Here is a 144,179-nt window from a genome sequence, read left to right on the forward strand (position 1 = left end):
CAAGTGCTCGTATTGGGGTGAGCCCTTGTAAAACTGAATCCATCAGGCGTTGAAATATAGCTGGAGCAATATGAAGTCCAAACGGCATATGAAGATACTTGTATACTCCTGTTGCTGTTACAAATGAAGATTTTGCTTGATCATCTGGATGCACTGTTAACTGATGATAACCACTTGTTAAATCATATACTGAAAAAATTCGACATCTGCCCAAATAATCCAAGTTTTCCACTAAACTTGGTAAGGGGTAAATGTCGGGTGTGGTCACAGCATTCAAAGATTCGGTAATCAACACAAAAACGGAACTGTGGTTCTCCTGAAATTGATTTCTTCTTTACAATTACAACAGGCGAACACCACGGTGGGTCTGGAGGATAATTCCGGCTTGTAATTGTTCTTTAACCATGTCTTCTACCAACTCTGACTAAATGGTATTCGGTAAGGTTTCTGTGTAATTGGGGCTGCATTCCCTGTATGAATACGATGCTGAACTAAATGAGTGACAGGTAAATTTACACGTCCTCGGAATAAATCTGCATACTCCAACAAAACAGACGCTAAAATCTGTTCATCAGCTGTCAAATGTTCTATCTTCTTCCAAATCTTGCGCTTCAGTTCATTATTAACTTCGTCTCCTCTTTGCAATTTTGTGGTACTGTTACAAAAATCTGTGTTTATAACTGCAGCGTTTGTTACCTCATCTGGAATCTGTATTACGTCACTTTTACTTACGCTCGACACTTCAGCAACTTTCGTTCCTCGTGGCAAAACATATTCATTATTGTAACCTGGACTTTTGCGATATTCTGTCTCACCATTGTAGCGACACCTACACTTCTAGTAACATAACAATGCGTTGTATCCAATAATTCACTTTTCTCGCATCGCTCAATTAATAACAAAGTTCCCTCCTTGCATCAGGGTGATTTAACTTCAACGTAGATTGTCTTTTCTGCTCCCTTGGGAATTTGCTGAGGCTGATCAATTTGAACATCGACTCGGACGGTTTGAACTGATGCATCGTTTGGGCGGTCCATTCCCACGACATCAGTATTGCTGCTCCTTTGAGTACAATCTGAAAAACGATTTCCTAGGTTTTAGTTACTACGGCCTAGTCTGATCTTTCCTTCTGCGACAAATATCTCTGCCTCGTTATTGGACAAGAAATCAAATCCAAGTACACTGTCATAACGCGTTTCGTTATTTGAAACTACTTGCAATCTTGCTGTGTATTTATCTTTATTTTCACCTTCATCTTGGCCTTTGCCAAGAATTAATTCTACATCAACTTCTCCATAGTTACGTAGCTTTCCTCCTTTTAACCCTCGCACTTTTAATAGTGGCGGTTTCAATTTCACAATAATGAGGTCTGTGCTCCTTTGTCAATAAGTAGCTTGCTGTTTCTCCCACGATGAACAGCACCTATCACGAAGTAATTTTCGGTCTGATTTTCGCTGGAACTAACAGGAATCACTGTCTCTGGCAGGGGGCGGACGGAGTGGTGACCCGTACGTCCCCGTACTCGTTTAAAGATCTGGCAGATTGCCTGTTGTTCGCATTACCTTTCTTCTTGTTGCGACAATCTCTCGAAACATGACCCTGCATCCTGCAATGATAGCAGATTCGATTCTCTTTACAGTCCTTACGCTTGTGACCCAGCTTATTGCATCTGTAGCATTGTAATGTAGTGTTGAAAACTGCGTTCTTGTTTCTGCATCTCATTCGGTCGTCTTAGTGCTTCAACGAAACCAACAGCTGATTCTAGTGCCTCCTGAAACGTTTTACATCGCGCCAATCTAATAGCTTTGCTTAGTTTCTCTCCGTGCAACCCATGAATGAATGTGTCCAAGGCTCTCTAGTCGGCTTCGAACAACTGAATTCGATTTTCATCTTCTACTAGCTCGTACGTTTGAGCGATGATGTTTCGAATTCTGTCGGCAAACTGATCGATAGATTCGTCTCGTCGCATTCCCAAACTGTGAAGCTGCTCTTTGTAAAATCTGATCGCGTTTTTACATTTAAATCTCTGAACAACACTCGTTCTAAACTCATTGTAATCTTCTGTTTTCACGCAAATAGGCTCCGCGCTAACGAAATCTTGTGCTGGTCCCTGAATTCTTAATTTGGCGACCACTAGCTTATCGGAATCTGTCCATGATCATAAGAGGGCGGCATCTTCAAGTTTACGAAAAAACACTTTCACATCTTCTTCGGGTTTCCCGCTAAACACTGGTACTGATGGCAATAATCAAAAATTATTTATTGTAGTTGTACTGCATGAACTATCATTTGACAAGTCTCTCGGAATGCTACGCTCGCTTCTTTCTGCTTTTAACTGCCGAATCTCTTCTTGCAATTCATTAATAACAGTTTGTAGATGGACAACGTTACTCTGACTGGATTGCGACATTTCGTCTAATTTAACGCCAATGTGTCACTCAAATGTAAAATAAAAATCCATCACTGCCTTTCTTATTCTTGCCAAATTGGAGTAGACCAACCTGGATTCCGGCGTTGGATGTTCCCGCATAGTCGGAAGATTTTCACGCTGCTGCTGCTGCTCGAAGTTCACGTTGTACTGCGCCTCTTCAGGACTAGATTTTCCACAATTATCCCCATGCTGACACCACTTCTTGAAGGGGGTTAGTCTGTGTTGTTGCCCCGGGTGACGATTACACAAATATTCTGTCAGGATTTGTGAACGGTGGGTCCTTGAGGTACGGCAATACGCGAACACGAGAAGTAAGTTTAAACAGTTTTATTAACAAAGTCGGATTATAAAATACGCACGCTACGCGCACCCATCATCATTGTGTCTGACATCCTAACACTGGCTAATTACGGTCGTATCGAAAGGCTCCTTGGTGAGCTAAGAAAGAGAGACATACTCGCGCCCGAGGCCAGTCGCGTTTAACTCCCCGTCGCAGTGCGGCTGGACACGCGTCTACTGACCAAGTGAATCGTCAACATTCCAGACAGGTCGGCTGGCGAGCGCTTGTTAACGTACCGCACAGCTGCGTGCAACCCGTACACCCTTACAGTTGACTAATTTTTTGTCACATGTCGTTACATCCTGTTGTTGTTGTTGTGGTCTTCAGTCCTGAGACTGGTTTGATGCAGCTCTCCATGCTACTCTATCCTGCGCAAGCTTCTTCATCTCCCAGTACCTACCGCAACCTACATCCTTCTGAATCTGCTTAGTGTATTGATCTCTTGGTCTCCCTCTACGATTTTTACCCTCCACACTGCCCTCCAATGCTAAATTTGTGATCCCTTGATGCCTCAAAACATGTCCTATCAACCGATCCCTTCTTCTAGTCAAGTTGTGCCACAAACTTCTCTTCTCCCCAATCCTATTCAATACCTCCTCATTAGTTACGTGATCTACCCACCTTATCTTCTGCATTCTTCTGTAGCACCACATTTCGAAAGCTTCTATTCTCTTCTTGTCCAAACTGGTTATCGTCCATGTTTCACTTCCATACATGGCTACACTCCATACAAATACTTTCAGAAACGACTTCCTGACACTTAAATCTATACTCGATGTTAACAAATTTCTCTTCTTCAGAAACGATTTCCTTGCCATTGCCAGTCTACATTTTATATCCTCTCTACTTCGACCATCATCAGTTATTTTACTCCCTAAATAGCAAAACTCCTTTACTACTTTAAGTGTCTCATTTCCTAATCTAATCCCCTCAGCATCACCCGATTTAATTTGACTACATTCCATTATCCTCGTTTTGCTTTTGTTGATGTTCATCTTATATCCTCCTTTCAAGACACTGTCCATTCCGTTCAACTGCTCTTCCAAGTCATTTGCTGTCTCTGACAGAATTACAATGTCATCGGCGAACCTCAAAGTTTTTATTTCTTCTCCATGAATTTTAATACCTACTCCGAATTTTTCTTTTGTTTCCTTTACTGCTTGCTCAATATACAGATTGAATAACATCGGGGAGAGGCTACAACCCTGTCTCACTCCTTTCCCAACCACTGCTTCCCTTTCATGGCCCTCGACTCTTATAACTGCCATCTGGTTTCTGTACAAATTGTTAATAGCCTTTCGCTCCTTGTATTTTACCCCTGCCACCTTCAGAATTTGAAAGAGAGTATTCCAGTTAACGTTGTCAAAAGCTTTCTCTAAGTCTACAAATGCTAGAAACGTAGGTTTGCCTTTTCTTAATCTTTCTTCTAAGATAAGTCGTAAGGTTAGTATTGCCTCACGTGTTCCAACATTTCTACGGAATCCAAACTGATCTTCCCCGAGGTCCGCTTCTACCAGTTTTTCCATTCGCCTGTAAAGAATTCGCGTTAGTATTTTGCAGCTGTGACTTATTAAACTGATAATTCGGTAATTCCTATGCTCAACAATGTGACGATACTACCCAAATGTGCAATGTTAATATATAAGTAAACTAAAACCAATTGTTTTATGGTAATATATCATTGTGTACGTAAATTACAACTAATTTAGAATTGCGATTTAAGCGAAACCAATTCTAGTATAATTAAATGCTCTGTATTCTGGTATATCTTTATGGCATTATAGAAATTTTGTAACGTTTATTATTTACTATAATTTGTCAAAATCTGAATATTTATGGAACTATTCTTCCAAGAAGGGCATGAAAATGTGTGAAGATGTTTCTACATCTAACACTTAGTTTTAGCTCCAAAAAAGGTGACACAAACGCTGTCTTTAATCTTTGCGCCAGTGCAGTTGTAATGTTGCACTGAATTGTGAGGTGGAATGTTTACATCTGACATAAGAGTTGTAATACTGCTGTATGCTAACCACGCTGACCATGTAGCGCACTTATAAAGTGGCAGGCATTCGAGATTCACACTATCCAACTTCGTAGTCCTCGGTATAGTGACCAGAATTGGAGAAGATTGGGAATAACTCGAGAACCAGTAGAAGATGCTGACCGCCCAAGGGCATCACAGCAAGTCGCCTGAGAGAAAACAAATGAACAATAATAACGAGAGAATGACAAACAATAGAGACAGCACTGCAGAATAAAATGACCAGCAAGTAAACTGAGATCGAGACGTAGAGAATTCAGAACCAAGACAACAATGTGTAGAGAGATCAGTACAGTAGTGCAGAGAAATCGTGAATGAATGCAGATCTGCTGCACTGCTGGCTTTAAAGGGCAGCTGGAGGCATTGATAGGCAATCACATTGGGCATGTCTCCATAGTCAGCTCTGCAGTGGTGACAGCAGCACTCGCAGATTCAGCAGTGTCATCTAGTGGCCGTCATCAAGGTCCATAGCTTCCATCACGCTTTCAAACTTGCTGGTCTGGAATACCAGATCCCTTCACCACGAAATGGACCCATAGGGTCATCCGTGCCCAGAATGGTACTTGGGAAGGTGAATTGGTGGCACGGGAGGAAACCTGGCACTGAAGCCCACTGGCTGGAAGCGAAGAATCCTGGGTGTCTGCCAACACACTGGAGCATGACAGCAAAGGCAACAATGGCTACAGGGGAGGAGGTTGCAGTGAGAAGTCACTGATGATGTTCCTGTTGCCAAGTGCAGATGAAGTTGATTGTTAGAACGATAATCCAAGACCCTTGGAGTGTCAACCATCATAAGGTGTTGCCCATGGGTGGTAACCACTGTAACCAGCATCCATGATGGTTTTGCCCCATACAAGTGTGCTCATACAGCTGATTCTGACATGCAGCACCCAGCATGCTGGGTCTGGGCCTCCTTGAGCTATGGGGTCAGGAGATCGAGGAGAGTACACAGATGCTGCCATGGAGATCTCTGCAAGGCTACGGTCATTGACAGGGGTGGTTGAGTAGGTGCTCAGAAACATTGTGAGTGCAGCAGTGGTGGTGGTCATGCTCACTGCCTTTAGTATTTGTTCCTTAAACATTCACATGATATGCTCCACTTCATCATGGGATGACTGGTGAAATGACAGACTAAACGGGTACTTGATACCACTGATGGTGCAGAAGTGTTTGAAAGCCATCGCTATGGATTGGGGCCTATTGTCCAATATGATGATGTGGTGAAGCTCTTTGATGGATATAACTGGGAAAAGGGCATTGAGGGAGGCGTCGGTGGAAAATTAAATGACAGTCATATAGCAAATAGAAAATCAACAACTGAGTAGTTTGATCTGCCACTCATTGTAGACGGTCGGTCCATTTCTATTCCTGATGATGTGTTACCATTCTTCCTCAGTTATTGCTTGAATTGCTTCACTATTCTTTGACACATATTGCAACTGTGCATAGCATATACTTCCTAATAAAATGAAATATTCTCTGTAGTGGAATGTGAACTGAAATGAAATTAAACTTTCTGGAAGATTAAAACTGTGTGTCAGACCGAGACTTGAACTCGGCACCTTTGCCTATTGCAGGCAAGTGCTCTACCAAGTGAGCTACCCAAGAATGACTTACAACCTGTCCTCACAGCTTTACTTCGACAGTGCGCTATCTCCTACCTTCCAAACTTCACAGAATGTCTCCTGGGAAACTCGCAAGACTAGCACTCCTGAAAGAAAGGATACTGTGGAGACATGTCTTAGCCACAGCCTGAGGGATCTCTGCAGAACGAAATTTTTCCTCTGCATTGGAGTAAGTGCTGATATGAAACTTCCAGGCAGATTAAAGCTGTATACAGGCCTAAGACTCAGGCTCAGGACTTTTGCCTTTTGTGGGTGATTGCTCTACCGAGTGAGCTACCCAAGCATGATGCAGACCCTTCCTTGCAGCTTCACTTCTGTCAGTATCTTTTCTCCTACCTTACAAACTTCACAGCAACTCTCCTGTCAAACTTGCTTGAATGCTAGTCTTGCAAGTTTTGCAGGAGAGTTTCTGTGAAGTTTAGAAGGAAGGAGATGAAGTACTGGCAGAAGTAAAGATGTGAGGATGGGCCATGAGTTGTGTGCACGAAAGGCAAAGGTCCCAAGTTTGAGTCTCACTCTGGCACAAAGTTTTAACCTGCCAGGAAGTTTTACTTCCTAATATATTGGAAGCACACAGTTTTTCTTTCTGTACGTTGATTTAATGTGTTCTGAACATGGTGATCTTTGTTATATATTTTCACACAGCACTAACCAAATTTGAGGAAATTTGTGGTAAGGACTATGGGACCAAACTGCTGAGGTCATTGGTCCCTAGACTTACACACTACTTAACATAACTTACGCTAACTTACACGAAGAACGCACACATCCATGCCCGAGTGAGGACTCGAACCTCTGACTGGGAGGGAGCCACATGAACCATGATAAGGCACCTTAGACCATATGGCTATCCCACATGGTGTGTGTTTGAGGTGCTGGTGTGACATTATTAACAAAAATCAAATATTTGTCAATAATTTCGTGAGTGTTAAACCAAACATGTTTCACACTTTATAAACACTTTGAGGGTTCCCAACCCCAAAATCCATACATTAACATATGCTAGTGGAGTGCTAACTGATTAAATCTTATTGAGGGTAGAATTATTGATTACAAGCATTGCATCAGAAAGTCATGGAGGGAGGCCATGTGACATTATTGTTGAATAGGCACAATAAGCTTCACAGCCCTCCATTTTTGATATTTGAAAGTAACAAGTCATAAACTGACATCAAATTTCATACTCTCTCTTATTTTCTTTATATAACATACATAAGAGCATGGAAACTTAACTAAACTCTAAATACATTTCTATCATAAATAACAAAAGTGTAAAGCAAATGCAAACCATTTACCATGTCCTGGAATTGAAATCTAGGATTCCCAATGCTTCATGGCAAGTATTGGAAAGCTTAAGTGCTAATGACTTCACAGAAATACATAAATATTGAACTATTTGTGAAATATGGATGATTAAAAGTTCATATGGAAACTGGAACTAACATAGAATGGATGACTTGATTTCACAGAGGGAACCAGTTGATGTAAATTATATACTGAAAATTATTGGAAATGTTGGTGATGAAATGTTGATACAGTGAAAATGTTCAGAAATTAGTGTGTTTTTTATATGTTCTCATTCTCATTACTCTTTATCTTCTTTCCAATTTTCAGTTGTATGAGAAAAAAGGTTATGAGGAGTTTCTAAATTTGCCTTTCAAGTACTTAAGAGTATGAAATTCAAAATTCTAATGATTCATAAAGGTTATATACAAGAAAAAATTGTACTTTTATTTGGTCTACTTCTTCCAGATGCATAAAATTTACATATTCACAATCTAATCATCTATTCATTTATGCCAGCCATTGTCCCAAGCTTTAACTAGTTGCTAAACCTAAATGTAACAAAAATATTGAAATATTTTATTTTTGTGGAGTCTTATAAATACATGTAGCAGGTGGTTTATGTTTCGTTGACCTCCCTCCTCCCCCCCCCCCACCCTTAATTGTTCCAACACTATTGTAATAAATGTTATATTTATGTCTCATGTTGTCACTCACAACTGTGAATATTTTCTAGGTGTGTCATATTGTTGGAATTGTAAGTTAAACCATTTTTTCCACATATGCAAGTTTGAGTGGATCATCTAGAATAAGCTTATGCAGTGTATATGACAGCTTGCGAGTGGCTTACCCCAGTCTTCACTGTGGGACACGCTGGTTGTTCTGAAATGCGAAAGGGTAATGAAGCAGCCCTCCCTCAGGTAACTGTTGTTAAAAGTTCAAGAGCTTAGCATTGCACAGAGGACTCTAATAGAAATTAAATTGACAGAACCAACTGCTATTAAAACTGTCAAAGAACATAGGTTAAAATCCTTTGAATACAAAAAAATCTTTGTAATTCAGTTTGTAAATCAATTTAACTAATGAAATCAAGCAACATTTTGGCTGGCAGTGCTGTCATCATGATTTCAGTTTGTAAAATTATGTGAAGCATGGGGCTGTTTGTTCATTATCTTGTACCTTTCCGTAAAGTGAACATTTCCTTAGTGATGCCGCATCACTGTCTTTTCTAAAATTTATGTTTTGTGCTTTCAAATAAAAATTATGGCTTTAATATCCTGTTACTATGACATTCACTGATTGCTTTAAGCATAACATTTTATATTCCACTCCTGCCACTAATACGTTGTGTATGGATACTCAAAAATTAGGAAGAATTCTAAATACAATCATTATTGTATACAAAGTTGACTCATTCATTGGCCACAAATCTCTCTTGAACTATAAATTTTTAAATTTGTGTTGTAATCTAATAGGACAACTTATCATTAAATTTATGTTAATGACTATTTTGTTAAAAGGAAATAGCAGACATTTAATAACTTAATCATCTCTAAGAACACTGAGATACTTGTCTTGAATTTTAAGTTCTTGCCTACTGGTCACTATGATGTACTTGTACGAAAATCTGATGCCGGCTGAATACCTGTGTGTATTAGTCTGTTTAGCTCATCTTCCATAAAGAAGTCCATAAGATCTGAGGAGCATAACACAGAACTGTCATGTGAATGATTCACATGTTCTTGTACACAACTGGGAGGAGAACTGTAATCGTTTCATACTTCATACTTATATTATTTCACATTGTTCATTGCACAACACCATACACCAGAAGCATAATCCATACAGGAAAAAGGTCTTAATAATATTTGTTGAATGTATATGTTTAAAAACTCATTCTTCTTTTCTTTCTCATATCAGATCATTTTATCTTTTATCGTCATTTTCAGAGTATTTCTACCATTTAAAAAAAACTGTTAAGTTGTTCAGATAGCATGCATACATGCCAAAGCATTGTTCAGGCATTGGTGAGGCTCAGTTGCTCTTCTGAATCTTCGGGAGTAAGCTTATTGGTGTTCCTTCAGCAGGGGGGAAGTAGAAATGTCACTAGTAATAGGCACATTTGCACTGGTGGTAGAACCACCTCAAATGTGATTCAGACTTTGATGGAAATGCAGAAACTGACCCAAAATGAAAGGCCACAGCCCACAACTGAAGCAGTTAGTGCATGTGTCTTCATCATAATGGAGTGACTTTCCACAGTTGCTTAACAGTGTCTTCCGTTGTTTATTGTGCTTTAGTGTTCATTTGTTTCTTCAGCTGTTCCTGGAGCTTGTTTTGAAAGAAGAATGAACAGTGTTCAATACCTTTTAGAAGCAAATTTCTCAACTTTAAGCTCAGAAGAAAAGTGTGAAATAAAGTAGCTTGGTAAGCAAATACCTCAGTTTGTAAGTGATCTACAATAGAGGGGTAAGAAGCACAAAGAACCTACTGCACATGAGAATGCTCGTTTAGATTTATCTGTCCTTGGAGAAACAGAAATTAGGCAACAGCTTAAATCACCTTCCAGACAGAATATAGAAAGACACAATGACAATGTAAGAAAAGTTGGCTATATTCTTTGCAAAATAATTGACTTTATTAAGCTCTGCAGTGAGTTGGAACTTGGCTTACATGGACTTGATGAAACAGCAGAATCTAACAGTCCTGGAATATTCAGAGGGTTAATAAATTTCTCTCCAGCTTTAGATGCAGTTGTAGAAGAGCATGCAAGCAATGCTTAAGTCTTTAAGGGTACATTGAAGGACATAAGAAATGATTTACTTGAGTATGTTACCTATGTCTCATGAGGAAATTAATTCAGAAATAGCTAATGCAGATTTTATGTCCATGATAGCAGTTGAAACTTCTGATGTATCTCCTAAATTTCAGTTGGTTGTATCATTTCATTACCTATTATCTATTAGAGAGCCTGTTGAAATATTTTGGACATTTTTAAAGCCATCTGTTAGCAATGCATCCTCTTCAGGAGCATGCATTAAAAATGTCCTCACCAATGTCATCCAAGAACAGGAAGAAAAAATAGTGTCCCAAAGTTTTGATGATGCTTTTGTCATGTTCTGCCAAAATGCAGGGGTCCAAAAGCACCATTAACAACAGTCCACTCCCTGATGCATGCAAAGTTTCTGATCTTCACTGAATACACAGTCTGCCCCATCAGGTGAGTCATCAGCACTCCTGACTGTCATGCAGCTGGCCATTGTGTTGCCATCGTCACCATTTCATCATAATTGCCACACAAGCTGTCCTATGTGGTGTCAACTAGAGAGACTTTCAACTTGGCAGCTGAACTTCCCTAGGTGGGGACTCCTGGGCAGCTACACAACTGTTTTATTTCCTTCACTGAGTACACAACCACCTTCACATGTCCCCACAGATGGAACTCTAAAGAACTTTAATCTGCAGAAGGATGGGGGAATTATTGGTTGTGCCTTTTTTAAAATGACCCAGCCCTGAATTTGCCTTAAATGATTTATGGAAACCACAGAAAATCTAAATCGGCATAGCCAGAAAGAATTTAATTGCTGTTCACTTGAATCCATGTCTGATGTCTCGCCATGGCTCCACCTCATTCTGTGAAATACTCTGCAAGACAAAAGAACACACAATGAAAGAGTTATTTCAACGGGATGGAAATCAGTAGATGTGATGTGCATGTACAGACAAACAAATGATTACAATTTCAGAAAAACTAGATGATTTATTCAAGACAAAGAGTGTCACAAATTGAGCAAGTCAATAATCCAGTGGTCCATCTCTGGTCATTATTGAAGCAGTTATTTTGCTTGGTAATGATTGACAGAGTTGTTGGAAGTCCTACTGAAGGATATTGTGCCAAATTCTGTCCTGAGCTAGTTGGAGGGTGCTGCCCATAATGCTCCAAATGTTCTCAGCTGGGGAGAGATCCGGTGACCTTGCTGGCCCAGGTAGGCTTTAGCAACTATGAGGAGAAGTAGTAGAAACTTTTAATGTGTGTGGGCAGGCATTATGTTGCTGAAATCTAAGCCCAGGATGACTTGCTCTGAAGGATAATAAAATTGAGGATAGAATATTGTTGATGTATCACTGTACTGTGTGTAAGAACCAAAGGGATCCTGTTATAAAATAAATGGCACCCAGACCAGCACTTGTCAGGCCATATGGTGGGCAACAGTCAGGTTGGTATCCCACTGCTGTCTGAGGCATCTCCAGACACGTATTCATTCTGGAATCTAATTGACTACACTAGGATTATCTGCAGTGAGGAATCTTACTTTGAACTGAGCCCCAATAACCAATAAATACAAAGGCATACAGGTCTACAGTGATGCCATCTGTTGATATGAGTAGCAAGCAATGTCACACACACCTGTCCACAGCCACTAGCCTGGAAGTCACCTTTGTTCCACGTGACATGAATCAGCCAGTTCATCTGTATACATGGTTGAGAACAATAGTCACACTAACTGGTGCATTGTTTGTTGTTGTTATTCCAGCTACTAATGTGAAGATTATATAGTTGCAATTATATTGAAGGTAGGAATTTCTTAACTGCTAGCATAAGTAGTTATAGTACTTTCTTAATGATCAATGAGCATTTTCAGGGATTCCTCAGATTATGCTTCAAGGTTATGTCATAAGTTACTGAAATATATACAATACTTTTGTACATTTGTATATTTACATTCTAACAGCAACACTGACTGTCCTTTTCCAGATACTTAAAATTTAAGGTGCTGTAGTGTGGCTGAGTATGAAACTAATTACAAATCACAAAACAAAACAGTGAGCACATTTTCTTTACCCAACAACATAAAACTAAAGGAAAGTTGCTGATAAGAATTCCCAGTGGCTTCTCAAAATTAAAGAAGCCTTTAATATGTAAAAGCAGTTTCGTGAAGAGTGCATAGTAAAAACAGAACAGTTTGTAGTCGATGGAGAAGTAGAGACATTTTTAAGAAGCTATCCAAAGTTGAAACCAGATGCAGAGCTACTGATCTATCATAATTAGTGACTGTACCTGACAACAGCCAGTTTCTCATACTGAAGGTTTTGTGATGCAGAAACTGATCATTATGAAAAAACAGTCATATGAAACTAGGAAGGCTCTATCAAGAGATAGTATTAAATTCCCTACTATAAAGTGCCCAACAAATGTGTCAGTAAAATCCAAAGAATTTTGTTAGTGCGATTAGATATGTTGAGTCAACAGTGTCTTCTTCAGACACTTGAAACAAAAGTTTTGTGGATCAAAACATTGTGAATATGCTAAAGAAGGATTTTTCAGCAGACAGATGTTCATAGCTACACTTAATAGTTGGAAAATCCTGTTTCTTACTAAAAATTACAACACTCAGGTACATTAAATATTTGATTAAACCTCCCTCCCCCTTCTCTCTATCTCTCTTTTTCAATGACACACTTAAACACAGTAACATGTGCCAGTGACACACAGGACACTTAAAACACTAGACAGTCAGAAGTATTGTAACCTCCAGCAGAAACCACAAGAGTAATGAAGCTTAGAAGAAAGAAGTCTTCCACACTCTAGGAGAATTTTTTCTATCCTTCAGTACAGAGTAAGAGAGTGCATGAGAAGAAACAAGTCTAAATCTGTAACAATTTCCTTTGAGAATAACGAAATAGACCAGTTAGTAATGAATCTAAATGATACTGAATGTGAAAGGCAATCAGATATATTACTTTTCACACATCACTGTGACACTAGGGGGAACTCGTAGGTTGAGCACTGACAGATTCAGTTTAGAATCTCATTATTGTCGATCTACCATGGAGAAATGTGGAGTAGTATTTAGAGTGTTAGACAACAGCAGTTTTTGAACTGAGCAACCCTTTGAAGTGTGTAGCATAGAACTGACAGCAATTAGTACATCAATTGTCGTATTATCAATTTACAGGGCACCCGAAGGTATCTGGGAATCTTCTTCAAACAGAGTGAAGCAGTCTAGACAAAATTATTGAAAAACATTTCAGTCATGTTACTAGCTGACTTTACTGTAAATTTATCGGCTGACAGTGGTAACAGAGTAGAACTGGAGCTACTGCTGTGCTTTTACAATTTAGTGCAAGTATTAGAACTCCCAACTAGGATGACTGACCATTCTAATGCTTTAATTAGTAATATTTTTGTTTATAAGTCTAGGCACAGCAGCTCGATGGTCAGTCAAGTCTAAAATAGCAGACAATGATGCTGGAATTCTTACTAACCCTCTGTTCAATCTTAAGATAAAACCAAATTCTGCCTAGAAAATTGTGAGATTAATAAATAAAGAAACAATGGAAACAATCAGGCAGAAGCTACAGCTAATAGACTGGTATAAAGTGTATAAGACAACAGACATTTACTTAAAATTGAATGCATTTAATACTCAAGCTACAGGTCTTTTTGAGGAAGTGTTTCCAAAGGAAAGGGTCAGAGAAAACCAGTGTATCTAAATCAAATGTTAAAGCCCATGAAGGCCATACTACAATTGTCAACAAGTTAGTCTGTGAGAACAGAAATACTATGGCAGCATTATAGAAATATTACAGAAGTGCAACAGAGGATTTTTCTCAAATAGCTGTGGCCAGAAATCGAAAGCCTATTGTACGCATGACTGTAAATTGAACTCCACAAGATGAAGGTAATACACATTTACTTGGAAAATAGACTTTTCTGTACGTTTCAATTTGCTGTGGTGACTTTGTCTCATCACAGTTAAATGTCTGCGAACATTGGCCGTGAGACCTGCAGAAGTAACCAGTCATTCAGTACCACGACTCATCTCTGCGAAAATCCTACGTTCAACTTCGGCTGGTGCACCCTACTCAATCATCAGCACAAAGACAGAAGTCTCCATTTGAGAACCTGAACCCTGGAGTCCAAACTAAAAGAAGGGTATTGCTGAAGGCCTGAGAAAGAAGAGAACCCATAGATTCCTAGAAATGAAGTATCTGTTGACAGATCATTTTTAACAAGGAAAACTCATCTCTGTGTCTATTTGATATCACACAATTGTGATTGAAGGAGGGATGATTCTTGTGAATGCTGGACAATAAAGATCTGGTGTGTGATTTTGGGTGGAGAAATATAAATATTTGTGGGCGCTGACCAGTTAAATCTCCCTTACAAATATGTTTGCCTTGCCCACCCCACGATTTTCATATGAGCAAATGGCAGCTGGCCTAACAGTTTTTTGGAATGCTTGTTAACATGGCGCATTCTTGTTGCACGTTGGTGTCCCACAGTTTTCAAAGCGGTCAGAAAAATTTTCTCCTTACATCTACCTGAACTATTTTTTCTGAATTCTGCACTATTTTTTATACGGACTGACTTTCTGCAGAGGTCACGCAAAAGTGCTTTTCCCCTTTTATCTGGCGATCAATTAGAATATTTTACAATAGGCAAGATTTGTTAAAACTGGGGTCCCTCCTTTTGGCAGACACTCACCCTTTCCTCAATGGCGTGTGGTATTGTGTGAAGGCAGACACACGGTGCCAGCTACATCCAGAATTGCTTGACATATTAACAAAACATGGCCAGCACGGTTTACAATCCCCACAATATCCTGTTCTCTGCCTTGCTATAGGGCTGGAGAGGCCAACTCAGGATGTCTGTCATGTTTGTGGGTGGTGGAGGCCTTGCTACCTGGCACCTGCTCTGGCGACATGCATTCAATCTGCTTTTCAAGGGCTCTGCCATACTACCAGGCATCCAATTTGATAGACAGCTAGATTCTAAGCCATTATACATTGACAATCTCGTGTACTGATCCATACTGTCATTTACTTCAATATTTAATTTTATCAGATTTAGTTGCCATATCCTTTATTGCTAAAATTGCCACTAAAAACTATCAACCAGTTTTAAGACATTCAGTTTTTTCTAAGGTACTAGAGAAACTGATGCACAACAGAACAGTTAAGCATCTGAGTAAATACAACATCTGCAGCCACTTTGCCACTTTAGTTTTCAGAAAGGGCTATCAGCAGAAAATGCAATACTTGCATTTGTTGACAATGTTTGGAATCCATAAATGACAATACAATAACCGCTGGTATAATTTGTGACCTATCAAAAGCTTTTGACAGTACCAGCCACCATATTCTTCCAAATAAAGTCAAAACCCTAGGAATGAGTGGAATAGCAGACAACTGGCTTCAATCTTATCTGTGTGGTAGAAAGCAGAAAGTTATCACGAAAGGATTGCATGGCAGCCATGTATTTTCAGACTTGAGTCCCTCAAGGCTTAGAACTGTACCCACAGCTTTTTCTAATGTCTATTAACAATTTGACACTACATACAGAACATGAAAAGTCACAATTATTGCTGATGACACCACTACATCAGTTAATAATCCTCCAGGGACTATATTAAGTGAAGTGGTAAATAAGGAATTTGCAATGTAGTAAATTGGTTTCAAATTAACAGCTTTTCAATCAGTCTAAGAAAAGATAAATTATTTTCATTTCTCCTCTAATAATGTTACATATGAAATGAAGCTGAAAACTGGATGAGCATGAGATTTTGAAGGTTGAGTCGCCCTACATTTTTGGGTCTGCATATAGACAACAAACAAGTGGCACTGCCATATTCAAGACCTGTGCAAAAGATTAAGCACAGCAATGTTTGCCTTGAGAATTATATAAGACAGTAGGGAATGAGCACAATTAAAACAGCACACTTTGGCTATTTTCATACACTTGTTAACTATAGTATAATATTCTGGAGACTCAAACCACTAGCAAAGAAGTGTTCTATGCACAGAAGCAAGCTCTAAGAATTGAGAGTGGAGTCCATCCTAAGCACTCAGGCAGACATCTGTTTAGAGACCTTCAAAACTTTACAACTGCTGCTCAATATATTTTTCCCTAACATACTTTGTTACTGAAAGTAGCAATTTAGTCAAACTAAAATCACCCAAAGGAAATTTGATGAAAAAAGAAGAAGAATAAGTGTATAGTGCAAAAGGGGGTTCTATACAGTGGCACCAAGAATTTTAATACCCTTCCATCACAAATTAAACATCTGCCTGGAAACATACCCTAGTTTAATGAAAACCAAAGGCAGTTACAGATGGATTAGAAATTATTCTATGGAATAGGAGTTGTCAAGGAATAATTTTACAGTGTATTTTCAAGTTTAATTTTGCCATCTGTCTGATATTTTATATCATTAGGTAAGCAATCAAAAATTTAAGTGACAGTATTGTGCATCCCTTTTGTTGCTGAAGAAAATCTTAATGTGAAGTAATGAATGTTATTTTCTCTTCTCATTGTAATTATGTACATCATTGTTCATTCTGAACTGCAGTGGATTATTTTCAACATATTTCACAGGGGGATAAATAGACTGTAAAACACTAGTCAAAACTCTTAACTCATTAAACAGAAGTATACAAGATGATCACGAGAGAGCAGCACATTTTATTCTTACGACACATTTTTGAGTAATGTTGACTTTATTTTTTAACAAGTTGACAGCTCATGCTTAGTGATGGATGTTTCACTACCAGGTCACACCAGGCACACAGTGTTAAGGGGTGAGGCTATGCTGTGGTCGGCAGCCAGTGTCCTACGTGTCGTTCTGTTGAGACCACTGGCAGCTACACGACAGTCAATGTGTTAAACATGAGCTACCCCAGAACATGATTCCATATGACATTATCAAATGAAAATATACTAAATATATCAGCTTGCTTGCTTATATCCCCCCACCTCCCCCCAGATTTGGAATAATTCAAAATGAAAATGAGGCAAAACTAAGGTCTTTTAGAAGTTTCAAAATTTGTTTTTCCCAGTTTAAAATATCAATATGGACACCTAAAAATATTTAAGTTTCCACCTATTCAACACATATTACACTTATCACTGGTGTAGTACTGCTAGATGTGCAGAGTTGAATATGTTGTGTCTTCATGAAAAAAAGTGGCATTATTCACAAAATAGTAATAATAATAATAATAATAATAATTTATGAATATCAGAAGTTTTATTTTCTCTGTTTTTTGACATATCCTACATTGTTGTGAGATGATCCCTGGATGAATAAAAAAATTACTATCACAGTGTAAATCTGTTCGTAAAACCATACATCTACATCAATACTATGCAAGCCACCTGGTGGTGTGTAGCAGAGGGACATATGTACACACATACTACATAAATTAAACAACATGAGTATTCAATATCATTTTGTGGACACATTTTAAATTATTCTCTTTAGTACAATGCCTTTCATCTACGCCACTTTTGTGCTGTGTACCTGGCTTAAATCATTTTATTTATTTATTTTTGATCTGGCAACTGATGTCAATAAGCTGTTATGGAGTAGCATGTTGAACACACAGTCCGAGTTTATGGTTCTGTCGGTTTTCCTTTGCGTGTATCAAACAATTGAGAATAAAGAGGGACATAACTGTGGCTATTTTATTTTATTTTTTTTTAAACATTGTCTACAGTTTTGACTCTACAAATATATCCAATTACCTTTTTATAACAAAAGTGCATTAAATATGGCACGAGTGTAAACATCGTGCTATGTTACAGATCAATTTGTCACAACTCTTATTTCACCTCCACATCTGTTGCGTGTGTCAACTTGCTACCAAATTGTCACGTTTCAACCTAACTTTGACCTCAGGCAATGCTACTGATTGGTCTTATCAATCTTGTTGTGGTAGTGTTCACGTGTCCAGATAAGACAAGTGGCTTACAGAATCTGCAGATAAAGTAACTGGCTTACAGAATCTAAAAGTTTATTGGTTTTTGGAATGTGTGCAACAACAAATTTTGAAATGTAGTGTTACAGAGGAATAAGGTGGTACTCAATGAATTTGCAGGGTAAAGAAATTTATGGTGCAACTTGAGTGAAAGATGGGATTTATTGTTAAAGACACATCTTTAAGAATCAGGGAATGATGCAAAGGACTACAAGGACTACAATAAGCAGGTTCAAATGGCTTTACATTGTAGTTATGTAGAGATGATGAGGCTTGCACAGGATAGACTAGCATGGAGAGCTGCATCACACCAGTATTTAGACTGAAAGAGAAGACACTGACAGTAACATTTGAAAATTCTGAAGTCCACACATATTCCAATGCACTGACAATTCTTTTTCCTCTATATGAATTGCAAGTACTACTTTTAACCAATTATACATATTGTTTTATGAATGCCTATATGCAGTTTGACTCATTGACCTTAGCCTATTTAAATGCAAGCCATCCTTCTCACACTACCTCCCAAAATATTTGATGACCAAAGGATATTCCAGCCAAGTCTCTCACAATGAATGTAATGTTAAAGTTTATGTACCCGAGTGAGACAATTTGTTTGCATATATAGGTGTGTGTCATCCAGACATTGCATCTTTTTCATAACTGTGTGCATTATAATAAAATACATCAAGGTTTCTGATTAAATTACGTATAACTGCAACTATCGTGTGTAAGTGTGACACCCCTGTTGGTTTCTCTGTCAGTAAGTGTCAGAGTTGCTTTTCAAAGGAATCAGATTTATTTCTGGATCTTTATTGTATTCGAGTTATCTATTCTCAGTTGTAATATAGAAGGCTGAGAAAAATTGAGTCACAAAATTTTAACCCTGGATAGCTGATGGCAGTAGGAACCAAAATTACTATTGTTGTGAAGGTCGACAATGCACAGTTTTTAAACTACGGAAACTTGGCACCACGTGCTCGGATTGGTCGCAGGATTGGCCTGTTGGGGGATGATCTGGACAACACATGACCGCGAATGCTTTGTCTGCTGGAGATCGCGATGTATCGAAGTGGCGGGGCGAGGGTCGTTTGTATGTGTGAGCTGACAACCATAGCACTGCCCATCAACCAATGAACGGCAACAGGGCAATCCCACGGCCAATCGGAGTGCGTGGCACGAAGTTTCCATAGTTTAAAAATGGTGCGTTGTCAACCTACATAACATTAGTAATTATGTTTCCCACTAGCCTCAGCTATATAGGGTTAAAATTTTGTGACACAAATTTTCTCCACCCTGTGTATCATATACGGATATTTTACACAATTCTGGGTGCATGTACAGCCATTTATAACATGGTTCCAACCTGTTCAAGCTAATATTGGGATTCTGTGTTATAGTGAAAGGAGAGTAGGATGCACCTCATTTGTACTGCTTCATTTGTGTATTTGTGCATTCGTAGACTAAAAAAATAATTACAAAATAAATTGCAGCCATTCTGAGCTACTAATATTCCTTGCTACTAGTGGATTTTTAGGTCTGAAATATTGTTTATTACAAAATAACTGATTAAGGAAGCAAGGTGTACAGGACAACCCCTAACAACAAAATTAGCCTTCTTTGGCATTACTAGTCTGTCAGTGGTATTACAAATGCTTATACCTTGTAGTCAGCATCCTTACAAACCTAATTAAATCTGGAGAAACAGACAAGGAAAAGCTCATGGAATACTGTAATGTGTAACAATTCCAATTCAACATGTTGTTATTTTTTACTCATTGCATTTTTTCCCACACCTGAGTAATGAAAACTAAACTCTGCCCAAACAGGCCATGAAGTCCCAACGGTACCAACCGGCTGCCATATCATCCTCAGCCCATGAGCATCACTGGATGCGGATGTGGAGGGGCATGTGGTCAGCAAACCACTCTCCCGGCCGTATCTCAGTTTACGAGACCTGAGCAGGTACTTCTCAGTTTACCTCACAAGGGCTGAGTGCACCTCGCTTGCCAAAAGTGCAATGCAGACCGGATGGTCACCCATCCAAGTGCTAGCCCAGCATGACAGCACTTCACTGCTCTGATGGGAACTGGTGGTACCACTGCAGCAAAGCCGTTGGTGCAACTCGGTAATATATATGCAAAATGCCATTGTAAACAGTGCAGTAATGTGTAAGTCTACAGAAGGCAAACAATACCGTACTACAGTGTTTACACATTTGCTTTCACAGAGGAACTTAGTGGATACTGATACTTTAATTATGGAAAGTAGCAAAGCCATAAAAATTCACAAAATGCACATAATCCAGTTAATACTGAAATAATCAGCTGGATACTTCAGTTAAAATTTGTTAGCTTAATGTGCTAGGATAAAGGTATGAACAGAAACAAGATACACAAGTCGTTTGCTCTCTTTATTAATAACACGTAAACATCTGTATCACCATACAAACCTTAAGCATTACTCATTTTATATGGCAACTTTACCCAATTATTCTACAAAACCATGATGTGAGTCAACAGCAGATCATGTTAATTCTTACAGTATCTATGATCAGAGCCAATACACACAGTGAACACTTCATTGTCAGGTGCTGACTATTACCAATGACAAAATCCCTCACAGTATAGAGGTCCTGCCAAGTAATAAGGCAACTTCTTAGTATCGATGGAGTCTCTTGCATCATCCACAATTCTCAGTAAAGTTACATGTTCCACAATTTTACCTGTAATTTCATTAGTTAGCCAAACTACAAACATATCAATAAAATACTACTAACTGTGCATGACAATCTACATTTTATATCATTCTGCAGGGCGAATCCTGGGTGACAGCAAATGGACTGAAGTGAAGAGTTGTTGACACGATGCAGAATTGCTGCAAGGTATAAAACTTACTGCAGCTCACCAAGGACCACAAAGAAAGTCTAATTTTAATTTGTAATCTGTGAGAGGGATAGAGAGTAATGCACTTAATCTCCTAAATGGGAACACTATTTGGAGGAAAAGTATGACACCGGGTGAGGGCTACTACAGGATAACCAGAATAAAACAGTTCTGAGATAGGACTTTAGGGGTAACATTTTGACTACAATTAACATCAACAGTGGAAATTTTTGGAAGGTTTTCTTCATCAACTTCGTCACTTCACTTTGTTTCGGGCTCCACTATTTTGCAGTCCAGTTTGAGCATGTAACACATTATGTAATCAGCCAATCACATTTTCAATGCACAAACACACAAATGACGAAAAAATATTATGCATGAAACATGAATAAAATACATGTTCCACAGTAATGTACAAAAAGCACAGTAATAAGCAAACTGACGCTGCAATATACCTTTAGTGTTGAGGAAATTGAAGCTGCCAGTTTCCCCAAAAGGCTCAGAACTGTAGTCACTAGGATTACTTGCAGTATTCTTTGCTCGACATAGCGACATACTCAGCTAGGTAACCAGTGAACTGTTTTGTCTTTCTTCCACACCATGGGATGGCATCTCTAATGCCCTGGCACATTCTCTCCACATTCAATGTAAGGGATCTACAAAGTTCAGACTGGTTCACTCCAGGAAGCCCAAAACCTTCAGTATCTCTAGAGTGTTGTATGACTTGAAGTAGTCACTAACAATCATTGTCCCAGGGAGTCTATTCTTTGATTGTTCTTAACACTTTCTTCGTAAAGAATTCAACGGGCTCAACGAAGCATTTTGTCGACCCAGCAATCAGTTTCAACTGATTTTAGGCCTTTGTTGTGTTTCCTTTTCCCAAATTTCGTATTGTCTATTTCAACGGCAATTCCTGATCTCCGTAACTTGCAAAGTGTTGATGTCCACCCACTACACATTTCACATCAGTAGGAAGCCCAGTCAGTCACCATACGTGTATGAGAAATCTCACCATCTTTGGACAACATATCGAGACCCACATGCCGCACAAGTCAGAGATCTTACAGACCATCATTCACGAATCACTGAGCTGGGTATCATTCCGGCTACAGTGCTTCAATGTCCTTTGCACATTAGCCATGCGACTCCCCTTCCAACGGCATCAGCAACAGAAAGAATCCTCTTTCGGCAAGACATCGCAAGGCAACTAAGGCATTCCAATGATCGTGGTAGTACATTATAGTCCACCAACAATGACCATAACTCTGCTTTTGTTAGTCTATAAAATACTAGTTCATCCAGAAAGCACCCACAGCTCTCCACGTTAAGTCTGAACAAGGACCAGAAAGATGATAGTTACCTTTGAATGGATCCAAATTTTGTAATATGTCACAGTGTTCATTACGGTATTGATGCTGGTCAAATGATAACTTCACATCTGACTCGTCCAGAGCAACCAATATAGATGTGATGCGAAATAATCACAGTTTTTAATGATCTGTTCTCAGTTGAAAAATATATTATGCGCCTATCAGTGTCATTTGAATGTAAAAATTTTAAATCATGCTGAGTGAATATAATGCCATTTGTTACATAGGTTCAGCATGCTCAAGAAATTTAATTTTTATTGGTTCAGCCAAGGAAAACTACAGACAAACTCTTTCCCTGCCCAGTGGCCATGGCAGATGACTCTGCTGTGGTCTGCAGTCTACATCTAAAATAACTAGCAGCTGTCAGAATTATTATACTTTAACCTTATTGGGCAAAAGCATTTGTATTTTATTTGGTATTTCTTAACATTTCCAGCAGCTTTTCGTGTCTGCAGTATTTTCATTTCAATGTTTTATAAAATCACATATTAAAACTGGTTGTATAAAAACTTACATGATTGGAAATTGGTTGTCCATGAATTCACAGTTTTAATACATATTTCAATATAGAATACTTGATTATGAAAAGGATAATCCCTCAAACTGAAATTAGCATTTTGGCTTTATTTTTGATCCATAGTATCATAGCTGCACATACTTCATGATCAATTTCTCTGAGAGCCTGGTTAATCAAAGCAAATTAATACGAAGAAAGGAAGGAAGATAAGATGTCAGGGAACCCTGTAATCCAAACTAAAACTGAAACTCCAACTGATGAAACAATTTTCAGTTCTGTCCACCAACCAAATTTGGTTTTTTGGCTCAATTAATCCTTTGGCATAACTACTTACTAAACAGCATTCTGGAGGACATCAGTGAATACTTGTACTGTACCTGTGAAATGTAGCAAATTCATTAGAAACAACAATGCATGTAGTTCAATTAACGCTGAAATAATCAACTGGATATCTCACTTAAATTTTGTTAACTGTATGTAACAGGATAAAGGAATTGACAGAAACAGGCTCTCATTGAATTTAATATTCAGGGAATTTTTGCCAACAGTGGCTACATTAGGGAATTGAAATTAATCAATGATGAGTGTTGAAAATTGGTGCCAGAATGGGACTTGAACCCGGGTGGTCTGCTTCTCTAGAATGGTTGCCTTAACCGCCTTTTTAATTATTTCGTCATTAGAGGACACTATTCTTATTTTCGTTTTTTATTTTTTATTCTTATTTATTTAGTTTTCATTTTTTTATTTTTTAGTGATGTTTTATTTGCACATTAAGGGTGCCCAGAAAAGGAAAACAGAAAAGCTGGCCTAACCCTACAGGGAACCGTCACTTGTGACCCTACCAAACAAAAATGAATTGACCCCTCTTCAGACGTTGCCATCCTAACTACAACTAAATCTCCCTCTCCCCCCCCTCCCATCTAAGGAAACTAAGATAACTGAAAGGGACAATCATTCGACGCCAATCGTTTAGGGCGATTAGAATGAGGGACTGGAGATCCTAATAACCATGAAACTAGGAATTGTTTCATATTATATGCATTCAGAGGCCTATACATATTGGTGCACATTACTGCGAAAGGCGATCAGGGATGTGTCATAATATTAGCAGATTCGGCGCACACCAATTGTGAGGTGTCAAGAAAGACGCTGTGGAGATATCCTGTGAAGAACCTTCGGTAATGGGGCAAACAGGTGAGCGTACTACACACAATTGTGACCCAATTCCAGAAGCTGAGGATCGTATGTGGACCGCTGTGAAAAAGGTATCCTAAAGCCATTCCTCGAAACAAGATGAGTCCATAGGCTGCCACAGCACAGTATGCACAAAGAGCATGGTGGATCATGCTCACATAATGATGAGTCCCAGGCTGCTTTTGAGAGGGGGCAACATTAGCGTGTTGTAGCAGACCTTGAAAAAGGCACCATGCTGACACAAAATATCCAAAGGCTAACTGAAGTTGGCGACCAAGGATTAACTGCATCATGAGGATATGGGCAAAATGTATCAGTTTAGGGGCCACATACGTGTTGGCATAGGAGACACATTGTAGTTTGTTGAAGCTATGGTAGGCATCGCAGCAAACATGGTGCTGTGTAGTCTGGAAAAGCCGGCAATAAGCCAATGCTGCAGTCTGGTATGTGGAGCCCATAAAGTTGATCCATAAGCAACGAAGGGTGGTAATGATGGGGAGCAGATCCACACCTGATATGCATCATTATCGACTTGAGGATGTTAATGATGCTACACAAAATAAATTCATACTGCTAGTTACAGTGGATGGCATCACTGAGTTCTGATGTGGCATGGGCGATATGTAGGAGATCATTTGCATAGACACTGCCGTAATAGGTATGATCACACAATGTGAGAACCTGTAGGCGAGTTATAAGACAGGTGATGCGGGATCCAGTGCATTGGTATACAGTAGCTTGAACATGAGACATCCTTGACTTACAGAGCAGCACATAGGAATTGCTCCAACTAGTCTCCCTTTGACCTGGATTATGGAGACAGTGGGAAGCAGTCACCAGCAAATGGTGTCCACAGAGGGCAAATGTGATCAAAGGCAATTGTAAAATCAATGGAGCCCAGTGCTACGTGAAGCCGACGGACTGGCTATTGTGATGAGGTCACAGCATTCCCCCAAAACCATTTGAAGGGCAGCCCCACAACCACGTGCAGCCCTTTCCAGTGAAAGGACCATAGATAAGACTGTGCAAATGCACATTGCGCGTGTGCAGATTTTATAATCGGTGTTCATTAATACAAGTGGGGTTGTATGCAGAGACATTTGTCTCTAATGATAACTTCGGTGCTGTAGTGGCACCACAGTTTAAGATAGGGAAGTTAGATTTGGTGCAATGTTTCAGAACACACAAGTTACAGCCAGGTGTTGGCCGGATTGCAGTAAGATACGCTGAACATGGTTGCGAAGTGGAATGGAGGCCACAGGGTCGTCGAACCGCTGAAAAGCGTAAATGCAGCGGTTCGCATGGCGCAAGCTACAGGCAGAATGAGCCCTATGGCGCAACCAGGTTGTGGTGCGTACGCGACGTGAAGCGGCGAGTTAGCGAAACAGAGGCGCACAACCGAGTATAAATATGTGCCGTTTTCTAATGTGGTTCATTGAAGTGTGGCAGCTCTGCTGGACGACGGGGCGTGTCACACCACCGGACTACACGCAGCAACACATGGGGCGACAGCATCCAAGTCCATGGCGGGTCGTGGGTTCGACCCTCTGGGGCCGATGCAGGGTCTGCAGCCAGCCAGCAATGGGCTACTCTTGAGCTCGCTACCGGGGGCAGTCATCTTGGCTCCCGATACACAACGGAGACTTCCGAGGCGAGGGCCACAGATTCGGATACTGGATCATGGGTAGTCGTTGCCGCCGTGTTCTCAGCTATGCCAGATAGGAAGAAGCAGCAGTGGGGCCGGCGTATGGCTCCTGGTGGAGCAGCGCGGAAACAACGAGGATGGTGGCCACTGAGTTGGCTACTGGCGCAGCCATCCTGCCGTAATCGGAACTCTGCAGCTGGTGTACAAGGCCGGCTCGACACAGCGCGTTGCACTGGGTTGCTGGTGCGGTGGCCTCAGCAGTGAGGGACCCTGTGATGTGGACTGAGGGGAATGGGGCACTGTAGCTAAAAAACAATAAATCATTTGGAAAGTTCTCGCCAAGTTTTAATAAGGCAACTCCTGGCACCCACCCATTACATTTGTTGTCAGAATAGCGGACGTCGTCTGTGCAGTACGACGTTTGAGCCCACGACCTGCATTATGGTCCCAGGATGCGGTGATAGCTGACAAAATTGTTCTTTTGGAATGTTGGATGTTTTCTTTTTTCAGTTTTTTCGAGTATGGCTCCTGGCAAGCCACATTTTTAGATGTTTTGCTTGGGCACATTATTTTGTTGTCAGAGTAATTGTTAGTATGTTTAGGGAGTAGCATTGTTTTCGTGGCATTTAATTACTTTTGTATTGATTTGTATATGATATTACCGAGTATGATGATACTGAAGTGTAGGGAGTCAGGTTGTTCTTGTACTTAAATGTTTTGTTTTGGGACTCACTGGGAACAAAAGCAATACAATTGTAGAGTCAAACGCGCAAGGTGTGTCGGAACCAGAAGCGGTACGGATTTTGATGGAAAAGGTAGCACAATTGATACCAGACAGTACGCAGTTGAGCGGGAAACCGCATCTGATCAGTCGTTGTTGCCTAGGGTGCAGGAGATTGATCCAGCCGCCGTGAGTTTGATTATTCCGTTTTCTGGCAAGGCATCTGAGGATGTGCGTTCATTTGTGGAGGACTTGGAAATTTTAGCTGTGATGAATGGTTGGTCTGATGAGCAGTTGTTACATATAGCCAAGACTAGATTAAAAGGTGAAGTGAAAACATATGTAAGGTGTTCTGAGACCTTAAGGAAGGCAGGACAGTTTAAGCAATTAAAGGAAGGGCTTTTACAAAGGTAGAAGAAACAGAATAGCGCTTGATACTTTAGGGAGAGGTTAAGTACAATGACAAAGAGACAGGGGGAGACGATGGAGAAATTTGCGGGTGGGATAAGGGAAATTAATGAGTATACTTACGAGCTGGTTCAGAGCGATGAAGCGAATAGTGTTCTGTTGCAGGAGGCCGAGCAAAGGGCACTTGATGTATTTTTGAGAGGGTTACCGGCGTATATGTCACGGAAAGTGTGTGAAGGGACTCCGAAAGATTTGTGTGCCGCCATTCAGCTGGCAATTCAATGTGAGGAAATAGACATGGCAACAGGGGTACGCGAGAGGCAAACAGTGTTTACAGTGGGTATAAAATGTTATAAGTGTGATCGTACGGGACGTGTGCAGAGGCAATGCACCCAGTCACCGAGGAATAAAGAAAGGGGTGGAAATCAGCAGCGTGGAGGAAGGAGAAGTGGAGATAGTAGGGTGGACAAGCGTTAAACGACAGAGGGGGCCCAAGACCCACCTAAGGGAGCTCCCGTTTAATTTCAGTGCTACGAATACAGATGCAGAGGTGGAATGTTCAGTGGTAGGATCCATAGGAACTAAAAAGTTTAAGATTTTGTTGGACACAGGGGCGCAAGTTTCAGTGGCTACTAAGAATATAATGGGACGAAGGAATTTAGACCAACCACGTTATAGGTTGCGTGGAGTGGGGGATAAGGAGGTCACGCCTTTGGGGTCGGTGACAGTTGATTTTCGCATAGGGAAAGTCGGATTTAATGCATGCATGTAGATAGTACTATGGGTAAGCGAGGGCTATGACATGATCCTAGGAGTAGATTTCTTGCATCAACATCATGCCAAAATTGACCTTGGACAACGAACTGTGGAACTTGATGGAACGTTATTTCCGCTAGGGGAAACTGTTGTCAATACAGAGCTGTCGCAAGGGGCGTTCAACGTAATGAAAAAACCAAATGAACCGTCTACATTAGATTAAGGCTTAATTCGCATGAATGTGTGTCCAGTGGCACCGGGAAGTCGCTTTGGGTAAATGTGGAGTCGAATATACAGGTTCACTGGGCTGTTTTGTGAAACATAGTGTTGTGTGCGTACAGCAGGGGAACGACGGGCGAGTACTTCCCATGAACGTGGATAATTTTAGCGCTGTAGACGCGAATTTGAGGAAATGAGTTTTAGTAGCAAATTTGGATGTGCCAGTTGACTAAGACTGGTGTTCGAGAGGTAGAAGGCGAAGCAATCAACCACTAACTGCGGCAAAATTAAGCATCTGAAAGGAGGAGAAAGAGAGCATATGGAAGAATTATTGTGAGAATTTAAGGATTTTTTTTTTTCCACAAGGGCCGTTACCAGCAACTCCATTAGTTCAACATAGGATACCAACAGGAAATGAAGCATCTTTTCACCGTAAGCCATACAGAATACCGAGGTATTTGCAGCCATTTGTGGAGGACTTCATTGATCAGCAACTTGCAGAGGGTATTATAGAGCATAGTAATAGTTGGTGGGGAGTGGGCATTGTCGTCGTGCCTAAAAAATCTATGGATGGAACTAAGAAATACAGGTTCTGTTGAGACTACCGATACCTCAGTAATAAGAAAGTAACGGACGCATATCCCATTCCAAACATATCGGAGACTTTGGATCACTTAGGACAGTGCCAGTACTTTTCTGCTATGGATTTGACAAGTGCTTATCATCTGTTAGAGGTGGCTCTAGAGGATCGTCCAAAAACTGCTTTCTCTACACCTGGAGGCCATTAACAGTACATTAGAATGTCATTCGGTTTGAAAAACTCTCCGGCAACGTTTCAGAGGTTGCTAGACAGTGTCTTGAGCGGTTTGAAACCACGGCAGTGTCTTGTCTATTTGGATGACATTATAGTGTTTTCAGGTAGTGTGGAGCAACATAGACAGCGGTTAAGGGAAGTCTTTATGAGGTTAAGAGCAGCTCATTTGGCGTTGAGCCTGGAGAAGTGTCAGTTTGCATTAGAAGGAGTAAAATATTTGTGCCATATTATCAGTAAGGACGGAGTGCGAACAGATCCAAGGTTGGTACAGGTTGTAAGGGATTTTCGGGAACCGAAAACAGTTAAGGAAGTGCAGTCATTGATCGGAATTTGCAATTTCTATCGAAAGCTCGTGAAGGGTTTTGCAGATTTAGCACAGCCGTTGACGCGATTGTTACGGAAGGGTGTGAAATTTGAGTGGACAGAAGAATGTCAGAAAGCGTTTGACAAACTGAAAGAAGTGTTAACATCAAGTCCGGTTCTTCTGTTTCCAGATTTTGAAAAGGAGTTTATACTAGCATGCGATGCATCGAATCGAGCACTGGGGTGTATTCTTAGTCAGGAAATTGATGGGAAAGAAAAAAAATTGTTCAAATTACTCTAAGCACTATGGGACTTAACATCTGAGGTAATCAGACCCTTAGAATTAGAACTACTTAAACCTAACTAACCTAAGGACATCACAGACATCTATGCCCGAGGAAGGATTCGAACCTGCGACCGTAGCAATAGCGCGGTTCGGGACTGAAGCGCCTAGAACCGCTCGGCCACTGCGGCCGGCCTGGGAAAGAACATCCTGTAGCCTATGTGTCTAGGCAGTTGAATGCAGCAGAGAAGAATTACTCAACACCAAAGAGGGAGATGCTTAGCGTAATCTATGGAATCACACATTTCAAATGTTGTTTATATGGGAGAAGATTTCGGGTAGTGACAGATCATGCTGCATTGTAGTGGTTGTTGGGGTTGAAGGATCCGTCCACTAGACTCGCTCGATGGGCTGTGAGGCTTAGTGAATTCGACTACGAGGTGGTGCACAAGCCTGGGAAGAAGTACGGTAATGCGGATGCACTAAGTAGGAAGGTGGCAAAAGTAGAAGTCATGGGTTATGACCTAGCGGTATGGCAAGAATTACAGGACGCGGACAACGATTGTAAATTGTATTTGACACAGCCACAGTTTAATATGTACGACGGTCTTCTGTGCAGGGAAACGAAGTTGGGACCAAGGGTAGTAGTGCCAGCGAAGTTGAGGGATGAGGATTTAAAGGGAGCACATGATCACGTGTTATCTGGCCATGGAGGGTGTAGAGCGACAAATAGGAGGGTGGCGGAGAGGTATTGGTGGAGAGGTAGGAAAGTAGATGTGGATCAGTATGTCAAGAATTGTATACCATGGGCGCAGAGAGCAGATTTGAGTCGGAAACAGATACAGTTACAACGATTGCCAGAAGCGACATATCCATTTTCTTTGTAAGGGATTGATGTCTTAGGACCTTTTAGGCGAACGCCATCGGGGAACAGATTCGTTCTGACAATAATAGATCATTTTTCGAGGTACGTGGAGATGGTGGCTATGCCAAATCAACAGGCAGCAATGGTCGCGCAAGCGTTAGTAAACAACTGGATTTTGAAGTTTGGTGCACAGGAGACATTAATTACTGACCAAGGGACCAACTTCATGTCGGATTCAATGAAGGAACTCTGTAAATAGTTGAACATCAAGAAGTTGAGGACGAGCGCGTTGCATCCACAGGCCAACGGAAGGACAGAACGGGTACACAGAACGATCGGGAAGATGCTGAGTTTTTATGTGGATTTTCATCACCATCCGTTGGACGAGTGTTGAAGCATATTTTATGCGCGTACAATGCAAAAGTCCATACAAATACCGGTTTGTCTCCATATGAGGTAGTGCACAGGCGAGAAATGCCGTCACCGTTTGATTTAGTGAAGCTACAGAAAGGAAGGACCGGTGAATCGGTACGTCAGTTCGCGAGAACAATTTGGGATGTTTGGAAACGGGTACAAAAGGCGAATACGAAGTCTTTGGAAAGGCGGGAAGAAACAGTGAAGCGGAAAGGAAGTTTACCGCAGTATAGCGTGGGGCAGTGAGTAATGCTGTGCAGCCCCTATACGCAAAAAGGGAAAACGAAGAAGTTCCTCACGAGGTATCAAGGAACCATACCAAGTTGTTGAAACCACATACCCCGTTAATGTTAAGGTTCAGCTGCCAACTAGAACGACGATAGTACACGTTGGGCGGTTACGGCCGTTTAAGGATTGCCCTGATGTGAATCCAGGCGTGTCACAGGAAGGAAAGAGGAAGAATGAGAGAGTGAAGAGAGGTGCTAAGCACAGAGAAAACCATGGAGATAGAGTACAGCATGAAATACCGTATGCTTTGCGATCCAGAAAGTAGTAGAGTATTTGTAGTTTTTTTTTCTTGTCATGTATCATTGGGTTTGCATAGGTTAATTAGGCATTGTATTTTATATGTGTTTTCGAGTATTGTGAGCCTGCTAGGGGCAGCAGTCTTTTGAAGAGGGAGGAAGGGTGATGGTGATCTCTGTCCTCGGGTTACTGAAAAGGGGAGTGTAGCGTCTGACGTATGTGGAGTGTTGTTGGAGGAGAAATCAACCGCAGTTCTGGAGAAATAAATGCGTCGCAGAAAATTTTGCGGCAAATCCGTAATAAATATGTGTTGAAAGATGTCAGAGTCGTACGATCGCCTGTTTAAATTTTTAGTTATCGACAGTGTTGGTCAGGAATGTCATGTTTATTTTCATATAATGTAAATTTAAGGATGAAAGTAGTCACACAATCGGTGTTGAGTTTGGATCAAAAATACTGAATGTTGGTGGAAAATCTGTGAAGCTACAAACATGGGACACATGCACGGTTCAGTTATTTTTAGCCAGGGGGAAAGGAATAGACAGTCCAAGGGACATTGTGGAACCAAAACTGAGCTTGCAACGGGTCGGGATGCATTGGATCTTCTCCACCTACGAGAACTTGGTAGTAGTAGCAAGTTACTTTGAGCAAGGAGTGTTTACGGAAGCGAAACGTGTAGAGTTCGAAGGAAGCGGAATTTTAATCAATGGAACTAAGTGTAACATAATAGGACTAACTTCCCATCTGCCAGCGTCAAGTTCAGGAGTCACACAATTGAATGTTATGCAGCCACAGCTGTAGTGGCCAGAAGCCACTTCAGAGTTTTTGCTAAGACAGAATCTGACCTTGTTAAATTAAACTCTGGAGCCAGGTCTATTGAGATCCGTAAACCAGTTCGTTTTAGAGCTAGATGGGTGCATATCAGCCAAACAGTTGTTCAATACGTCGCGCAGTATAGGGAAAGGCAACGGCAAATAACAATCATTTTGAGCACCTCTGTGCCAAGTGTCATCACAGCCTTAACTTTTTTATGTGTTGTTTTCTTTCTGATCAGGCGGAGAGCTAATTCCAAGAGGGAACCAAGGGTAGTCCAAGTCCCAGTGGACTGGATACCGAGGGCGTGAGACGAGTAGGTAAGGGGTTGATCCAGCAGTGGTCGTTATAAACACAGATTTTTGTAACTCTTCGGCTCGCTACTGCAGGCAGTCGTCTCAGCTCTCAACACACGCTGGAGACTTCTGAGGCAAGGACCACAGATTCTGACGCTGGACTGTGGATGGTCGTTGCTGCCGCGTTCTCAGCTACCCCGGCGAGGAAGAAGCAGCAGTGGGGCCAGTCTATGGCTCCTGGCGGAGCAGTGTGGAAACATGGGTCATAACCAGGGACATCGCCGTGAATCTTCTCCCAAACGTCAACGAGATGAAAGTCTTCAACCAAGGTACACTGTGTCAGGTATGGCGAATAACCAGGTGTATGGTCCTTTGAGTGGAGAACACAGTTGAAATCACTGCCCACAATGAGGCGACCACAGAGTCCAGAAAACAGAGGGGCCACGTCATTTGTGAAGAACGTGTACCGCTGCCAACAATTTTTGGAGCCAGATGGGTCTTAGATATTGACAACGTGCATGACAGATATTTTTATAGCCATGCCCTTCCTGGGCAGAGGGAGTGTCACATCTGTAACTGGGATCCCTTCCCATATATAAAAGGCTACTCTGCTCTCTGAGCGATCACATACAGATGTGTATGAGTCATAGCCATAAACTGAATTGAAGATGTAAAGAATTTTCCTGAACCACAGAATTTGAAAGAACTACAATCATTCTTGCGATTGTCAAATTTCTACAGACGATTTATAGTCGGTTATGCGAATAAAGAACGTCCAATGACACAGCTACTGAAGAAAGGAGACACATTTAATTGGTCAACAGAATGCAAAAAGGCAATGGAAGAGCTTAAAACTGCTCTAACCACAGGCCCAGTGTTAGCCTATCTGGATTTCAGTAAACCTTTTATTCTTTCAGCCGATGCATCCAATTTTTCCATAGGTGCAATCTTGTCTCAAGAAGTTGATGGTCATGAACATCCAATCTCATTTGCTTCGAGACAATTAAACAAAGCAGAATGTAATTATACTACTACTGAGAAGGAGCTTTGTGCTTTGGTTTTTTGTATAACACATAACAGATGTTTCTCACCAGGAAGAGAATTTACAGTTATTACAGATCATGCCGCACTGAAATGGTTATTGACCTTAAAAGAATCCAAGTTCCAGATTAACAAGATGGGCATTAAGACTGAGTGATTACTAATTTAAGGTTATTCACCGACCTGGTAAACAACATGTGAATGCTGATGCAATGAGTCGAAAAGTCAATGTTTGTGTTACAATAAGTCGAGAGAAAGAGTTAAAGGCAGCTCAAGAGGAAGATGCACAATGCAAATTATGGAAAAACGATCAAAAGCAGCTTGTAGTCTCTCAGTATCCTGCTTCATGTTTTCACCAAAATTATTACATCATCAAGGTAAACAAGTGCTCGTATTGGGGTGAGACCTTGCAAAACTGAATCCATCAGGCGTTGAAATATAGCTGGAGCAATATGAAGTCCAAACGGCATATGAAGATACTTGTATACTCCTGTTGCTGTTACAAATGAAGATTTTGCTTGATCATCTGGATGCACTGTTAACTGATGATAACCACTTGTTAAATCATATACTGAAAAAATTCGACATCTGCCCAAATAATCCAAGTTTTCCACTAAACTTGGTAAGGGGTAAATGTCGGATGTGGTCACAGCATTCAAAGATTCGGTAATCAACACAAAAACGGAACTGTGGTTCTCCTGAAATTGATTTCTTCTTTACAATTACAACAGGCGAACACCACGGTGGGTCTGGAGGATAATTCCGGCTTGTAATTGTTCTTTAACCATGTCTTCTACCAACTCTGACTAAATGGTATTCGGTAAGGTTTCTGTGTAATTGGGGCTGCATTCCCTGTATGAATACGATGCTGAACTAAATGAGTGACAGGTAAATTTACACGTCCTCGGAATAAATCTGCATACTCCAACAAAACAGACGCTAAAATCTGTTCATCAGCTGTCAAATGTTCTATCTTCTTCCAAATCTTGCGCTTCAGTTCATTATTAACTTCGTCTCCTCTTTGCAATTTTGTGGTACTGTTACAAAACGTGTACCGCTGCCAACAATTTTTGGAGATAGATGGGTCTTAGATATTGACAACGTGCATGACAGATATTTTTATAGCCATGCCCTTCCTGATTAGAAGGCCTCAGCCGGTACAATGAAGGAGTCTAGCGGGTGTTGTGGAGAGGAACCCATATCTATGGTGTCCTTTGTGGGAGTCCAAGAGGCGACCGTGTCATTGGGTGGAGCGATTGTAACATTCGAAGGATGGTGGGATGGCGGAACGTGCAGATCAGAGAGACCATGTGACAGGCTGGGCGAAGCTGTAGGCGTGGCGAGGACCGTCCCATAAGTTACTGGTAGGGCAGACAGCGTGTGTGCCACAGATGCTTCTGACAACTGGAGCTGTGCAACACGTCGTTGGACGCACTCAGACGGCAAATGGCACTCCTTCCCTCAACCCGAGCCGGCTGGTTTGGCCGAGCGGTTCTAGGTGCTACAGTCTGGAACGGCGCGACCACTTCGGTAGCAGGTTCGAATCCTGCCCCAGGCATGGATGTGTGTGATGTCCTCAGGTTAGTTAGGTTTATGTAGTTCTAAGTTCTAGGGGACTGATGACCTTAGAAGTTAAGTCCCATAGTGCTCAGAGCCATTTGAACCATTTTTGAACTCTCAACCCGAACGGGTTTGGGGCTGACCGTCATACATTATGATGGCATGGCAGCCTCTGATACGAAAGTAGGAGAGCACGTGACTCTGCAGATCGATACGAACCCGCCCAACACCATTTGAGACGGGATAGATTCGGAATTGTATCCATTTTTCGGCGAAATGTTCCAGGGCGTTGCCGTAGGGTCAGAGTGCCGAAATGACGACTTTCGTGGGTAGTTCGAACGACAGTTCTAGCTTTGTCCTTGGACAAAGAAATGTATCCTTAGACTTGGGATCCCACTTAAAGAAACACCATGTTTGCGAACCTGCGGTAAAGAAACCCACTCGTGGCTGCTATTGCACAGCCATCTATTGGTTGGTTGGTTTGGTTGTTTGGGGAAGGAGACCAGAGAGCGTGGTCATCGGTCTCATTGGATTACGGAAGGATGGGGAAGGAAGTCAGCCGTGCCCTTTCAAAGGAACCATCCCGGCATTTGCCTGGAGTGATTTAGGGAAATCACGGAAAACCTAAATCAGGATGGCCAGACGCGGGATAGAACCGTCGCCCTCCCGGCTATCTATTGGACGCGGCCTGTATGGCGAAGGGGCCGATGGTTTTCTCACTTTAAAACAAACAAACAGTTGAGCTACCATGGACCATAGTAACACGTTTACACTATTTTTCATCAGGTCACATAAATCGAAAACTATGCGAGCACAAAACATGCCAGACTTTAAACTGGAATTAAACTATCATGCCAATAGCACTTCACAATTAAAAGATAAATTCAAAATTCTCTGTGACATGAATCCTTTTCAAAAAATGAAGGGCAGACTGATACGAACTTCCCAAAACTTACGCACTGTGACAATGGTGTACAATCTGAAGACAGTTTATATAACATCTTATAACATCTAACGTACCTTTACCTCTTCTACTGCTTGTTGTCGTTGGCGGAGACTTGCCACGAGAACGTACAAGTGATAATTTGCGCAACGGATATTTTAGCGCGACTGGAGTCGTCCTGACACTTATACCCAGTAGGAGTACATTATTCTCATTAGTTAAGTCAATTGTCGTGTGATAGCCTAACTGTTTCCTAATTATATCCTGTGGATGTCAGGATAAGGCGACAAAATCCAGTTCTCTTTTAATGAATAAGTTAAAACATGTATCAAATATACACTAGTGACAAGATTAATTAGCACAGGAAATTACTATCTACTAAAAGATAAATGCCGTGATTTTAACATATACACTACTGGCCATTAAAATTGCTACACCACGAAGGTGACGTGCTACAGACGCGAAATTTAACCGACAGGAAGAAGATGCTGTGACATGCAAATGATTAGCTTTTCAGAGCATTCACACAAGGTTGGCGCCGGTGGCGACACCTACAACGTGCTGACATGAGGAAAGTTTCCAATCGATTTCTCATACACAAGCAGCAGCTGACCGGCGTTGCCTGGTGAAACGTTGCTGTGATTCCTCGTGTAAGGAGGAGAAATACGTACCATCACGTTTCCGACTTTGATAAAGGTCGGATTGTAGCCTATCGCGATTGCGGTTTATCGTATCGCGACATTGCTGCTCGCGTTGGACGAGGTCCAATGACTGTTAGCAGAATATGGAATCGGTGGGTTCAGGAGGGTAATACGGAACGCCGTGCTGGATCCCAACGGCCTCGCATCACTAGCAGTCGAGATGACAGGCATCTTATCTGCATGGATGTAACGGATCGTGCAGCCACGTCTCGATCCCTGAGTCAACAGGTGGGGACGTTTGCAAGACAACAACCATCTGCCCGAACAGTTCGACGACGTTTGCAGCAGCATGGACTATCAGCTCGGAGACCACGGCTGCGGTTACCCTTGACGCTGCATCACAGATAGGAGCCCCTGCGATGGTGTACTCAACGACGAACCTGGGTGCACGAAGGCAAAACGTCATTTTTTCGGATGAATCCAGGTTCTGTTTACAGCATCATGATGGTCGCATCCGTGTTTGGCGACATCGCGGTTAACGCACATTGGAAACGTGTATTCGTCATCGCTATACTGGCCTATCACCCGGCGTGATGGTATGGGGTGCCGTTGGTTACACGTCTCGGTCACCTCTTGTTCGCAGTGACGGCACTTTGAACAGTGGACGTTACACTTCAGATGTGTTACGACCCGTGGCTCTACCCTTCATTCGATCCCTGCGAAACCCTACATTTCAGCAGGTTATGCACGACCGTATGTTGCAGGTCCTGTACGGGCCTTCCTGGATACAGAAAATGTTCGACTGCTGCCCTGGCCAGCACATTATCCAGATCTCTTACCAATTGAAAACGTCTGGTCAATGGTGGCCGAGCAACTGGTTCGTCACAATACGCCAGACACTACTCTTGATGAACTGTGGTATCGTGTTGAAGCTGCATGGGCAGCCGTACCTGTACACGCCATCCAAGCTCTGTTTGACTCAATGCCCAGGCGTATCAAGGCCGTTATTATGGCAAGAGGTGGTTGTTCTGGGTGCTGATTTCTCAGGATCTATGCACCCAAATTGCGTGAACATGTAATCACATGTCAGTTCCAGTATAATATATTTGTCCAATGAATACCCGTTTATCATCTGCATTTCTTCTTGGAGTAGCAATTTTAATGGCCAGTAGTGTATATTCATCATAAACACAATTCAAAGACACTAGAGAATAGTTACAACTGTCAGGTTCTCCCTGGATTAATATTGGCCCTTAATCTGTCTGGCTCTGCCCTATAACGCACTCTCGATCTGTGATTAGGCGCGGAGTAACTAACATCCCCCGTTGTACTAAATAGCAAGAAGGAACTACTATCTCAATGAGTAGTGTGAAACCTCAGAAGAAAACGGAGTCGAGCACGTGATTCAACAATGTAAATGTACTTTGCTACACGCCGGTGCATAAGTAAGATCACCGTAGTGATCAGACGCTATAGCCGCAGAACTACTCGCCTCAGCGGGATAATAGTAAAATTGTACTTTACCAAAATTACAGCCGAAGACGTCCGTCGACTGCTGTGGCCCCAAGACGACCGTCCTGCTCCAAGACCCGGCAACGACTCTCTGGCTCCACGTCCGAGGAACGACCTCCCAGCTCCAAGCCCCAGGAACGACAGACCTAACTTTCCTCCGCTTTTCCCCAGCTCAAAGTCTTTTCTCCCCCCCCCCCCCCCCTTAAATTTGGGGGGCGAATCATGTTTCCGGGAGGCCCTCGTTTCCGAACGCCGACCAATCTCAGTTTAGAATCCCGATCGAAGTTTCTGGAAGTTCTTTCTACGTCCATAGGAAAGTCCGCGAATATTTGCTTCCACGTCTTTTTGGCGGACTCTCTGCCTCTCACGCCTGCCCGACGGACACGTGTTACCATTTTGCAGGTGGTCCAGGTCCCGGGAATCTCGAGATTAGCACCGGAAGCGGCTGCGCCGTCCTATTATCCGAAGGAATGTGTGAGCTCCCTGTGTCCTTCCGTTCTACCACGAGTTTCACAGCTCTGCTCGTTCCCCAGTCACCAAATGCAGACATTCTACAATAAATAAAGTGTACTAGGCGAAGTCAGTCACATTCATGTTTTTACTGAACGATCACAAACCTGTTTTCTCTATCACTGGAGGGGCTTACTTGTCGTATTGAATGTAACACGGTTTGTAAAATGACGCTGCCTTACAAACATGTGTATCAGCTGTTATGCAACAGTTTTACTGTCATACTGTCTAGTGCCTTGGTAATGCACAGTTAAACTCTGATGTTTATAATCAGTTGATTCTATAGTTATCATAACAGAAAAATAGGCTGAAACATGTCATGATGAGTCTTGACAATAGACACCTCTTTATTTGAAGTCTTTTGAGTTGTTCTTTGTTACTTTCTAGTCATCATTATTTTCAATATTACAAACCAATTTTACGGTTTAAAAGAGTTTGCAGAAGACTTTTTTGTAAAAGTGGGCTAAAAATAGCGATTTTTACAAAAAATCGTCAACTTTACCCTCAGTTTGTAAACTGTTGTGAAGCAGTAGCAGAAAGAAGTATTACATTCTAAAACCTTGTTTTGGTTAAGTTATTACGGTCATGTCCGACAGAACAGATACCACATACATATATATGTAACATTTCTGTAGGCTTGATGGCCAAACGTTATTCCTGGACACCAGGTTTAGTTTCCTCTCCCTGGCACACTGGTCGTGCTGAGAGCTAGGCCTACATGGACGGGGATGTTGCATTGGCTTATGTCGAGTTAGGAATTTCGGGCGGCCGAGAAGCTTGTCTAGATGGCCGAGGCATTCTGCGGTCGGCAGGTCTCTTTTATGATCCTAAGCTTACGTTTCCTTCAAGCTACTTGAATTCTTTACAGGTTTCATTAATCTACTGTAGAATGGCATGAGGAAAACTGTACTGCTGGCCAGACGATGTCACTGATGGTGCTGGAATAACTGCAATAATGTGCTGTTGCGGAACCTGGGACTTGGCATCCCTTGAAGGCCAATAAAATGAATTGGCTGGGCCACGTTAGTGCATAAACCTTATTGAAGCAGCCTTCTATTCAGGGGAAGTCTCACAGATTTTTCCAGTCCACCACTCTTTTCCATAAATGCATGAAGGATATTGACCTGGGTGGTGCAGGCCATCCCTTCTGGATGTACAGTTTACCTTGAGCCACGCGATGTGTTATTTTCTCGTCAGTTCAAGGTGGTGGTGCGACAGATTCAGTATCACATTATTGCTAACGACTTCATACCACGTTTCTTAGCTGAATCACTTTCTAAATTCGACGATTTTGTTATGAACATACACCGTCGGCGACGTGTAACCGCACAATCTTTCTGTTAACACACACTCCAGCGATCACCGTCTATATTCAGTGTCGCAGGATTCGTGTGATTCAAAATGGTTCAAATGGCTCTGAGCACTATGGGACTTAACATCTTAGGTCATCAGTCCCCTAGAACTTAGAACTACTTAAACCTAACTAACCTAAGGACATCACACAACACCCAGCCATCACGAGGCAGAGAAAATCCCTGACCCCGCCGGGAATCGAACCCGGGAAACCTGGCGTGGGAAGCGAGAACGCTACCGCACGACCACGAGATGCGGGCGATTCGTGTGGGAAAACCACTTCATTCAGAGGTAATGCTATACCTTGATTTATAAGGCTTGTATAGTTTTTAACATGGATATCACTAGCGATATTTATGAGCACCTGTAGAACCAAGACTGCTTGTGATAGTAACATAGCCGTTGCGATCGTGTTTTTAACATCTGCCATACAAGGGCAGGTCCTTTTCTAGTTTTAGTGAAAGAGTACAGTGCTCCATTTTTTATGATCAGTGTATCTTGTGTTCAGTGTCCTTCAAATGTTTTATCAAGTGTTTTTAACTGTACTGTCTGTCCACTTATCATCACTGTTTTTAAGCAGTACATCAAGACAGCATTATTTTACCTACATTATCCTATTAACATCACCTCTGAAAATAATTTTAAATTCCTGGTACATATGCCTCCTGGTTTAAATTAGCAGGCTCTCGTCTGCTATGCGAATGTTGCATGGATCTCTGCTCCACCAAAGTTCTGTAAGTCCCTCCTAATCCTCGAACATCATGCTCTCCACGTTGCCTTCCGCATCTGTTTACCTACCCTACATGGATTCTCTACCATTTTACCAAATTCCCACCCCTCTTGACCCACATTGAACACCTTCGTATCTCCTATACCATCCACAAACTAAATTCCAATAACTCCCTTGTCTCACCTCTAATCACCATCCCTGGTATGCTGCCGTGCCTTCACAAACATATCCCTCAACTCCCATACATCTCTGCACACTCCATATCCTATCTCAACGCAGCTTCAACCAGCTCCGTCCCCCAGACAATGATATCTATCCTAATATTGATTCCTCCCACCAACTTTAACTCTTCCCATCCTGTCCCATTCCACATCAGGGGCCCTCTCGCATTTTCTCACTCCATCCATCCCTATCTCTTTACTCTTGCAACAACTACTCTCCCCACACACTGCACTACTTAATGAATGTGTGTGAAATCTTATGGGACTTAACTGCTAAGGTCATCAGTCCCTAAGCTTACACACTACTTAACCTAAATTATCCTAAGGACAAACACACACATCTATCGTCTCCATAGTTTCGCTACCTAAAAGCAACTACCTCTTCACCTACACCTCTCAACCCTATAGAATATATTCTATCCTCCAACAACACTTCTCCGTCAGTGCAGGTCCTTCAGTTTTTAAGTGAAAGTGCAGTGCTTCAGTGTTTTTTATCAGTCGAATTTCACCTTTCTTTTTAAAATTATATGTTTTCGTTTTTTGGCTGTCTGTCTTTAATTTTTAGCTTAAAGTGGAACAACAGCCACAAATTTTGTTTTCTCATTCTATATTTCTTCTTAATTCGCTTGGCTGAAGAGCGGCATACTCTACTGCTGACAGTCGCCGCGCGGAGTGGCTGCGCGGTTTGGGCGCCATGTCACGGATTGCGTGACCCCTCCCGGCTTTAGTTCTAGTCCTCCCTCGGGCATGGGTGTGTGTGTTGTTCTTAGCGTAAGTTAGTTTAAGTAGTGTGTAAGTCTGGGGACCGATGACCTCAGCAGCTAGGTCCCGTAGGAATTCACACACACACACACACACACACACACACACACACACACACACACACACACAACCTGACAGGCCCCCTCCCTCGCCCATATAGGCCGAGGGGGATGAAATAACAATAAAGGAAAAAACTAGCACCCTCTAGTGCTATAAACATTCACATGAAGATGGTTGAATGGCTGTCATCCGATATATCGTGCCAATAAATCGATGTCATCCAGCTGCAATCCCGAAACTCAATTTGTTTACCTTTATCCAACGATGCTCGTTCAAAAATACCTGAAACTAGATTTTCAGGACGGTTAGTTTTCAACATTCGTGGACTGTGATTTAGAACACCCATATTGATTTTCAAAAGCTGGCGCCGTTGCCCTGTATACAGACGGGTTCAGAAAAATGTAGGCACTCTTTGATAGTATTAATGGAACAATATGACATATCGTTACAATTCTAGCACGAGGGGTAGGCTATTTTATTTGTTCACAGTGACCCCATTAACATCCAAACAATGTCGATGCCGCTGACCTGTTGACCGAACTACGGATGTCAGTGCTGCCAGTTTGACAGCCGCTCAGGACGCCTCGATGGTTTCCCCTAGCCTGTTTAGTGTAGCTGGCTTCTGTTGATAAACTTCATTTTTCTACGGTCTGGAGACCTTGATGGGTACTCAACTACTCCTCTTCGACATATCCATCGTCGAGATAGACTTTCATCCAAGTAGGCTCTGACATCTCTGTGATAGTGAGGCGGAGCGCAATCTTATTGTAGGTAAGATCTTTAATTTCCAAACAAATCGATGTTTTCATCATCTGAAGATAAACCTTACCAGTTACGGTACCTTCAAAGAAGAATTGGTCAATCAAACCACTTGATGTTAGACCACACCACGCATTAACACCCAGTAGATTATCATATTTGTCCACGTGAACGAGAGGATTTTCAGTAGGATAACCATCCCTGCAAACTGTCTGGTCATTCTCGCGAAGCATGGTTTCTAACCACTCGCCGTACAACATCCCGCAATCAGTGTCGTCCTAGTTCATAGCGTGCAGCGACCTTGGAATGTACACTTCCGAAATTGCAGCCTTCAGAATTCGTCGTACGCTTGATCGGCTTACCCTGCTGTCATATGCACCCTAAAAAACTAAACTAAACCCCGCTCGAGCAGGCCATGAAGACCCAACGGTACCGACCGGCTGCCGTGTCATCCTCAGATCACATTCGTCACTGGATGCGGATACGGAGGGGCGTGTGGTATGTATTTCAGTTTACGAGACCAGAGCCGCTACTTCTCAATCAAGTAGCTCCTCAGTTTGCCTCACAAGGGTTCAGTGGATCCCGCGTGCCTACAGCGCTCGGCAGACCGGATGGTCACCCATCCTAGTGCTAGCCCAGCTCCACAGCGCTTAAATTCGGTGATCTGCTGGAAACAGGTGTTACCACTGCGAGAAGGTCGTTGTCATATGCACCTTTCTTCAGAGATTTTTGAGGTGACCTAGTAAAATGTTGCAACAAAGTAGCACTGGAGTTGTTGACGTTTTTGGTCGGCAAGACCTTTCCTTATGCACATCCTGAACAGTACCATCCGCTTCAAATGTATCCCCAATAAGATAAATTGTTGTACATGTTGGTGGCTGAGTTCCCTGCACATTACGCCATTGCCGTTGTACCTTGTAAAAGGACATCCTTCTCTAACATTGCTTTTCCTCAACAGCAGTAGTCGATACCAGAAATATTTATCGAATTTTGGACAGATCAATACCATCTCATCTGTTTTTGTGAAATATTTCATATAATTTTATACACAATATATTATATTTCAAACTAAAATTTATAAAAAGGAATTACTTTATTGTCGTTGTTACAATCGATATGTACTAGCTGTGAATGTATAGCTAAAAATATTTTTTTAGAAACATTTGAAAATTACGAATTATTTGGCACACTTAAAATTTCTATTATTAATTACGTACTCTAGTACTGTTTACGGTGTTTATTTCTGGATTAATTTATGAAATAATAATGTAACTAATATAAATTCATTAGTCAAGAAAAATTGTAGCTCCTTTTGAATTTTTTTATTCCCACAGAATGAAGTAGTAGTAAGCATGCCTCTGATGTGATCGGACACTTTTATTTTTATTTTGGATGAACAAAGTAATTTCGGGTTGTAATGTTGATGCATTAATTTGTTCTGAAAGCGGTGCTGATATTCAAGACAATAAAAGCGGGTTAAAAGCTGTGAGCTACCTGGGGAAGTTAACCTTGCATTACTGAGCAACTGTTTCACCAGATATCCAGTCTAGCTTACCAAATTCCCAACCAGACAACACTGCATTCATAAAATAACACACGAAGAACGTTGAAACATATGCAAGAGGAAATTAACCACAACCAACTGATTCAATTTTCACCCAAAGAAGCTACATTCGTCGGGCAATATTGTCCGTCATGAAATTACCACACACTGGTGTACTAATTTCATACTAACTCTCTGTGAAATCTTCCCATAAAGAATAGCTCAGGGCTACTTTGATGATTACACCACATGCTTCACGTGTCAACTTGTTTTACACAAAGAGTGTAACTCCACAATAATTTTGATAATTAAAATAAATTACATCGAAACGCAATTTACAAAAGAAAAACCTCGAACTGGTTAATATCGTCTTACTATTAACCTGATGGGTCAAACAATTGTATAAGCACGTGGTACTGGTCTCACAAAGTACACCCCACGTGGGTTGAACATAAAGAAAGGTTGCTATATTGAAAAATATTGTCAAGACGAGACGTTATAATCTCAAGCAAATTCGCATTTAAGATTGATGATCTTAGTTAGAGTTACGGATCCTCAACACGTGGTTCCACTGTACTCACAAAGCAGTGACAAAGCAACTACTGGAAGATATTCTGAACTTCACACTCGAATTACTCTGCGCTGCAATTTAAGATAACATTAGATATTTTAGGTCTAAACCTGAAATAAAGGTGATGAAATTTTCAGTTAGGCTGAACTTAAGAAATCCATTGTCCTACGGACTTAGCAGAGACGCGCTTAGCCGGAGATCTTACCACTTCAGACGCTTGTCGTGGACAGACTGTCCTGGGCCCCTACCGAGGGTGCTTCACAGATACAAACGGAAGTGACCAGAGAGGCAGCTTCCTATACCAACATGACAAGGGACGGACAGGACCATACCAAGAATAGAAATCTCTTTGCTTTTAGAAAGCGTAGCTACCTGTTCTGATGTTGGTCCTACTGTTCTCTAGCAGACAGGCTTGTCTGCTACCATCGAGCATGCAACTAGAAACACATTTGCTCATTCATCCTTTCACACAGAAGGGAAGGGGGATGACAGTATCTTATCATATACGGTATATAAAAGAAAGTGGATGTAGGTTCCATATGAGACTGTGTGACATGAATTACATATAAACTGTGTTTTAAAGTGTAGTAGTGCGACAGATCGTTCTTGTTTATGTGTAAAAGTAACATGTTCCACTGCTCAGTCTCCTCCCAGATAGAGTCAGAAACACCACAGTAAATTTAGAAGAGGAATTTATGCCGTAAATGACAACAGATTTAAGAAATTAACATGAAAGGAATCCAACAGAGACCTTTCATAACCCCAACGCTCTGGGAAAAGACTGTGCAGGGAATTTTCTGACCACGCTCGGACATTCCCAAGCAGGCTTCTCACATCCAACTTAAACCAAAAATGTAAAGAAAAGGCAAAAGGTCACCAGCTACTTACTAAAACACAATAATGTCAACACATCTTTAGAATCTACCAATTTCAAAGAGAAAAAAAACGATCTGTGACAGCTATTTAAAAGATGGTGTAGACCTAATTCGGTAAGCAAGTAAAAACAATGGTCCCTGAGTCATTAACATGAAAACAATTTCTGGTTGTTACCCTTATGGAATTCACCAGTATTTGCTCATTGCAAGAGCCAACTGATCACAGGAAAATTTATGACTGTTTATCAACAAGTAAAATTTATGAAAATAGCAAAGGTGCCACAGTAATTAAAAAAAACATGAAAATAACATCAGTATTATAAAGCAGAACATTACAATGCAAAATCTGCAAAAGCAAAAAAAAAAAAAAAAAAAAAAAAAAAAGATGATAAGAGAAGAAACATGTTTCACAAAGTGGTTATTACAAAAAAATTCTATATCTTATAAACTAATAATTTGTAGAATTAAAATAGTTTATGGCACTAATTTAATGTGTCTACTATATTCCAGTTAGTTAGCAAACAATGATCACTGTGTCGTTATACTGAAACTATAATCAATTACGTGATGTTACCCTTATGGGGATTCCTCACTATAAATATGCCCCATGCAAAGGTTAATCGATCACAGTCCAATGAGAATGAATAGCTATCTGACTGATAAACGAAGCAGTGCCACAGGAATTTATTTACGAAACAAAATATCACAAACCTAATACATCACACAAAAACAAACATTGAGAAATAAAATAGCTCTGAAAGTACAGTAGTCAACATCTAATAACAAAAGAAAAACACCAATAAACAAAACATCTGCAAAATACAGGAGTCATTGTCTAAAAAAAACAATAAATAGAACACCTGCAAAACACGCGAGTCAGTCTAATAAAAAAAACGCCAATAAATCGAACCCTGCAAAATACACGATCAAAGTTTCTCTGAAAGAACACACGTATATGCATTGGACTAAGAACTGTACAATCACTGTTCACTGGCACACTCAGTAGTTCCACTGTTCCGAGGCACAATATAAGAGGGGGAGGGGGGTGGGCTCGTCGCCGCTGCTGTCAGTAGGGATTTTTGTCCCTCTGTTGCGTGCAATCCCGCCGTCTCTGCCCTCTCATGAAGTTTCTCTTAGTGGCCGATATCACGTGCATCTTGATTTGGTTCCATGTTTGTGTTGTAAAATTCGTGCGGTATCCTCGTCTGACTCGCCAGGTTGATATTCCTGGGCAAGGAAGACACTTAATGGCTCTTCTTTGTGCCACCCTTAGCGACCAGAGAACATCGAACCATGATTTACTGTTGCTTGACAATTAGCTTCCGCCAAGAAATGTTGGTAGTCGTCGTTGACGTCTGCAAGTTTCTCTGGACAGTACCTGTCAAAATGCTCCATGCCCCTTTATCCCCTGTCTTCTGTCATTTCACCGCAGCCGTCTCGTCAAGGTCGTGCACGTGTGGTGCGTTGCCATCAGACGGATTTCCGCGTGGTGGACCCCTCGGCCATTTCAGGTCATCACCTCCACGAAGGGTCGCATTGGTGTGGCTGGCCATTAGCTCCAGGTGCAAGGGAAAGTGTTTGCCCCGCACCCATCTTTTGTTGTTGAGCGTGCTCCAGATGTGACCCGGCTGACAGTGTGTCCTGCTGGGAAACCCGCCTGTTTACAACTAGTCCTCCTTCTCGCTGCTCCACCTGTCTCATAAGAGTTTTGCCGGTTCGCTTTCACGTTCTCAACTGCATTCACAGAAATTGTTCATCATGGTTTTGTGATTACAAAATGTCATACATAATACTGTTTAGTATTGTCTTTCACAATTTTTAAGAACAAAAGTGAGAGTTAATTTTTTTAAATAAAAAAATTACATGAATTGACAATATAAAAATAAAAGTCAAATGACTTGACAATATAAAAAAATAAAGGTGAAATGACTGGACACTATAAAAATAAAAGTTAAATGAACAGACAGTATATTATCTAAATCCACATCACTAATGTGGTATGCTTTAAATTCTACATCTACATCTACAAGATTACTCTGCAATTAGTGCTTGGCAGTGGGTTCATCGAATAACACTCATACTATCTCTCTACCATTCCACTCCTGAACAGCATGCGGGAAAAATGAACACCTAAACCTTTCTGTTCGAGCTCTGATTTCTCTTATTATATTTTGATTATCATTCCTACCTATGTAGGTTGGGCTCAACAAAATATTTATGCATTCGGAAGAGAACGTTGGTGACTGAAATTTCGTAAATAGATCTCGCCGCGACGGAAAACGTCTTTGCTTTAATGACTTCCAACCCAACTCGCGTATCATATCTGCCACACTCTCTCCCCTATTACGTGATAATACAAAACGAGCTGCCCTTTTTTGCACCCTTTCGATGTCCTCTGTCAATCCCACCTGGTAAGGATCCCACACCGCGCAGCAATATTCTAACAGAGGATGAACGAGTGTAGTGTAAGCTGTCTCTTTAGTGGACTTGTTGCATCTTCTAAGTGTCCTGCTAATGAAACGCAACCTTTGGCTCGCCTTCCCCACAATATTATCTATGTTGTCTTTCCAACTGAAGTTGTTCGTAATTTTAACACCCAGGTTCTTAGTTGAATTGACAGCCTTGAGAATTGTACTATTTATCGAGTAATCGAATTCCAACGGATTTCTTTTGGAACTCATGTGGGTCAACTCACTCTTTTCGTTATTTAGCGTCAACTGCCACCTGCCACACCATACAGCAATCTTTTCTAAATCACTTTGCAACTGATACTGGTCTTCGGATGACGTTACTAGACGGCAAATAACTGCATCATCTGCGAACAACCTAAGAGAAGTGCTCAGATTGTCACCCAGGTCATTTATATAGATCAGGAAAAGCAGAGGTCCCAGGACGCTTCCCTGGGGAACACCTGATATCACTTCAGTTTTACTAGATGATTTGCCATCTATTACTACGAACTGCGACCTTCCTGACAGGAAATCACGAATCCAGTCGCACAACTGAGACGATACCCCATAGGCTCGCAGCTTGATTAGAAGTCGCTTGTGAGGAATGGTGTCCAAACCTTTCCGGAAATCTAGAAATACAGAATCAATTTGAGATCCCCTGTCGATAGCGGCCATTACTTCATGCGAATAAAGAGCTAGCTTCGTTGCACAAGAACGGTGTTTTCTAAAACCATGCTGATTACGTATCAATAGATCGTTCCTTTCGAGGTGATTCATAATGTTTGAATACAGTATATGCTCCAGAACTCTGCTGCAAACCGACGTCAATGATACAGGTCTGTAATTCGATGGATTACTCCTACTACCCTTCTTTAACACTGGTGCGACCTGCGCAATTTTCCAGTCTGTAGGTACAGATCAATCGGTGAGCGAGCGGTTGGATATGATTGCCAAGTAGGCAGCTATTATATTAGCGTAATCTGAAAGGAACCTAATCGGTATGCAATCTGGACCTGAAGACTTGCCCGTATCAAGCGATTTGAGTTGCTTCGCAACACCTAAGGTATCTACTTCTAAGAAACTCATGCTAGCAGCTTTTCGTGTTTCAAATTCTAGAATATTCCATTCGTCTTCCCTGGTGAAGGAATATCGGAAAACTGCGTTCAATAACTCCGCTTTAGCGGCACAGTCGTCGGCAACAGTACCATCGGCACTGCGCAGCGGAGGTGTTGACTGTGTCTTGCCGCTTGTGTACTTTATATACGACCAGAATTTCTTCGGATTTTCTACCAAATTTCGAGACAATGTTTCATTGTGGAACCTATTAAAGGCATCTCGCATTGAAGTCCGTGCCAAATTTCCCGCGTCTTTAAATTTTAGCCAATCTTCGGGATTTCGCGTTCTTCTGAACTTCGCATGCTTTTTCCGTTGCCTCTGCAACAGCGTTCGGACCTGTTTTGTGTACCATGGGGGATCAGTTCCATCTCTTACCAATTTATGAGGTATGAATCTCTCAATTGCTGTTGCTACTATATCTTTGAATTTGAGCCACATCTCGTCTACATTTGCATAGTCAGTTCGGAAGGAATGGAGATTGTCTCTTAGGAAGGCTTCTAGTGACACTTTATCCGCTTTTTTAAATAAAATTATTTTGCGTTTGTTTCTGGTGGATTTGGAAGAAACGGTATTGAGCCTAGCTACAACGACCTTGTGATCACTGATCCCTGTATCAGTCAAGATGCTCTCTATTAGCTCTGGATTGTTTGTGGCTAAGAGGTCAAGTGTTTTTTCGCAACCACTTACAATTCGCGTGGGTTCGTGGACTAACTGCTCGAAATAATTTTCGGCGAAAGCATTTAGGACAATCTCGGAAGATGTTTTCTTCCTACCACCGGTTTTCAACAGGTATTTTTGCCCACATATTGAGGGAAGGTTGAAGTCCCCACCAACTATAACCGTATGAGTGGGGTATTTATTTGTTACGAGACTCAAATCTTCTCTGAACTGTTCAGCAACTATATCATCGGAGTCTTGGGCTCGATAGAAGGTGCCAATTATTAACTTAGTTCGGCTGTTAAGTATAACCTCAACCCATACCAATTCGCATGGAGTATCTACTTCCACTTCACTACAAGATAAACTACTACTGACAGACACAAACACTCCACCACCAATTCTACGTAATATATCTTTCCTGAACACCGTCTGAGACTTCGTAAAAATTTCTGCAGAACTTATTTCAGGCTTTAGCCAGCTTTCTGTACCTATAAAGATTTCAGCTTCTGTGCTTTGTATTAGGGCTTGAAGCTGAGGGACTTTCCCAGCACAACTACAACAATTTACAACTACAATTCCGACTGTTCCTTGATCCAAGCACGTCCTGTATTTGCCATGCACTCTTTGAGATTGCAGCCCATCCCATACTTTCCTGAGGCCTCCTAACCTAAAAAACCACCCAGTCCACGCCACACAGCCTCCGCTACGCGTGTAGCCGCCAGCTGAGTGTAGTGAACTCCTCACATATTCAGTGGAACCCGAAACCCCACCACCCTATGGCGCAAGTCAAGGAATCTGCAGCCAACACGGTCGTAAAACTGTCTGAGCCTCTTATTCAGACCCTCCATGCGGCTCTGCACGAAAGGTCCGCAGTCGGTTCTGTCAATGATGCTGCAGATGGTGAGCTCTGCCTTCATCTCGTAAGCAAGACCGGCAGCCTTCACCAAATCAGATAGCCGCTAGAATCCAGAGAGAATTTCCTCAGATCCAAAGCGACACACGCCGTTAGTGCCGACATGTGCCACCACCTGCAGCTGGCTGCACCCTGTGCTCTTCATGGCATTTGGAAGGACCCTTTCCACATCAGGAATGACTCCACCCGGAATGCACAAGGAGTGCACACTGGATTTCTTCCCCTCCTTAGCCACCATATCCCTAAGGGGCCCCATTACGCGCCTACCATTGGAGCTTCCAACTACAAATAAGCCCACCCTCTACGACTGCCCGTACCTTGAAGGCTGAGAATCATCCTCTGAAACAGGGCAGGCAGCTGCATCTAGCTCAGCCAGAGACAGTACCTGAAACCTGTTTGTCAGACGCACCGGGGAGGCTTTCTGATCATCCACCAGGGATGTCTCTCGCTGCCTGCCACACCTTGGAATGACCTCCGAATCAACCACAGGCAAGGGCTCAGCCCCACTGCGGGCAGCAACCAGGGCAACCACAGCGACAGACTGATCTGGGGACAGATGGGACGAGATTGACATCCCCGTGATACCCAAGTCTGGTCCCCCACAGTGGTGCCCATTGGTAACAGCCTCAAGCTGCGCGACCGAAGTCAGCGCCGCCTGCAGCTGTGAGTGAAGGGATGCCAACTCAGCCCTCATCCGAACACAGTAATCACAGTCCCTGTCCATTCTAATCGATGTTGTACAACAGTTACCGAAACACGAGTCCATGCCTAGATAACGCAAGGGAAACATGCAAAGAATGTATGAACTAACCTGTACAAATGCCTAACGACTGCGCTACAATCTGCCTGAATTTACGATTACAGTAACTAAATTTCGAAATTACATCTCCTATACGAAACTCACACGCAATTTAAGTAAAAATCTACGAAGTAAACACAGAAAAGAAGCTATATACGTATCTTTCTGCGCTGTCGATGTGCACCGACTGGGAGCTCAGGCCACAATTAAACAATTCAACTTCGTTTTAATAAATCAAAAGCTACTTATTAATTCACTAAAATGAATAGGATTATGCCTTGTGAAAGTATGGGTGAGGACAGCATAGGGTTCACATGTTATTTACACACACACATGCACACCTGTTGTCTATGCTACAAACTAGCTACCCATAAACGTGTATTACTCAAAATTCTACTTTAATCCACTACTGGTTAATCCAACAAGCTACTTCAATGCTACTTCAACACAGTGTTTATACCACTACAACATTGTTCTAATTCGTCCTCTTCTTGACGCTCACGGCATATGTCTTGTCACATGATAAATATGGAGAAACTTTCCTTAAACATACATAGTAAAAAGAACAATGGTTATTTGCACGACAAAACGTTTATACCAGTTGACACAGCTGATAAGAGACTCGCAGTTACACATTAATCATACTCATATGTTTATACATAAAACAGTAAGACAATTTCATCTCAAATTACGTTATCACAAGAATTAATCACACAGATGACTCTGAGAAGGGTAAAAATATTTTCATCATACGGGTTATACTACATTTTCTTACCCATTTTGCTCCAATTTCGTTCCTTCTTTAAGTTACCTTTGGCTTCCAAAGCAGTTATTTCGCCTGTGGTGGTTATTCTGGATTCATTTCTCATGAATGTCAAAATTGCGGTCTCCTCTAGTCTGTAAAACAGTTTCATCTTAACATCCTATTGAACTTACAAGTGACACAAAAGATCCGAATCCTCCTGTAGTATAAATGACAAATGTTTTGCTTCATCCTTATTACATTAACCCAAGCTTCCGTTCGGTCCTATAATCATAATTATTTTATCTTTCTCTACCTTCAAGAGGGAATTTTTTTTTCATTTAAACGCTTATAGGCTGCAGTGCATCCAGCACCAGCGAAAACAGTAAGCTGTATTGCTCACAGCATCAGCAAAACACATAAACGTCACTTTTCTAGGACAAGTATTAACGCAGAATAATTTTTCAGGCTCTGGCTCAATATCAATCAAGACTACAAAAAGGATCTGTATTCCTGTTCCATTCTCCATTTGCTGGAAAACTGCTCGTCATTTGACTACCACAATAATATTTAGGGCCACGAAAATTACACAAACCACAATTCTTCTTTCACCTTGAAGGGAATCAATCTACTTACGAAATCCACAGACAGCACTATACGTACTCATCTATAAAGAACAAAAAAAGCCTATATCATCAATATTAACATATTATCGCATATTGAGAAGCCATTGCTGAAACAATCGTATTGTTGCATCCTGTTTTCAAGATTCTAAACTTACTCATTCCTTTCTCAGAGTTCTCCTATATTAACATATTCATACATGACGCATACTATAGTAAGAGATCCTCATTTATACTGACAGATATAGAATAGTAATAGATAGATAGTAGCTCTGAAAGCAGAAAATCGAAAACAAGGCTACTAACAGCTGGGGACCTGGGTTTGCCAGACCCATAATACCCACAGATCGGATATTCCCCTGAGTTTTGCATTGTTTCAACACAGATCTTGCTTCTCTCAGGAGCGACTCTTTCCAATTTACACAAGAAAACCAGAAACAGCATTTCACTCGTTCACAAAGAAACCTTTTATCTTCACATTTGAACCAACCTAAATCCTAATTGCACAAGGAAAGGAAAAAAACCACAAACATCACTTCAATCAAGCACATAGAAACATCTTTATCATTATTTTTACCAACATATTATTCAAAATGCATATGTCACAAATGTAAACTAATCAATTCTTTCTCTTCACCGTCCTCTCTACTCCTCACTGTCCTCTCTATATACCCTATGTACTCATTTGCCATGTCGCTCATTTGTTCCTATTGTGCGCCTTCTGCGCTGATCATTTTTCATTGCCGGTTTTGTTCATTTCCATTTGCTGGATTATGTCTACAGTTAGCCGGCCGAATTTCATCATCATTTGGTGCTCTGCCTACAATCCTATTCCCACCGTGTTCATCGTAGTATCGATTCTGGTTGCCGAACCTGTTGCGTTCTCGATCTTGTCCACGTCCTCCATCATTTCCGTTGTTCCACCTGTGTTCGCGACGGTTACCCTAGTTTCTATACAGCCGGTCCCGATTATTGTTCCATTCGCGTTGTGACGACCAGTCACGCCGTTGATTAGTAATACGGTCACGACTGCGGTCGCACTGCTGTGCCCCGTCATAACTTTGTGCTTGATTAGGCGGGCATTCTCCTGTATTATATTCCAACTCTTGGAGAAGTGTCTTAAACGTTTCCACGTCCTCTTTGCATCGTCCTGCAAGAATGACGTGGCGCAAGTGCATCGGCAATTTGGTGATGCATATCCTAATTAGTTCCGCAGGTCTGCATGGATCATATAAAAGTTGATTCGCCTGCAGCATGTGGTCGAATAGGCGTGCTGGGCTGCCGAAACCAGACTGGTTCAAATTTGGCAGCATAATTATGCCATGCTTGACCCTATCTTGTGCCGCTTCCGACCAATAGGCTGACAGAAAGGCTTGTCGAAACTCCCGAGAGGAATTGGAGTGTCGCGTTGCCGACCACAAGCGAATCGCCGGTTCGCCTTCCAAATAGTCACACATATATTCTATCTTATGTGAATTTGCCCAGTAGGGGGGGAAGACAGAATTCAAATTGCTCGAGCCATGCTCGTGGATGTATTCCTTTATGCGAATTTCGAAATATCTCAAACTTTCTCACCGTAAGGAAGTGTTTGAATTCAAATCCCCACATTTCCTCCAAGCGAGGCCCTTGAATGTTTCTATTTTTCTCATGTCTGCCCCTCAAAATACATTCTTCCCTATCGTCAAAATCTCCCTCGTGGCCGGAGTCCCTCTCTGCACTGTTCGTACAGCTCTTTTTAGTGCTATTGGCGAGTTCGGAATCACACCCGATGCGGCTTTCCAGATGTGCCACTCGTTCTTGTAATCGCCTGTTACAGTTTTGTGCCGCCTGTTCACTTCGAACTGTCCCTTCTGAAATCTACACTACCGGTATAGTATTGTTATCGCTCTCCATCACCTTCATCATGCCTACGATGTCCGCTAATGCCGCAATCTTATCATGTATTTGTCTGTTGTCCTCCGCCCCAGTCTGCTCCAATTGTTCTACTTGGTGTTCGAGTGCGTGAATCGCTTGACTGTTGTCCGCTACTGTGTTGCTAACGGACGCGAGACAATGCGTTTCCGTCTCCTGGACCCTGGAGGGTACATCTACATCTACATTTACATTTATACTCCGCAAGCCACCCAACGGTGTGTGGCGGAGGGCACTTAACGTGCCACTGTCATTACCTCCCTTTTCTGTTCCAGTCGCGTATGGTTTGAGGAAGAACGACTGCCAGAAAGCCTCCGTGCGCGCTCGAATCTCTCTAATTTTACGTTCGTGATCTCCTCGGGAGGTATAAGTAGGGGGAAGCAATATATTCTATACCTCATCCAGAAACGCACCCTCTCGAAACCTGGACAGCAAGCTACACCGCGATGCAGAGCGCCTCTCTTGCAGAGTCTGCCACTTGAGTTTGTTAAACATCTCCGTAACGCTATCACGGTTACTAAAAAACCCTGTCACGAAACGCGGAGCTCTTCTTTGGATCTTCTCTATCTCCTCTGTCAACCCGATCTGGTACGGATCCGACACTGATGAGCAATACTCAAGTATAGGTCGAACGAGTGTTTTGTAGGCCACCTCCTTTGATGATGGACTACATTTTCTAAGGACTCTCCCTACGAATCTCAACCTGGCACCCGCCCTACCAACAATTAATTTTATATGATCATTCCACTTCAAATCGTTCCGCACTCATACTCCCAGATATTTTACAGAAGTAACTGCTACCAATGTTTGTTCCGCTATCATATAATCATACAATAAGGGATCCTTCTTTCTACGTATTCGCAATACATTACATTTATCTATGTTAAGGGTCAGTTGCCACTCCCTGCACCAAGTGCCTATCCGCTGCAGATCTTCCTGCATTTCGCTACAATTTTCTAATGCTGCAACTTCTCTGTATACTACAGCATCATCCACAAAAAGTACCTGTTCGTGTTCCCTTCGGCACTCTTCTCTCAGTGCTTGGAAATTACTAAGTAGCTATTCCTCACTGTCTTTCGATTCCGCATCGCGACTCCGCTTGCACTGTTCTAAGGCTTGCAGACGATCATCGATTTGTTCAAATGTACGGCCTAATTCTTTCATAATATCACTTTTTATTTCACTTGCCAGATTGTTTATTCTTTGTGAGATATCATCGGACACTCTCTGCATCGACTTGTCGACTTTATTTGCTTGCTGGATTAGTATTTCGTCTATTTGTTCGCCTAGCTCGCGGATCGATTTTTCAGATTCCTGCGACATTTGTTCGCCTAGCTCTCGGATCGATTTTTTGGATGATTCTTTTTGTTGTTGGAACGATTTTTCTGATTTCTCTGCGTTTTCTTTATTTTGACGCAATAAGGCTTTTATGAGTTCTGCCAAATCAGTTTGGTTAGTTGGAGGCAAATTAATTTCTGGCTCTGCTGTTAGCCCGTTCGTCTTGTTTTGATATTTTCCTCTTAAGTATTCCCCATTGCATTTTCTGAACCGTTCGACGCGTTAATATTCGAAATCAAATTATCCCCTTGGTCCATGTTGCTTAAGTTGTCGGACCGCCGACTCTTAGTTTGGTTACGTGTCTGCATTAGTTCAATTTATATCCGGTACGCAACACACTAATCACAATAAATTTATCCCCCACACTAATCACAATAAATGTATCCCCCAAAAATTACGACAGTTACACGAAAGGTATCCAACCTAGTATGCACTTTTTCACACGCAAAACAAATTTATATCTTTGATACACGTCACTGCAATTTACAAGCGAGAAAAAACACACACATATTAAACACACAAATATAAAAAACAAAACAACAAGAGAAACAACACAACGCCGCTCAACAACACCGTGAATCTTTTGAAAGTCTGCTCAGAAACAATGCAGAAGTGTTTGAGTGCTGCAGGGAAAAAAAATTAAGATTATACAACGCTCGCAATCTAACTTTTCAGAGATTCCAGAGTCTAGCGGAATCGCAGAACAGGGTCGCCATGTGTAATGATGATGCATTAATTTGTTCTCAAAGCGGTGCTGATATTCAAGACAAGAAAAGCGGGTTAAAAGCTGTGAGCTACCTGGGGAAGTTAAAATTGCATTACTGAGCAACTGTTTCGTCAGGTATCCAGTCCAGCTTACCAAATTCCCAACCAGACTAACATTAATTATAATCTTTTAATAGTCATCTTATGACAACCGGTGATATATATATATATATATATATATATATATATATATATATATATATATATATATATAAAGAGAATTTACATAAAAAGAAATAAATCAGTTTATATTTGGACATTTATTTTAACATTAATCATTGTTCCGTTAAAATTTCAGCGTATTAAACTTGATTCATAACTAAACTGGTGCCTTATTTAGGATTGTGAAAATGTGAGTTTGGAATCTTACACAACACATCAAATATGGAGCCAAGATTGCGAGACTGCATACAACACTGCATTCATAAAATAACACACGAAGAACGTTGAAACATATTCAAGAGGAAATTAACCACAACCAACTGATTCAATTTTCACCCAAAGAAGCTACGTTCGTCGGGCAATACTGTCCGTCATGAAATTACCACACACTGGTGTACTAAATTCATAATAACTCTCTGTGAAATCTTCCCAAAAAGAATAGCTCAGGGCTACTTTGATGATTACACCACATGCTTCACGTGTCAACTTGTTTTACACAAAGAGTGTAACTCCACAATAATTTTGATAATTAAAATAAATTACATCGAAACGCAATTTACAAAAGAAAAACCTCGAACTGGTTAATATCATCATACTATTAACCTGATGGGTCAAACAATTGTATAAGCACGTGGTACTGGTCTCACAAAGTACACCCCACGTGGGTTGAACATAAAGAAAGGTTGCTACATTGAAAAATATTGTCAAGACGAGACGTTATAATCTCACGCAAATTCGCATTTAAGATTGATGATCTTAGTTAGAGTTACGGATCCTCAACACGTGGTTCCACTGTACTCACAAAGCAGTGACAAAGCAACTACTGGAAGATATTCTGAACTTCACACTCGAATTACTCTGCGCTGCAATTTAAGATAACATTAGATATTTTAGGTCTAAACATGAAATAAAGGTGATGAAATTTTCAGTTAGGCTGAACTTAAGAAATCCATTGTCCTACGGACTTAGCAGAGACGCGCTTAGCCGGAGATCTTACCACTTCAGACGCTTGTCGTGGACAGACTGTCCTGGGCCCCTACTGAGGGTGCTTCACAGATACAAACGGAAGTGACCAGAGAGGCAGCTTCCTATACCAACATGACAAGGGACGGACAGGACCATACCAAGAATAGAAATCTCTTTGCTTTTAGAAAGCGTAGCTACCTGTTCTGATGTTGGTCCTACTGTTCTCTAGCAGACAGGCTTGTCTGCTACCATCGAGCATGCAACTAGAAACACATTTGCTCATTCATCCTTTCACACAGAAGGGAAGGGGGATGACAGTATCTTATCATATACGGTATATAAAAGAAAGTGGATGTAGGTTCCATATGAGACTGTGTGACATGAATTACATATAAACTGTGTTTTAAAGTGTAGTAGTGCGACAGATCGTTCTTGTTTATGTGTAAAAGTAACATGTTCCACTGCTCAGTCTCCTCCCAGATAGAGACAGAAACACCGCAGTAAATTTAGAAGAGGAATTTATGCTGTAAATGACAACAGATTTAAGAAATAAACATGAAAGGAATCCAACAGAGACCTTTCAGGGTTTGTTAATGTGAAAGTTCAAAAGACAGTGTGATATAGTAAAATGTGAGAAAATAAATTATCGTAAAAACATAAATCCTGCAGTGACATTCTTCAAAATTATTTAGATCGATTGAACTATGAGAACCTAAAATGTGAGAATTTCAGCTTCAAGAATTAGACTCCTAGACATGAAGAAATGGAGCCAACTGTGCGAGAAAAGATAAGTAAAAAGTTTATTGAAAATCCCTCGAATCTTCTGAAAAGACTTTACCATAGTGGATAGCAGCAACAACAATGATGGGAGAAGTAGCTTACAACCTCCAGCATGTTTCGTACTTCCAGTACCATTTCAATACGGCACTGCGTTGCTCGAATGACAATGTTACTTCATTCACTGCTTCACTGTCACCTGCTGGACGCATGCCAGAATCTGTTGAGAAAACAATGAACTACACTACCGCGCAAAATTGCGAAGATACGTTATTTTCTTCCAAGCATATTAACTATCAAAGAGTGTCTATATTTTTTGAACCCCTCTGTATATGTAGGGTACCAGGGCAACATCGTAATACATACACTGCGAGAAGCAGCCAGCACTTTCAGTGATTTACAAGAATTTCGGTGCGAGCAACAGTCTTAATTGTACGAACGTGTTTGATCGTATATGTCCAACCTATTGGTCAGTCCTTGGATGTAATGCTACATAACGCATTGTAGGCGTTTTCACATTGCAGTTATGTCCCCGACGGAATTTGTGCCTAACTCGGCAGCGAGGTAATCTTTTTCTCACGATCTCTTTGTATTTTCATTGGGCCTGTGGACCATATCTTAGACCATACAGCCAAAGATAATCCTCTCACTGCAATAAAACTCTGATAGACCTGTCCAACCAACACTGACAAGTATCATTTCAAATTAGGCATGTGTAGTTCTTGAACGAAGCAGTTAAAATAAAATATGCTAAGAAGGCAACTGTTCAGAGCTGTCTTTCTTTTAGTGAATTGTCGTTCTTTTACTTTTCGCTTCCCCTCTCGAAACAGCTACCTCAAAAGACGTGGAAAGATAGAAAGAACGACTTTGCCCTTGTGTAATTCATACAGCTACATTTGGAATTCAACTTGCATACGCATGCCTTCCAAAAATTGTTGTTGGTTGTTGGCTTCATCAACCTTTTTAAATTAAGGGTGGAGCCTTTCCAGGCCTACTCCGACGTGGTGACCAACACAAAAGTTTTACTTTCACTTCCGTGTTGTTAGTTACAGTCAACGAGATCATGGGACGTGGGGCCCTGATGTTGTCCCTGTGCCTGGGTAAGATTACCCAGTAAAACGGGCCTGTCTAGGAGACACAAGTGGTCGAAAAGCAAACAAAGAATAGCAGGTTTAGGGCAGAGGGAAAAAAGTGCCAAGGCAAGCGCCATGGGAAAAAAAACCTCTGCAATAGTCTGGACAGATAGTAAGAGTAGTAGCTGTTTTCTTGCTATCTGCGACATATCATGCAAGGAAAAGGTTGTAGTTCGTTTTTTGGGTATCATGCAATGCTTAGGTCGTCATAAGAGAATCAGTCCAATCGAGGAGGGGTACTACTGACGCTGCCGGCCGGAGTGGCCGTGCGGTTCTAGGCGCTACAGTCTGGAGCCGAGCGACCGCTCCGGTCGCAGGTTCGAATCCTGCCTCGGTCGTGAATGTGTGTGATGTCCTGAGGATAGTTAGGTTCAATTAGTTCTAAGTTCTAGGCGACTGATGACCTCAGAAGTTAAGTCGCATAGTGCTCAGAGCCATTTGAACCATCTGAACTGCTGACGCTGGACACCTGTGAAGTCTGCTGGTATAGCTGTAGCGTATGTACCTGTAACATGACAAGGTAGTCAGATGAGTGGCAGATTGATCATAAATCCAACGCACATTGTGTGGGATATTGTTGGGTATATTTGCGTTTGGTTTGCAGCACAGCTTCACTGCGTTCCCGGGCAGTCGGCTGGGTACATTCAGCTGGCAATGTCAGTTAGTTTTGCTGTAATGCAGGGTTTCACCATTATTTACTTTGTTTGTGAGCTTGTGCTAGCCAGAGGCGTGCATAGCGCCACGTTTATCCGTCCGAGACCGCCTGTGGCCGACCGCTCCGTTCTGTCACCCGCACCACGGGTAGTCGAGCTCAGGTTAAAATGGTTCAAATGGCTCTGAGCACTATGGGACTTAACATCTGAGGTCATCAGTCCCCTAGACGTAGAACTACATAAACCTAACTAACCTAAGGACATCACACACATCCATGCCCATGGCAGGGTTCGAACCTGCCACCATAGCAGCAGCGCGGTTCCGAACTGAGGCGCCTAGAACCTCTCGGCCAGTCGAACTCAGCTCTACTGGAAATAGGGAGCGCTAGCCGCGATGTGATGTCGAGGCCAGCGGTTCGTTTGGGTACCTGGCCGAGCCCTTGAATCAACAAGGCTCGATGCAGCAGCGAAACACAGCGCTGTGAAGGTGGGGAATGACTGGCCACACGCGAGCGGATGTGCTTTCTGAATTGTCTGCATTCCTTTGACAATCATGAAAGTTTGATATGCTAGGAACAGGGCGTCCTTGACCCTTTGCAAATAATAATGAATATAGCACAGTAAAACGTAATACAGTAATAAACGTAGTACAAACCACTTTTTGTTGATTTATACAAATCATTCTTTCCTTTTTCCTCTTCTTTCTAAAGCCTCTACCTTTCTCAGCTCTTTTATGAAACTTGATCTCAAGTTTTGTAATTATGTTTTTATTACACTTTGTTGCACAGTTGGAATATCGTCTAGAGCAGGGGTCTCCAAACTTTTTAGTCCGCAGGCCACATTAAGTCCTCAACGAAGTCATAAGGGCTAAGACCTACCTAGTGGGGTAAAAGCACCCTAGCACTCTATGATCACCGTAATGTAAGGCTAAGGAAAAGATGAAATCGCAAAAACCTAAGGTTGTGGGAATAGCTAGCACTGAAACGAACTATGATTTTTATTTAATTACATAATTTTGATTGGTGGACGTACCTGACCGAAATTCTGGCGTATTTTGTTCTTGCGAATTTCACCGACAAAAAAGTATGTCACTGCACATTCTTCACGAAAGCGCCCTGCAAAGTTAACGAAATCTCAAAATCATTGTTAGCAACACTATTACTGCAATACGTAAAAGAGGTAGAGTATGTCAAAGCATTGTTATTTCAAGCGACGCAACAATAAGTTTAGTTGTGTAGTCTTGTAGCGAGTAGCAGAGCCAATGTCGCGGTGTATTGGTCGCGATAGGCCTCGAAACTCAATTGTTGGCAGTATAGGTACCACCTCAAATATATGACGGGCCGGATACCGGGGATGTCCGGCCAGCTAACGCGGGCCGGTTTGCCGGCCCTCCTGGGCCGGTTTCGGCCCGCGGGCTGTAGTTTGGAGACCCCTTGTCTAGAGATGTTTCACAACCTTTTAGTACACGCTGCTTTTTATATTCTTCTTCGTGTAATGTTCTTGGATCATTTTCCACAAACGAGGGCTTTTGCGGAACTATTTTATACTTTTTCGATGTGGTCAGTGGCCCACTCATTCGCCATACTGCAAGCAATTAGAACCTGCTGTCAGGTGCAGGAAAACTCACGGATTTTCTGACCGTGACCTGGCCCTTTGCTACAGCAATATGTGCGTGTGCACCCAGCTAATGAGCCTGGATCGGCTGTTCCGGAATTGCAGCTGACGGCCTCAGGGCCGTGTCTTCACTAATGCACAGGCGAAGACTACAGGTGGTCTAGAATCCGTCGGAAATATCCGTGGCTCGTCCCTAACATCCTCTCGTATTTGGCCAACTAATGCAGATCTATGCAGACAGTTTAGTGCAAGACACTGCGACCAACCCCCTTTTAATTACTGTTTATTGTTTTTATTATTATTATTATGTCAGGCATATATATGGAGCAGTAAAGGTCTTTGCTACATCCAAGGATTAGAAAGCCCCTAGAAGAGAAAAAGAAGTTGCCCTGAAACTGGAGCTAGAATAGGGAACCGGCAATCGTCTCAAGACAGTGTGGTATACCAAGATTCTACACAGGTTGTAGATACTTAAAATAGTCTATAGGTTTTGCAGAGTGTATTGGATGTCGTTGGTTATTAGCTATCTGTGATGGCAGTACCAGTACCCTGTTGCTACACTTGAATAAGTGCAAAGCTTCCCTAATTGTCAGATCAATACTAGTGGCAACCTTCAAGCGTCGGAAAAATCTATTGTCCTGGAGAAGCGGGTAACTATGTGCACAAGAGATCAGCGGCCATTCGGCAAAGAAGCAGGAGAAGGCTTTCTAGATCTTGGACAGACACTGCCAGAAATAGGAGCACAGTATCCCACTACAAGTGCAAGACACGTGCTTCCTCACCCATCAACAATTTATCGCCATACAAAAGAAATAGGCGAATACTGTGTGGCTATGGTCCCCCAAGTGCTCCAGGATATGGAAGATGGTGCGTGTGCATGCAGAATTGACACGTGGAAAGACGCGTACACTTAAAGACATTGTTTGACTCTTACTACACATTCAGTCTCGCAAGAGCTGCAGCGCGAAAATAGGCTCCTGTTCGTTGCAGAGTTCCCATCTGACATGGACAAAAGTGCTAAAAAATGTGCAGGACGAAACTGTAACTGACATGAGCAAGTTATGGATATTTACAAGCCATCTATTCAGGGTTACGTAAGTTAGCAAACAGGAGGAAATGTGGAAAAGGCACTAGAGAACTATTGTCGCCTTCCATACAACAACTCCTCCCTCAGCACTGTTATATGCCACACACATGAAGATAAATGGTTGCAGGAATATTGTCCTAGTGTTAGCCTATCTTTGGAATCAGCGAAAAATGCTGTAACTTATTTAACAGGAAGTGGCCACGTGGAAGACTCACGGTTGTAGTTTACCGTAAAGCAGATGTGAATACATTTCCACTGCATTCTTATTGGGAATGACGCGAAAATCTGTAACGCAACCATCTGTATGTGGCGTGTTTATAATTAATTACCGTAAAGCAGCACTATGGTGAAAGGGTCCTGTAGCCACCTTTCATTAGTCCGGTAGCCCAATTTCACTAGCATTTCTCTTTCTTTTCCTTGTTTATCTTTTCTCATAGCTCTCATAGTGGTTTGATTGAATGAATGTGGTTGTGTGTCACGCTGCTAGACGGTGGCGTAGTCTGCTGCAGAAAGTCTGCGATAGTGATACAGATTCAGCAGCAATTGTATAGAATAGCCAACTCTCGTAGTGGTCAAGTAGGCAAAGACAATTTGCGCTACTTGTGAGAAATCCACCTGCGTTAGGTTGGTGGCGGAAATGGCATCCTTGGGTTTTCCGGGCCACGCGGAGCGTGGAGGAGGCTGGAGATGAAAAAGGGAGGCAGTCTACCGCCGGTACGGGAAGCGCCCACAGCTGTGCTCCAGTCGAACAAGGGTGAGTTAGACTGACCGCGTGGCGCGTTGTTACTTGGCGAGGGGAGAGCTGTTACCTTTTGGTCTCGCTTTTCAACTCTGAAAGATTGCTTTGCCTTGTCGCAGCAAGGAATGCAAAACTTTGGCAGATTTTTCTTTTAGTAAATTTCTATAGCAGACTTGGATCCACCGGAAGAGCGCCACACAAAGGTGTCGATAAGAAGTGAGCACTCTCTTCTGTATGAATGTCTGTTTGCCTTCAGCTGTGCCTGTATAAGCTTTCGTTTTTCTAAATATTAATAGCTTTGCCTTCTCGTAAATTTTCCTTGCTTTATGTATCTTTCGTCTGTGGGGAGCCAACCACGTGGCTTAACATTACAGTTTGTTGGGCTACTGTCATCACTAGCTGTCCGATCTCATGTTTGTTTTAAAGACTGTTAACAGTTCATGATTGTGTGATGTGACGTTGTTGCAACTTGGCCATGATACCTAGAAATTGCGTCTCCACAAACCACGTGGGCACGCGGGTGTACTGCGAAACGTGTACCGTTTCACGAGTTATTGCGATCAGTTATCAGGCAACAGCAACTGTATGAATGATTAACACCAATGATTTTAGGTGTAGATTATAACGGTGTATGTATCGATGCTTTCCTTTAATGTTTTAGGAATTAATGTTATCAGGAACTGTGTACATGCCTCACATCCATATCTTCGGAATAAATTATTTTATACACAATTTCTCTTGCATTCTGAGGTTACGTTTTTGCACCTAAGCCACTCACCACGCAGCTTTCCTGTTAGCACATCCAACGCGTTTCCTTACACACAGGTCCAGTGATTAGTTTTCCCTTTTATTTTAAAACAAATGCTTTAGATTAAGTCTTATTTTCAGGTGTGTTGCTGGGAGCTGATCTTCTGCACAGTGTTCATGCATGTACTATTTTATTTCAAATGGTTGATTCTCGTGGACAGTGCACGGGAAATACTATTAATTACATCGCATCCCCTATGAGCGATATCACGACGTACGTATTTTACGAGTTTTTGGTCTGTGATCAAATTAATTTATTTTCCGACTCGGCCAAACCTGTGATTAGTTGTATGGTTAGAGTCGGTGGCGACCCTAATCTTCTCACGTTCATTTCACAATCAATAAGCATTTCCATTCCCACTCTTAACGTAATAACCCGTAGAAACAGGTTAGTTACAATTGGACTTAACTTCTGAGGTCATTAGTCCCCTAGAACTTAGAACTACTTAAACATAACTAACCTAAGGAAATCACACACATCCATGCCCGAGGCAGGATTCGAACCTGCGACCGTAGCGGTCACGCAGCTCCAGACTGTAGCGCCTAGAACCGCTCGGCCACTCCGGCCGGCCGCCCTGCATAACACACTGTCTTTGTTCTACAGGCACACATAAATATCGCTAATGATATCCACGTTAGAAACTATACAAGCTTTATAAATCAAGATATGATTGTTTCCAAATGAAGTGGTCTTACACACGACAGTCTCCAGTGGAGTAAACTCGTAATAAAATCATCCAATTTAGAAAGTGATTTGGTTAAGGAACGTGGTATAAAGCTGGTGTTTGTAACATTCTCATGCCGCCGCTAGACGTTTCTCACGCTGACAAACATTAATTGTAACACATTCTATCCTGATGCCATGTCACAACTTCTGTGATATATCTACTGCGTAACAGATGAGGGAGGATAATGGTTGACTGAGAATGATTGCACACAGCAGATGGTGTGCTATGTGACGAATCGGTTAAAAAAAGGAATGTGACAGTAGATTGAATTTGTAAGAAATGTACACTGGCTTCACAGATCTATAGTGTTACACTTTCCTGTAGATGTGCCGTCTCTGATTTGGAATCAAGTCTCACCATTCAACCACATGGAGATGCCTTTTAGTGATTACAGCCTGTAGTGAATCATATTTGTAACACTCTCATATCTCGAAACAAGTCAACTTTTTCGAACCTATCTGCTACAGTAAAACTCCAATGTGGTTCTAGACAGTCTCTCTGCACCTTGTAACTGTTCCTCAGCCTCTGCCCCATCCTCCCCTCAGCCTTGTCCATGTGATTTCCCCAATTTAAGTAAGACCTAAGCAGCAGTCGGAGATCGCTATAGCTACCACCCTCTGCAACCCATGGAATAACATGGTGGACCAGTTAATACGACAGGACCGTGTTTTTTTGACCACTCAGTGGGAATGGGAACATGTTGTCAAGCTCTGCCAACTGTGTATGATGTCTAAGGCCAGCGCCAAAAACGAAGCTTTCCCCTTCAACACGAGATAGTATAAAAGGCAATATGAGCAATTACAGGAACTGGAGGAAGGATGAGGATTTTGTTGCTGCTGTTTCCAGACTACATAGAGGAACTGCAGTTGAAGGAGATCGGAGTTCCAAAGGGTTCATTCATGTCTGTCACCCAATCATTCCCCAAATCATCGTTATTTTATACCATCCAACAGAGAAAGAACTACAAACTAGAAAAGCTCCACTAATGTCATCCGACAAGGAACTCAATAAGCTTTTACCGAGTCCTTGTCTTCCATATATATATCGAAAACAAATAGTGTCTGTGTGCGGGCATTGAGCATATGTGGTGAGCCTGGTAAATATAGCAGTATTTATCCATTGGAGCAGGTGACCAATGATCGAATTACCTGCACAAACCAGGACAAAGTTTCATCGCCTGTACTGTAGGAGGCCCATAATCCACAGAATATTGGTCACTCAAGAGGGTCCCGGTTTTGTTGCCTGATACATTGTTATTTATGCTGTAACATGTCCAAGCAGTGTATGACTACAGCTTAACAGAATGCCTTATCTTTTGTTTTTTCTACCATGACTTTCAGGTCTATGTCAGGTTCTAAACTGACAACACAGTTCGATCAATTGGTTCTCACAGAAAACTGGATATTGCACAGTGTAAATTATGCTGCTGCTTCCACAACACACACACAGGATGAATGAAATAAAAGACAGAGGCGGTGTCTCTTATAGACAAAAATGCAGAAGACAGCACAACATATGCAAACTGAAAGAGTTTTTTGGCATTGTGGAACATTTCCAAACAGCTGTCCGTAGGTTACTACTGACCTCTGCATTTAAACTCATCTTTCACAGTGATGGGGTAGCAGATGGCTTGGTTTTCCGTTTCGATTGACTCCTCATATTGTGGTCATGTACACGATCACTGTTTCAATGCTAGCCATCCCTGAAGGTGTTGTTCCTCCACCAAGACTCTCTCTCCATCTCAAATAAGTGATGTCAGTTATTCAATTTTAGCAATTTTACCAATTTTTTCTGTAATTTCAAAGCTGACCAATGACATGGCAGCATACTTCCCAGTTTCTCTACCATCACTAAATCACTCGTCCTGTACTTTGCGATTACAATGCACTAGATTGCGAATGCAAATAGATGACTGTGCAGTACGTTCATTCATTGTTAATTCTGGGGGATATATATATACACATACCAGACAGTGATCTACATATTTCAAGCACTTTGGTCATTGTGTGCAATTTACGATTACAATTGCCCATCTTTCCCTATGCAGATGGCAGTCACAGAGCATTCTTGTTTGTGAAGGAGCAGTGCAAGCCAAGTCCATAACTGCTGTTCCGCAACAATCTTACTCAGGGCATCCATCCAAGTGCACAAAATCTCTTCAGATGCACACATGTCAAGGAGGTTAGCACTTCTTATTGGTGTATAGTAAATATGAAAGTGTTGTGATAATATAACAGATGGTTAAGAAGAAGAAAACATGTGGTTTTATGCATGATGGAGCTCCAGATGGACGGAGTTTGAAGCATTTTATGTAAACTGAGTGCATTATCAATTCTAAAGTATTGTTATAGTGTCTGGTGTCACTACAAAGAAGGGATTTGTAAGAGAGAAATGATCATAAAACATAAACATATGCACACTAATGCAGGATGTAAGTGTCCAATATCTAACGTAGATGCACCCTGCAATTTTTCTATCACACTCACTATGGTGACAAACTTTAAGAAGATATGGGACCTCTTAGGGACTTGGCTGAGAAGAAGGGAAAGAATACTAATGTGCAATCAGTGTACATACCGGGTGGAGAGATTCGAGATGGGGAAAGGGTCCTCCTGGATGCCAAGAAGAGCACAGGGGGCAGCCAACTGCAGGTGGTTGCTCACGTCGGTTCCAATGATGTGTGTCACTTTGGATCAGAAGAGATTCTCTCTGGTTTCGAGCAGCTAACAGAAGTGGTAAAGGCTGCCAGTCTTGCTTGCAAGATGAAAGCAGAGCTGACCATTTGCAGCATAGTCGACAGGACCGATTGCGGACCTCTGGTACAGAGCCAAGTGGAGGGTCTGAATCAGAGGCTCAGACGGTTCTGCGACCGTGTAGGCTACAGATTCCTCGATTTGTGCCAAAGGGTGGTTGGGCTTCGGGTTCCGCTGAATAGGTCAGGTGTCCACTATACGCAGGAGGCGGCTACACGGGTAGCAGGGGCTGTGTGGCTTGAACTGGGCGGTTTTTTAGGTTAGGAGTGTCTCGGGAAAACACAAGAAGGGCTTCAGTCACAAAGGGTGCAGGCCGAACACAGGAAGAACGTAGAGACAGGAACCATTGGTATAACGGTTTTAAATTGTCGTTGTCGTAGCTGTATTGGGAAGTACCAGTGTTCCAAGTGCTACTATAAAGCACTGATGCTCAAATCGTTATAGGCACAGAAAGCTGGCTAAAACCGGATATAAGTTCAGCTGAAATTTTTGCGAAGAACCTAACGGTGTTCCGAAAGGATACGCTAAACACGGTTGGCGGTGGCGTGTTTGTAGCTGTTAGTAGTAGTTTAACTTGTCGCGAAATTGAAGTAGATACTTCCTGTGAGTTAGTATGGGCAGAGGTCATTGTTGGCAACCGTATAAAATAATAATAGGATCGTTTTACCGACCTCCCAATTCAGATGATACAATTGCTGAAAGGTTCAAAGAAAATGTGAGTTAATTCCAGAGGTACGCATAATATATCATCCGAAATTGTGCTAAACGCATTGTCTGAAAATTATTTCGAGCAGTTAGTTCATGAGCCCACGCGAATAGTAAACAGTTGTGAAAGCACACTTGACCTCTTAGCAACAAATAGTCCTGAGTTAATAACGGGCATCAAAACCGATACAGGGATTAGTGAACACAGGGTGGTCGTAGCGAGATCGAATACTGTAATCCCCAAATCCTAAAATAAGCGAAAAATATACCTATTCAAAAAATCAGATAAAAATTCACTTGACGCCTTTCTGAGAGACAATCTCCACTCATTCCAAATTAATAATATAAGTGTAGACCAGACGTGGCTTGAATTCAAAGAAATACTATCGACAGCAATTGAGAGATTTATACCAAATAAATTAACAAACGACGGAGCTGATCCTCCTTGGTACACAAAACGGGTTAGAACACTGTTGCAGAAACAACGAAACCAATATGCCAAATTTAAACAGACGCAAAATCGCCAAGATTGGCGATCTTTTAGAGAAGCTCGAAATTTAGCGAGGACTTCAAAGACAGATGCTTATAACAGTTTCCACAGCGAAACTTTGTCTCGAAACCTGGCAGAAAATCCAAAGAGACTCTGGTCGTATGTAAAGTATGTTAGCGGTAAGAAACAATCAATGCCTTCTCTGCGCGACAGAAATGGAGATACTATCGAAGACAGTGCTGCCACAGCAGAGTTACTAAACACAGCCTTCCGAAATGCCTTCACAAGAGAAGACGAAGTAAATATTCCAGAATTCGAATCGAGAACAGCTGCCAACATGAGTAACGTAGAAGCAAATATTCTCGGAGTAGTGAAGCAACTTAAATCACTTAATAAAAGCAAGTCTTCTGGTCAAGACTATATACCAATAACATTTCTTTTGGAGTATCCTGATGCATTAGCTCGATACTTAGCAATCATATACGAGGGCTATCCACTAAGTACATTACGTTTTCGTTTTTGTCCGTTAGGGGCGGGGTTAGCGCGGCCATCTTGGTGTCATGGCATTCCGCCACTCACAAGGGAATGGTCAGACTTGTCATGTCGAAACCTGTGTTGCTTTTTTTAGCACTGTGAGTTAACATTGCAAGAAGTCTGTATGCAGAATTTTAGCTGCTGACATGACCTGGAAGTATGTAAACAATTTTATGAAGTAAGACATTATTGTCGCATGGTTTACGCGCTTATAACTGCCTCTTGTACCACCCTGACCTCGCTCGCTACGTTATACCAACGCCATCTAGGGACAAGGTGGTGTTAGCTAATCGCCGCTCTCTTGCCACAGCAGTGAGAGAGCTGATTCCCCCAGTGAAAGCGATCGTATGATAATTAAACATTCGTTGGCAAATATAGCTGATACGTTATCTACAAAATTCTTCCAAATAGCTATGAAATAGACACAAATAAATATACAGTTTTGAACACGTCCAAATTTTATTTCTTGTAATTACCGCAAAAATGCGAAATATTGATACAATGTTGAAAACAGAGATTTTTTGTGTACCAAGAACATACAAGCAAAGACGACATATGACAGCCCTGCGAATCACAGACGTTGTTAGATGTCCGTAGACAAAACTGGGCTGGTGTTAGGAATGAATCAGGCCTAGTATCAGTATATTTCGAGGAGTGCCACGCATATTTAATCAAATTCTGAAAGCGTGGGGAGAAAAATTGATAATGTACTACTGATTGCAGCTTGAGAATATTGTCACTGTGATAGACAGAAAATTGCGGTGATCTGCACACAATAATTTTCTCTGTTAGTTTTCTGTAAAATGCCTTCCACTGACGGAAAAATTCTCTGTCTAAAGGTTGAATTACGTTCGTCGTTCCAGGTGGAATCTGAAGTATCTCTACTTCTTTGTCAGGGTGGGCTCTAAATACAGCTTTTAATGAATCAGACCTTTTATGACCTGACCACGAATCTAGAAGAAGAGATTTGTTCCCGCAGAAAAGCATGACGCATGAAAAGTGAAACGTTTTCATTTCCCATTTTTCCAGACTTCGATGCGTCTACCACAAGAGTGTTTGCGTAGAACATTGTTCTTTTGACACGTGGTCCAAAACGTCCAGTTTGTTCTTGAAGACACACATATAGTTTAGGAAGCAATGAACCATCCAGACTAATTATGGGCATTATAGAGTATGAATGGGTGAGTGCAGTCGTGGACTGCGCAATCGTCTCAAAAGGTTTTTCCCTTTAAAGGGCAGTGTTCTTTTCGCACACATTTCTTTTTTAAAACCTGACAGATCGGCATTGTACACGTACGATTCACTGAAAATAGTGATCTTATTTTTTGCATTCCTAAGAAAAGCTTCTATTATTTCGATTTGTGTCACTTCATTTTCTGACCTGTTTCTCGATACAAATTTTGTTATTTTTCTTGCCATAATTTTATGTGATCTTTTGAAGCGACTAATCCAACTTTGAGAAGCTGTAAATTCTTTAGCTCCTATCGCGTTGGCAATCTCTAACGCCCAATCACGCAAAGTTGTATCACTGGCACTAAATGACTGTTGTCTGGCATCGGTAAATAGCTCAAAAAGTCGCTCATTTATCTCCGTCGCAATTTCCAGTCGACTCTTACGTCGTCCAGCGACTTCCTTTTTCCATCTATACAATTCAAGTTCAGAACGGACAATGCGATACTTATTTTGAACAGTACTGACACGTAGGGGTTTCTTACCACTTTCGTTCAACCAATACGTCACCGCTTTTTTTTTGTCTGATAAGGTAATTGTAGTTGCTGGTGTTACTTTCGGAGATAATTGATTATGGTACGTGGCACTATCACTCGAAGATTCTTCATGAGTGCAACTTTCGTCGGTGGCTTCGCCGTCTGTAGGTTCACAGTCTGCAATATCGAGTGTTTCAGTTATTTCTAGCCACATGTCTGAGCCATTTACGTGCTCGTCTAAAAGTTTAACAACCATGTCGCACAACACATAGTCTTCACGCGTGTTTTCTGTTGATTGCTTCATTTGGGACGGCACGATGGTCTCGCGGTTCTAGATGCGCAGTCCGGAACCGCGCGACTGCTACGGTCGCAGGTTCGAATCCTGCCTCGGGCATGGATGTGTGTGATGTCCTTAGGTTAGTTAGGTTTAAGTAGTTCTAAGTTCTAGGGGACTAATGACCTCAGAAGTTAAGTCCAATTGTAACTAACCTGTTTCTACGGGTTATTACGTTAAGAGTGGGAATGGAAATGCTTATTGATTGTGAAATGAACGTGAGAAGATTAGGGTCGCCACCGACTCTAACCATACAACTAATCACAGGTTTGGCCGAGTCGGAAAATAAATTAATTTGATCACAGACCAAAAACTCGTAAAATACGTACGTCGTGATATCGCTCATAGGGGATGCGATGTAATTAATAGTATTTCCCGTGCACTGTCCACGAGAATCAACCATTTGAAATAAAATAGTACATGCATGAACACTGTGCAGAAGATCAGCTCCCAGCAACACACCTGAAAATAAGACTTAATCTAAAGCATTTGTTTTAAAATAAAAGGGAAAACTAATCACTGGACCTGTGTGTAAGGAAACGCGTTGGATGTGCTAACAGGAAAGCTGCGTGGTGAGTGGCTTAGGTGCAAAAACGTAACCTCAGAATGCAAGAGAAATTGTGTATAAAATAATTTATTCCGAAGATATGGATGTGAGGCATGTACACAGTTCCTGATAACATTAATTCCTAAAACATTAAAGAAAAGCATCGATACATACACCGTTATAATCTACACCTAAAATCATTGGTGTTAATCATTCATACAGTTGCTGTTGCCTGATAACTGATCGCAGTAACTCGTGAAACGGTACACGTTTCGCAGTACACCCGCGTGCGCACGTGGTTTGTGGAGATGCAATTTCTAGGTATCATGGCCAAGTTGCAACAACGTCACATCACACAATCATGAACTGTTAACATTCTTTAAAACAAACATGAGATCGGACAGCTAGTGATGACAGTAAACCAACAAACTCTAATGTTCAGCCACGTGGTTGACTCCCCACAGACGAAAGATACATAAAGCAAGGAAAATTTACGAGAAGGCAAAGCTATTAATATTTAGAAAAACGAAAGCTTATACAGGCACAGCTGAAGGCAAACAGACATTCATACAGAAGCGAGTGCTCACTTCTTATCGACACCTTTGTGTGGCGCTCTTCCGGTGGATCCAAGTCTGCTATAAAAATTTACTAAAAGAAAAATCTGCCAAAGTTTTGCATTCCTTGCTGCGACAAGGCAAAGCAATCTTTCAGAGTTGAAAAGCGAGACCAAAAGGTAACAGCTCTCCCCTCGCCAAGTAACAACGCGCCACGCGGTCAGTCTAACTCACCCTTGTTCGACTGGAGCACAGCTGTGGACGCTCCCCGTACCGGCGGTAGACTGCCTCCCTTTTTCATCTCCAGCCTCCTCCACGCTCCGCGTGGCCCGGAAAACCCAAGGATGCCATTTCCGCCACCAACCTAACGCAGGTGGATTTCTCACAAGTAGCGCAAATTGTCTTTGCCTACTTGACCACTACGAGAGTTGGCTATTCTATACAATTGCTGCTGAATCTGTATCACCATCGCAGACTTTCTGCAGCAGACTACGCCACCGTTTAGCAGCGTGACAGACAACCACATTCATTCAATCAAACCACTATGAGAGCTATGAGAAAAGATAAACAAGGAAAAGAAAGAGAAATGCTAGTGAAATTGGGCTACCAGACTAATGAAAGGTGGCTACAGGACCCTTTCACCATATTGCTGCTTTACGGTAATTAATTATAACACGCCACATACAGATGGTTGCGTTACAGATTTTCGCTGCATTCCCAATAAGAATGCAGTGGAAATGTATTCACATCTGCTTTACGGTAAACTACAACCGTGAGTCTTCCACGTGGCCACTTCCTGTTAAATAAGTTACAGCATTTTTCGCTGATTCCAAAGATAGGCTAACACTAGGACAATATTCCTGCAACCATTTATCTTCATGTGTGTGGCATATAACAGTGCTGAGGGAGGAGTTGTTGTATGGAAGGCGACAATAGTTCTCTAGTGCCTTTTCCACATTTCCTCCTGTTTGGTAACCTACGTAACCTTGAATAGATGGCTTGTAAATATCCATAACTTGCTCATGTCAGTTACAGTTTCGTCCTGCACATTTTTTAGCACTTTTGTCCATGTCAGATGGGAACTCTGCAACGAACAGGACCCTATTTTCGCGCTGCAGCTCTTGCGAGATTGAATGTGTAGTAAGAGTCAAATAATGTCTTTAAGTGTACACGTCTTTCCACGTGTCAATTCTGCATGCACACGCACCATCCTCCACATCCTGGAGCACTTGGGGGACCATAGCCACACAGTATTCGTCTATTTCTTTTGTATGGCGATAAATTGTTGATGGGTGAGGAAGCAAGTGTCTTGCACTTGTAGTGGGATACTGTGCTCCTATTTCTGGCAGTGTCTGTCCAAGATCTAGAAAGCCTTCTCCTGCTTCTTTGCCGAACGGCCGCTGATCTCTTGTGCACATAGTTACCCGTTTCTCCAGGACAATAGATTTTTCCGACGCTTGAAGGTTGCCACTAGTATTGATCTGACAATTAGGGAAGCTTTGCACTTATTCAAGTGTCGCAACAGGGTACTGGTACTGCCATCACAGATAGCTAATAACTAACGACATCCAATACACTCTGCAAAACCTATAGACTATTTTAAGTATCTACAACCTGTGTAGAATCTTGGTATACCACACTGTCTTGAGACGATTGCCGGTTCCCTCTACTAGCTCCAGTTTCAGGGCAACTTCTTTTTCTCTTCTAGGGACTTTCTAATCATTGGATGTAGCAAAGACCTTTACTGCTCCATATATATGCCTGACATAATAATAATAACAATGAACAGTAATTAAAAGGGGGTTGGTCGCAGTGTCTTGCACTAAACTGTCTGCATAGATCTGCATTAGTTGGCCAAATACGAGAGGATGTTAGGGATGGGCCACGGATATTTCCGACGGATTCTAGACCACCTGTAGTCTTCGCCTGTGCATTAGTGAAGACACGACCCTGAGGCCGTCAGCTGCAATTCCGGAACAGCCGATCCAGGCTCATTAGCTGGGTGCACACGCACATATTGCTGTAGCAAAGGGCCAGGTCACGGTCAGAAAATCCGTGAGTTTTCCTGCACGTGACAGCAGGTTCTAATTGCTTGCAATATGGCGAATGAGTGGGCCACTGACCACATCGAAAAAATATAAAATAGTTCCGCAAAAGCCCTCGTTTGTGGGAAATGATCCAAGAACATTACACGAAGAAGAATATAAAAAGCAGCGTGTACTAAAAGGTTGTGAAACATCTCTAGACCAGGGGTCTCCAAACCCGCCCAGGAGGGCCGGCAAACCGGCCCGCGTTAGCTGGCCGGACATCCCCGGTATCCGGCCCGCCATATATTTGAGGTGGTACCTATACTGCCAACAATTGAGTTTCGAGGCCTATCGCGACCAATACACCGCGACATTGGCTCTGCTACTCGCTACAAGACAACACAATTAAACTTATTGTTGTGCTGCTTGAAATATTAATGCTTTGACATACTCTACCTCTTTTACGTATTGCAGTAATAGTGTTGCTAACAATGATTTTGAGATTTCGTTAACTTTGCAGGGCGCTTTCGTGAAGAATGTGCAGTGACATACTTTTTTGTCGGTGAAATTCGCAAGAATAAAATACGACAGAATTTCGGTCAGGTACGTCCACCAATCAAAATTATGTAATTAAATAAAAATCGTAGTTCGTTTCAGTGCTAGCTATTCCCACAACCTTAGATTTTTGCGATTTCATCTTTCCCTTAGCCTTACATTACGGTGATCATAGAGTGCTAGGGTGCTTTAACCCCACTAGGTAGATCTTAGCCCTTATGACTTCGTGGAGGAGTTAATGTGGCCTGCAGACTAAAAAGTTTGGAGACCCCCTGCTCTAGACGATATTCCAACTGTGTACCAAAGTGTGATAAAAACATAATTACAAAATTTGAGATCACGTTTCATAAAAGAGCTGAGAAAGGTAGAGGCTTTAGAAAGAAGAGGAAAAAGGAAAGAATGACTTGTATAAATCAACAAAAAGTGGCTTGTACTACGTTTATTACTGTATTACGTTTTACTGTGCTATATTCATTATTATTTGCAAAGGGTCAGGGACGCCCTGTTCCTATCATATCAAACTTTCATGATTGTCAAAGGAATGCAGACAATTCAGAAAGCACATCCGCTCGCGTGTGGCCTGTCATTCCCCACCTTCACAGCGCTGTGTTTCGCTGCTGCATCGAGCCTTGTTGATTCAAGGGCTCGGCCGGGTACTCGAACGAACCGCTGGCCTCGACAGCACATCGCGGCTCGCGCTCCCTATTTCTGGTAGAGCTGAGTTCGACTAGCCGAGAGGTTCTAGGCGCCTCAGTTCGGAACCGCGCTGCTGCTACGGTGGCAGGTTCGAATCCTGCCATGGGCATGGATGTGTGTGATGTCCTTAGGTTAGTTAGGTTTATGTAGTTCTACGTCTAGGGGATGATAACCTCAGATGTTAAGTCCCATAGTGCTCAGAGCCATTTGAACCATTTTAACCTGAGCTCGACTACCCGTGGTGCGAGTGACAGAATGGAGCGGTCGGCCACAGGTGGTCTCGGACGGATAAACGTGGCGTGATGCACGCCTCTGGCTAGCACAAGCTCACAAACAAAATAAATAATGGTGAACCCCTGCATTACAGCAAAACTAACTGACATTGCCAGCTGAATGTACCAAGCCGACCGCCCGGGAACGCAGTGAAGCTGTGCTGCAAACCAAACGCAAATATACCCAACAATATCCCACACAATGTGCGTTGGATTTATGATCAATCTGCCACTCATCTGACTACCTTGTCATGTTACAGGTACATACGCTACAGCTATACCAGCAGACTTCACAGGTGTCCAGCGTCAGCAGTTCAAATGGTTCAAATGGCTCTGAGCACTATGCGACTTAACTTCTGAGGTCATCAGTCGCCTAGAACTTAGAACTAATTGAACCTAACTATCCTCAGGACATCACACACATTCACGACCGAGGCAGGATTCGAACCTGCGACCGGAGCGGTCGCTCGGCTCCAGACTGTAGCGCCTAGAACCGCACGGCCACTCCGGCCGGCAGCGTAAGCAGTACCCCTCCTCGATTGGACTGATTCTCTTATGACGACCTAAGCATTGCATGATACCCAAAAAACGAACTGCAACCTTATCCTTGCATGATATGTCGCAGATAGCAAGAAAACAGCTACTACTCTTACTATCTGTCCAGACTATTGCAGAGGTTTTTTTCCCATGGCGCTTGCCTTGGCACTTTTTTCCCTCTGCCCTAAACCCGCTATTCTTTGTTTGCTTTTCGACCACGTGTGTCTCCTAGATGGGCCCGTTTTACTGAGTAATCTTACCCAGACACAGGGACAACATCAGGGCCCACGTCCCATGATCTCGTTGACTGTAACTAACAACACGGAGGTGAAAGTAAAACTTTTTTGTTGGTCACCACGTCGGAGTAGGCCTGGAAAGGCTCCACCCTTAATTTAAAAAGGTTGATGAAGCCAACAACCAACAACAATTTTTGGAAGGCATGTGTATGCAAATTGAATTCCAAATGTAGCTGTATGAATTAGACGAGGGCAAAGTCGTTCTTTCTATCTTTCCACGTCTTTTGAGGTAGCTGTTTCGAGAGGGGAAGCGAAAAGTAAAAGAACGACAATTCACTAAAAGAAAGACAGCTCTGAACAGTTGCCTTCCCAGCATATTTTATTTTAACTGCTTCGTTCAAGAACTACACATGCCTAATTTGAAATGATACTTGTCAGTGTTGGTTGGACAGGTCTATCAGAGTTTTATTGCAGTGAGAGGATTATCTTTGGCTGTATGGTCTAAGATATGGTCCACAGGCCCAATGAAAATACAAAGAGATCGAGAGAAAAAGATTACCTTGCTGCCGAGTTAGGCACAAATTCCGTCGGGGACATATCTGCAATGTGAAAACGCCTACAATGCGTTATGTAGCATTACATCCAAGGACTGACCAATAGGTTGGACAGATATGATCAAACACGTTCGTACAATTAAGATTGTTGCTCGCACCGAAATTCTTGTAAATCACTGAAAGTGCTGGCTGCTTCTCGCAGTGTATGTATTACGATGTTGCCCTGGTACCCTACATATACAGAGGGGTTCAAAAAATATAGACACTCTTTGATAGTTAATATGCTTGGAAGAAAATAACGTATCTTCGCAATTTTGCGCGGTAGTGTAGTTCATTGTTTTCTCAACAGATTCTGGCATGCGTCCAGCAGGTGACAGTGAAGCAGTGAATGAAGTAACATTGTCATTCGAGCAACGCAGTGCCGTATTGAAATGGTACTGGAAGTACGAAACATGCTGGAGGTTGTAAGCTACTTCTCCCATCATTGTTGTTGCTGCTATCCACTATGGTAAAGTCTTTTCAGAAGATTCGAGGGATTTTCAATAAACTTTTTACTTATCTTTTCTCGCACAGTTGGCTCCATTTCTTCATGTCTAGGAGTCTAATTCTTGAAGCTGAAATTCTCACATTTTAGGTTCTCATGGTTCAATCGATCTAAATAATTTTGAAGAATGTCACTGCAGGATTTCTGTTTTTACGATAATTTATTTTCTCACATTTTACTATATCACACTGTCTTTTGAATTTTCACATTAACAAACCCTGAAAGGTCTCTGTTGGATTCCTTTCATGTTAATTTCTTAAATCTGTTGTCATTTACAGCATAAATTCCTCTTCTAAATTTACTGTGGTGTTTCTGTCTCTATCTGGGAGGAGACTGAGCAGTGGAACATGCTACTTTTACACATAAACAAGAACGATCTGTCGCACTACTACACTTTAAAACACAGTTTATATGTAATTCATGTCACACAGTCTCATATGGAACCTACATCCACTTTCTTTTATATACCGTATATGATAAGATACTGTCATCCCCCTTCCCTTCTGTGTGAAAGGATGAATGAGCAAATGTGTTTCTAGTTGCATGCTCGATGGTAGCAGACAAGCCTGTCTGCTAGAGAACAGTAGGACCAACATCAGAACAGGTAGCTACGCTTTCTAAAAGCAAAGAGATTTCTATTCTTGGTATGGTCCTGTCCGTCCCTTGTCATGTTGGTATAGGAAGCTGCCTCTCTGGTCACTTCCGTTTGTATCTGTGAAGCACCCTCAGTAGGGGCCCAGGACAGTCTGTCCACGACAAGCGTCTGAAGTGGTAAGATCTCCGGCTAAGCGCGTCTCTGCTAAGTCCGTAGGACAATGGATTTCTTAAGTTCAGCCTAACTGAAAATTTCATCACCTTTATTTCATGTTTAGACCTAAAATATCTAATGTTATCTTAAATTGCAGCGCAGAGTAATTCGAGTGTGAAGTTCAGAATATCTTCCAGTAGTTGCTTTGTCACTGCTTTGTGAGTACAGTGGAACCACGTGTTGAGGATCCGTAACTCTAACTAAGATCATCAATCTTAAATGCGAATTTGCGTGAGATTATAACGTCTCGTCTTGACAATATTTTTCAATGTAGCAACCTTTCTTTATGTTCAACCCACGTGGGGTGTACTTTGTGAGACCAGTACCACGTGCTTATACAATTGTTTGACCCATCAGGTTAATAGTATGATGATATTAACCAGTTCGAGGTTTTTCTTTTGTAAATTGCGTTTCGATGTAATTTATTTTAATTATCAAAATTATTGTGGAGTTACACTCTTTGTGTAAAACAAGTTGACACGTGAAGCATGTGGTGTAATCATCAAAGTAGCCCTGAGCTATTCTTTTTGGGAAGATTTCACAGAGAGTTATTATGAATTTAGTACACCAGTGTGTGGTAATTTCATGACGGACAGTATTGCCCGACGAACGTAGCTTCTTTGGGTGAAAATTGAATCAGTTGGTTGTGGTTAATTTCCTCTTGAATATGTTTCAACGTTCTTCGTGTGTTATTTTATGAATGCAGTGTTGTATGCAGTCTCGCAATCTTGGCTCCATATTTGATGTGTTGTGTAAGATTCCAAACTCACATTTTCACAATCCTAAATAAGGCACCAGTTTAGTTATGAATCAAGTTTAATACGCTGAAATTTTAACGGAACAATGATTAATGTTAAAATAAATGTCCAAATATAAACTGATTTATTTCTTTTTATGTAAATTCTCTTTATATATATATATATATATATATATATATATATATATATATATATATATATCACCGGTTGTCATAAGATGACTATTAAAAGATTATAATTAATGTTAGTCTGGTTGGGAATTTGGTAAGCTGGACTGGATACCTGACGAAACAGTTGCTCAGTAATGCAATTTTAACTTCCCCAGGTAGCTCACAGCTTTTAACCCGCTTTTCTTGTCTTGAATATCAGCACCGCTTTGAGAACAAATTAATGCATCATCATTACACATGGCGACCCTGTTCTGCGATTCCGCTAGACTCTGGAATCTCTGAAAAGTTAGATTGCGAGCGTTGTATAATCTTAATTTTTTTTCCCTGCAGCACTCAAACACTTCTGCATTGTTTCTGAGCAGACTTTCAAAAGATTCACGGTGTTGTTGAGCGGCGTTGTGTTGTTTCTCTTGTTGTTTTGTTTTTTATATTTGTGTGTTTAATATGTGTGTGTTTTTTCTCGCTTGTAAATTGCAGTGACGTGTATCAAAGATATAAATTTGTTTTGCGTGTGAAAAAGTGCATACTAGGTTGGATACCTTTCGTGTAACTGTCGTAATTTTTGGGGGATACATTTATTGTGATTAGTGTGGGGGATAAATTTATTGTGATTAGTGTGTTGCGTACCGGATATAAATTGAACTAATGCAGACACGTAACCAAACTAAGAGTCGGCGGTCCGACAACTTAAGCAACATGGACCAAGGGGATAATTTGATTTCGAATATTAACGCGTCGAACGGTTCAGAAAATGCAATGGGGAATACTTAAGAGGAAAATATCAAAACAAGACGAACGGGCTAACAGCAGAGCCAGAAATTAATTTGCCTCCAACTAACCAAACTGATTTGGCAGAACTCATAAAAGCCTTATTGCGTCAAAATAAAGAAAACGCAGAGAAATCAGAAAAATCGTTCCAACAACAAAAAGAATCATCCAAAAAATCGATCCGAGAGCTAGGCGAACAAATGTCGCAGGAATCTGAAAAATCGATCCGCGAGCTAGGCGAACAAATAGACGAAATACTAATCCAGCAAGCAAATAAAGTCGACAAGTCGATGCAGAGAGTGTCCGATGATATCTCACAAAGAATAAACAATCTGGCAAGTGAAATAAAAAGTGATATTATGAAAGAATTAGGCCGTACATTTGAACAAATCGATGATCGTCTGCAAGCCTTAGAACAGTGCAAGCGGAGTCGCGATGCGGAATCGAAAGACAGTGAGGAATAGCTACTTAGTAATTTCCAAGCACTGAGAGAAGAGTGCCGAAGGGAACACGAACAGGTACTTTTTGTGGATGATGCTGTAGTATACAGAGAAGTTGCAGCATTAGAAAATTGTAGCGAAATGCAGGAAGATCTGCAGCGGATAGGCACTTGGTGCAGGGAGTGGCAACTGACCCTTAACATAGATAAATGTAATGTATTGCGAATACGTAGAAAGAAGGATCCCTTATTGTATGATTATATGATAGCGGAACAAACATTGGTAGCAGTTACTTCTGTAAAATATCTGGGAGTATGAGTGCGGAACGATTTGAAGTGGAATGATCATATAAAATTAATTGTTGGTAGGGCGGGTGCCAGGTTGAGATTCGTAGGGAGAGTCCTTAGAAAATGTAGTCCATCATCAAAGGAGGTGGCCTACAAAACACTCGTTCGACCTATACTTGAGTATTGCTCATCAGTGTCGGATCCGTACCAGATCGGGTTGACAGAGGAGATAGAGAAGATCCAAAGAAGAGCTCCGCGTTTCGTGACAGGGTTTTTTAGTAACCGTGATAGCGTTACGGAGATGTTTAACAAACTCAAGTGGCAGACTCTGCAAGAGAGGCGCTCTGCATCGCGGTGTAGCTTGCTGTCCAGGTTTCGAGAGGGTGCGTTTCTGGATGAGGTATAGAATATATTGCTTCCCCCTACTTATACCTCCCGAGGAGATCACGAACGTAAAATTAGAGAGATTCGAGCGCGCACGGAGGCTTTCTGGCAGTCGTTCTTCCTCAAACCATACGCGACTGGAACAGAAAAGGGAGGTAATGACAGTGGCACGTTAAGTGCCCTCCGCCACACACCGTTGGGTGGCTTGCGGAGTATAAATGTAAATGTAGATGTAGATGTACCCTCCAGGGTCCAGGAGACGGAAACGCATTGTCTCGCGTCCGTTAGCAACACAGTAGCGGACAACAGTCAAGCGATTCACGCACTCGAACACCAAGTAGAACAATTGGAGCAGACTGGGGCGGAGGACAACAGACAAATACATGATAAGATTGCGGCATTAGCGGACATCGTAGGCATGATGAAGGTGATGGAGAGCGATAACAATACTATACCGGTAGTGTAGATTTCAGAAGGGACAGTTCGAAGTGAACAGGCGGCACAAAACTGTAACAGGCGATTACAAGAACGAGTGGCACATCTGGAAAGCCGCATCGGGTGTGATTCCGAACTCGCCAATAGCACTAAAAAGAGCTGTACGAACAGTGCAGAGAGGGACTCCGGCCACGAGGGAGATTTTGACGATAGGGAAGAATGTATTTTGAGGGGCAGACATGAGAAAAATAGAAACATTCAAGGGCCTCGCTTGGAGGAAATGTGGGGATTTGAATTCAAACACTTCCTTACGGTGAGAAAGTTTGAGATATTTCGAAATTCGCATAAAGGAATACATCCACGAGCATGGCTCGAGCAATTTGAATTCTGTCTTCCCCCCCTACTGGGCAAATTCACATAAGATAGAATATATGTGTGACTATTTGGAAGGCGAACCGGCGATTCGCTTGTGGTCGGCAACGCGACACTCCAATTCCTCTCGGGAGTTTCGACAAGCCTTTCTGTCAGCCTATTGGTCGGAAGCGGCACAAGATAGGGTCAAGCATGGCATAATTATGCTGCCAAATTTGAACCAGTCTGGTTTCGGCAGCCCAGCACGCCTATTCGACCACATGCTGCAGGCGAATCAACTTTTATATGATCCATGCAGACCTGCGGAACTAATTAGGATATGCATCACCAAATTGCCGATGCACTTGCGCCACGTCATTCTTGCAGGACGATGCAAAGAGGACGTGGAAACGTTTAAGACACTTCTCCAAGAGTTGGAATATAATACAGGAGAATGCCCGCCTAATCAAGCACAAAGTTATGACGGGGCACAGCAGTGCGACCGCAGTCGTGACCGTATTACTAATCAACGGCGTGACTGGTCGTCACAACGCGAATGGAACAATAATCGGGACCGGCTGTATAGAAACTAGGGTAACCGTCGCGAACACAGGTGGAACAACGGAAATGATGGAGGACGTGGACAAGATCGAGAACGCAACAGGTTCGGCAACCAGAATCGATACTACGATGAACACGGTGGGAATAGGATTGTAGGCAGAGCACCAAATGATGATGAAATTCGGCCGGCTAACTGTAGACATAATCCAGCAAATGGAAATGAACAAAACCGGCAATGAAAAATGATCAGCGCAGAAGGCGCACAATAGGAACAAATGAGCGACATGGCAAATGAGTACATAGGGTATATAGAGAGGACAGTGAGGAGTAGAGAGGACGGTGAAGAGAAAGAATTGATTAGTTTACATTTGTGACATATGCATTTTGAATAATATGTTGGTAAAAATAATGATAAAGATGTTTCTATGTGCTTGATTGAAGTGATGTTTGTGGTTTTTTTCCTTTCCTTGTGCAATTAGGATTTAGGTTGGTTCAAATGTGAAGATAAAAGGTTTCTTTGTGAACGAGTGAAATGCTGTTTCTGGTTTTCTTGTGTAAATTGGAAAGAGTCGCTCCTGAGAGAAGCAAGATCTGTGTTGAAACAATGCAAAACTCAGGGGAATATCCGATCTGTGGGTATTATGGGTCTGGCAAACCCAGGTCCCCAGCTGTTAGTAGCCTTGTTTTCGATTTTCTGCTTTCAGAGCTACTATCTATCTATTACTATTCTATATCTGTCAGTATAAATGAGGATCTCTTACTATAGTATGCGTCATGTATGAATATGTTAATATAGGAGAACTCTGAGAAAGGAATGAGTAAGTTTAGAATCTTGAAAACAGGATGCAACAATACGATTGTTTCAGCAATGGCTTCTCAATATGCGATAATATGTTAATATTGATGATATAGGCTTTTTTTGTTCTTTATAGATGAGTACGTATAGTGCTGTCTGTGGATTTCGTAAGTAGATTGATTCCCTTCAAGGTGAAAGAAGAATTGTGGTTTGTGTAATTTTCGTGGCCCTAAATATTATTGTGGTAGTCAAATGACGAGCAGTTTTCCAGCAAATGGAGAATGGAACAGGAATACAGATCCTTTTTGTAGTCTTGATTGATATTGAGCCAGAGCCTGAAAAATTATTCTGCGTTAATACTTGTCCTAGAAAAGTGACGTTTATGTGTTTTGCTGATGCTGTGAGCAATACAGCTTACTGTTTTCGCTGGTGCTGGATGCACTGCAGCCTATAAGCGTTTAAATGAAAAAAAAATTCCCTCTTGAAGGTAGAGAAAGATAAAATAATTATGATTATAGGACCGAACGGAAGCTTGGGTTAATGTAATAAGGATGAAGCAAAACATTTGTCATTTATACTACAGGAGGATTCGGATCTTTTGTGTCACTTGTAAGTTCAATAGGATGTTAAGATGAAACTGTTTTACAGACTAGAGGAGACCGCAATTTTGACATTCATGAGAAATGAATCCAGAATAACCACCACAGGCGAAATAACTGCTTTGGAAGCCAAAGGTAACTTAAAGAAGGAACGAAATTGGAGCAAAATGGGTAAGAAAATGTAGTATAACCCGTATGATGAAAATATTTTTACCCTTCTCAGAGTCATCTGTGTGATTAATTCTTGTGATAACGTAATTTGAGATGAAATTGTCTTACTGTTTTATGTATAAACATATGAGTATGATTAATGTGTAACTGCGAGTCTCTTATCAGCTGTGTCAACTGGTATAAACGTTTTGTCGTGCAAATAACCATTGTTCTTTTTACTATGTATGTTTAAGGAAAGTTTCTCCATATTTATCATGTGACAAGACATATGCCGTGAGCGTCAAGAAGAGGACGAATTAGAACAATGTTGTAGTGGTATAAACACTGTGTTGAAGTAGCATTGAAGTAGCTTGTTGGATTAACCAGTAGTGGATTAAAGTAGAATTTTGAGTAATACACGTTTATGGGTAGCTAGTTTGTAGCATAGACAACAGGTGTGCATGTGTGTGTGTAAATAACATGTGAACCCTATGCTGTCCTCACCCATACTTTCACAAGGCATAATCCTATTCATTTTAGTGAATTAATAAGTAGCTTTTGATTTATTAAAACGAAGTTGAATTGTTTAATTGTGGCCTGAGCTCCCAGTCGGTGCACATCGACAGCGCAGAAAGATACGTATATAGCTTCTTTTCTGTGTTTACTTCGTAGATTTTTACTTAAATTGCGTGTGAGTTTCGTATAGGAGATGTAATTTCGAAATTTAGTTACTGTAATCGTAAATTCAGGCAGATTGTAGCGCAGTCGTTAGGCATTTGTACAGGTTAGTTCATACATTCTTTGCATGTTTCCCTTGCGTTATCTAGGCATGGACTCGTGTTTCGGTAACTGTTGTACAACATCGATTAGAATGGACAGGGACTGTGATTACTGTGTTCGGATGACGGCTGAGTTGGCATCCCTTCACTCACAGCTGCAGGCGGCGCTGACTTCGGTCGCGCAGCTTGAGGCTGTTACCAATGGGCACCACTGTGGGGGACCAGACTTGGGTATCACGGGGATGTCAATCTCGTCCCATCTGTCCCCAGATCAGTCTGTCGCTGTGGTTGCCCTGGTTGCTGCCCGCAGTGGGGCTGAGCCCTTGCCTGTGGTTGATTCGGAGGTCATTCCAAGGTGTGGCAGGCAGCGAGAGACATCCCTGGTGGATGATCAGAAAGCCTCCCCGGTGCGTCTGACAAACAGGTTTCAGGTACTGTCTCTGGCTGAGCTAGATGCAGCTGCCTGCCCTGTTTCAGAGGATGATTCTCAGCCTTCAAGGTACGGGCAGTCGTAGAGGGTGGGCTTATTTGTAGTTGGAAGCTCCAATGGTAGGCGCGTAATGGGGCCCCTTAGGGATATGGTGGCTAAGGAGGGGAAGAAATCCAGTGTGCACTCCTTGTGCATTCCGGGTGGAGTCATTCCTGATGTGGAAAGGGTCCTTCCAAATGCCATGAAGAGCACAGGGTGCAGCCAGCTGCAGGTGGTGGCACATGTCGGCACTAACGGCGTGTGTCGCTTTGGATCTGAGGAAATTCTGTCTGGATTCCAGGGGCTATCTGATTTGGTGAAGGCTGCCGGTCTTGCTTACGAGATGAAGGCAGAGCTCACCATCTGCAGCATCATTGACAGAACCGACTGCGGACCTTTGGTGCAGAGCCGGGTGGAGGGTCTGAATAAGAGGCTCAGACAGTTTTACGACCGTATTGGCTGCAGATTCCTTGACTTGCGCCATAGGGTGGTGGGGTTTCGGGTTCCACTGAATATGTGAGGAGTTCACTACACTCAGCTGGCGGCTACACGGGTAGCGGAGGCTGTGTGGCGTGGACTGGGTGGTTTTTTAAGTTAGGAGGCCTCAGGAAAGTACGGGATGGGCTGCAATCTCAAAGGGTGCATGGCAAATACAGGACGTGCTTGGATCAAGGAACAGTCGGAATTGTAGTTGTAAATTGTTGTAGTTGTGCTGGGAAAGTCCCTCAGCTTCAAGCCCTAATACAAAGCACAGAAGCTGAAATCTTTATAGGTACAGAAAGCTGGCTAAAGCCTGAAATAAGTTCTGCAGAAATTTTTACGAAGTCTCAGACGGTGTTCAGGAAAGATATATTACGTAGAATTGGTGGTGGAGTGTTTGTGTCTGTCAGTAGTAGTTTATCTTGTAGTGAAGTGGAAGTAGATACTCCATGCGAATTGGTATGGGTTGAGGTTATACTTAACAGCCGAACTAAGTTAATAATTGGCACCTTCTATCGAGCCCAAGACTCCGATGATATAGTTGCTGAACAGTTCAGAGAAGATTTGAGTCTCGTAACAAATAAATACCCCACTCATACGGTTATAGTTGGTGGGGACTTCAACCTTCCCTCAATATGTGGGCAAAAATACCTGTTGAAAACCGGTGGTAGGAAGAAAACATCTTCCGAGATTGTCCTAAATGCTTTCGCCGAAAATTATTTCGAGCAGTTAGTCCACGAACCCACGCGAATTGTAAGTGGTTGCGAAAAAACACTTGACCTCTTAGCCACAAACAATCCAGAGCTAATAGAGAGCATCTTGACTGATACAGGGATCAGTGATCACAAGGTCGTTGTAGCTAGGCTCAATACCGTTTCTTCCAAATCCACCAGAAACAAACGCAAAATAATTTTATTTAAAAAAGCAGATAAAGTGTCACTAAAAGCCTTCCTAAGAGACAATCTCCATTCCTTCCGAACTGACTATGCAAATGTAGACGAGATGTGGCTCAAATTCAAAGATATAGTAGCAACAGCAATTGAGAGATTCATACCTCATAAATTGGTAAGAGATGGAACTGATCCCCCATGGTACACAAAACAGGTCCGAACGCTGTTGCAGAGGCAACGGAAAAAGCATGCAAAGTTCAGAAGAACGCGAAATCCCGAAGATTGGCTAAAATTTACAGACGCGCGAAATTTGGCACGGACTTCAATGCGAGATACCTTTAATAGGTTCCACAACGAAACATTGTCTCGAAATTTGGTAGAAAATCCGAAGAAATTCCGGTCGTATGTAAATACACAACCGGCAAGGCGCAGTCAATACCTTCGCTGCGCAGTGCCGATGGTACTGTTGCCGACGACTGTGCCGCTAAAGCGGAGTTATTGAACGCAGTTTTCCGATATTCCTTCACCAGGGAAGACGAATGGAATATTCTAGAATTTGAAACACGAACAGCTGCTAGCATGAGTTTCTTAGAAGTAGATACCTTAGGGGTTGCGAAGCAACTCAAATCGCTTGATACGGGCAAGTCTTCAGGTCCAGATTGCATACCGATTAGGTTCCTTTCAGATTACGCTGATATAACAGCTCCCTACTTGGCAATCATATCCAACCGCTCGCTCACCGATAGATCTGTACCTACAGATTGGAAAATTGCGCAGGTCGCACCAGTGTTAAAGAAGGGTAGTAGGAGTAATCCATCGAACTACAGACCTGTATCATTGACGTCGGTTTGCAGTAGAGTTCTGGAGCGTATACTGAATTCAAACATTATGAATCACCTCGAAAGGAACGATCTATTGATACGTAATCAGCATGGTTTTAGAAAACAACGTTCTTGTGCAACGAAGCTAGTTCTTTATTCGCATGAAGTAATGGCCGCTATCGACAGGGGATCTCAAGTTGATTCCGTATTTCTAGATTTCCGAAAAGGTTTTGACACCGTTCCTCACAAGCGACTTCTAATTAAGCTGCGAGCCTATGGGGTATCGTCTCAGTTGTGCGACTGGATTCGTAATTTCCTGTCAGGAAGGTCGCAGTTCGTAGTAATAGACGGCAAATCATCTAGTAAAACTGAAGTGATATCAGGTGTTCACCAGGGAAGCGTCCTGGGACCTCTGCTTTTCCTGATCTATATAAATGACCTGAGTGACAATCTGAGCAGTTCTCTTAGGTTGTTCGCAGATGATGCTGTAATTTGCCGTCTAGTAAGGTCATCCGAAGACCAGTATCAGTTGCAAAGCGATTTAGAAAAATTGGTGTATGGTGTGGCAGGTGGCAGTTGACGCTAAATAACGGAAAGAGTGAGGTGACCCACATGAGTTCCAAAAAGAAATCCGTTGGAAATCGATTACTCGATAAATAGTACAATTCTCAAGGCTGTCAATTCAACTAAGTACCGGGGTGTTAAAATTACGAACAACTTCAGTTGGAAAGACAACATAGATAATATTGTGGGGAAGGCGAGCCAAAGGTTGCGTTTCATTGGCAGGACACTTAGAAGATGCAACAAGTCCACTAAAGAGACAGCTTACACTACACTCGTTCATCCTCTGTTAGAATATTGCTGCGTGGTGTGGGATCCTTACCAGGTGGGATTGACAGAGGACATCGAAAGGGTGCAAAAAAGGGCAGCTCGTTTTGTATTATCACGTAATAGGGGAGAGAGTGTGGCAGATATGATACGCGAGTTGGGTTGGAAGTCATTAAAGCAAAGACGTTTTCCGTCGCGGAGAGATCTATTTACGAAATTTCAGTCACCAACGTTCTCTTCCGAATGCGAAAATATTTTGTTGAGCCCAACCTACATAGGTAGGAATGATAATCAAAATATAATAAGAGAAATCAGAGCTCGAACAGAAAGGTTTAGGTGTTCGTTTTTCCCGCACGCTGTTCTGGAGTGGAATGGTAGAGAGATAGTATGATTGTTATTCGATGAACCCACTGCCAAGCACTTAAATGTGAATTGCAGAGCAATCTTGTAGATGTAGATGTAGACTGTAAAGTATACCACATTATTGATGTGGATTTAGATATTATACTGTCTGTTCATTTAACTTTTATTTTTATAGTGTCAAGTCATTTCACCTTTATTTTTTTAATATTGTCAAGTCATTTGACTTTTATTTTTATATTGTCAATTCATGTAATTTTTTTATTTAAAAAAAATTAATTTTCACTTTTGTTCTTAAAAATTGTGAAAGACAATACTAAGCAGTATTATGTACAACATTTTGTAATCACAAAACTATGATGAACAATTTCTGTGAATGCAGTTGAGAACGTGAAAGCGAACCGGCCAAACTCTTATGAGACAGGTGGAGCAGCAAGGAGGAGGACTAGTTGTAAACAGGCGGGTTTCCCAGCAGGACACACTGTCAGCCAGGTCACATCTGGAGCGCGCTCGACAACAAAAGAAGGGTGCCGGGCAAACACCTTCCCTTGCACCTGGAACTAATGGCCAGCCACACCAATGCGACCCTTTGTGGAGGTGATGACCTGAAATGGCCGAGGGGTCCACCACGCGGAAATCCGTCTGATGGCAACGCACCACACGTGCACGACCTTGACGAGACGGCTGCGGTGAAATGACAGAAGACAGGGGATAAAGGAGCATGGAGCATTTTGACAGGTACTGTCCAGAGAAACTTGCAGACGTCAATGACGACTATCAACATTTCTTGGCGGAAGCTAATTGTCAAGCAACAGTAAATCATGGTTCGATGTTCTCTGGTCGCTAAGGGTGGCACAAAGAAGAGCCATTAAGTGTCATCCTTGCCCAGGAATATCAACCTGGTGAGTCAGACGAGGATACCGCACGAATTTGACAACACAAACATGGAACCAAATCGAGATGTACGTGACACGGGCCACTAAGAGAAACTTCATGAGAGGGCAGAGACGGCGGGATTGCACGCAACAGAGGGACAAAAATCCCTACTGACAGCAGTGGCGACGAGCCCCCCCCCCCCCCCCTCCCCCTCTTATATTGTGCCTCGGAACAGTGGAACTACTGAGTGTGCCAGTGAACAGTGATTATACAGTTCTTAGCCCAATGCATATACGTGTGTTCTTTCAGAGAAACTTTGGTCGTGTATTTTGCAGGGTTCGATTTATTGGCGTTTTTTTTTATTAGACTGACTCGCGTATTTTGCAGGTGTTCTATTTATTGTTTTTTTTAGACAATGCCTCCTGTATTTTGCAGATGTTTTGTTTATTGTTTTTTTTGTTATTAGATGTTGACTACTGTACTTTCAGAGCTGTTTTATTTCTCAATGTTTGTTTTTGTGTGATGTATTAGATTTGTGATATTTTGTTTCGTAAATTCATTCCTGTGGCACTGCTTCGTTTATCAGTCAGATAGCTATTCATTCTCATTCGACTGTGATCGATTAACCTTTGTGTGGGGCATATTTATAGTGAGGAACCCCATAAGGGTAACATCACGTAATTGATTGTAGTTTCAGTATAACGACACAGTGATCATTGTTTGCTAACTAACTGGAACATAGTAGACACATTAAATTAGTGCCATAAACAATTTTCATTCTACAAATTATTAGTTTATAAGATATAGAATTTTTTTGTGATAACCACTTTGTAAAACATGTTTTTTCTCTTATCATCTTTTTTTTTTGCTTTTGCGGATTGTGCATTGTAATGTTCTGCTTTATAATACTGATGTTATTTTCATGTTTTTTTTAAATTACTGTGGCACCTTTGCTATTTTCATAAATTTTACTTGTTAATAAACAATCATAAATTTTCCTGTGATCAGTTGGCTCTTGCAATGAGCAAATAATGGTGAACTCCATAAGTGTAACAACCAGAAATTGTTTTCATGTTAATGACTCGGGGACCATTGTTTTTACTTGCTTACCGAATTAGGTCTACACCATCTTTTAAATGGGTGTCACAGATCTTTTTTTCTCTTTGAAATTGGTAGAAAAATGGCTCTGAGCACTATGGGACTCAACTGCTGAGGTCATTAGTCCCCTAGAACTTAGAACTAGTTAAACCTAACTAACCTAAGGACATCACAAACATCCATGCCCGAGGCAGGATTCGAACCTGCGACCGTAGCGGTCTTGCGGTTCCAGACTGCAGCGCCTTTAACCGCACGGCCACTTCGGCCGGCGAAATTGGTAGATTCTAAGGATGTGTTGACATTATTGTGTTTTAGCAAGTAGCTGGTGACCTTTTGCCTTTTCTTTACATTTTTGGTTTAAGTTGGATGTGAGAAGCCTGCTTGGGAATGTCCGAGCGTGGTCAGAAAATTCCCTGCACAGTCTTTTCCCAGAGCGTTGGGGTTATGAAAGGTCTCTGTTGGATTCCTTTCACGTTAATTTCTTAAATCTGTTGTCATTTACGGCACAAATTCCTCTTCTAAATTTACTGTGGTGTTTCTGACTCTATCTAGGAGGAGACTGAGCAGTGGAACATGTTACTTTTACACATAAACAAGAACGTTCTGTCCTCGGTCAGTCACACTACTACACTTTAAAACACAGTTTATATGTAATTCATGTCACACAGTCTCATACAGAACCTACATCCACTTTCTTTTATATACCGTATATGATAAGATACTGTCATCCCCCTTCCCTTCTGTGTGAAAGGATGAATGAGCAAATGTGTTTCTAGTTGCATGCTTGATGGTAGCAGACAAGCCTGTCTGATAGAGAACAGTAGGACCAATGTCAGAACAGGTAGCTACGCTTTCTAAAAGCAAAGAGGTTTCTATTCTTGGTATGGTCCTGTCCGTTCCTTGTGATGTTTATATAGGAAGCTGCCTCTCTGGTCGCTTCCATTGGTATCTGTGAAGCACCCTCGGTAGGGGCCCAGGACAGTCTGTCCGTGGCGAGCGTCTGAAGTGGTAAGATCTCCGGCTAAGCGCGTCTCTGCTAAGTCCGTAGGACAATGGATTTCTTAAGTTCAGCCTAACTGAAAATTTCATCACCTTTATTTCAGGTTTAGATCTAAAATATCTAATGTTATCTTAAATTGCAGTGCAGTGTAATTCGAGTGTGAAGTTCAGAATATCTTCCAGTAGTTGTTTTGTCACTGCTTTGTGAGTACAGTGGAACCACGTGTTGAGGATCCGTAACTCTAACTAAGATCATCAATCTTAAATGCGAATTTGCGTAAGATTATAACGTCTCATCTTGACAATATTTTTCAATATAGCGACCTTTCTTTATGTTCAACCCACGTGGGGTGTACTTTGTGATACCAGTACCACGTGCTTATACAATTGTTTGACCCATCAGGTTAATAGTAAGACGATATTAACCAGTTCGAGGTTTTTCTTTTGTAAATTGCGTTTCGATGTAATTTATTTTAATTATCAAAATTATTGTGGAGTTACACTCTTTGTGTAAAACAAGTTGACACGTGAAGCATGTGGTGTAATCATCAAAGTAGCCCGGAGCTATTCTTTTTGGGAAGATTTCACAGAGAGTTAGTATGAAACTAGTACACCAGTGTGTGGTAATTTCATGACGGACAGTATTGCCCGACGAACGTAGCTTCTTTGGGTGAAAATTGAATCGGTTGGTTGTGGTTAATTTCCTCTTGCATATGTTTCAACGTTCTTCGTGTGTTATTTTATGAATGCAGTGTTGTATGCAGTCTCCCAATCTTGGCTCCATATTTGATGTGTTGTGTAAGATTCCAAACTCACATTTTCACAATCCTAAATAAGGCACCAGTTTAGTTATGAATCAAGTTTAATATGCTGAAATTTTAATGGAACAATGATCAATGTTAAAATAAATGTCCAAATATAAACTGATTTATTTATTTTTATTTAAATTCTCTTTGTATATATATATATATATATATATATATATATATATATATATATATATATCACTGGTTGTCATAAGATGACTATTAAAAGATTATAATTAATGTTAGTCTGGTTGGGAATTTGGTAAGCTAGACTAGATACCTGGTGAAACAGTTGCTCCGTAATGCACCGTTAACTTCCCCAGACAGCTCACAGCTTTTAACCCGCTTTTATTGTCTTGAATATCAGCACCGCTTTCAGAACAAATTAATGCATCAACATGACAACCCGAAATTACTTTGTTCATCCAAAATAAAAATAAAAGTGTCCGATCACATCAGGGGCATGCTTACTTCTACTTCACTCTGTGGGAATAAAAAAATTCCAAAGGATCTAAAATTTTTCTTGACTAATGAATTTATATTAGTTAGATTATTATTTCATAAATGAATCCAGGAATAAACACAGTAAACAGTACTAGAGTACATAATTAATAATAGAAATTTTAAGTGTGCCAAATAATTCGTAATTTTCAAATGTTTCTAAAAAAATATTTTTAGCTATACATTCACAACTAGTACATATCGATTGTAACAATGACAATAAAGTAAACCCTTTTTATAAATTTTTGTTTGAAATATAATATATTGTGTATAAAATTGTATGAAATATTTCACAAAAACAGATGAGATGGTATTGATCTGTCCAAAATTCGATAAATATTTCTGGTATCGACTACTGCTGTTGAGGAAAAGCAATGTTAGAGAAGGATGTCCTTTTACAAGGTACAACGGCAATGGCGTAATGTGCAGGGAACTCAGCCACCAACATGTACAACAATTTATCTTATTGGGGATGCATTTGAAGCGGATGGTACTGTTCGGGATGTGCATAAGGAAAGGTCTTGCCGACCAAAAACGTCAACAACTCCAGTGCTACTTTGTTGCAACATTTTACTAGGTCACCTCAAAAATCTCTGAAGAAAGGTGCATATGACAACGACCTTCTCGCAGTGGTAACACCTGTTTCCCGCAGATCACCGAATTTAAGCGCTGTGGACCTGGGCTAGCACTAGGATGGGTGACCATCCGGTCTGCCGAGCGCTGTAGGCAAGCGGGATGCACTGAGCCCTTGTGAGGCAAACTGAGGAGCTACTTGACTGAGAAGTAGCGGCTCCGGTCTTGTAAACTGACATACATCAGGGTGAGTGGTGTGCTGACCACATGCCCCTCTGTATCCGCATCCAGTGACGAATGTGATCTGAGGATGACACGGCAGCCGGTCGGTACCGTTGGGTCTTCATGGCCTGCTCAAGCGGGGTTTAGTTTAGTTTTTTAGGGTGCATATGACAGCAGGGTAAGCCGATCAAGAGTACGACGAATTCTGAAGGCTGCAATTTCGGACGTGTACGTTCCAAGATCGCTGCACGCTATGAACTAGGACGACCCTGATGGCGGGAGGTAGTACGGCGAGTGGTTAGAAACCATGCTTCGCGAGAATGACCAGACAGTTTGCAGGGATGGTTATCCTACTGAAAATCCTCTCGTTCACGTGGACAAATATGATAATCTACTGGGTGTTAATGCGTGGTGTGGTCTAACATCAAGTGGTTTGATTGACCCATTCTTCTTTGAAGGTACCGTAACTGGTAAGGTTTATCTTCAGATGATGAAAACATCGATTTGTTTGGAAATTAAAGATCTTACCTACAACAAGATTGCGCTCCGCCTCACTACCACAGAGATGTCAGAGCCTACTTGGATGAAAGTCTATCTCGACGATGGATATGTCGAAGAGGAGTAGTTGAGTACCCACCAAGGTCTCCAGACCGTAGAAAAATGAAGTTTATCAACAGAAGCCAGCTACACTAAACAAGCTAGGGGAAACCATCGAGGCGTCCTGTGCGGCTGTCAAACTGGCAACACTGACATCCGTAGTTCGGTCAACAGATCAGCGGCATCGACATTGTTTGGATGTCAATGGGGTCACTGTGAACAAATAAAATAACCTTCCCCTCGTGCAAGAATTGTAACGGTATGTCATATTGATCCATTAATACTATCAAAGAGTGCCTACATTTTTCTGAACCCGTCTGTATACAGGGCAACGGCGCCAGCTTTTGAAAATCAATATGGGTGTTCTAAATCACAGTCCACGAATGTTGAAAACTAACCGTCCTGAAAATCTAGTTTCAGGTATTTTTGAACGAGCAACGCTGGATAAAGGTAAACAAATTGAGTTTCGGGATTGCAGCTGGATGACATCGATTTCTTGGCACGATATTTCGGATGACAGCCATTCAACCATCTTCATGTGAACGTTTATAGCACTAGAGAGTGCTAGTTTCTTCCTTTATTGTTATTTCATCCCCCTCGGCCTATATGGGCGAGGGAGGGGGCCTGTCAGGATGTGTGTATGTGTGTGTGTGTGTGTGTGTGTGTGTGTGTGTGTGTGTGAATTCCTACGGGACCTAGCTGCTGAGGTCATCGGTCCCTAGACTTACACACTACTTAAACTAACTTACGGTAAGAACAACACACACACCCATGCCCGAGGGAGGACGCGAACTAAAGGCGGGAGGGGTCACGCAATCCGTGACATGGCGCCCAAACCACGCAGCCACTCCGCGCGGCGACTGTCAGCAGTAGAGTATGCCGCTCTTCAGCCAAGCGAATTAAGAAGAAATATAGAATGAGAAAACAAAATTTGTGGCTGTTGTTCTACTTTAAGCTAAAAATTAAAGACAGACAGCCAAAAAACGAAAATATATAATTTTAAAAACACATCACAGAAAGGTGAAATTCGACTGATAAAAAACACTGAAGCACTGCACTTTCACTTAAAAACTGAAGGACCTGCACTGACGGAGAAGTGTTGTTGGAGGATAGAATATATTCTATAGGGTTGAGAGGTGTAGGTGAAGAGGTAGTTGCTTTTAGGTAGCGAAACTATGGAGACGATAGGTGTGTATGTTTGTCCTTAGGATAATTTAGGTTAAGTAGTGTGTAAGCTTAGGGACTGATGACCTTAGCAGTTAAGTCCCATAAGATTTCACACACATTCATTCAGTAGTGCAGTGTGTGGGGAGAGTAGTTATTGCAAGAGTAAAGAGATAGGGATGGATGGAGAGAGAAAATGAGAGAGGGTCCCTGATGTGGAATGGGACAGGATGGGAAGAGTTAAAGGTGGTGGGAGAAATCAATATTAGGATAGATATCATTGTCTGGGGGACGGAGCTGGTTGAAGCTGCATTGAGATAGGATATGGAGTGTGCAGAGATGTATAGGGGTTGAGGGATATGTTTGTGAATGCACGGTAGCATACCAGGGATGGTGATTAGAGGTGAGACAAGGGAGTTATTGGAATTTAGTTTGTGGATGGTATAGGAGATACGAAGGTGTTCAATGTGGGTGAAGAGGGGTGGGAATTTGGTAAAATGGTAGAGAATCCATGTAGGGTAGGTAAACAGATGGGAAGGCAACGTGGAGAGCATGATGTTCGAGGATTAGGAGGAACTTACAAAACTTTGGTGGAGCAGAGGTCCATGCAACATTCGCATAGCGGGCGAGAGACTGCTAATTTAAACCAGGAGGCATATGTACCAGGAATTTAAAATTATTTTCAGAGGTGATGTTAATAGGATAATGTAGGTAAAATAATGCTGTCTTCATGTACTGCTTAAAAACAGTGATGAAAAGTGGACAGACAGTACAGTTAAAAACACTGATAAAACATTTGAAGGACACTGAACACAAGATACACTGATCATTAAAAATGGAGCACTGTACTCTTTCACTAAAACTAGAAAAGGACCCGCCCTTGTATTGTAGATGTTAAAAACACGATCGCAACGGCTATGTTACTATCACAAGCAGTCTTGGTTCTACAGGTGCTCACAAATATCGCTAGTGATATCCATGTTAAAAACTATACAAGCATTATAAATCAAGGTATAGCATTACCTCTGAATGAAGTGGTTTTCCCACACGAATCCTGCGACACTGAATATAGACGGTGATCGCTGGAGTATGTGTTAACAGACCGACTGTGCGGTTACACGTCGCCGACGGTGTATGTTCATAACAAAATCGCCGAATTTAGAAAGTGATTCAGCTAAGAAACGTGGTATGAAGTCGTTAGCAATAATGTGATCTTGAATCTGTCGCACCACCACCTTGAACTGTCGAGAAAATAACACATCGCGTGGCTCAAGGTAAACTGTACATCCAGAAGGGATGGCCTGCACCACCCAGGTCAATATCCTTCATGCATTTATGGAAAAGAGTGGTGGACTGGAAAAATCTGTGAGACTTCCCCTGAATAGAAGGCTGCTTCAATAAGGTTTATACACTAACGTGGCCCAGCCAATTCATTTTATTGGCCTTCAAGGGATGCCAAGTCCCAGGTTCCGCAACAGCACATTATTGCAGTTATTCCAGCACCATCAGTGACATCGTCTGGCCAGCAGTACAGTTTTCCTCATGCCATTCTACAGTAGATTAATGAAACCTGTAAAGAATTCAAGTAGCTTGAAGGAAACGTAAGCTTAGGATCATAAAAGAGACCTGCCGACCGCAGAATGCCTCGGCCATCTAGACAAGCTTCTCGGCCGCCCGAAATTCCTAACTCGACATAAGCCAATGCAACATCCCCGTCCATGTAGGCCTAGCTCTCAGCACGACCAGTGTGCCAGGGAGAGGAAACTAAACCTGGTGTCCAGGAATAACGTTTGGCCATCAAGCCTACAGAAATGTTACATATATATGTATGTGGTATCTGTTCTGTCGGACATGACAGTAAGAACTTAACCAAAACAAGGTTTTAGAATGTAATACTTCTTTCTGCTACTGCTTCACAACAGTTTACAAACTGAGGGTAAAGTTGACGATTTTTTGTAAAAATCGCTATTTTTAGCCCACTTTTACAAAAAAGTCTTTTGCAAACTCTTTTAAACCGTAAAATTGGTTTGTAATATTGAAAATAATGATGACTAGAAACTAACAAAGAACAACTCAAAAGACTTCAAATAAAGAGGTGTCTATTGTCAAGACTCATCATGACATGTTTCAGCCTATTTTTCTGTTATGATAACTATAGAATCAACTGATTATAAACATCAGAGTTTAACTGTGCATTACCAAGGCACTAGACATTATGACAGTAAAACTGTTGCATAACAGCTGATACACATGTTTGTAAGGCAGCGTCATTTTACAAACCGTGTTACATTCAATACGACAAGTAAGCCCCTCCAGTGATAGAGAAAACGCGTTTGTGATCGTTCAGTAAAAACATGAATGTGACTGACTTCGCCTAGTACACTTTATTTATTGTAGAATGTCTGCATTTGGTGACTGGGGAACGAGCAGAGCTGTGAAACTCGTGGTAGAACGGAAGGACACAGGGAGCTCACACATTCCTTCGGATAATAGGACGGCGCAGCCGCTTCCGGTGCTAATCTCGAGATTCCCGGGAGCTGGACCACCTGCAAAATGGTAACACGTGTCCGTCGGGCAGGCGTGAGAGGCAGAGACTCCGCCAAAAAGACGTGGAAGCAAATATTCGCGGACTTTCCTACGGACGTAGAAAGAACTTCCAGAAACTTCGATCAATATTCTAAACTGAGATTGGTCGGCGTTCGGAAACGAGGGCCTCCCGGAAACATGATTCGCCCCCCAAATTTAAGGGGGCGGGGGGAAAAAAGACTTTGAGATGGGCAAAAGCGGAGCAAAGTTAGGTCTGTCGTTCCTGGGGCTTGGAGCTGGTAGGTCGTTCCTCGGACGTGGAGCCAGAGAGTCGTTGCCGGGTCTTGGAGCAGGACGGTCGTCTTGGGGCCACAGCAGTCGACGGACGTCTTCGGCTGTAATTTTTGTGAAGTACAATTTTACTACTATCTCGATGAGGCGAGTAGTTCTGCGGCTATAGCGTCTGATCACTACGGTGATCTTACTTATGCACCGGCGTGTAGGAAAGTACATTTACATTACTGAATCACGTGTTCGACTCCGTTTTGTACTGAGGTTTCACACTACTCATTAAGATAGTAGTTCCTTCTTGCTATTTAGTACAACGGGGGATGTCAGTTACTCCGCGCCTAATCACAGATCGAGAGTGCGTTATAGGGCAGAGCCAGACAGATTAAGGGCCAATATTAATCCAGGGAGAACCTGACAGTTGTAACTATTCTCTAGTGTCTTTGAATTGTGTTTATGATGAATATACACTATTGGCCATTAAAATTGCTACTCCAAGAAGAAATGCAGATGATAAACGGGTATTCATTGAACAAATATTTTATACTAGAACTGACATATGATTACATTTTCACGCAATTTGGGTGCATAGATCCTGAGAAATCAGCACCCAGAACAACCACCTCTGGCCGTAATAACGGCCTTGATACGCCTGGGCATTGAGTCAAACAGAGCTTGGATGACGTGTACAGGTACGGCTGCCCATGCAGCTTCAACACGATACCACAGTTCATCAAGAGTAGTGACTGGCGTATTGTGACGAACCAATTGCTCGGCCACCATTGACGAGACGTTTTCAATTGGTAAGAGATCTGGAGAATGTGCTGGCCAGGGCAGCAGTCGAACATTTTCTGTATCCAGGAAGGCCCGTACAGGACCTGCAACATGCGGTCGTGCATAACCTACTGAAATGTAGGGTTTCGCAGGGATCGAATGAAGGGTAGAGCCACGGGTCGTAACACATCTGAAATGTAACGTCCACTGTTAAAAGTGCTGTCACTGCGAACAAGAGGTGACCGAGACGTGTAACCAATGGCACCTCATACCATCACGCCGGGTGATACGCCAGTATGGCGATGATGAATACACGCTTCCAATGTGCGCTCACCGCAATGTCGCCAAACACGGATGCGACCATCATGATGCTGTAAACATAACCTGGATTCATCCGAAAAAATGGCGTTTTGCCATTCGTGTACCCAGATTCGTCGTTGAGTACACCATCGCAGGGGCTCCTTTCTGTGATGCAGCGTCAAGGGTAACCGCAGCCGTGGTCTCCGAGCTGATAGTCCATGCTGCTGCGAACGTCGTCGAACTGTTCGAGCAGATGGTTGTTGTCTTGCAAACGTCCCCATCTGTTGACTCAGGGATCGAGACGTGGCTGCACGATCCGTTACATCCAAGCAGATGAGATGCCTGTCATCTCGACTGCTAGTGATGCGAGGCCGTTGGGATCCAGCACGGCGTTCCGTATTACCCTCCTGAACCCACCGATTCCATATTCTGCCAACAGTTATTGGATCTCGACCAACGCGAGCAGCAATGTCGCGATACGATAAACCGCAATCGCGATAGGCTACAATCCGACCTTTATCAAAGTCGGAAACGTGATGGTACGCATTTCTCCTCCTTACACGAGGCATCACAACAACGTTTCACCAGGCAACGCCGGTCAGCTGCTGTTTGTGTATGAGAAATCGATTGGAAACTTTCCTCATGTCAGCACGTTGTAGGTGTCGCCACCGGCGCCAACCTTGTGTGAATGCTCTGAAAAGCTAATCATTTGCATGTCACAGCATCTTCTTCCTGTCGGTCAAATTTCGCGTCTGTAGCACGTCACCTTCGTGGTGTAGCAATTTTAATGGCCAGTAGTGTATATGTTAAAATCACGGCATTTATCTTTTAGTAGATAGTAATTTCCTGTGCTAATTAATCTTGTCACTAATGTGTATTTGATACATGTTTTAACTTATTCATTAAAAGAGAACTGGATTTTGTCGCCTTATCCTGACATCCACAGGATATAATTAGGAAACAGTTAGGCTATCACACGACAATTGACTTAACTAATGAGAATAATGTACTCCTACTGGGTATAAGTGTCAGGGCGACTCCAGTCGCGCTAAAATATCCGTTGCGCAAATCATCACTTGTACGTTCTCGTGGCAAGTCTCCGCCATCGACAACAAGCAGTAGAAGAGGTAAAGGTACGTTAGATGTTATAAGATGTTATATAAACTGTCTTCAGATTGTACACCATTGTCACAGTGCGTAAGTTTTCGGAAGTTCGTATCAGTCTGCCCTTCATTTTTTGAAAAGGATTCATGTCATAGAGAATTTTGAATTTATCTTTTAATTATGAAGTGCTATTGGCATGATAGTTTAATTCCAGTTTAAAGTATGGCATATTTTGTGCTCGCATAGTTTTCGATTTGTGTGACCTGATGAAAAATAGTGTAAATGTGTTACTATGGTCCATGGTGGCTTAACTGCTTGTTTGTTTTAAAGTGAGAAAACCATCGGCCCCTTCGCCATACAGGCCACGTCCAATAGATAGCTGTGCAATAGCAACCACGAGTGGGTTTCTTTACCGCAGGTTCACAAACATGGTGTTTCTTTAAGTGGGATCCCAAGTCTAAGGATACATTTCTTTGTCCAAGGACAAAGCTAGAACTGTCGTTCGAACGACTCACGAAAGTCGTCATCGCGGCACTCTGACCCTACGGCAACGTCCTGGAACATGTCGCCGAAAAATGGGTACAATTCCGAATCTATCCCGTCTCAAATTGTGTTGGGCGGGTTCGTATCGATCTGCAGAGTCACGTGCTCTCCTACTTTCGTATCAGAGGCTGCCATGCCATCATAATGTATGACGGTCAGCCCCAAACCCGTTCGGGTTGAGGGTTCAAAAATGGTTCAAATGGCTCTGAGCACTATGGGACTTAACTTCTAAGGTCATCAGTCCCCTATAACTTAGAACTACTTAAACCTAACTAACCTGAGGACATCACACACATCCATGCTCGGGGCAGGATTCGAACCTGCTACCGAAGTGGTCGCGCCGTTCCAGACTGTAGCACCTAGAACCGCTCGGCCACACCGGCCGGCTCGGGTTGAGGGAAGGAGTGCCATTTGCCGTCTGAGTGCGTCCAACGACGTGTTGCACAGCTCCAGTTGTCAGAAGCGTCTGTGGCACACACGCTGTCTGCCCTACCAGTAACTTATGCGACGGTCCTCGCCACGCCTACAGCTTCGCCCAGCCTGTCACATGGTCTCTCTGATCTGCACGTTCCGCCATCCCACCATCCTTCGAATGTTACAATCGCTCCACCCAATGACATGGTCGCCTCTTGGACTCCCACGAAGGACGCCATAGAGACGGGTTCCTCTCCACAACACCCGCTAGACTCCTTCATTGTACCGACTGAGGCCTTCTAATCAGGTAGTCGCTCCTCATAGTCATCATTAGACATTGAGGAACACATGTGCAAACAACGCTCGCCACGTTGGTGCAAACATCGTCGCTGCTCACTCACGGGTTCTCATGGCACAAGTACCCAAGACAATGGAGACACTGCCCAACCAGCCGACGGTCCCATGCAGGTGCCAATACGTTTTGCCAGATGGGTAACCAGTGGAGGCCGCCGCGAACATATTATCTAACGGACCTGCTGACGCCTCATGATCTCTCTCAACAAGACGACATTCACATGAACGTCAGACAGACCCTCGGCACAGGGACGTGGGGTGATGACATGACATGTAGGACGAAATGCCTCCTCCATAGGATTGTCTACCTCCTCCCCCCTCTGCCACAGGGGTTGCTCGGTAATATTAAAATTAATGTATGGCAGCCAGCGCGATGGGCCCCCTACTTGCAGTCTCTGCCCCACACCGTCCTTGGCAATGGTAGACGCGCATCCGCCGCTGCTAGCATAGGTGTACTAGTTAACCATATTGAACATCAATATGTCTGGCGCCACACCAAAGCGGCAGCTCCTCTGTGACATGCTTCGAGCCTTTGATATCAATGTCACCCTTCTTCACGAAGTTCATGTTGCCACCCTACCATCAGTTTATGGCTATGACTCATACACATCTGGATGTGATCGCCCAGGGAGCAGAGTAGCCTTTTATATATGGGAAGGGATCCCAGTTACAGATGTGACACTCCCTCTGCCCAGCAAGGGCATGGCTATAACAATATCTGTCTTGCACGTTGTCAATATCTAAGACCCATCTGGCTCCAAAAATTGTTGGCAGCGGTACACGTTCTTCACAAATGACGTGGCCCCTCTGTTTTCTGGACGCTGTGGTCGCTGCATTGTGGGCAGTGATTTCAACTGTGTTCTCCACTCAAAGGACCATACACCTGGTTATTCGCCATACCTGACACAGTGTACCTTTGTTGAAGACTTTCATCTCTTTGACGTTTGGGAGAAGATTCACGGCGATGTCCCTGGTTATGACCATTATAAAAAGCACTTTCTGCTAGCAGACTCGACGGGTTTTATGTCTCTGTCCACCTTGGAAACGAAAGCCTTAGCAGGAAAATAGCCCCTTGCATTTTAGGGCCATTCAGCTGTCATCTGTACACTCATTCTAGAGCCTCAGTCAGTCTGGTGCAGTAAAGAGCTCTGGAAGCTTAACACTTCCCTTCTTGGAGACCCACACTGTCGACAATGTATTGCCACTACATAAGACTCTTGCAAAAAGCATCTTCCGTGGTACTTGTCCACATTCCACCGGTGGCTCAAGTGTGCAAAACTTGCCATCACAAAGGCCTTCATGCAATGAGGCAAGGAAGCAGCAGTGTGGCATTGGTACACCACTATCTTCCACTACGCTGTCCTTCGCGAGCTCGACCCGCTCATCCCATAGCCTGATCTCCAAAGGGAACGCCAATGGTCTAAAGCCTGTCTCCTCACTCTCCAAAGTGATAAATTTTATAGCATCGTGGTGCGTTCACGACAACAGGACCTTCTACACGAGAAATTGTCGTCTGATGTCCAAGCTGCATCTGATCATTGTCGTCGACGTCGACTCTTCATCTCTTCTCTCACCACCTTCGATGGTGCTCACCACAAAACGCAGCAGCAGTAGTGTCTGCCTTCACTGACCACTACTGCCACTTCTATGATGACGATCTGATGGCCGCACTGATTATGGACCATCTCTGCCACAATCCTGAATTGACCCTCATGATTACAAAGTTAATACCAATGATGTTTGTAATCACTGCAGACATGGTGGCAGATACGATCAGCACAGGGACAAAGAACAAGTCACTCAGACCAGACGGTTTTCTGGTCGAGTTCTACCGAGTGTTCACCATCTTAATGCTCCCTTGGTGCACAGAGATGTTTTGGGAACACCTTACTCCAACCTTCCTGATATCACCCTAATTTGTCACCAGTTTTCTTTTATTCATACTGTAGTGGCGACTTCTGCCACCGAATGTATCAGGATGACCAAATGTAGCGGGAAGACACCAAATGTAGTGGGTGGGGCCAGGAGTTGCCGTATAAAAACTCGGCGAGAACTTTCCAAATGATTTATTGTTTTTTAGCTACAGTGCTCCGTTCACCTTGGTCCGCATCACAGAGTTCTGCAATGCTGAGGCAACCACCCCGGTGACCCAGTGCAATGCGCTGTGTCGAGCAGGCGCTGTACGCCAGCTGCAGAGTTCCGATTACGTCAGGATGACTGAGCCAACAGCCAACTCAGTGGCCACTGTCCTCGTTGTTTCCACACTGCTCCGCCAGGAGCCATAGGCTGGCCCCACTGCTGCTTCTTCCTCGCTGGGGTAGCTGAGAACGCAGCAGCAACGACCACCCACGATCCAGGGTCAGAATCTGTGGCCCTTGCCTCGGAAGTCTGCAGCGTGTGTCGAGAGCTGAGACGACTGCCTGCAGTAGCGAGCCGAAGAGTGGCCCGCCATTGGCTGGCTGCGGATACTGCGTCGGCCACAGAGGGTCAAACCAATGACGCATCATGGACTGGGACACTGTCGCCCCATCTGTTCCCGCGTGTAGCCCGGCAGTGTGACACGCCTCGCCGTCCAGGAGAGCTGCCACACTTCAATGAATCACATTAGAAAACGGCACATATTTATACTTGGTTGTGCACCTCTGTTTCGCTAACGCGCCGCCTCACGTCACGTACGCACCACACCCCGGTTGCGCCAGTGGGCCCCTTCTGCCTGTAGCTTGCGCCATGCGAACCACTGCCTTTACCATTTTCAGCAGTTCGATGGCCCTGTGGCCTCCATTCCACTTTGCAACCGCTGGTCAGCATAACTGCAATCTGGCCCGCACGTAGCTGTAACTTGTGTGCTCTAAAATATTGCACCAAATCTAACTTTCCTATCTTAAACTGTGGTGCCGCTACGTTATTCCCCTCTTCAGAAAGATGCGGTCCCCAGGTCGACCCTTAACTAGCTCTTAACTTGTTTAGGTCGGCACCTAAGGCATATTTCCTTACTATTAGAAAACTTAAATGTGATCTAGTGCCCCTTAAAACCATGACACGAAACAAAACGGAAAAATTCCTTACTGGACGACCACTGCTCGATCAACCCCTTACCTACTCGTCTCACGCCCTCGGTATCCAATCCACTGGGACTTGGACTACCCTTGGTTCCCTCTTGGAATTAGCTCTCCGCCTGATCAGAAAGAAAACAACACATAACAAAGTTAAGGCTGTGATGACACTTGGCACAGAGGTGCTCAAAATGATTGTTATTTGCCGTTGCCTTTCCCTATACTGCGCGACGTATTGAACAAGCTGTTTGGCTGATATGCACCCCTCTTGCTCTAAAACGAACTGGTTTACGGATCTCAATAGCCCTGGCTCCAGAGTTTAATTTAACAAGGCCAGATTCTGTCTTAGCAAAAACTCTGAAGTGGCTTCTGGCCACTACAGCTGTGGCTGCATAACATTCAATTGTGTGACTCCTGAACTTGACGCTGGCAGATGGGAAGTTAGTCCTATTATGTTACACTTAGTTCCATTGATTAAAATTCCGCTTCCTTCGAACTCTACACGTTTCGCTTCCGTAAACACTCCTTGCTCAAAGCAACTTGCTACTACTACCAAGTTCGCGTAGGTGGAGAAGATCCAATGCATCCTGACCAGTTGCAAGCTCAGTTTTGGTTCCACGATGTCCCTTGGACAGTCTATTCCTTTCCCCCTGACTAAAAATAACTGAACCGTGCATGTGTCCCATATTTGTAGCTTCACAGATTTTCCACCAACATTCAGTATTTTTGATCCAAACTCAACACCGATTGTGTGGCTACTTTCACCCTTAAATTTGCATTATATGAAAATAAACATGACATTCCTGACCAACACTGTCGATAACTAAAAATTTAAACAGGCGATCGTACGACTCTGACATCTTTCAACACATATTTATTACGGATTTGCCGCAAACTTTTCTGCGACGCATTTATTTCTCCAGAACTGCGGTTGATTTCTCCTCCAACAACACTCTACATACGTCAGACGCTACACTCCCCTTTCCAGTAACCCGAGGACAGAGATCACCATCACCCTTCCTCCCTCTTCAAAAGACTGCTGCCCCTAGCAGGCTCACAATACTCGAAAACACATATAAAATACAGTGCCTAATTAACCTATGCAAACCCAATGATACATGATAAGAAAAAAAAAACTACAAATACTCTACTACTTTCTGGATCGCAAAGTATACGGTATTTCATGCTGTACTCTATCTCTATGGTTTTCTCTGTGCTTAGCACCTCTCTTCACTCTCTGTTTCTTCCTCTTTCCTTCCTGTGACACGCCTGGAATCACATCAGGGCAATCCTTAAACGGCCGTAACCGCCCAACGTGTACTATCGTCGTTCTAGTTGGCAGCTGAACCTTAACATTAACGGGGTATGTGGTTTCAACAACTTGGTATGGTTCCTTGATACCTCGTGAGGAACTTCTTCGTTTTCCCTTTTTGCGTATAGGGGCTGCACAGCATTACCCATTGCCCCACACTATACTGCGGTAAACTTCCTTTCCGCTTCACTGTTTCTTCCCGCCTTTCCAAAGACTTCGTATTCGCCTTTTGTACCCGTTTCCAAACATCCCGAATTGTTCTCGCGAACTGACATACCGATTCACCGGTCCTTCCTTTCTGTAGCTTCACTAAATCAAACGGTGACGGCATTTCTCGCCTGTGCACTACCTCATATGGAGACAAACCGGTATTTGTATGGACTTTTGCATTGTACGCGCATAAATTATGCTTCAACACTCGTCCCACGGATGGTGATGAAAATCCACATAAAAACTCAGCATCTTCCCGATTGTTCTGTGTACCCGTTCTGTCCTTCCGTTGGCCTGTGGATGCAACGCGCTCGTCCTCAACTTCTTGATGTTCAACTATTTACAGAGTTCCTTCGATGAATCCGACATGAAGTTGGTCCCCTGGTCAGTAATTAATGTCTCCTGTGCACCTAACTTCAAAATCCAGTTGTTTACTAACGCTTGCGCGACCATTGCTGCCTGTTGATTTCGCATAGCCACCATCTCCACGTACCTCGAAAAATGATCTATTATTGTCAGAACGAATCTGTTCCCCGATGGCGTTCGCCTAAAAGGTCCTAAGACATCAATCCCTTGCAAAGAAAATGGATATGTCGATCCGGCAATCGTTGTAACTGTATCTGTTTCCGACTCAAATCTGCTCTCTGCGCCCATGGTATACAATTCTTGACATACTGATCCACATCTACTTTGCTACCTCTCCGCCAATACCTCTCCGCCACCCTCCTATTTGTCGCTCTACACCCTCCATGGCCAGATAACACGTGATCATGTGCTCCCTTTAAATCCTCATCCCTCAACTTCGCTGACACTACTGCCCTTGGTCCCAACTTCGTTTCCCTGCACAGAAGACCGTCGTACATATTAAACTGCGGCTAGGTCATAACCCATGACTTCTACTTTTGCCACCTTCCTACTTAGTGCATCCGCATTACCGTACTTCTTCCCAGGCTTGTGCACTATCTCGTAGTCGAATTCACTAAGCCTCACAGCCCATCGAGCGAGTCTAGTGGACGGATCCTTCAACCCCAACAACCACTACAATGCAGCATGATCTGTCACTACCCGAAATCTTCTCCCATATAAATAACATTTGAAATGTGTGATGCCATAGATTACGCTAAGCATCTCCCTCTTTGGTGTTGAGTAATTCTTCTCTGCTGCATTCAACTGCCTAGACACATAGGCTACAGGATGTTCTTTCCCAGGCCGGCCGCAGTGGCCGAGCGGTTCTAGGCGCTTCAGTCCGGAACCGCGCTGCTGCTACGGTCGCAGGTTCGAATCCTTCCTCGGGCATGGATGTGTGTGATGTCCTTAGGTTAGTTAGGTTTAAGTAGTTCTAATTCTAAGGGTCTGATGACCTCAGATGTTAAGTCCCATAGTGCTTAGAGTAATTTGAAAATTTTTTTTTCTTTCCCATCAATTTCCTGACTAAGAATACACCCCAATGCTCGATTCGATGCATCGCATGCTAGTATAAACTCCTTTTCAAAATCTGGAAACAGAAGAACCGTACTTGATGTTAACACTTCTTTCAGTTTGTCAAACGATTTCTGACATTCTTCTGTCCACTCAAATTTCACACCCTTTCGTAACAATCGCGTCAACGGCTGTGCTAAATCTGCAAAACCCTTCACGAGCTTTCGATAGAAATTGCAAATTCCGATCAATGACTGCACTTCCTTAACTGTTTTCGGTTCCCGAAAATCCCTTACAACCAGTACCAACCTCGGATCTGTTCGCACTCCGTCCTTACTGATAATATGGCACAAATATTTTACTCCTTCTAATGCAAACTGACACTTCTCCAGGCTCAACGCCAAATGAACTGCTCTTAACCTCATAAAGACTTCCCTTAACCGCTGTCTATGTTGCTCCACACTACCTGAAAACACTATAATGTCATCCAAATAGACAAGACACTGCCGTGGTTTCAAACCGCTCAAGACACTGTCTAGCAACCTCTGAAACGTTGCCGGAGCGTTTTTCGAACCGAATGACATTCTAATGTACTCTTAATGGCCTCCAGGTGTAGAGAAAGCAGTTTTTGGACGATCCTCTAGAGCCACCTCTAACAGATGATAAGCACTTGTCAAATCCATAGCAGAAAAGTACTGGCACTGTCCTAAGTGATCCAAAGTCTCCGATATGTTTGGAATGGGGTATGCGTCCGTTACTTTCTTATTATTGAGGTATCGGTAGTCACAACAGAACCTGTATTCTTAGTTCCATCCATAGATTTTTTAAGCACAACGACAATGCCCACTCCCCACCAACTATTACTATGCTCTATAATACCGTCTGCAAGTTGCTGATCAATGAAGTCCTCCACAAATGGCTGCAAATACCTCGGTATTCTGTATGGCTTACGGTGAAAAGATGCTTCATTCCCTGTTGGTATCCTATGTTGAACTAATGGAGTTGCTGGTAACAGACCTTGTGGAAAAAACAAATCCTTAAATTCTCACAATAATTCTTCCATATGCTCTCTTTCTCCTCCTTTCAGATGCTTAATTTTGCCACGCAATGCAGTTCTGTCGGCAGTTAGTGGTTGATCGCTTCGCCTTCTACCTCTCGAACACCAGTCTTAGTCAACTGGCACATCCAAATTTGCTACTAAAACTCATTTCCTCAAATTCGCGTCTACAGCGCTAAAATTATCCACGTTCATGGGAAGTACTCGCCCGTCGTTCCCCTGCTGTACGCACACAACACTATGTTTCACAAAACAGCCCAGTGAACCCGTAGATTCGACTCCACATTTACCCAAAGCGACTTCCCGGTGCCACTGGACACGCATTCATGCGAATTAAGCCTTAATCTAATGTAGACGGTTCATTTGGTTTTTTCATTACGTTGAACGCCCCTTGCGACAGCTCTGCATTGACAACAGTTTCCCCTAGCGGAAATAACATTCCATCAAGTTCCACAGTTCGTTGTCCAAGGTCAATTTTGGCATGATGTTGATGCAAGAAATCTACTCCTAGGACCATGTCATAGCCCTCACTTACCCCATAGTACTATCTACATGCATGCATTAAATCCGACTTTCCCTATGCGAAAATCAACTGTCACGACCCCAAAGGCGTGACCTCCTTATCCCCCACTCCACGCAACCTATAACGTGGTGGGTCTAAATTCCTTCGTCCCATTATATTCTTAGTAGCCACTGAAACTTGCGCCCCTGTGTCCAACAATATCTTAAACTTTTTAGTTCCTATGGATCCTACCACTGAATATTCCACCTCTGCATCTGTATTCGTAGCACTGAAATTAAACGGGAGCTCTCTTAGGTGGGTCTTGGGCCCCCTCTGTCGTTTAACGCTTGTCCACCCTACTATCTCCACTTCTCCTTCCTCCACGCTGCTGATTTCCACCCCTTCCTTTATTCCTCGGTGACTGGGTGCATTGCCTCTGCACATGTCCCGTACGACCACACTTGTAACATTTTATACCCACTGTAAACACTGTTTGCCTCTCGCGTACCCCTGTTGCCATGTCTATTTCCTCACATTGAATTGCCAGCTGAATGGCGGAACACAAATCTTTCGGAGTCCCTTCACACACTTTCCGTGACATATACGCCGGTAACCCTCTCAAAAATACATCAAGTGCCCTTTGCTCGGCCTCATGCAACAGAATACTATTCGCTTCGTCGCTCTGAACCAGCTCGTAAGTATACTCATTAATTTCCCTTATCCCATCCGCAAATTTCTCCATCGTCTCCCCCTGTCTCTTTGTCATTGTACTTAACCTCTCCCTAAAGTATCAAGCGCTATTCTGTTTCTTCTACCTTTGTAAAAGCCCTTCCTTTAATTGCTTAAACTGTCCTGCCTTCCTTAAGGTCTCAGAACACCTTACATATGTTTTCACTTCACCTTTTAATCTAGTCTTGGCTATATGTAACAACTGCTCATCAGACCAACCATTCATCACAGCTGAAATTTCCAAGTCCTCCACAAATGAACGCACATCCTCAGATGCCTTGCCAGAAAACGGAATAATCAAACTCACGGCGGCTGGATCAATCTCCTGCACCCTAGGCAACAACGACTGATCAGATGCGGTTTCCCGCTCAACTGCGTACTGTCCGGTATCAATTGTGCTACCTTTTCCATCAAAATCCGTACCGCTTCTGGTTCCGACACCCCTTGCGCGTTTGATTCTACAATTGTGTTGCTTTTGTTCCCAGTGAGTCCCAAAACAAAACATTTAAGTACAAGAACAACCTACTCCCTACACTTCAGTATCATCATACTCGGTAATATCATATACAAATCAATACAAAAGTAATTAAATGCCACGAAAACAATGCTACTCCCTAAACATACTAACACTTACTCTGACAACAAAATAATGTGCCCAAGCAAAACATCTAAAAATGTGGCTTGCCAGGAGCCATACTCGAAAAAACAGAAAAAAGAAAACATAGAACATTCAAAAAGAACAATTTTGTCAGCTATCACCACATCCTGGGACCATAATGCAGGTCGTGGGCTCAAACGTCGTACTGCACAGACGACGTCCGCTATTCTGACAACAAATGTAATGGGTGGGTGCCAGGAGTTGCCTTATTAAAACTTGGCGAGAACTTTCCAAATGATTTATTGTTTTTTAGCTACAGTGCCCCATTCCCCTCAGTCCACATCACAGGGTCCCTCACTGCTGAGGCCACCGCACCAGCAACCCAGTGCAACGCGCTGTGTCGAGCCGGCCTCGTACACCAGGTGCAGAGTTCCGATTACGTCAGGATGGCTGCGCCAGTAGCCAACTCAGTGGCCACCATCCTCGTTGTTTCCGCGCTGCTCCACCAGGAGCCATACGCCGGCCCCACTGCTGCTTCTTCCTCACTGGCATAGCTGAGAACACGGTGGCAACGACTGCCCATGATCCAGTATCCTAATCTGTGGCCCTCGCCTCGGAAGTCTCCGTTGTTTGTCGGGAGCCAAGATGACTGCCCGCGGTAGCGAGCTCAAGAGTAGCCCATTGCTGGCTGGCTGCAGACCCTGCATCGGCCCCAGAGGGTCGAACCCACGACCCGCCATGGACTTGGATGCTGTCGCCCCATGTGTTGCTGCGTGTAGTCCGGTGGTGTGACACGCCCCGCGGTCCAGCAGAGCTGCCACACTTCAATGAACCACATTAGAAAACGGCACATATTTATACTCGGTTGTGCGCCTCTGTTTCGCTAACTCGCCGCTTCACGTCGCGTACGCACCACAACCTGGTTGCGCCATAGGGCTCACTCTGCCTGTAGCTTGCGCCATGCGAACCGCTGCATTTACGCTTTTCAGCGGTTCGACGACCCTGTGGCCTCCATTCCACTTCGCAACCACGTTCAGCGTATCTTACTGCAATCCGGCCAACACCTGGCTGTAACTTGTGTGTTCTGAAACATTGCACCAAATCTAACTTCCCTATCTTAAACTGTGGTGCCACTACAGCACCGAAGTTATCATTAGAGACAAATGTCTCTGCATACAACCCCACTTGTATTAATGAACACCGATTATAAAATCTACACATGCCTCTTAGCAATGTGCATTTGCACAGTCTTATCTATGGTCCTTTCACTGGAAAGAGCTGCACGTGGTTGTGGGGCTGCCCTTCAAATGGTTTTGGGGGAATGCTGTGACCTCATCACAATAGCCAGTCCGTCAGCTTCACGTAGCACTGGGCTCCATTCATTTTACAATTGCCTTTGATCACATTTGCCCTCTGTGGACACCATTTGCTGGTGACTGCTTCCCACTGTCTCCATAATCCAGGTCAAAGGGAGACTAGTTGGAGCAATTCCTATGTGCTGCTCTGTAAGTCAAGGATGTCTCATGTTCAAGCTACTGTATACCAATGCACTGGAGCCCACGTCACCTGTCTTATAACTCGCCTACAGGTTCTCACATTGTGTGATCATACCTATTACGGCAGTGTCTATGCAAATGATCTCCTACATATCGCCCATGCCACATCAGAACTCAGTGATGCCATCCACTGTAACTAGCAGTATGAATTTATTTTGTGTAGCATCATTAACATCCTCAAATCGATAATGATGCATATGAGGTATGGATCTGTTCCCCATCATTACCATCCTTCGTTACTTATGGATCGACTTTATGGGCTCCACACACCAGACTGCAGCATTGGCTTATTGCCGGCTTTTCCAGACTACACAGCACCATGTTTGCTGCAATGCCTTCCATAGCTTCAACAAACTACAATGTGTCTCCTATGCCAACACGTATGTGGCCCCTAAACTGATACATTTTGCCCATATCCTGATGGTGCAGTTAATCCTTGGTCGCCAACTTCAGTTAGCCTTTGGATATTTTGTGTCAGCATGGGGCCTTTTTCAAGGTCTGCTACAACACGCTAATGTTGCCCCCTCTCAAAGGCAGCCTGGGACTCATCATTATGTGAGCATGATCCACCATGCTCTTTGTGCATACTGTGCTGTGGCAGCCTTGTGGAACACTATGGACTCATCTTGTTTCGAGGACTGGCTTTAGGATACCTTTTTCACAGCGGTCCACATACGATCCTCAGCTTCTGGAATTGGGTCACAATTGTGTGCAGTACGCTCACCTGCTTGCCCCATTACCGAAGGTTCTTCACAGGATATCTCCACAGCGTCTTTCTTGACACCTCACAATTGGTGTGCGCCGAATCTGCTAATATTATGATACATCCCTGATCGCCTTTCGCAGTAATGTGCACCAACATGTATAGGCCTCTGAATGCATATAATATGAAACAATTCCTAGTTTCATGGTTATCTCATTCTAATCGCCCTAAACGATTGGCGTCGAATGATTGTCCCTTTCAGTTATCTTAGTTTCCTTAGATGGGGGGGGGGGTGGGGGGAGGTTTAGTTGTAGTTAGGATGGCAACGTCTCAAGAGGGGTCAATTCATTTTTGTTTGGTAGGGTCACAAGTGACGGTTCCCTGTAGGGTTAAGCCAGCTTTTCTGTTTTCCTTGTCTGGGCACCCTTAATGTGCAAGTAAAACATCACTAAAAAATAAAAAAATGAAAACTAAATAAATAAGAATAAAAATAAAAAACGAAAATAAAAATAGTGTCCTCTAATGACGAAATAATTAAAAAGGCGGTTAAGGCAACCATTCTAGAGAAGCAGACCACCCGGGTTCAAGTCCCATTCTGGCACCAATTTTCAACACTCATCATTGATTAATTTCAATTCCCTAATGCAGCCACTGTTGGCAAAAATTCCCTGAATATTAAATTCAATGAGAGCCTGTTTCTGTCAGTTCCTTTATCCTGTTACATACAGTTAACAAAATTTAAGTGATATATCCAGTTGATTATTTCAGCGTTAATTGAACTACATGCATTGTTGTTTCTAATGAGTTTTCTAAATTTCACAGGTACAGTACAAGTATTCACTGATGTCCTCCAGAATGCTGTTTAGTAAGTAGTTATGCCAAAGGATTAATTGAGCCAAAAAACCAAATTTGGTTGGTGGACAGAACTGAAAATTGTTTCATCAGTTGGAGTTTCAGTTTTAGTTTGGATTACAGAGTTCCCTGACATCTTATTTCCTTCCTTTCTTCGTATTAATTTGCTTTAATTAACCAGGCTCTCAGAGAAATTGATCATGAAGTATGTGCAGCTATGATACTATCGATCAAAAGTAAAGCCAAAATGCTAATTTCAGTTTGAGGGATTATCCTTTTCATAATCAAGTATTCTATATTGAAATATGTATTAAAACTGTGAATTCATGGACAACCAATTTCCAATCATGTAAGTTTTTATACAACCAGTTTTAATATGTGATTTTATAAAACATTGAAATGAAAATACTGCAGACACGAAAAGTTGCTGGAAATGTTAAGAAATACCAAATAAAATACAAATGCTTTTGCCCAATAGGGTTAAAGTATAATAATTCTGACAGCTGCTAGTTGTTTTATATGTAGACTGCAGGCCACAGCAAAGTCATCTGCCATGGCCACTGGGCAGGGAAAGAGTTTGTCTGTAGTTTTCCTTGGCTGAACCAATAAAAATTAAATTTCTTGAGCATGTTGAACCTATGTAACAAATGGCATTATATTCACTCAGCATGATTTAAAATTTTTACATTCAAATTACACTGATAGGCGCATAATATATTTTTCAACTGAGAACAGATCATTAAAAACTGTGACATATGGAAATACTTTTCACAAAACCCTTGAGAACCAAACCTGACAGTTGTACCGACACACAAGTTAACCCACCAGAACGGCACACTATGTCATGCAAGCATTAATTGTAGTTACAGCAGTCACAGGTTCGAATCCTGCCTCGGGCATGGATGTGTGTGATGTCCTTAGGTTAGTTAGGTTTAATTAGTTCTAAGTTCTAGGGGACTGATGACCTTAGAAGATGAGTCCCATAGTGCTCAGACCCATTTGAACCATTTTTTTGTAGTTACAGGATATGTGATTTATTCAGAAAACTTTTCATAGAAATTTTATCATAAGGCACTCATCATAGTTGTCAAAAAGATGTACTGTATGTATAAGATAAACTTGTGTTCACAAGAACTGGTTTCACTTAAATATGTGGACAATGAAATGTAGCATTATATTGACGTATTTGGTACAGTTTTCTTTAATCCCAACACATTTATGAGGTGCAAATGTCTCGGAAGGGATAGATTATATTTAACCAGTAATGTGTACGGTGTACCTTTTGTTGCACTACTGGTATGGAGGGATCATCAGAATTTCGAAGTTAGGGGAACACAAATAAAAGTTGTAGAATGAACTTCAATGTTTATTAATATTTCAAGATGAACATACTTAAAGAAGAAAGCCGAATTAGGACTTTCCAATGAACTTTAAACATTTTCTTATTAACACATCCACTGCAGGTGATGCTGATATATACTGGTTAGTGCCACGTGATGATGCTTATAAGCATCGGCCATAGCGAAAGATTTGAAAATAACTGATATTCAATGTTGAAAGAAATGCTGTTTTACCATCACAAAATTGTTGACAGTTAGAAATTATTAATGGATAACAATGGGAACCTTACCAGTGAAATAATGTTAATTGTAAACTAACTGAATCAATAATTAAACAAATCTATATAGATTGTTACACAGTCATTACCCACACTTCTTACAGTCATTGTATGTAGGTGTATTAGAAATAATACAATAACCTTTTGTTTTGTTATCTTTTGATCTGAGACACATGTTACATCTTAATCGTTCTGCTAGATCAGCTGAAGGTTTAGGGGATCCACAGTTCAGAATACTGTAAAATGACAGTCCTATCTCCTGTGGAAGGTGTAGGTTGAGAGCCACTTCTTGAGATATGGTTCGATCAACTGCCATTGTAGGGATTTGGTGAAGTCGAAATGTGGCTGTTCACAATTTTCTGTTAATGATGAATGTATCACAAATGCATTTACCAGAGAAATATTCATAATGGCATAGAACAGTATGAGTCCATCTTCTGGAACATCTGCTGCAAGAGTAAATTGTGTTCTTCTCATTTAGTGCGTCAATTCCTCCTTTGGCTGAGTTACAGTATTCTATTATCTGAGGCTTATTTGTTACCATATTCACTGAAGCAGTATTATCCATTGAAGATGCTAAACTAACAGCCTTCTTGTGTTATGGGTTGAAAGATATTGTAAGTAGTATAATATTATCTCGAAAACCAAATTACAAAGATAGAGTTTTTCTACATTTACCTGCCAATAAAACATTTTGAATCTATTTTTATTATTTTTTACATATGTGAGACCTTTTTATCTGTCCTCTTATCAACTTGACAACTAAATCGGCTTCACTTAATGAGAATTCATATGGCCTCAGACAGAGAAAAGAAAAAGATGGTAGCAAGTCTGCTTGCAAACTTAGTTAATACACAGGTGGGAGTTAAATCTACAGATACGATCCACCAATCCAAATGCAGTTTCAAGATCACACAACAAAACTTTGCAACCCAAGGAAATAAGCACAATGATTTGGACATCATAGCACATAATAATAAACCAGTTGTTTCTGTTATTACAGAGCACTAATGTCCTGAAGAGAAAACTCTTACTACACAATCATTAAAATGAGTATCTGTTCATCTTCCAGTAGGAAATCAAACCTTCTGGCAGTGTTTCAATACCATACTTCAAAAAGTGGCAATAATTACTATGCCATAGAAGTAAGTTCTTTAAGTGTTGAAGGTGTTAATGAAATTTTGCAATAAACTATAGATGAAAGGATGTGTATATACGGCCTTCCTTCTGTAGGTTTAGATATTTTTCTACCTAATCTCTGTCAACTGCTTGTAGAGGTAGATGGAAAATATTCTGGGACAAATGAATGGGCAAATATAACAATAATTGTTTGTAACTAATAAAATCTTGTCTGTCTAACAGAAGGCAGTTTGTACTCTTAAGAATGACAGCTGGCCCACACAGATCTAGCATTACCAATATGAAATACAGGGTAGCCCAGGTCTCTGTACTGGGACCCTTCCTTTCCTGATTCAAGTAATTCACATACAATACTGCTCTCCAAATTCAAAGACAATTCAGTATGCTGATGATACATATATTGTTTGCAAGCATAAAGATAATGACAAATTAGAAATACTGTGCAGCAATATTATGAATAAACAGTTCTGCAGTGCATTAAAAGTCATTTCAGAGTCAGCAGTAAGAAAACACCACTAACACATTTGAACCGCACAGCACAGATGGATTTTGAAATTCTATTATGCATTGGAACAGATATTATCATCAAAGAAAATTACGTAAAATTCCTGGGAATAACAATTCTAGATACTCTTCAGTGGTATATGTATGTTAACTCACTGGCAAGCAAACTGGCTAAAAATATATTTGCAATAAACATGCAAAGCAAATACTGCAACAATACCCATGTACTACAGACTGCTTATCAAGCATTGATGTCATCTAGTATAAACTATGAGACAGAAGAATTGGATGTCACAACACAAGGAAAACTTTAGAGCTATTAAAGTTATAGATGAAGGCCATTAGAATAATTATTGTCGCAAAACCAAGAGACTCGTGCTGTGATCTATTCCCTAAAGCTGGAATATTAACTGCTATAAAAATACATATTTCTAAATCAATCACATTGGCCCAAACACTTAATCTAAATGTAAACTCTGACCTGCACAAACACAACACTGGAAACCAAAATCGGCTTCATCTCATAAGCCATACAACTGCACTTTATCAAGGAAACCTGCTGTATACAGGACTGAGACTTGCCAGTACATTACTGAGTTCTGTTATATCACTCCCCACTGCAAAATTTAAAGCCAAACTAAAAAGATTATTGACTGCCAATGTGCACTACTCATTAGATGAGCATCTCTGCTTTTCAGAGACTGAAGGCTTCATTATATATGTGTATTATTATTGAATATAATCACTTAACCATCCATTTTTAGTTTTAAGTTATTTTTTAAATATCTAATCTAAAATAGATATTATTAGCTGAGGTGAAAAGCTCTCTTCCTCCAAATCAACCCTCACTTATAAATAAATTACTTGTAAACCTGCATTATCATATCGCAGTCTGTTGTAAAAAATGTGACATAAAACCTGGCTGGCAGTCGTCCACCTAGAAGTCTCCTAAGCCTGCGTCAATCGCGACATGGGTAAAATAAACTGGCCATGCTGATAATTCTCTAAGTCCAGCTATCTGCACAATCTGGTAACACTGCAGGCTGTTCAAGGTACAATGTTGGGTTTGCACCCATGGTCTGGCGGTGTTGGCACAGTAGCTCAGCATGTTCCACCAGAAGGCTGATTAAAAAAAAAAAAAAAAAGAAGAAAACTGAGTGAAGTATTCACAGATGAAAGTGAAAGGGTGTTATATAGCGTCCACAGACACTAAATTATGAGAACAATGACGAACAAAATGGAAAAAAAGAATGGGAACGAGTGCATTATCTGAATACAACATCTCACTTTCGAAACCCCTCTTAGCCTAAATTTTTATAGCGCCTTTCGTCTGAATGCAAAATTTTTTAGTGTAATGGTAGCACAGTTACAATGTATTTAACTTTATGACACACTGGTGATAACTGTTCCGAAAAAAATTTTGCAGAAGATTTCCTAACAGATGTCTGCCTCTGAAAGCTGCATGCGTCAGAGCTCTTTGGGACCCCACTGGCTGCTGCCAAGCAATGGTTGCTGCAGCCGAGCTGCTGTGCCCCACACTTTGTCGAAAGCGTTGTCTAACGCTCATTGCTTTGGAGAGCATAAAGTGCTTAGTGCTGTTAAGTGATGCTCCACAATAAATGACTACGATCTGCATTTCACACTCAATAACAGAGACAGACCAACTGCTTTCATATGATGCATATTGCATTACACTAATATGTAGTACATGAATATGCCTCAGAAATAATTTTGTAGTTCGTGATGTATTCTGACAACCTTACAACATGGTTTAACGTTATTCTTAACACTTTATTTCTCGTTTTTTCCCTTTTAGAAGCGGTTTTTCACGCAATTGTTTCCTCATGAATTTGTATGTTTTCGTCAAGCCACAGTGACTGACTGTGGTGTAATGAGATTTATTTTCATGGTTTTATATCGTATTGTAAATATATGTGATCGGCTGTGTGGATACTTTGCAGTACATGCTCTATAGCAACACAGGCACACTGTGGAGAACATGCCGATGATCGAAGTGATATTGAAGGTACTCAGTTACATTAAAACCGACAAAATTGCCTGTTTTTGAAGATCTACAGAATCGAAGGAAGTTGCTAACGTCTCTGTGAGCACACATCAACAGTGGTGTTTAACTGCTGTTTCACAGATTTAGAACAGAGGATCTATATTCACTTTGTAACTATTCCCATGGCATATGGGTTCTACGAGGTGAGAAAAACTCAAATTCGTATGATTGACAGTCGAGTAGAAGTTGTTCAGATACGTTTGCCTAATAAAGAAGTATCTCATTCACAAAGCGGACATCTGTGACAATTAATACAGATTACTGAATCGAGCTTGTGAGAAGACTTAATGTGTAAAAGTTTTCCTAAGATTTTGTTAAAGAATTCCTTCTAGCAATTTTCAGCTGCATTAAATAATATGGAAAATAACAACCTGGAGTGAACTGATCTATACTGCGGTTAGAAATTAGAACTCATGCCGCCCTTGCATCGCAGGCACACGTGGAACCATCGAGCTGACGAGACACTGTTGGACGCAAGTTTCTCTCATCACAATACTAGTCGCTGGGCCTCATAATTCAACGTTAAAGATGAGAACAACTGTTATTTATGTGAAGTACAGATTTTTTGGAGTCCAAAATTTAAATTTTCTGTCTCAGTGTCTCATCTTACATGACGATTATGTAGCACAAGTTATTGGAAAGGAAAGGGGATTCCAAGTGAATTTAGCAGGACGATTCAGGAGCACATGCGGAAGTAAGTGTACTATCACAGCGTGGCCAAATATTTGCAGCGATGTTGCTAATTCTTAGCTGTACTAGGGACAGCTAAGTAGCGACATGTTTGTCGTTCTCATGTTATACAGGCTCATAAGGAAGGCACTAGCGCATTTGGTTTCTATGCAGAGTTAGCTCCTGACGCTTTCCTACATCTTATATTCTGTATGGGTAAACACTCAACATTTCAAGTGCGTCGTTACCAGCTAGGGACAGGGAAGCTCCTGCAAATGAACGAATCACAATAGTAATAGTAACAATAACAAATTATAATGAATGAAGTTTACTGCATTATAAAAGAATGTTGACAATTAAGATTAAAAATGAATAAAATTGGCTGATGTTCAGTTGGCGGTGCAGTGAAAAGGTTTTCTTAGAATTCTGTTACTGAATTCTGTTCTGGCTATTTCCAGAGAGAGAGAGAGAGCGAGAGAGAGAGAGAGAGAGAGAGAGAGAGAAAATTGAAACATTAGACACCAATAGTTCAACAAGGTCTGAACCAGCAACTACCCTTGCCTTAGATCACACACTGAACATGGTGCCACGAAGCAAACATAACACTGCATCTCCTCACTGCCTAACCACAGCCTCCACCAGCCAGCCCCCAGTGGAGCTGCGCTACCAGACGCCGATCTAAGGAACAGTTGCAAACTGACAGTAGATTAGACCATTGAATTATACACATGAACTGCACACTTGTCCCGTTCGGCTTGCAGCGTACACTTATTAGTAGTATGTCAATGAGAGTTCTAACGCAATGAGCATTTTTGAGTCAGATTTCGAGGTTGCCGACAAAAGATATGATTTCCCAGTTCCCCCCAACTAAAAATCTCATTTCTCCCATATCGAAAATTAAATTTTACCTAAACAGAATGGAAAAAGGAATGACAAAGAAAAAAGAGCTATTTAAAAAACTTATAAATTTATTGGAAAGGAAATGGAAACGCATTGTTGGCTGGGAGGCCCTATCCAGGGAAGATTGGCCATCAAATGCAAGTCTTATTCCAGTCAATGCCACATCGGGCGACTTGCACTCTGCTGATGAGATTGAAAATGTTGATGAGGACAACACAACATCCAGTCCCCAAGTGGAGAAAATCTCCAACCTGCTGGAAATCAAACCAAAGCCCACTTGTATGGGAAGTGTGATCATTACCATCCAGCCAAACAGGTGGATATTGCGAAGGAAATCATAATGTAAGTAAAAGAAAAATACAAAATTTTAAATATCCCATTTGCCTATATCGAAAAGCCAAAGTTCCATTTTTTCACTTAAAAAATTTCAAATCTAATACATTTTATTCTTTATAAGTGAGACCCATCACACATCACTTGCCCGTATCGAAAAAACCAAAGACTCATTTCATTATTTAAAAAGTTCCAATTCAAATAAATTTTATTCTTTATAAATAAGAAAGTCCAAACGTAAGGTCTTAAAGGTACATTATAACAGTAAACGTGGTAGTAAAAATAAAAACTCAAATTTCCTTCTCTATAAATACAATGAAAAAAGAAATGATGAAGAAATCTCAGCCCTTTAGCAATTTAGAAAATTATTTTAAGGGAAACTAATGGATTGAATTTAATAGATTTAGAAAATCTCAACATTAAAATTTTCGTTGAATATACAAGATTATATAATAAATCTGGTGTTTTAATTTTAGCAGATATGTTGAAAATTTTAGAGATACATGTATTAAATCTTTATAGTCCTGATCCATTTTGGTATTTTGCAATTCCAGGATTAGCTTGATGGATGAGATTATTACATGATTGTGATATGATTCTAGTTCTTGAGGAAGGAATTCAAGGGGGAATTTCTCAAGGTATTAAGATAAATGAACATACTACTATATTTCCACAACATTTAGCAGCAGTTAATATGAAGATAATTAAAATATTCTTCAATACACCAATTACATTGCAATAAGTATTCTAGGTATTTAAAAAATATAAATGTATGATTTTCATTATAATGATATGAACCAAAATTAGGAAAAATATTGATTTATGTTATATGGATACCTATTTTTTCATTTATGATATAAGAACTGAAATTCCTATAAAGACATGAAATAAATGATAAATGAATTTGATACAAGTGATTATCGAAAAGATAATATTTATGGACTTGCTCAAGTAAGTAAGAAAGTCTTACGAAAAATGAAAGAATACAATTCTCCAAAAATTATGTTGGATCACATTACTTATAAAGTAGAAGATGAAGAATATAAAAAATCTAAAGGTCTTAGAACACCTGTTGTGAGAAATGAAATTTATTTTTATAATTATAAAAATTGTTTGGATGGCAAAATAAAACAGTATAAAAACTGAATTTGATTAGATCATTTGACTTTCAATTATATACAATTGAATGTAATGAACTTGTTTTAAATTCTGACAATGATAGAAATACTTATTAGAAAATGGTATTAATAAATTACCATATGTTCATAATAAATTAAATCCCAACAAAATGAAAGATACAAAAATAATTCTTTAAAAGAATTAAACAGTTGCATATAAAATTAAACTAAAAGTAAAAGACAAAAGATAAAAAATTAAATGTTAATTCGAGCTTAATAATTTTTCCTGATAAGGCAATTTATATGGCTTGGTACATAAAATTTATAAATACATGTTTCACAAAAACATTTAACTTATCCATACTCTCTTTGTTTATCTCTTTGATATTTTAAACCTAATTTCTCATGTTTGGTATGAACACATTTACAAACATATTTAGAAGAATTTTTAATTTCCATTCCACATTCTTCACAAGTTAATGCTTTAATATACGAATAACATGGAAATTCTATTTGTCTCTTTCTTTGACAATCTTTAGCACCTGATTTTGAGGGTAAATTAGGTCTAGTTATTTTAATTTCTTTATGTATTCCTGCTTCTTTACTGCACAGTGGAAAAATAATTAAATTTTTTTCCATTTATTGCAATTTAAAACATAAAAACTATTATCATTTTCATATATAGTTGGAGTCGCTTGTGTGTCTAAAAAATAAAAAAATTGACTATAATAATAGAATATTAAAATATTATTCATGAAAAAACTAATCCTTGGTTTAAAGCAAAAGATGTAGCTATAATATTAGCATAGATGCTATACAAACGCATGTGGATGAAGAAGGCAAACAAATATTTAAAGATTACTCAGACATCTTAAAATGTGGTGTTGAGAATATTGATATAAAAACTAAATTTATAATGAGGATTATTATGTTTATTATTATTAACAAAAATGAGAAAGAAAAACAATTTACAAAATGGGTTACTCATGAAATTCTACTTTCCATTAGAAAGCATGGTGAATATAAAATGGAAAACAAAGTATATCACATAGTAAAAATAATAAATGAGCGGAATGTAGGTATAAATACACTATTACCACATGTTTTTCTTAAATTAAGTGATCAAACTTTATTACCAACTTGTGTTATTGGCTGATTATATGAATAAGATATTAACAATACTTACTATAGTATTCAAACACAATTTAAAAATTCTCAAAATCTAATAGATAATATCAGAAATAGGCATCCACATTATGCACAATTTTTTAGAAATTAATTATTTACCAAATTCTGTAAATTTATATAACTTAATTAAGAAAATATAATAACTGATTGTTATCGAAATTATATCAATATACTATTTCATTATTAACGAGTACCATTCCGTGAAGGTGTAAATGCACTAACAAATGTTTCTTGGAACATAAAACTAAATTTCGAAGTGATTTTTTTAATAATTAAATTCCATATTATATTCATAAGTGTTTGTATAAATCTCTAATAAACAAAACTTACTAAATCCAACATTTGTTTCCATCAACTTAAATTCAAAATCCTCGAATGATTGTGATATTAAATCATTTTATTTGCATATCAAAATAAACTCTTTCTTCTTTAATGAAACAATAAACATTAAGAAAATTATATTCAATACCATACACATTTAAAGTTTCTTTAGCTTATTCCATTTGTTTATAAAATTCTTATATTATCTTTGGAAAAAATTTCATTTGTTTTATTTATGCAACATTTGTATGAATTATCTTAAACCAGACATTTAACATAAACTTTAGTATCTTTCTTTTTGAAAGTTTTCACAACAAGGAAAAAAACTGGAAAATTCGTTTTCAACAATTCTTGTTAATACAAATTTCCTTTTATTGGTTCAACATTTAAATCTTTCAATTTATATGTGATTGGATTCAAATAAGTAACACCCTCATTTCCGAAAATTTCTATTGACCAATTTGCTGTGTAACCTTTTTCAAAATGCCCTTAAACTTTACTTGCTCTAACCTCATCTCCAATTTTATATTTCTGTTCAGTATGTAACAAATTCGTTATGTGAACATTGTTCAATTAGATTTTTTCAGTTCGTTTATTTACATCCTTTGGGTCCATTTTTATATGAGGCCTATCCACAAAGTACATTACGTTTTGGAATTAAAAATAAATAAAGTACTGGAAGTCTTTTTATTATATACAGATGAAAGCCACACATAAATACTATTTTCTACAAAGTTGCCATTTAAATTAAGGCACTTATCGTAGCGATGGATGAGCTTGGAAATTCCTTTGTCCTATAATTCGGCCGCCTGCGCCTTCAACCACGTGGTTACCTCTTCTTGAAGCTGTGCGTCGTCATCAAAACGCTGCATAGCCAACCACTTCTTCATTGCTGGGAATAAGTGGAAGTCGCTTGGTGCCAGGTCGGGACTGTACGGTGGATGAGGAAACAACTCCCACTTAAAAGATTCGAGAACTTCACGAGTGGCATTTGCCATGTGGCCCCGGGCGTTGTCGTGAATCAGCAAGATCTTTGAGCCCAACTTTCCCCTGTGCTTGTTTTGTAGAGTTTGTGCAGAGTTTGGCAATACCTTTGAGAGTTTATTGTAGTGCATCTTTCCAGGAAATCCACAAAAATCACACCTTTTCTGTCCCAAAAGACAGTCATTACGTGGTTGTAGGCGCAGGCGGCCGAATTTTACGACGAAGAAATTTCCAAGCTCGTCCATCGCTACAATAAGTGACTTAATTTAAATGGCAACTATGTAGAAAAGTAGTATTTAAGTGTGACTTTCATCTGTATATAATAAAAAAAATTTCCAATACTTTATTTATTTTTAATTCCAAAACGTAATGTACTTCGTGGATAGCCCTCGTGGTTGAAACCTCTGTGTTATATTATTTGTTAACTAATTTCGAAACTAAGTCAGCCCAATAACAATTTCATTGAAAAGCAAATTTCTTCCACATATTTTCTTTTAATGTTCTGTTAAATCGTTCAACAACAAAAGCTTTTAATTCTCTCAAAGCCGAATAACGATTAATAACAAATTTTTCATTATTTCATTAAATTCTTTATTATAGAATTCTTTACCATTATCTGTTTGCAAATTTTTCGGCGCTTTAGCGATGAATACTTTTTCAAAACAGTCTACTATATTCTTACCTGTTTTATCTTTAACTGGAATTGACCAAGGAAACAAAATATACTGTGTGCTCTGTCAGCTATTGTGGCTAACACAATAGTGCTGCTCACATCTACTGCACACTCTAGCATATCCTGAATGTTATGCTCACCTGTCACTTAGCACTATTGTCACTGTGCTTTAAAGCGAAACAATCTAAAAAAGGTATATATTCGCAACACACAATTATACCAATATACATTTAACACTATTGTTTTGATCATAATTAATATCTCCATAGAGCTTTGTCTTTCACAAACAAATATTTCATTACAACTACATTTAACTCATGATTATAGTTAACAGTCACAGCTATTACACTGTGAACATTTCATTTATAACGCTGATTATTTTCACTGCTCTTCTTCTCTTCCTGTTTAGAAGGAGACAGTTGCCTGATACAATAATTATTTACATTTTCACTGTGTTCATTACTATTCATTGGCTCAAAGCCACAATCTTATAAGGCCCCTTATGTACATTGTGAAACTTTTATATCTTTTATTGTCCTTTTTGATTGAACATGGGTGCTTATTAACACAAGTCTCCAACCCTGTGCACTACAGGATGCACAAGCTTGTCATATTCTCTTTTTCATGCTTCAGCTTCCCTAACAAGCATTTATATGGCCTTTTCGGTTTTTTCTTCCCATATCTAGTCACTGTCAGGAGTGTTTTTCAGTGTATCTCTACTCAGACTGTCCAGAATTTGAGTGAACAGTATTACTACTGGAGCATAAAGCACAGAATCATGAAGAATGTTGCTGATGACACTCTCAAATGTGGCAATCCACTGCACCCACGTACTATGCCAGAAATGCCAATAAACTCTTACATCATCTTAGTCCCTTTCATAATCCTCACTACTGGGTTATAAGCAGGGCATTACCTGAATGTATATAAATATAAGTGTATGTTCTAGCTCAGTTTTTTCCAAATCGATAACAATCGCAAAATTTCTAACATTTCCCTCAAAATTTCACCTTTTTCCAATTTTTGTGACAATTACCCAGAACATATTTTTATACTTTACTATATCGATCATGAATGTATATTGAGGTAAAAGATCTGTTTTTTCAAATGTTTTCAACATTTGAAGGATTTTTCATCTTTTCCCCAAGTATTTCCACCAATAATTTCGAACATTTGCATCATTTGTCCAAAATTTTTTAACGTGTTCCAAATATTTCAAGGAAAAATTGTGAGATTTCAAGTATAAAAACTAGATGTAAAACCTTCAAATCACATCCTCATTTACACCTCTTTTTTTCTTGAAAAGGAGGAGAAGAAAATGGAAATAGTCAGTAAAACAACTAATTTTTTTTCACTTCTCCCACTCTTTATTTCATTAAAATTTTATATTAACAATGTTTTTTCAAAATAAATAGGTCTCTTCAATGTTTTGGAACAGTTAGAAAATTTTAAAATTACAAACATTTTTAAAGAAACATCAATGGTGTTATTAGATAAATCTATGAAAATATTAATTAACAGGTTCACATTCTATATCCAGAATTATTATGTGAGAATTTTTTCAAATTCTTGTGATGTTATGAGTTTAAGAGATGATCATCATGCCTGGGAGTATAGCTTAGGAATCAAAGTACATGCACTATGTGATCAAAGGTATCTGGACACCTGGCTGAAAATGACTTACAAGTTCGTGGTACCCTCCATCAGTAACACTGCAATTCAGTATGGTGATGGCCCACTCTAAGCCTTGATGACAGCTTCCACTCTCACACACATGCGTTCGGTCAGGTGCTGGGGGGTTTCTTAGGGAATGGGAGCCCATTCTTCATGGAGTGCTGCACTAAGAAGGGGTATCGATGTCGGACGGTAAGGCCTGGCATGAACTCGTCGTTCCAGAACATTCCAAAGGCGTTCTATAAGATTAAGGTCAGGACTCCATGCAGGCCAGTCCATTACAGAGATGTTATTGTCGTGTAGCCATCCCCTAAATGCTATTCAACAGTGGTGGGCAAGAAGGTGCCTGAAACATCAATGCAGGCTTCTTCTGTGATAGTACCCTGCAATACAACAAGGGGTGCAAGCCTCCTCCACGAAAAACACGACCACACCATAACACCAACATCACCTAATTTTACTGTTGGCACTACACTTGATGACAGATGACGCTCACCGGGCATTCACCACACCAACGGATTACCACATTGTGTAGCATAATTTGTCACTCCACACAATGTTTTTCTACAGTTCAATCGTCCAATGTTTACACTCCTTACACCAAACGAGGTGCCGTTTGCATTTATCTGCGTGATTTGTGACTTATGTGCAGCCACTCAACTACGAAATCCAAGTTTTCTCATCTCCTACCTGACTGTCATAGTACTTGCAGTGGATTCAGATGCACTTTGGAATTCTTGTGTGATGGTATGGATAGATGTCTGCCATTACAACCCTCTTCAACTGTCGGCAGTCTCTGTAAGTCTACAGATGAGGTTGGTCTGCACGCTTTTGTGTTGTCAATGTCCCTTCACGTTTCCAGTTCACTAAGGCATCAGAAACAGTGGACCTAGGGATGTTTAGGACTGTGGAAATCTGGCGAACAGACATATGACACAAGTGACACCCAATCACCTGACCCCATTCAAAGTCAGTGAGTTCTGCAGAGTGCCCCATTCTGCTCTCTCACGATGTCTAATGACTACTGAGGTAGCTGATATCGAGTACTGGTCAGTAAGTTACAGCACAATGCACCAAATATGGAAAACAGATGTTGTTGTCCGAGTGTCGAGGTACTTTTGACCACACTGTGTATATTTCATTAATTTTTCAATGAAAATCGCGAATATATGAAATAAGAAATTTATAAAAACTAAAATATATTAACTGTAAATTTTATTCTTCAAACTTTATCTTTTGTCATCATGAGGTCATAAGTTTTATTAACCACAGTAGAAGAAATTATATGTTTATTACTTTTATGAAATTCATTGTTCTATATAATTCAATATTATCAAAAAACTATCTTCACTAACTTGTGAGGTCAATTTAATAAAATATTTCGTTATTTAAATGGTTCTAAGCACTATGGGAATTAACATCTAAGGTCATAAGTGCCCTAGACTTAGAACATCTCAAGCCTAACTAACCTCTGGGCATCACACACATCCCTGCCCGAGGCAGGATTCGAACCTGCGACCATAGCAGCAGTGTGGTTCTGGACTGAAGTGCCTAGAACCACTAGGCAACAGCGGCCGGCTATTTCGCAATTCCTTTTGATTTTTCTAGTCAATATTACAAATATAAGTCCACATTTTAAATTTTAAACCAAAAAATTCTTCCATTATTTTTCCATTACCTTCATCTTTCATTTCTCCTGATACTGATGTATATATTATCATTAGGATAATCCCTTTTACGAAATTCTTCAAGGATTTTCTCCATATTTTACTAAAAGTCTGCTCTTTCGATATTACACTCCTGGAAATGGAAGAAAGAACACATTGACACCGGTGTGTCAGACCCACCATACTTGCTCCGGACACTGCGAGAGGGCTGTACAAGCAATGATCACATGCACGGCACAGCGGACACACCAGGAACCGCGGTGTTGGCCGTCAAATGGCGCTAGCTGCGCAGCATTTGTGCACCGCCGCCGTCAGTGTCAGCCAGTTTGCCGTGGCATACGGAGCTCCATCGCAGTCTTTAACACTGGTAGCATGCCGCGACAGCGTGGACGTGAACCGTATGTGCAGTTGACGGACTTTGAGCGAGGGCGTATAGTGGGCATGCGGGAGGCCGGGTGGACGTACCGCCGAATTGCTCAACACGTGGGGCGTGAGGTCTCCACAGTACATCGATGTTGTCACCAGTGGTCGGCGGAAGGTGCACGTGCCCGTCGACCTGGGACCGGACCGCAGTGACGCACGGATGCACGCCAAGACCGTAGGATCCTACGCAGTGCCGTAGGGGACCGCACCGCCACTTCCCAGCAAATTAGGGACACTGTTGCTCCTGGGGTATCGGCGAGGACCATTCACAACCGTCTCCATGAAGCTGGGCTACGGTCCCGCACACCGTTAGGCCGTCTTCCGCTCACGCCCCAACATCATGCAGCCCGCCTCCAGTGGTGTCGCGACAGGCGTGAATGGAGCGACGAATGGAGACGTGTCGTCTTCAGCGATGAGAGTCGCTTCTGCCTTGGTGCCAATGATGGTCGTATGCGTGTTTGGCGCCGTGCAGGTGAGCGCCACAATCAGGACTGCATACGACCGAGGCACACAGGGCCAATACCCGGCATCATGGTGTGGGGAGCGATCTCCTACACTGGCCGTACACCACTGGTGATCGTCGAGGGGACACTGAATAGTGCACGGTACATACAAACCGTCATCGAACCCATCGTTCTACCATTCCTAGACCGGCAAGGGAACTTGCTGTTCCAACAGGACAATGCACGTCCGCATGTATCCCGTGCCACCCAACGTGCTCTAGAAGGTGTAAGTCAACTACCCTGGCCAGCAAGATCTCCGGATCTGTCCCCCATTGAGCATGTTTGGGACTGGATGAAGCGTCGTCTCACGCGGTCTGCACGTCCAGCACGAACGCTGGTCCAACTGAGGCGCCAGGTGGAAATGGCATGGCAAGCCGTTCCACAGGACTACATCCAGCATCTCTACGATCGTCTCCATGGGAGAATAGCTGCCTGCATTGCTGCGAAAGGTGGATATACACTGTACTAGTGCCGACATTGTGCATGCTCTGTTGCCTGTGTCTATGTGCCTGTGGTTCTGTCAGTGTGATCATGTGATGTATCTGACCCCAGGAATGTGTCAATAAAGTTTCCCCTTCCTGGGACAATGAATTCACGGTGTTCTTATTTCAATTTCCAGGAGTGTATAAATGTGTCTGTCAACCAAGTTCACCTTTTTCTCCATATTATGGTTTCATAACATTACTGTGGAAATTGTACATCAGGGCTTTAGATTATATAGATGTATATATATATATATATATATATATATATATATATATATATATATATATATAATATAAACTAGTTTGTTGAAAGTAATATTTGTCTTATTCATCTGAGTTACAGCAAGTTTTTCATTAAATATTGTTGTTCCTTTAAAATTTCGTTTTACTATAAGTTATCCACTTTTTTTAATTTAAAACCAAGTTTATACCCACTCTGCTTCTAAAATGTTCCATTGTTTTTCCAAATGTAGAATTTTCATCAACTACTAGAAACTTTTTCCAAATTCATTTTTGCTTAGTTCCAGTTCCTGTATTCGAATCTATATATTTTTCAACCAATCAGATTGTTTAATTTTTAAAACTTTGTGCATCCTTATTATCTTCATTCGAAGAGAAGAAATCTGTCTAGTGAACGACACCATTTTTTGTAATTCAGTGTTGATAACTTATTTCTTCAGTCTAAGGAATAATTATATTTTAAGGAGCTAATAGTAAATCCTTACATTCATATGTAATTTTTTGGATATTCTAAATATACATCAAAAATATATCCAACTAAGAAGTATTTGAATTTTCACTTATTATTCTAGAATGAAAATCATTTGGATCATTCCATCCAAAACTGTCATATTGTAAAAACTGACTCATAGACCAGCCATATAAATTATTTTCATTTAAAGATGTTGAATAATTTGAGTTATTACTTGAAATATAATCATTCACTTATTTTGAATTTCCTTTGACATATGATATACAACAGTGAGTAACAGTGCCTCTAATTCTTTTTTCAAAAATTAACATCATATCATAACCAGCTAATGATTTCAATTTAACTTTTGTCGTTTTTTAACACACAACCAAACATAAACCACTCACTGTAAAATACCAAGAGAGATCTAAATCATAAGCTTTTATAAAGATTTTCTAGAACTTTAAAAAGTGGAAAATAAAAAAACATTAGTGACTCTAGTACTAAATATCCAAAACTTAACTCCTATTGTTTTTTTAAAAATCTGTTTCTTTTACAAAAAAAGCATACAGTTTATTTTTCAACCCATTATGTAATTTTTAGTTTTCTTTCACTGTTTCGATAATTTTCGATTTAGATACTTTCAAAGAGAAACTTGGGTTAAGGAAATTGAGACACTTCTCTGTGTTAACTGTTTGCAATCTATTTTCAATCTCTTCATTAACTAGATACTGAATAATTTTTTTTCTTTTTCTTTGTTTCTCAAATAAGTCAGTAGAAAATGGAAATTATTCTTTCAGTTTATCATCATTTACAGTTACAAAATAAGGTTAATGTATTCAAATGTTTGTCTTAACATTATGATGCTTAATTATAAAATTAATTACATTTTTCCTGAGGTTGACCAAATGTTACCAGTCTCTATTTTGTCGCCATTTATAAGGGATGGAATTTTATCAGAAAAATAAAAAGAAATGAAAATAAAAACCGTGAAACATGTAAATTAATTAAATGTAAGAATAATGTAAATGAAAAATCAAAAATTGTTATAAATTAATTGAATACATAATAATAGGAAAATTTAATTGGGTTCAAGTAAAAGATAAATTTAGACTTAAGATTTTAAAAAAAGTTTAATTCGCTTCAAGCGGAGTGTTTAATCACCTGACTGCTTAATTGTTGATAGGAGAAAATTTTTATTAAAAAATAAAAAGTGAGAATGAAGGATTAATCAACAATTACTAAAAATCAGTTTAATTGTGATTTTTATTACTAGCAGCACCAAAGAAGCTTTTGAGTTGTGCTTAGATTTATTGTTTTTAATGCATTATAGAGTACATTTTTTACATTTACTTGGATGTTGGTGTTTAGAAGGTCAATTTAAGTCAAAACAATCAAAATTTTAAATTGGTTGGCAAATTAATACGTTCATTTGTAAACTCTGATGAATTTGAACTAAATTCCGATAATACCACATATATTTTTTCCTTAAACCACAAATACAATTTCTACAGATAATATTATGTTTGTCACTAGATGATGGATTTGACTAAAAACAGTCAAAATCTTTAATTTCTTCCTTTTTAAGAGATTTTTATCAAACTTGCTTTGTTCATAACACTAATATCTTTTGATGTTCAACATTAGAAACATTTTTAAATGTCCCCTGTATTCACATTTAGTAAGTATTTTCCATCTAAACAGAGAATTTGTTAACTTTTATACACTTTTACGGTATTCGTTCTAACATTATCTACATACTGTCCTATAGCCATATTTCATACATTTCTGTAAATTGAAAATGACACTTGATTTAAGAAGTTTGCACATTTTACACTTTTTGGTTTTGACATGGCTCTTGCTTAATCCTTTCCACTTAATAGAAAAAATTTATAATGTAAAAAAATTATGTAATAGTAAAAAGATTTTGTTTCTGTAATACTCGTAAAACTTATTATCCCCAAAAAACGCAATAACCCATTAATATATCTAAATACAGAATTAATTCATGCAAGCGGAATGGAAAAATTTCTAGTTATAACTCCCCATAAATTATATTTAAAATCACAAAAAAATGTTTAAGAATAAATTATTAAAACTGTATATGTGTTGATTGGAGCACATAATTTAATATTTTGACTTAACCCTGTATTAGTTATCGACATTCTCTGTCTACAGATTGAGTGTAATTTATTTATTTTTATCATATTAGTCATGTTACCAACAAATATAAGAACTTCACCAATTGGTATTTGATATAGATTTATTTTTTTATATATTTTGTGGTGAAAATATGAACAAATTCTTTATTAAAAGTGGTTTATAAGTTTATTACCATCAGTCTCAGTTAAAGCTTGCTTAAAACTGCATTCAACTATCCACATCTATTTCTGATAAAAAATATAAAAAATTTCATTCACTAAAAGAAAGTAGTCAGTATTCTTAAATTGAAATAACGATTCAAGAGGTTCAGCAACTGCAAATTATACAACTGGTGTCAGTTTTAATTCAGATTATTGTGTCAGTTGAACTGATAGTATACCATATAAATTTTGAAAAGCATTGACGTCATTTTGAGACAGATTTACATTAGTTCCATTACAATATGGATACCTTATTAATCCAAAAACGTCTATACATTGTAATCCTAATGAGCAATCAATTTCATATACTAATACTTTAGAGATTTATGAAATATTCTGGTGTATTAGTATCAGTCCTCAAACACTGTATATGATCTTGACCTAACTGTACTTCTACAGGATTATTATTAATATTTGCAAGAATTGCATAAGTTAAAACATTACCTATTCCATCTAAGTTTTTTGGACAGTAAATATTATTACCAGTTTCATATTTATGAACATTTCTTTTATTAGTAATTATAATATCAGGGTAACTAAATCATGGTCGAAATTAATACCAATACAATTTTGCCATAAATTAAATGCTGTTCTGTTAATTGTAAGACTTTTTTATTTTCTTATTCATAATGTAAGATGAATCTTTTACATTGCATCAAGGCAAATTCATTACATTTAATGGATCTTCACTTAACTCATCATTTACTTCAAGATTAAATGTCAATTAAAATAACATAATGCTTCTCTGAGTAAATTGTTAATCACTTCACTATTTAAATTGTCTAGTATGTCCATGCAACGAATATTACTTAAATATTTTATTGCTTCAATGTTATGTTCAAATATTATTACCACCACTAACAATGGCAGCAGTAACTTCAATTATATTTTTACAACAAGATGTAGATAAAAATTAAATGAAACTAGAAATTAATAATATTGAGGAATAATTTTCTATTAAAAATATATTAATAAATGAAATCATTCATAGATATCACCTAAAACAAACTTATATATAACGATAAAGAAGTTTGAAACATTATCGATTAAAAATAATGGTCTAGAGCAGAAAATATAGCTGAAATGTTGGAATACAATGATATAGATCATTCAGTTAGAGAACATGTAGACTGTGATGATAAAATAAAATATGAAAAAAAATTTATCCTAAGAAGCATTGGGGCTAAAATATTAAAAAATAAAATAAAGTGAAATTTTACTGCTGGTTAGAAGATATAGTGATTTTAAATTGCAAAACGAAAAAGAGCAACTTATTACTGAATTTGAAAATAAATTAAAAATCAAAGGTAGAGAAATGAAAGCAAGAGACCAAGAATTACAAGAAGTAAAGAAAGAAATAAAATGTTATGTCACGTTAATAAACAAAATGTTGAAAATACAGCAGAATGATATCATATATGTTGTTAGTATAAAACTATTACAAATATATGGTTTTAATAAGGTTTGTGGAACAGTTAAAGATAAAATTATATCTTCATTGTCAACATTTAATTCTGGTGAACTTCCTGATGATAAATTTGAATATTGTTACATAACAAATTGTTTTATTTACTGTGTTATTGAAGAATTATTTAAATCAGCTTTTAAGTCACAAAGATAGAACAGTTATATAAGATGAATTTTGATTATGTAAAAGATTATTTAGATTTTTTGTTGTCATAGAGAGTGATTTAAGCGAATTAGAAATAAATGATGATAAAGTTAATCATAAAATGTTTAACAACACATTTATATATTCCCAAAAAGTAGATCCATGAGACATATCTCAAGAAGTTATAACTGAAATTAACAGCAAGGTAATGCTTACAATTGTATTGAATTATCTCAGTGAAGAAGAAATGAAAAAACATTAAAAAATATTACTCAGTACATTCTGACAAAGATAAAACAGTAAGATTTTCAACAGATTTTGTATGATAATGGTTATTAAATGCATAACAACAGTCAAATATTAAATTTAACTAAAGTAATATTTGGAGGAGAATTAAGTATGTGTATTAGTCTGTCGCCCTGCAGTCAAGACTGCTTTAGTTGCCACTTCAAATAATCATAAACAATGCATTTTTCATCATCTTCCAGATGAAATAAATAACTGACGCATTCATCAGTCAATTGCTTTATGAATAAAGTCAAACTGTGAATGTGATAAGAAATATATAGAAAAAATGAGACTATCCATTCATATTCAAAAAATTTTCTGTATCATACTTTATTTATCCAACGCTTATGTGAATTATCAAATACTAACTATCGAACGTAAAGTTCTGTAACTGCTGCGTGGTCAACGACCGTTTACAAAATAAATTAAAGCAGTTGCTGCCCTCAGTCGCAAGGAAGAACATCTTTTAAGAAAAAAATTGTACTAGCACCCAAAATTTGTCTTTTCCTGGTCATCTTCTGATTACAGGTCAAGCACCTAAAGCTGTTCGTGATATATTTTGCACACTGAGGAGAAAGGCCTTAGACTACTTGTTCTCGAAGAATTAGAAATTTTTAAACATGTTTCTCGAAATGATAGCCTCATTCTTAAAGAGCAGCTACAATTACAAATAAAAGCTTTATCAATGGTATAAAGCTATTAGTTGATATTTGATTTCGTGTTCCCTTGTGCAGTTACCGAATTATATTTTCTATCTAAGTCGACTCATAAGTTTTTGTTTATTAAATGGTTTATATTAACTACATTTTTTATACCCTTTCTCTTCGCTGAGTTATTCAGCTAGCTTTGTATTTCTATTATGGCGTTTTCAGCATTTAAACTGTGCTTATAAGGTCTTATGTAGACACTTTGTTATCATGTCTGTTGCTGTCAAATAAAATAACATTGCCTTTCACTTCAAGTACTAAATAACATTCGTCGGTCCATATTTTGAAAGTTACATAGCCTGTTTGTATTGGTAGCTGCTAGATGGCACTCTTGGTGTAATGTTCACCTGCCTACTATTGCTAATGTGGGCACCAAAGTCTGATGCTAGTGTAGTTCGACACGGGTGAGCAGCCTATAGTGGCTTTCCTTCTATTTATTCTATTTAAAAAATTGTGGGACTAAAGCTTTATGGGTTGATATTTATTTTTGTATGTGAAATGTAAGTAATGTTTTTTTTTGTACACCTAGCCAGTACTTACACTTAAAATTCCTTTTCCTATAATTTTGTGATTATGTTATAGGCCAGTTTCAGTGTTTTACTTCTGAAGAAGGCACTCATAGCAGTGCTGAAACCCAGGTCAAAAGACTTGTTTTTTGCGACCAAGGGCTACTATTGGTTTAATTTTATTTACCATAACCCTTATCACCTTTTTTCTCAATATATTCTCAACAAGATATACATCTGGAAATTATGTTTTTGTATCTCTTGCCATAAAAATTTGCTTCCACCTAATTTAATTTTTATATGTAACTTTAGCCGAAAAAATAACATTTTCAATTTCAAAAATTTGGGTTCATAAGTTTGATGCATAACCTGTCTCAAAAATGGCTTTCAATTTGCTTATTCTCACTTTAAATTTCTCCTATTTTAAAATTATCTACATCATTTGATTTCATTTTTATTCTCAAATATTTTGTTTTATTATATTTATGAACCATTTTTTATCTAAATCAACTCAATCGTTGTTACCTTGAAGAGCAAATTTTTTCCTACAATGTTATATTAAATTTTTCAACAACTGATGCTTTTAATTCTGTAAAGGATGAGTAATACATAATGCTGTGTATATCAAAAGCTGTTTCTTTTCCATCATATTGTTGTTGTGGTCTTCCGTCTAGAGACTGGTTTGATGCAGCTCTCCATGCTACTCAATCCTATTCAAGCTTCTTCATCTCTGAGTAACTACTGCAACCAACATCCTTCTGAATCTGCTTAGTGTATTCATCTCTTGGTAGCCCTCTACGATTTTTACCTTCCACACTTCCCTCTGTCACTAAATTAGTGATCCCTTGATACCACAGAATGTGCCCCACTAACCGATCCCTTCTTCTAGTCAAGTTGTGCCATAAATCCCTCTTCACACCGATTATCTTCAGTACCTCCTCATTAGTTACACGATCTTGCTCAATATACATATTGAACAACATCGGGGATAGGCTACAACCATGTCTCACTCCCTTCCCAACCACTGCTTTCCTTTCATGCCCCTCGATTCTTATACCTACCATCTGGTTCTTGCACAAACTGTAAATAGCCTCTTGCTCGCTGTATTTAACTCCTGCCGCTTTGAGAATTTAAAAGAGAGTATTCCAGTGAACCTTGTCAAAAGCTTTCTCTAAGTGAACAAATGCTATAAACGTAGGTTTGCTTTTCCTTAACCTATCTTCTAAGATAAGTCACAGGGTCGGTATCTGCTCATGTGTTACAATATTTCTACCGAATCCGAACTGATCTGCCGAAATGTCGGCTTCTACGAGTTATTCCATTTCTCTGTAAGGAATTTGTGTAAGTATTTTGCAGCTGCGACTTATTAAACTGATAGTTTGATAATTTTCACAACTGTCAACACCTACTTTCTTTGGGATTGCAATTATTATATTCTTCTTGAAGTCTGAGGGTATTTCGCCTGTCTCATACATCTTGCTCACCAGATGGTAGAGTTTTGTCAGGACTGGCTCTCCCAAGGCTGTCAGTAGTTCTAATAGAATGTTGTCTACTCCGGGGGCCTTGTTTCCACTTAGGTCTTTCTGTGCTCTGTCAAATTCTTAAAGCAATGTCACATCACCCATTTCATCTTCACTCATGTCTTCTTCCATTTCCATAACACTGCCCTCAAGTACATCATCCTTGTATAGACCCTCTATATACTCCTTCCACCTTTCTGCTTCCCCTTCTTTGATTGGACTTGGTTTTCCATCTGAGTTCTTGATATTTATACAAGTGGTTCTCTTTTCTCCTAAGGTCTCTTTAATTTTCCTGTAGGCAGTATCTATAGTACCCCTAGTGATTTATGCCTCTATATGCTTACATTTGTCCTCTAGCCATCCCTGCTTAGCCATTTTGCACTTCCTGTCGATCTCATTTTTGAGACAATTGTATTCCTTTTTGCCTACCTCATTTACTGCACTTTTATATTTTCTCCTTTCATTATATGTGTGAAGATTTCTTACCATTTTTAAAACCCAATTTTCTTCAAAAGTTTTTTAAAAGTTTTTACCTGTTATATCTGTAACCAGAATAGCCCTCCCAAATAATGAAAAACATCAATTACAGTTCATCAATATTTATATCTTACATTTTCGAAGTTCCTTTTAACTGTCCAGAATCCATTTACGCTAAATCTGCTTGCCATTAATTGTCTCAATCTAGTGAAACAACATTCGTTCTTTTATAAATTTTTCTCATTGCCTTATATAATTCATTAATAATTTCTTCAAGAATACTTATTAATATCCATAAAAAAATATTTTTTGTTTTATAAACTGTAAAAATTCCTTCAATCCTTAATTGACCATATTTAATTATCGTTTTTTGAGGCTGATACTTTTAAATTTTTTCCACTTAAAACACCTAGTATGACTGATGTGAAAACCTGAGTGCGAAACAGAATGTTCATTTATACGGTTAATCTACTGGTACAATGTTAACTGTATCATTTAATTTTACATTTCGAAAAGCTGATTTTTGCACTGTTATTGATTGTTTATTACTGCTCATTTCATACAGATAAACATACACACTTAATGCAACATCACAATCATCAAATGTTCGATCTTTGATAACATTTTTATCAATGACAATAATTTTTGTAGTGTAGTATCATACTTAAAATTATGCATTTGTTCCTCACTTCCTATCAAGAATTATAATTCAGTTATATGATTATCATATGCTACCTCAACATCATCTTCTGCACGAGATTCTAATTCAATGTTTATTTTTTGTTGAGATTAGTTTTGGTGACACAATTAACATATTGAATGCTGATTTTTTTTCATTAAGATGAATTTTGGTGCCATATTTATTAGTGTGTGTTAATCAACTCGTCTATTCAACTTTTGTAAGAAGATTGTTTAATTCAGTTCCCTAATATGTTTGGTTGACTACATCTTTTTCATCAGTTGGATCACTTACATCTACTAATCTTCTATCATAAAACTCAATGTAACTTTTTGTTACTAGAAAAATGTTACTCAGTTTACTACATAAAAGTTGAACAATTTTCTTAATTTTTGCATCACATCACCTTAATATCTTTTTTATTTTTTGTAAACTCCCAATTTTATTTTGCAGTACTTTGCATATTTCATTTATTTCAAAAAAAATGTCAATTTAATAAATTCAAAATATTATAAAATTTAGAACCATCTGAATTTAGCTTTACCACAAGTAATCGTAAATGACCATATATTGATTCATGATAATATTATACTCTCAGTATTATAGCAAAGATCATTGTTCTTAAAATATTTAACAATTTACTATGGTATGTTTCTGCCATACAAATCTAACAATTTTTAAATTGTTTTCCGTAAAATGACAAATCCAATGTGGTCCAATGTGTAGCTATTTCACATTCAAAAATTTTCGTTTTCCTTTAGCTAATTCGACAATCATAAAAACACCATGAAAACATTTAATTTACATTTGTTTAACATGTTTCTCTGTAGCAAAATTTTATAATGATCTGTTATATTTTTTAATCATTTCTTTAAGGTTTTTGGAGTCCTTTACCTTTCTTCTCTACTGCTAAATTTTGTCTCTTTTGTTCTTCTAATTCTCCACAATTATTGTGTGTATCATGAACTGATTTAGAAAATATCTGCTGGTCCACCAGCTAATGTACAAATAGCTTCTAATGCTGCTAATAAAATTAGTGGAAAGTCTCCCAAATGTTTGTTTATACTTGCTCCTTCTTTCTTTTTTGGTAAGTATTTAATACTTTTTGCACAATAGGTAAGCCTAATGTTATGAGCAAATTTCGACCAACTTTATGATCCCTCTTTCTTTTTTGAGTACCAGTTAAAAATTATCAATATGATGTAATTATTCATATTTAATGGATTTAGGTTTACTTTTGGCTCTTGACAGCACAGAGTAATGGATGCTGAAATTATTCATTACATAAATTAACATTTTATAATAATTTAATTTTTTTCAAGCTTCATCTAACTTATTTATTCTTGGAAATCCTTGAGCTAGTCTAACTTCTAATTTTTCTCCTGGACCGCAATACCTATAACCAAGAACATGACATTCAAGTGGTAATTTGTTAATTAATGTCTTAATGAAACCTTTACAATATTTTTCATATACCATAAATGCATATAATGAACTGTTCTAAAATATAATTAAATAAGGTTTACCCTTTGGGTTGTTGATAATGAAATCACTAAAATTGGTAGTTAACATTCCTAATATGCCAACTTTTTCATTATGGAAATTTTGCCAGCAAATTCTGCACTATGAATTAACATTAACTATCGATTAAATCTCTAATGTCACTCATCAAAATATTTTCAGATAGTTCTTCTGTATATTTCTTTTATTAATCCTTCACTTGTTTTCTCACTTTCAAAATCATCTGTACTTGAGTGTGTTAATTTTCAAAAATAAGCTTCTAGAAGTTCTTTTACCAATTTTTATATTTAGTTCAACTACTTGATATTATTTTATTCAGATTATTTTCAGAATATAATGCTCCTAACTCAAATAATCTATTTGCATTATTTGATAAATCGTTAGAATATAATTTTTAAGTTATTTCATTTAATGTTATATTTTTTAGTTAAAAGATTCCTTCATCCATCTCTGCCATCATATTCTCTTTCACCAATAATCAATATATTTTCATCAGATTTTACTGGTAATTTACCAGTATATTTAAACATACTGACAGATTTTAATCCAAATATTTATCTTCACTTAACTTAATCTAATCCATCATTCTTTCATTGATATTTATTTTTTTAATGTTTGGTGCAGTCTTTGACTTACTTTCATTTCGATTCATATTCTTTTCTTCATATTTATTGAATATGTCTTGTATTTCTGATTCACTTGATGTATAATAAATTGTTGGTATATCTTAAATTTATTCTAAATCTTGATAAGTTATAATTTGTTTCATAATGTCTTTATTTTCGTCATTACCTACTAATACACATCACCACCTAAACGTTTGATTTCTTCTTTAACTTCCTCAGTTTCATCAATAACAGGTTGATCTTATTTAAATTTCTCATATTTTGTTCTCAGTCTTTTTCCATTTTTTAAGTGACTCTCTTCGTTCTTAACAATTTTTTTCTATTACGTTTAGCTTGTTTAGCAATTTGTTTATCGAATGACTAAACTGTGGATCATATTTTCCCAACATATTGTTAGGATAATGAATGTTAATAACTAATTTTTAAGATTTGTGTTCATATTTAATATCTTTAACAGCTATATTTATGTTTAACACTTATGTTTACATTCTCTATGTTTAATGATTAAGTTTATGTAGCAATCTCTCTGTAACTTTTTTAAACATTTTAATGATCAATTGAAATTTTAGTTGGCCCAAACTTTAAAACAAACATACATGATTAATTTTATACCAGCTTAACTATCCTGGAGCCAAATAGAATTATTGAGCATTAATGCCGTTTTTCCACATCTGCTTGGGGCACTTACTGTGCATCGAATTGAATTAAATAAAATTTTATTGTGTCCATCATTTAATTTCATTTCTTTGATTCTTATTTTTGAATCCCAAACCGTCATTTAATTACTAATAATTTTTAATTAATAAATGAAACGATTATTTTAATTAAGTGGGAATTCCTCGATGCCCAAAAAACATTAATTCTAACTATAAGAGATAGTTATGAAAATGTTGCACTAGTTAGTTTTTGTACAACATTTTCAACTCCAACTGTTCCATAAAAAAATAATAAACTATATTGTGATGGAGAAACAATTAAAATGCCAGCTGTTCAATGTCATTTAAGAAACTGACAAAACCTATTCCTAGAAAAAAAACCAATATCATACAGTAACATAGATGAAAATTTAAACCAAGTAATTATTGAGAGCGATTTGAAATTGTATATGGACATAAAAATAGTATAGAAAGTGTGTTAGGTCTTAATAATAAAATTATTGACATTAATGAAAAGGTATTACAAACAATATTTTGAAAATTACACCATTTGAATGAATTAATGTTAATTTTAAATTATTGGTGGAATTTTTGAAAAAAACTGATGATTATACTCATCAAGAAACTAATGTTATCACATGATTTAAGCCTTTGAATTTGACAGACTACTAATTTATGAATCGAATTCTTCTTTTATATTCCAATTCATAATAAAATTCAAGATTTATAAATTAATATTACTGATGAAAATAATAATATGATTAATTTTAATGATGTTACTGCAGCATTATTACAGATATAAATTAATTAAATTTATTCTATATAACTGAATAGTTTTAGAGCTTTATTCTTTCCAGCGAATGAGAAAAGTAAAATATAATCTGAATATGCATAACAAAAATGTAGAAAACAACATAAATATTGGTTATGTGTGGCTTGTTACAAATGATGGAGCAGATTATCTGATGTATGAAGAAAATCTAAATAATAATTTATTGATAAATATGCAGTATAACTATTATATTTTGTTACCATAAAGAATGGAAATAATATTTTGACTGAAATCAAATATACTTTTATTTCATCATTAGTTTTAATACCTTCAACCTAGTCTCTTATTGATAAAATTGGTATGTTAGGAAATATAGTTAATAGCTGTAAGATGATGAGGAAGAAAAATGAAGTCTTATATCTAACGGAGGTTGCTGGTGGATTTTTTAAAGATTATAAAGAAGTAATGTGGAAGGAGATGTAACTGTAAGTGTTACTTGGAGCTCGAGTTTGAATGGTGTCATTTTCCATTGGGCCACTTTTAATAACAGTGGAGTAAAAATAAAATAGACTTTACCAAGAGAAGCAAAATTGTAATTTAGAATATGGAAATTC

The sequence above is a fragment of the Schistocerca serialis genome, chromosome 3, assembly GCF_023864345.2.
Source record: "Schistocerca serialis cubense isolate TAMUIC-IGC-003099 chromosome 3, iqSchSeri2.2, whole genome shotgun sequence".
Classification (NCBI taxonomy): domain Eukaryota; kingdom Metazoa; phylum Arthropoda; class Insecta; order Orthoptera; family Acrididae; genus Schistocerca; species Schistocerca serialis.